Source organism: Jaculus jaculus, chromosome 7, assembly GCF_020740685.1.
Source record: "Jaculus jaculus isolate mJacJac1 chromosome 7, mJacJac1.mat.Y.cur, whole genome shotgun sequence".
NCBI lineage: Eukaryota > Metazoa > Chordata > Mammalia > Rodentia > Dipodidae > Jaculus > Jaculus jaculus.
In genome coordinates this window covers 4,668,155-4,811,731 of record NC_059108.1, presented here as the reverse complement: position 1 = coordinate 4,811,731, position 143,577 = coordinate 4,668,155, and the positions used below count along the sequence as shown (strand labels likewise).

At 46.1% G+C, this 143,577-nt stretch overlaps 2 protein-coding genes across 5 annotated transcripts; both read left to right on the top strand.

Moving 5' to 3' along the window:
* The first annotated feature begins 1,714 nt into the window (after positions 1 to 1,714).
* Znf507 (zinc finger protein 507) lies at positions 1,715 to 34,962 on the top strand. 2 transcript variants are annotated; one of them, XM_045154366.1, is made up of 6 exons: positions 1,715 to 1,854; positions 9,139 to 11,267; positions 13,554 to 13,665; positions 17,549 to 17,663; positions 31,160 to 31,294; positions 31,375 to 34,962. In XM_045154366.1, the coding sequence occupies exons 2-6, from the start codon at positions 9,141 to 9,143 to the stop codon at positions 31,727 to 31,729; spliced, it is 2,844 nt and encodes a 947-aa protein (XP_045010301.1). In that variant the 5' UTR covers positions 1,715 to 1,854; positions 9,139 to 9,140; the 3' UTR covers positions 31,730 to 34,962. The 2 variants fall into 2 exon arrangements, with proteins under 2 accessions (XP_045010301.1, XP_004660022.2); XM_004659965.2 differs by having other exon boundaries at positions 1,716 to 1,854; positions 13,548 to 13,665.
* Positions 34,963 to 54,982: 20,020 nt separating this feature from the next.
* On the top strand, positions 54,983 to 137,031 carry Dpy19l3 (dpy-19 like C-mannosyltransferase 3). 3 transcript variants are annotated; one of them, XM_045154122.1, is made up of 19 exons: positions 54,983 to 55,108; positions 56,843 to 56,984; positions 60,387 to 60,520; positions 83,344 to 83,434; positions 91,755 to 91,876; positions 93,219 to 93,364; positions 94,773 to 94,896; positions 95,385 to 95,519; positions 103,520 to 103,651; positions 104,302 to 104,403; positions 107,642 to 107,715; positions 107,871 to 108,029; positions 111,630 to 111,752; positions 112,114 to 112,225; positions 113,353 to 113,409; positions 117,902 to 117,984; positions 129,074 to 129,206; positions 130,870 to 131,028; positions 133,644 to 137,031. In XM_045154122.1, the coding sequence occupies exons 2-19, from the start codon at positions 56,882 to 56,884 to the stop codon at positions 133,803 to 133,805; spliced, it is 2,151 nt and encodes a 716-aa protein (XP_045010057.1). In that variant the 5' UTR covers positions 54,983 to 55,108; positions 56,843 to 56,881; the 3' UTR covers positions 133,806 to 137,031. The 3 variants fall into 3 exon arrangements, with proteins under 3 accessions (XP_045010057.1, XP_045010060.1, XP_045010059.1); XM_045154124.1 differs by having other exon boundaries at positions 55,007 to 55,108; positions 56,847 to 56,984; XM_045154125.1 differs by lacking the exon at positions 103,520 to 103,651.
* Positions 137,032 to 143,577: the final 6,546 nt, after the last annotated feature.

The following is a 143,577-nucleotide window of genomic DNA, read 5'->3' as shown; positions in this document are numbered from 1 at the left end:
ACAGTGGATTGCACAAGGAGAGGAGCCTGGTGGGAGCTGGTTAGAGAGGAAAGTGCAGGAGGGGGATAGTGGGGGGGAAGAAAGGGTGTGTATTTAGAAAGGAGAGGGTGTGTATGGAGAGAGTTGGGGGTGTGTATGGAAAGAGGAGGGGGTGCATATGGAGGGAGATGGAGTGCATATAGAGAGAGGAGGGGTGCGCATGTAGAGAGGAGGAGGTGCATATGGAGGGAGTGGGGGTGCATATGGAGGGAGATGGGATGTGTATGGAGGGAGGAGGGGTGCGTATGGAGGGAGGAGAGGGTGTGTATGTAAGAGGAGAGAGTGTGTATGTAAGAGGAGTGGATGTGTAGATAGAAAGGAGAGAGTGTGTGTGTAGAAAGGAGCAGACGGGAGGCTTAGGCTGAGTCAGAGAGATACAGTCAGAGATGGGGAACAGAGAACACAGATCTTACTTCAGGAAAGAGGGTCAGAGGAAGTGAATGACATCTGCGGGCTTTTATGCCTATGCCCTTAGGGCATGGCAACTTGCCCTGGAGAGCGAGAATTCTTAGGTGGCATGGCCCTGCTCCTGGCCAGGTGGTAAGGGGAAGGAGCAAGGAAGAATTGGTGGAGCTCTGAGATGCTGACGTGCAGAAGGCTTTTCCAAACAGTTCAACCTAGCAGTTTTGAAATGAGATGACAATCCTAATATACAAAATGCAAGACTTGCTACCACTGCTCAGCTAGGGCTTCCAACTCATTCACTGTATCTCGGAATAGACAATTTACCAGCTCAACGCGGCACATACATGCACACAAGAGAGTGCACGGTGTCTGGAGTTCGTTTGCAGCGGCTGAAGGCCCTGATGCGCTCATGCTCTCTCGCTCTCCCTCTCTAATAAATTTTTTAAATTAAAAAATAAAATAAGGGGTGGAGAAATGGCTTAGCCGTTAAGGCACTTGCCTGCTAAGCCTAAGGATCCAGGTTCTATTCCCCAGGACCCACATAAACCAGATGCACAAGGTGGTGCAGGCGTATGGAGTTTGTTTGCAGTGGCTGAAGGCCCTAGCATGCCCATTCTCTCTCTCTCTCTCAAAGAAATAAATAAAATTATTTTAAAAATAAAATAATGGGCTGGAGAGATGGTTTAGCGATTAAGCGCTTGCCTGTGAAATCTAAGGACCCGGGTTCGAGGCTGGATTCCACAGGACCCACATAAGCCAGATGCACAAGGTGGTGCATGCATCTGGAGTTGGTTTTCAGTGGCTGGAGGCCCTGGAGCACCCATATTCATTCATTCATTCCCCCCCCCCGCCTCTTTCTCTGTCTGTCTGTCCATCTCAAATAAATAAGCAAAAATTTAAAAATAAAATAAAATAATGCCCCAACCAGATAAGAGAATGTAGCTGTGGAAAGACAGCCATAGGGTGAATGCAGCGATGAAGGAAGCCCACGGTGGGTTTGGGCCACAGCGCATCCGCAGGGACTTCCAGACCCACAGGAGCGCGGGCGGGGCAGGAACAGGGGAGGGCAGGATCACTTCCGGTCGGTCCGACCACTGGCCAGCAGCAGGGCCCCAGGCGAGCCCCCATCCTTCAGGGCTGGGGGGCGTGGCCTGCCCGAAGCCCCGCCCCCTCCCGCGCACGCACCCCGCGCGCCTCCGCGCTCACCTGACCGGCCCGCGGATCACGTGATCCGGCTCCGCGCCGCCATCTTGCAGCCTCGGCGGAGGAAGGGGAAAGCGGGGCCGACGAGGGCCAGAGAGCCGGCAGCGAGGCGGACGAGGACGAGGGCGAGGGCGAGGGCGAGGGCACGGCGGGGTCCCGGCCGGCCGTAGGAGGCTCGCGGAAGCAGCAGCCCGCCGCCCACCTCAGGTACCGCGCCCCGGGCCGCCCCCCCACCCCGTACGCTGCGCGCCGCCGGCGGCCGTGTGCATCCTCGTCGGGCTTCCGCCGGGCGGCGCCGCCCGCCGCGGCAGTTCCGTGTCCCAGCTCCCGCGTCCTCCGTGCGGCCAGGCCCTCGCGGACGCCCCGGGCTGGCCCTGCGGCTGCGGGTGGGCAGCCCGCTCCTCCCCATCCCCGGGCCGCCCTTTTCCTTCCTGCAGGTGCAGCCAGGCCTTGCCGCGGGATGGAGATGAGCTGTGCAGTCTCCGCACCCCGGGCTCGCCGCTGCTCTCCATCCTCACGAGGGTCCAAGCCCTCGAACCCTCTGCGTCAGCCCTGGCCTCCCCGCCCTTTGCCATCCTCTCCGAGGGGGGCTGATCACAGCCCCCCCGCCCCCAGACCTGGGGCCTCGGATGAGTTCCAGCCCGGGGGCATCCTCGGGCCTAGGTGATGATTCACCCAGGCCACCCTCCCCGCCCCGAGGCGGCCTTCTGTGGGGTTCGTGCTGTGAGACTTGCAGTTTGGCTCTGTCCACGTCGCTCTTATCAGCTCTTATCAAGGCAGTCCCGGGATTTACCACCTTTTTTTTTTTTTTTTTTATGGGAGTTCGTACTTTCTTCCGCACTCCAGTCTCCTGGTTTGGATTGCTTTATTGATGAAAAGAGAAAGCCTTGACCCTTCTTCATGTCTTTACCACCATAAGGAGTTGAAAATTAACTTCAGAGGATGCTCCCCCCGCATCCCGGGGAATTTTGCTTAATTACATTGGCTAATTTTAGTTGCGGTGTAGGTGAAAATGAATAAGCATTCTTTGATCTTTTAAAAGGTTCATTTTAGCTAGTATAAGAAATGGGAGCAAAAAAAAAAAATGGAGGTCCTTGGCCGAAAACTGCCTTGGGAAATATATAGGTCAGGCTACACTGTCATATCTTCTTATGCCTACTGTGTTTTGTGTAATTTGTATAATCACCCCTTAGCTTGTGCTTCTGGTTAGATTAAAATAGTAATATGTAATTTATTGTTCCATACTGTTTGGAAATTTATGTCAGTAAAACCAATGCTTGACCGAGTCAATTACATACATTTTGGGGGGTACATAAAAATACACAATTGTTGGTTTCCAGAGCTGTTAATTTGTAACTTCTGTAAAACCTCAAGTGTACTTTTCAAATAAATTATGTAAGTTTCCATCACATGATTAGGTTGCACGATACGAATTACTTTTTTGGTGTGGAGAAGTGGAATTTTTTTGTCACTGCCAAAATAACTCATCACTGTGTTGCACCGTGAAAGAGAGAGAGAGATGTTTGATATTATACATCTTCATTCTTGGCCATGGGTGCATTGTGAATATTAATCCAAGGGCCTGTATTAATTTCAGGAGTTGATTTGAAAGACACTGGCTCTGCCACTGAACAGCCATGTAACCTTGGGTAAGTCGCCTCAGCCTCCCTGAGTCTCCTTATTTGTAGAGTCACGTAGTACCACCTCCATTGACCCTCCGTTGAATGAGCCTCTGATACACTCACGTCTAACACAGGCTTGGCAATGTGGCAGGACTTTCTGCATGCTTGCTGTCCCTGAGAACTGACAGGGAAATGGGCGCATTAGAGAAAGCATGATCTTACAGTCAGATTGGCCTGGACTCCAGCTCAGTGAGCCTCAGATGTATCACTTTACATCGGAGAGGGTTCTAATGTCCCAGGAAGGGGTAGCCATCACCAGTAATTAATTACACAAATATCACAGAACATGTACACAGGCCCTACGCCCTGTGTGTGCCCCTCAAGGAAGAGGACTTATTCTTTCATTTGTATGCTTCAGCACTGTGCTTGGCACATGGTAGGTGCTTGATAAGTTAGAGTAACTCTGAATATTGGCCAGTGTTAGTTAGACCTTATGTCTTTATATTGTATTTATTTGGGGGGGGGGGTTGCAGAGGAAGAGGCAGAGAGAGAGAGAGTGGGCACACCAGGCCTACAGACACCACAAATGAACTCTAGATGTGTGTGCCACCCTGTAATTCTGGATGCTGGGGAATCAAACTTGGGTCCTTAAGCTTCACAGGCAAGCACCTTAACTACTAAGCCATCTCTCCAGCCCTAGACCTTAATGTCTTAATTATAGCTGCCAAATTAGAACATCATCTTGGGCTAGGTACCAGCCAAGAAACTCTGGACTGTGAAACTTACATATACTCCTGATGCTTGTAATCTTTTTTTTTTTTTTCCTTAGTGAAAATCAATGATTATATTGAGCTAAGATTTGAAATATATGACAGCTAACATTCGTAAGTTGTAAAGCATAAGCTTAACTTTCTACAGACAATGTATTGTTCAGGGCCCTGAATGTTTATCCAGCACACCCTCAAATGTTTTACATCAGAAGAATCCACAACCTACACAGATCATGACCTGCGTGAGGTCACACAGCTAACTGAGGGCACTTCAGAAGAGGGACCCTACCCCCCCCTCCTCTCATTGGCTGGCGATAAATGTTTTGTATTTTAGAATTGTGAGAAGCTGAAAGAGTGAGGAGTGATATGACCCTAATTTCTCTTGTACAGGTGGGGATTTCCCCCCCCTCCATAGGAAAAGAGCAAATCCTTAGTCTGAAAGAGAAAGTTGTTTTTGTCATCTTATGCTGTCTTTGTGTATACACAGAAAATTACAGCCTTTTCTCCATGTCCACGTGAATTGTTCAACTTGATGTTACTTGTAACTATACTGCTAAAACCAAAGGGAACTAATTAAATACATAAAGCAAATAGCAAATTATACAGAAATGAAGACAGTTGAGTTTGTTCTCTTTTCTCTGTAAAGACATTAATTATAAGCTTTTCCTGTGCATTACTATTGTCAAGGAAAGATTTGAGTGACTTGGTGGGAAAGGTCATAGAATGTTTCTGGGTTGAGAGATTTGTTGATTTGCAGTAAGTTGCTGTGTTTCATCTAGTGGTTGCAAACAAGGAGTCTTGTATAGTGACGCCTGTACTGTTTTGGTGAACCTTCCTGTACAGTCATTTTTACTAATGCCCAGAGAGCGTGGCTCCCACTTTGTGTGTCTGTATGCATGTGTGCTGGTCATGTGAGTGTGGCAGCCAGAGGACAGCCTTGGGTGTGTTCCTCACGTGCCGCCAACCTTTTCCTTTTTTTAGAGAGAGAGAATGGGAGTGCCAGGCGCTTCAGCCGCTCCAAACGAACGCGGCGTGTGCCCTTGTGCGCATGTGCTGCCTTGTGCGCTTGCATCACTGCGTCTGCCTTACATGGGGCCTGGAGATTTGGACATGAGTTCTTAGGCTTCGCAGGCAGGCACCTTGACCACTAAGCCACCTCACTAGCCCCATCCACCTTTTCTTGAGGCAGGGTGTCTTATTGGCCTGGGATTCACCAGGTAGGCTAGACTGGCTGACCAGTGAGCCCCAGGGATCTGCCTCCTGATGCTCAGGTACAAACATGTGCTGCCACACCTGGCCGGCCTTCCCTCCTTCCCTCCTTTCCTCCCTCCCTCCCTCCCTCTTTTCCTTCTTTTAGTGTGGGTTCAAGTGATCAAGCTCAGATCCTCATGCTGGCAAAGCAAGCACCTTACTGACTGGACCATCTCCCTGGCCCTGCTTTTCCCACTTTGAAAAGAAGCTACCACAGCTTTCTTGTCACTCTTACCCACGGGTGGTGACATGAACAGTACCAGGAGCGTATTTACCAAGTTGTAGTGGACGTACATAGGCAGGCGACGGGGGTAGTTCAGCTAATGGAAGGTAGCAGCCTCGGGAGAAGGGCAGTACAAGAACTCAGAGTGCAGCCTGTCTAGAAAGAAAAGGCCTGAGCACAGCCAGCCCAAGGTGACCTAGAGTGGGGAGCTGGGACACTGACTGTCCTGCCTCTGCTGTGTTCCTCTGTGCATTATGGCTCTCCATGGGCAGAAGCTCAGGTGCTCAGTGATGGAGTCCCTCCCAGAACAGTCTCTTGGTTGGAAGCCCAGAGGACAAAGGCGTGGTACTTGCCCATATTTGGGATCCAGTGAACAACCTACCTGTCTAAGAAGCCTTTTGCTTACTCTCCCATCCCGAAGGTACCTTTCAGTCTCTTAGGTTTGGCTGTTGATGCCCCTCTGATCTTTTTACCTTGCCCGCCACTGAATTGTCAGAGGCTGATCACTTGTGTAGCTCCTCATGGTGCTTTCTTGTCCATTCAGTTTGGCTTTCACTTCTGAGCACAAAGTTGAAAGTACTCCATCCTTCTGTGGTTTTTAAAAATATTTTATTTATTTACTTGTTTATTTTCAAGGAGAGAGAATGGGCATGCCAAGACCTCCAACCACTACAAGTGAACTCCAGATGCATGTGCCACTTTACATGGGTACTGCGGAATCGAACTCAGGCTTTTGGGCTTTGCAAGCAAGTGCCTTTAACCGCTGAGCCATCTCTCAAGTCCACATATGGTTTTTTTTTGTAACTTAATTGTGAAAAGGCTTAAGCATTTCGACAAGTAGAAAGAATAATATAATGAGTAGTTATATCATCACCACCCAACTTCATTATCAGAATATGTCATTCTTTTTGTATTTTACTACCTTCTCCACTGTCACGCTATCCCACCTGGTAGTCATTTTGTTAAGCTGCATTTACATCCATCTCTTGGAGTCCAGGGATAGTACTCATGTGGTTTTGGCCCATGTTGCAGTTGTTGAGCCTTTGGAATTTCATATCTACATCTCTCTTATTCAAAAGAATTTTACTTTGTTTGATACTATGTGTAATGTGTAGAAACAATATATAGCCTACATAGTCATGCTCTATGTAATATATATGAGGTTATATGAATGGTTTTATGGTGAAAATTTTTAAAGTTGTCTCTACTGACTGTTCCTCCTTACATATTTTATTATGATCTATTTACATAACCTTTTGGTTAACAAGCTTTTCTCTTTTTAAAATAAAATTATTTGAGAGGAAAAAAAAGAGCCAGATTGAAAGAGAATGGTTGCACCACAGCCTCCAGCCACTGCAAACAAACCATAGACACATGTACCACTTTGTGCATCTGGGTAATGTGGATCCTGGGGAATCAAACCTTGATCCTTTGGCTTTGCAGGCAAGCACCTTAACTGCTAAGCCATCTCTCCATACCCCAGACTTCTCTTTTAATGAGTTCTGACTTGGTTAGTGACTTTGCATGCAGAACAAAACTAGTTTTTCAGGTGTTTCTTGATGTGTTTTCTATTGTCATACCTGTTTTATGTTGTCATATCTGTTTACCTGTTTTATAGCTGCCTTACTGTACTTATCTCCAAATGGATACAGCCTCTAAAATGAGATAGTTACATGAATGTTCAGGGAGATTGGAGCATCTGCTGCAGGTCTCCATTAGCTCCTCCTGCCTGAGCAGACGTAGCTGTAACAGTACATCTTGTCAGGTTCTTTGCCTTGGTCTCTTCTTGAGATAAGACCTCCTCTTCCTCATTCCAGCTCACTTGTTTGTCTAAGGTACACACTCAACCAGAGGGAGTAGTTTTCACTGCTCTGTCTCTGCTATAGCATTCAGTGGAAGAGATAGCAGGCATCACCTTTTTGACCCTGTGGGTGTGCACATGTCTGTTGAACAAACATTACTTTAACCTTCAAGTTATCAGTCAACCTGCATGATGTGACACTTCCTGGGTGAGGAGACTTTGGAACTAATTAGAGAGCCATGCCTTGCTGGAGAAACTGAATGACTGGCAGTTCCTTTATCAAAGTGATGGTTGAGCTGATTTACATTTAACATTTGAACTGGATAGTGCAAAGAGCCTTTAATTGACCCTAGAGGGGATCAGGAGTCACAGGAAGAGTCATGGTTCCCTTTGGCCTATATATAAACTGTGGAGTCCAAAGACAAGGAGATAGCTAAGAAAGCCACAGAATTTGCTCCCCCCCCCCACCCTGCACACCCACCAAAGAAGCAAAGTGCCCACCATTCTCTGTTAAACTTGTAGGCATAGGACTTGTTCTAAGAAAGATGAAAAGAAACTGACCTAAGAAGTGTTTTAGGAGAGCCTCGCAGAAGAATGTCACCTTGGAGCTGGGTGGCTATGTTGTGACAGCTGTAGGCTGTGCTCCCTCCGTCAGTGTAGTTACGGGAGTCCCTAAAAGAGAAGAAAGCAGGTCCCAGGAGGCAGCATGTTAGCTGAGTGAAATGTTTGCCTCTTGCTTAGCATGGACCGTTTAGGTTTAGAAAGCTCATGCTGGAAGAAGTGGGGCCCCCACCCACAGCGTGTGTGGGCCAGGGGAGTTGGCTCTGCTCCTGGCTGTGGGCTGACAGGCTGTTTTCCTGGACCAGCCATGTGGAGAATGCGAAGCCCGCTCTGAAGTTCAAGGTGCCATATGGTCTTTGGTTTGTAGCTCAGGCCACTGAAGATTCTGCTCACATTTATTGAATGTTGTGGGGAAAATGCACCTAAAATGTGGAATATTAAAGCTTGTTGTTGGGGGAAAAAAGCCTAAACTTAAAGATATGGTCCAAGTCATCAGTAAGCCAAAGGAAAGTGCAGCCAGGAAACAGCGTGGCAGTGCCCTTCTGCTCGGGGTTGTGCTTGGTGACTGCCACGCTGGAATGCCATAGCTCTGCTCGCCTCTGCACGTGGAGTTCCACAACTCTGTCTCCGATGCCCCTTTACTCTTCATAAAGAGATGCTGGTGTGGGTGTGCGTGAAGGCTGGCCACTAATGTGACCTCTAGGAAAAGCCACAGCGTAGTCTGTGGTTTCTCTTCAGGAAGTAAAAAGAGGAACCAGCCACTGCTTCTGTGTAGTTTCTTGTGCACAGCACTTCCCAAAATCCGTATCCTTCGTAGAAGGTTACGTGAATATATCTTCACAATTCAGAGTTTTGGGGAGGAAACCTTTGATTTTAGTAATCTAAACTCAAAATTGGGTGTAAGAGTAATTTCTCAAAGATTGCCTCAAGTCGTGATGGCTTCGTAGCATGCATGCTGTCCACGTTGCCTGCAGCTTCCATGGCACGGGACGGGTGTGTTCTTTAGATAAGGGTTGTAGTCACTAGTGTCAGCACTGTGCAAAAGGAACGGTGTGCTGGTCGGGTCAACACAGGAGAGTGCTGTGCCCCCACAGGGGTCGCTGAGTAGCTTAAGTCTGTGTGTTGACAGGAGGGTACCTTGCTTTGGGAGCTCTCAACTTAGAAAGTACATAGATTAGGTGCTAACATTGGCATTTATTTACTGAGTTCTGTACCCACGATCACCCTGTCACCTGAATTTCTATTGTACATTCTTTTTTTTAGATATGGAAGAAAGCAGCAGTATCGCCATGCTGGTGCCAGATATTAGGGACCAGGAAGCTGTGTTGACTGCTGGAGGAGCCATCAGTCCTTTGTTGGAAAGTGATGAGCAAAGGAAGGTCAAGGCAGATCCGTTGATCCATGTCATCCAGAAGCTAAGCAAGATAGTGGAGCATGAAAAGTCACAGAGATGCCTTCTGATTGGGAGAAAGCGCCCATGGCCGAATGTGGCGGGCTGCTCCCTTGAAGCCCCAGGACCTTGTGAGGTTCCCACTAAAGTAAGCAAGTCATCTGCCACTGAGATGAGAAAGGATGAGGTGTCACAGGCAAATTCCACTCCTGACTGTCTTGCCCCTAACAATGGGAAGGCCATGTCCTACCAGTGCAGCCTTTGCAAGTTTCTGTCGCCGTCCTTCTCCGTTTTGAAGGAGCACGTCAAGCAGCACGGGCAGCAGGGGGAGGTGACGCTCATGTGCTCGGAGTGCCAGGTCACCTCCCAGAGCCAGGAGGAGCTGGAAGCCCACGTGGTGAGCGAGCATGAAAACAGTGCCGCCCCCCAAGCCCAACCCAAAACCCAGCCGAGCACGAGCCACCCCAGCTCCTGTCAGAGGACCACAGAAACAAGGAGCGAAGCCATCCCAGACACCCCGGGCAGTGCGAGCGGTGCTCCAGCGCTTCCTGTGAAAGCGGCCGCGCCTGAGGCTGAGCCGGGTCGAAGGAAGTGGTACGCCTACGAGCAGTACGGCATGTATCGGTGCCTGTTCTGCAGCTACACTTGCGGCCAGCAGAGAATGTTGAAAACCCACGCTTGGAAACATGCAGGGGAGGTTGACTGCTCCTATCCAATCTTCGAGAATGAAAACGAGCCCCTCGGCTTGCTGGATTCCTCAGTGTCCACCACACCTGCTGGGGTCGAGGCAGTGGTCATTGCCATTGGAGACAGGGAGCTGAGTATCCACAACGGACCATCGGTACAGGTGCAGATTTGCAGCTCAGAGCCACCGCCTTCCTCACCATTAGAACAGAGGACAGAGGAGGTCGTACACCTAAGCCAGCCAGTTACCCTTGACCCTAACGAAGAAGAAATGCTGGAGGTGATGTCTGATTCTGAGGAAAACCTGTTTGCTGATAGCCTGCTCTCGTCAGCACAGAAAATCATTAGCAGCAGCCCTAACAAAAAAGGTCACGTCAACGTCATCGTGGAACGTTTGCCGGGTGCTGAAGAAACACTTTCACCAAAACACTTCCTCATGAACGCTGACATAGAAGAGGGGAAATCCCTGAGCCCAGCAGAGGCCCAGGCGGGCTGTGGGGGGCTGGGTGGCAGCAGCCGTGCTGACGACTGTGCTGTTGACATTGGGGGGTTGATCATAGGCTGGAGCACTGCAGAGAAGAGAGACAGTGAGTTCAGCAAAGGCCTGGCTGCGGATGAGAACGCGCCACCGGGGCGAAGAAGAACAAACTCTGAGTCTCTCCGGCTCCATTCCTTAGCTGCAGAAGCCCTTGTCACAATGCCGGTAAGAGCTGCCGAGCTCACCAGGGCCAGCCTGGGCCACTATGGGGACATAGCTCTTTTGGACCCAGACACTGGGCAGAGGCAAGTCGATAGTCCACTGGCAGCCTATTCCAAGATCATGTCACCACCTAAGAACTCTTCAGATGGACTGACGAGTTTCCACCAAAGCAGCTCCACGTTGGTGGCACTCCCGGAGGATAGGCAGGAGCTGCCAGACGGACAAGTTAAGACGGGCATCAGCATGTCCCTACTCACCGTGATAGAAAAGCTGAGAGAAAGGACAGACCAGAACGCATCTGATGACGACATTCTGAAAGAGCTGCAAGACAATGCCCAGTGCCAGCCTCACAGCGACGCGAGCCTGTTGGGTGCCAGTGTGGTGGAGTACATCCCGAACGCCGCGCGGCCCTACCGCTGCCGCCTGTGTGACTACGCGAGCGGGAACAAGGGCTACATCAAGCAGCACCTGCGGGTGCACCGGCAGAGGCAGCCCTACCAGTGTCCCATCTGCGAGCACACAGCCGACGACAGCAAGGACTTGGAGAGCCACATGATCAGCCACTGTAAAGCCAGACTATACCAGTGCAGGCAGTGCGACGCGTCTTTCCACTACAAGGTGAGTCGTGCTGGGCACTGGAAGGGAACTTGGCGGACGCAGCCCAGCTCCTCGTTCCACATGCCAGGAGACTGGGCTCCAGGAAGGCCGGGAAGCTGCGGGGCTGGACGTGCAGTAGTGCTGAAGGTGAGGCTGCAGCAAAGCCTCAGAAGCCTGCTCCGCCCTCTTCCCTGGCTGCTTCCCGCTCTGTGGGAGCCTCCAGACTTGCTGCTTTTGTGTTTTCGTATGGTTGAGTTCTAGTTATACTGGAGTGGACAGTGGATTGACATCGTGAACACATTTGACATATAGATGCTACATCAGCACACACAGAAACACGTATTTCTCATCTTAATTGGCCTCAAAATGCAAGTCATATAAGCTGCTCTTCAACCACCAAAAGGTGGTGTCATGGTGGAAGGGGCTAGGCAAGCCTTGCTGAGAGGCAGCCAGTAGAAATGAAGGCGTGTGTGCGGTGTGGTGGACAGTTAAGGACCTTGCATGTGCTAGGCAAGTGAACTACATCCCCAGCCCCTTTTTTTTTTTTTTTGGTTTTTCGAGGTAGGGTCTCACTCTAGCCCAGGCTGACCTGGAATTCACTGTGGAGTCTCAGGGTGGCCTCGAACTCACGGCAGTCCTCCTACCTCTGCCTCCCGAGTGCTGGGATTAAAGGCGTGCACCACCACGCCCGGCCCCAGCCCTTTTCTTTCATGACAGCCTCCTCACAAGTCTACAGCGTGCCCCACTCATAGTCCCCTCCCCCACCCTCCCTCATCCTCCCTCCACTGAACCTCTTCTTTGCAACCACTCCCTCTTTCGGTGTCGTTCTTTCCCCCTCTCCGTGACAGCACGCTGATGGCTTAGTACGAGGCAGGGCTTGTGTGAGTGACAGCAGCCGCTGTGAGGCCGTGAACGCCAGCGCCTGTGTCTGGAAGACAGTGTCGCAGCACTCCTCCTCATCCCTTGGCTCTTCCACTCTTCTGAGCCTCAGAGAGAGTGAAAGAGATGCCTCCTGGAGCTGAACGCTCTACTGTCATTTATTGTCAGCACATTGATACATTTTGAGTCTTCCCAGTAGTCACCACCACCTGCCAAAAGAAGCTTCTCTAACCAAAAGTGAGAGCAGCGCTAATACATGGGCATAAATGTAACTATGAAGAAGGCAGTTTGGTGGACATACCACATACCTGTAGCCTAACAGCAGCCTCCCCACCTCACCTCCTCTTGGTTGCGTGAGACAGTCTTGCTCTTTGTTGCAGGCTGGCCTTTAACTTGTAGTCTTCTTGACTCAGTTTCCCTCTGCTGGGGTTGCAAGGTTATGCTGCCCACCCTGGCCAGCGGAGGGACTTTCGCCCTTCAAGCAGACTGGTTCTCATGTTGTGTGTTGACCTGGTAGCCACTGTATATGCTTTCGAATATGCAGTCACAAAAGTGTCATTGGTTTGATCTTCTGCATGCCATGTGACTGAAAATTCGTCAAAAATATACTCATTTAGCCAGCTGGATGTAGACTTGTCTCACAGATTGCCTACGTTTAGTTGATGGTTTAAAAAAAAAAAGATTAGAAACCAAACAATCCTTCAGTCTGAGGCTCACTGCCACTTGGTGAACTAGGCCCAGGAGTAAGGGGCAGGCATTCCTTCCTACTACTGTACTTGACTTGGGAATTGAGTCGCTTCCTCCAAAACTTAGCTAATGTCAAGGAGGCATGGTGTTTGCTGACTAGATTTTTTTTTTTTTACTTTTATTTTTATTTATTTATTTATTTGCAAAGAGAGAGAAAATGGGCACACTGGGGCCTCAGGATGCTACATACTCCAGGTGCATGTGCCATTTTGTACATCTGGCTTTAGATGAAGACTGGGGAACCAAACCTGGGTGGGCAGGCTTTGCAAGGAAGCACTTTAACACCTCACCCAGCCCCTGATTAGACTTACTGTGCAGGCATGCCGCATTACCCTAACCCTCTGCTCTTTGTCTCTGACCTGCTAGGGGTGTGAGAAACCTGTCTACCATACAGAAAGACCTCAGATAGCCACCATCCTTTCAGAGACAGGAGAGAGACACTGCCTTTGTGAGGAGGGTGTGGTCCCTCCAGTATGACAAGTGTGAATATTAAGTGTGCCAAAGGGTCTTAAAGTAGATTCGATTTTAAAATATTGATAATATGTTCTAGCTCAAAGACCATGAAGTCGGTCAACCCCTTACATAGCCTTCAAGTGATCCAACAAGTATATTTATTGGAAATTATGTATTAACTTCCTTTCTTTCTCTCTCTCTCTTTCTTTTCTTTTTTGGAAGAGTCAGCTGAGGAGTCACGAGAGAGAGCAGCACAGCCTTCCTGACAAGTTGTCAGTAGCAACCTCAAATGAGCCAAGCATTTCTAGTGACGTAACTGATGGAAAATGTGTTCAGGAAGGTATCTGCATTTTTATTACGTATACTAATTGTGCAGAATAATGGATTTTATCATGTCATTTTCATACATGTATGTAAAATGCATTGATTATATGCACCCCTTCCAGCCACGCCTCACATGTGCATTTTAAAAACAATTTTTTTCTGATTTATTTTTATTTATTTATTAGAGACAGAGAAAGGGGCAGAGAGAGAGAGAATGGATCCACCAGGGCCTCCAGCCACTGCAAATGAACTCCAGCCGCATTGCCACTTTGTGCACCTGGCTTACGTGGGATCTGGGGAATCAAATCAGGGTCCTTGGCTTCACAGGCAAGCACCTTAACCACTGAGCCACGTCTCGAGCCCGTGTGGGGTTTTTTTGTTTTTGATTTTTTGAGGTAGAGTCTCACTCTAGCTCAGGCTGACCTGGAATTCACTGTGTAGTTTCAGGGTGGCCTTGAATTCATGGCGCTTCTATCTCTGCCTCTCGAGTGCTAGGATTAAAGACGTGCACCACCATGCTGGGCTTCCCACGTGCATTTTTAACGTAGTCAGAACTGCTGGCTTATGCAGTACGATGTCTCCATTGTCCTGTGGGTTCTCACCTGGGCTAATGCTTCTGTCCCCTCCCTGTCCATGCTCTGCATGTGACTGCTTCTCCCCTTGTTCTGAGGCAGTCACGAGAACTAAGTCACGTCCTGGGTAAGACGTGCTAGGTGAGAAAGGAATCAGTCTCAAGTGGGCAGGTGGGTATTACAGTTAAAATTTACGGAAGCCCGTAAGAGCCAAACTACAGCAGAGCTCCTTGGCAGGTGATAAGCCAGCAAGCCAGATCTGCAGTTGCACAGGGAGAAGCCTCTGCTCTGCTTCCAGCGCCAGATGACCACAGCGTGTCATGCCTGCCTTGGCCTTCACCTGCGGCTTCCTGCTGTGCTCCTCTAGGGACCCTTGTCTACACTACCATTAGGCACGAGGGCCGAGTGTTTGGTAATAGGAATATTAGAATCAGAAAATTTAATTAGAGTTCCATGAAGAAGCGGGTGCCACATCCGGAGAATTGGAGATAAAGTGTAATAAACTGTGCTTCCTTGCATCAGCTCACGTAAATTGATATACTTAAATGCCTCCTGTGTGGTACATAGGGTTTATGGGAAAGAAAAACATACTGAGTGACTTTCCTTTGTAGATTTCCTAAGAATTAAAGTGAGGAACAACTGCAGAGTGAAATGTTTTACCATAATGTTTCATTAAATTATACCCCAGAAAGCATAACTGATTCTCAAATGTTTCTGAAAGAACTGATTTTGACACCACTGTAGCACCAAAATTCCCTTGTCAAACAGATGTCATCCTTGTAAAACTATCCAAAAACAAAAGGAGTTTATGACATGGCATCTGTTTCTGCGATAAATGGCTGAGCTGAAATGGTTTTGTTTCCTTTCTGCAAAATAGCCCTAAATGCCTCCTTTTATTTTAATTCATTATGTTTCCATATCCCCTTTAAAGGAGGCATTAAACATTAGAAGTGATTGGATCATAAATCCCTGGTGAAGGAATAAAGTGTATGCTGCTCAGTAGCGCCACCTGCAGTTAATACTAGGTTGGAATATTTCTTTGCCAGCACTGTCTTAACAAAATATCAAGAACTTAAAACTTCCCAAATGTATTAATCAATTTAATAAAGAGATTAAAATGCCATGTCATTTGAAAATTAACCATTCCAAACCTTTTGATACTATAACCATGTTCCAATTTGCACATCTTTGCTTTGTGCATTCTTAAAAAAGAATTTACTACTATGTTGCAAACAGAGCAAACAAATAAGCACCCAGGGCCTCTAGCCACTATAGATGAACTCCAAAGACATATGCCATTTTGTGCATTTGTCATGTGGTTTCTGGGAAATTGAACCAAGTCATCAAACTTCATAAGCGCCTGTGACTGCTGAACCCTCTGTCCCATCCCTGCTTTGTGAATTTTGCTATTAGGGCTTAAAATGTACGGACTGTAGATGTTAGTTTTTGTTGTGGTTTTTCTTGGTGCTGGATGAAATCCAGGGCCTTGTCATTTGCATGAGCACTTGTCAGCCCGCCCAGCCCCATGCTTGGCTGCACTGCTCTTCAGTTGGAGTGTATAGCAGTTTGCTAGCTGGTCTCTTCCTGTCTACTGTACCTGGACAGGTACATCACTAGTTAAGTGCGTGATATTTGAAATCTGGTCAACAGAGTAGTGGACACATTTCTGGCTCACAAAGACGGTGAAAGTGATTCATACTTTTCTTAACTTGCCTGAAGTAGTTATAAGCTCACTGAACAAGAGGGGAGGTAGATGACTTCATAGTCCCCGTCTCAGCCCGGCTGCAGCCCAAGCTCCTCAGGCACACTTTCCACACCGAGGCCCAGTGCTCGTACTTCAGGCCTTCATCCATTCATCCAAAACACAGAACTCACCTGCCTTGTGCTGGGTGCTGTGCCAGGGCCTGGAAGTTCAGTGAGGGGTGCCAGGGCCATGGAGGAGCCCAGCCCTGTGGAGAAGCCAGCTGGACTAATGGGTAGGCCAGCATGCTCCGAGGGTGCTCTCAAAAGAGCCGTGGCACTTCCATTTGGTGTCCCTTCATAAAGTTTAATTAAATTGCCCTTTCTTGAAAACCTACAATCTGCCTGGCACTGGGGACTCAGCGTGACAAACCTGGTAGAGACTGCAGGGCAGAGGTTGTATACCAGCACGCTTGGCGAAGGACCAGTTAGCACTTCCACTTGATAGACGGTAAGACATTTGTGCACATACTAGTAGTAAGCGGCACAGCAAAGCTAAGCCAAAGTTGCTGAGCTTCAGACCCAGCCATCTTTCTTTTGGTCACATGTGCTTGAAGTCGCACTGGCTCTCATTCTGGCCTAGATTAGGTTTGTCCATCTGTCACTTTCATTAGTTGTCATTGATCTGAAATATTTCTCACACAAAACCATTATCCAGTATTTCACACTTCATTTTCCAGGGTTTTTTTAAAAACTATATTTGGAACAATGCCATTTATAATCAAGTCCAAATTTTTAACCTACCAATTAAGAGCAATACTTACATTGTAATTATGATTAGTGTGTGTATTAATGTTATAGATTTATACCAGGAAATTAGGACATTTTGTTCTGCCTGGCAGTAGTTATTAGCCAAAGAAAATTTCAGTTTTAGAAAGCCTAAATTTAACTGCAGATTTTCTTTGTTGAAAAGGCAGTGTGGGTTTGGGCATGTGTGTGCATGCGTCCAACTTCATTTTGAAGCTCTGGGTACCCGTGTTCTGCCTAGGCTTGCTCTATGCCAAGGGACACTGTCCGCCGAGGGGCACTGCCTGGTGTGTGCTTAATGCTGAGGGGCACTGCCTAGGCTTGCTTTCAAGGGGCACTGCCTCATTTCTGCTGTCTGTCCAGGGCACTATCTAGACATGCTTTCTGCCAAGGGCCACCTCCTGTTCTTGCTCCCCATGTTCGCAGGTCAGGTGATGTTCAGTTCATACCTACTGATCATCTAGGTGCAAGAGAATCCATGAAGCTACTTTAAGCTTGCTGAATTTACTCCATGCAGATCTGAAGAGATTGCTTAGTGGTTAAGGTGCTTGCCTGCAAAGCCTAATGTCCCAGGTTCAATTCCCCAGAACCCACGTAAGCCAAATGCACATGGTGACACATGCATCTGGAGTTCATTGCAGTGGCTAGAGGCCCTGGCAAAGCCATTCTCTCTCTTTCTTCTCTCTCTCTCTAATAAAAATATTTAAACATTTTTAAATGGGAAAACCTTGATTGAAATGTTAATGCTGTGTTGTGTCAGGTTCATTTCTGATAGAAGATAGATGCTCTCGTGTGGGCCTTATCAAAGTATGCTCTAAACCTCCAAAATACTTTGTCTAGGGAGTAAGACTTCAGCCCAGAAACAGTATCGATGTGATGTTTGCGATTACACAAGTACAACACACGTCGGTGTCAGAAACCACAGACGCGTCCACAACTCTGATAAGCCATACAGGTGAGAACATGATCCTGGGATTGCAGTGCTTGGGTCAAAATATTTTAAAATAGAAAAGTGTATTAGAAATTATTAAAAATTTTTAACATTTGTTAAAACACAAGTTAAAGGCTAAGAAATTTTCATATGCTGTTTTTTTGTGGGGTTTTGTTGTTGTTGTTTTGCTTTGTTTTTTTGTTTTTTTTGGTTTTTTTTTGAGGTAGGGTCTCGCTTTATGCCAAGCTGACCTAGAATTCACAAACTATAGAAATAATCCCTGAAAGTATAGTCTTTGGAGTTCACTATGGAGTCTCAGGGTGGCCTCGAACTCACGGTGATCCTACCACCTCTTTTTCCCCGAGTGCTGGGATTAAAGGTGTGTGGCAGTACACCAGGCTCATGCTGGTTTCTTAAGTTTTACTTAGTTTGCCAAGAAATTTTAAACTTGAATCTCAGTACAATAAGCATTTTTGTGTACATGAAATACAGGAATGGGCTGAGGGGATGGCTTAGCAGTTAGGGCATTTGCCTGCAAAGCCAAAGGACCCAGGTTCGATTCCCCAGGACCCACGTTAGCCAGATGCACAAGGGTTCGCACATATCTGGAGTTCATTTGTAGTGGCTGGAAGCCCTGGCACACTCATTCTCTCTCTCTTTTCCTCTCTCCCTCTTTCTCTGTCAAGTAAATATAAGAAGGTATCTGTATCTGTCAGCTTTGTATTCTGTTTCATCTCAGTATAAATTATTGCCTTTGGGAACATCACAGTAATGTAATGAGTAGGTACTTTCACAGCAAAAGATCTTGGGTGGGGAGGCTGGCTCAGCTGTTAAAAATGCTGAATTACAATTCTACTGACCAGAGTTCAATCCTCCCCATGCAAAGCAGCTGGAAAATAGTGAGACCCTATCTCAAAAAAGGTCGAGGGAGAAGACAGACTCCAAGGTTGTCCTCTGATCTGCAGATATGCACTGTGTCATGTTTGCACCAACATTCATACATACACACACACAGATTTTTTTTAAGGGCTGGAGAGATGGCGTAGTGGTTAAGCATTTGCCTGTAAAGCCTAAGGACCCCGGTTTGAGGTTCCATTCCCCAGGACCCACAGAAGCCAGATGTACAAGGTGATGCATGTATCTGGAGTTCGTTTGCAATGGCTGGAGACCCTGGCGCACCCATTCACTGCCTCCCTCTCTCTCTCTCTCTCTCTCTCTGCCCCTTTCTCTTTCTGTCTGTCACTCTCAAATCAAATATGAACAAAAAACAATTTTTAAGATCATTGAAAGTTAAAACTAACAAGATTGGGCTGGAGAGATGGCTTAGTGGTTAAGCTCCTGCCTGTGAAGCCTAAAGATCCCGGTTTGAGGCTCGATTCCCCAGGACCCACGTTAGCCAGATGCACAAGGGGGCGCACACGTCTGGAGTTCATTTGCAGTGGCTGGAAGCCCTGGCGCGCCCATTCTCCCCCTCCCTCCCTCCCTCCCTCCCTCCCTCCCTCTCACTCTCTCTCTCTCTGCCGCCTCCTCTCTGTCACTTTCAAAGAAATAAATAAAAATTAAAAAGTAACAAGATTAAGCTGGGCATGGTGACACACACCTTTAATCCCAGCACTTGGGAGGCAAAAGTAGGAGGATCACCTTGAGTTTGAGGCCACCCTGAGAATACAGAGTGAATTCCAGGTCAGCTTAGGCTAGAGTGAGACCCTACCTCGGGGAAAAAAAAAATTAACAAGATTGCCTGTGAAACATTTTATTTCATTTACTTATTTGACAAAGAGAAGGAAAGAGAATGGGCATGCCAGGGCCTTCTACCTCTGCAAATAAACTCCAGATGCATTTATCACTTTGTGAATCTGGCATTATGTGGGTACTGGGGAATTGAACCCAGGCCTGCAGGTTGTACAAGCAAGCACCTTCAACTGCTGAGCCATCTCTCCAGCCCCCTAAAACATTTTATTTTTAAAATTAAAGTAGAATGTGTGGACCAATGGCATTTAATACAACTTTGTTACTTTTTCATAGAAGATAATTCTAATGTGCATTTAAGGAGATGTATGCATTCTCAGTGAAGATCAACTGATGAACAGAAATAACCACTAAATAAAATTTGCCTCTTGAGACAAACTGTGTTGTTTATGATAAACGCACTGGTTATTGTGCAGGGATTTGGTGCAGCTGTCCCAGAAGTTAGTTTGGGGACACTGTAGTGGAGCATCCTTTCCTCTCCACCTTACCGAGCTACTGAGGCACTATGTACCCTGCTAACCCTTGTCAAAACCCTTGTCGCATTTGCTTTTTTCTCAGGCTTCCTATTACTCCAAGTTAAGGCTATTTAAACTTTCCACTCATGACCCCTTGTCACCCAAGAAATTTTTACATGACTCCAGGTACGCAGCAAGTAAAATAGTTATACAAATCAAACAGTTACTGATAATTATCAAGAACTTGATTTTAAGCCAGTTCTTTGGTATGGTAATTTTACCATTTATTAAGGATGATTGCAAATTTGCATGCTAATGATATGGATGTCCCCATTTATTTTTACATAAAAATTAACCCTTAGAAGCCAGGCGTGGTGGCGCACGCCTTTAATCCCAGCACTTGGGAGGCAGAGGTAGGAGGATTACCATGAGTTTGAGGCCACCCTGAGACTACATAGTGAATTCCAGGTCAGCCTGGACTAAAAAAAAGAATTAACCCTTGGCTAATGATTTGACACTGGAGGAAATAGAGTGTCCTCAGCAATTTTCAGTGGATTGAACTTTGATTTTATGATCATCATGAAACAGTCGTGTGTGTGTGTGTGTGTGTGTGTGTGTGTGTGTGTGTAGGCAAGAGGACAGCTTCAGGTGCCGTTATTCAGGTATGCCATCCACCAGCCTGGAGCTTACCAAGTAGGCTAGACTGTCTGGCCAGGGATCTTTCCTCCTCCTATCTCTGCCTCCCTGGTGATAAGGTTACAGGAGCACACCATAGTGCTTAGCATTTTTACATGGGAACTGAGAATCAAATTCAGTTTCTCGTGCTTGCAAGATACCACTTTACCAACTGAGCTGTCTCCCCAGCCCCTCCTTTTTGTTTTTGAAATTTAATGGTGTATCCTGCCATATATTTGATGTTTGGTCAGTAATGTTCTTTGTGTCTACAATATTCTTTCATTTATTGAGAAACGTTGGCATGTGTATGTTCCAGGAACTCTGGTAGGCTGTGACAATAAAAGCTGTCATCTTTGCTCTCATGGTGTGTGTAGATAACAGTGAACAGATACAGATACCCTCAGATACAGGTGGGCGTCCCTAATCAAAAAATCTACATGCGAGGCTGGAGAGATGGCTTAGCAGTTATGCACTTGCCTGTGAAGCTTAAAGACTCCTGTTTGAGGGTCAATTCCCCAGGACCCATGTAAGCCAGATGCACAAAGTGGCACATGCATCTGGAGTTCATTTGCACTGGCTGGAGGCCCTGGCGCACCCATTCTCTCCCTTCCTGCCCCCCCCCCCGCCTCTTTCATTATCTGTCGCTCTCAAATAAATTTTAAAAAAAATCCAGGTGCTAGCCAGGTGTGGTGGCACATGCTATGAGTTCGAGGCCAGGCTGAGACTACATAGTGAATTCCAGGTCAGCCTGTGCTAAGGTGAAACCCTACCTCAAAAAAAAAAAATCCGAAGGCTGAGAATGGGGCTCACAGGAAGAACCCTTAACCTGGAATGTGGAGGACCCCAGGTTCAATCTCAAGCACCAAAAAATAAAAATAAAAAAGACTCATAGGCTGGAGAGATGGTTTAGTGGTTAAGGTGCTTGTCTGCAAAGCCGAAGGACTCAGGTTCGATTCCCCAGGACCCACATAAAGCCAGATGCCCAAGGTGGCACATGTGTCTGGAGCCCATTCTCTCTGCCCCTCTCTCTCTCTGTTTCTCTCCCTTAAATAAATAACTAAAATAAAAAGGTCCAAGACTCATAGTTGTGGGTGCTGCTCGACACAAAGCCATAAACTGACTTAAAGCACACGCTTCGTTTTGTTTTGGCAATTTTTTTCATAACTCAATTGCACAGTTTTCGTGAACTTTGTAGACAACTGTTATGTCACAGTATCCAAAGGTTGGACACACTTAGCTCTGAAACTTCTTGAACACTAGCATGTTGCCACCCTGAGTGCAAATGATGAGGCTCAGAGAGCACAGATGCACAAAGAAAGGTTGTATATAATTACTTTTAGGCTATATACATAAGATATATAGGAAATAAATGAATTTAGTGTTTAGACTTGGGTCTCATTTCTCCAAGATTCCTCATTTTCATATGCAGATATTCTAAAATCTTTTTTAAAAATCCAGAATCTGGAACACTTCTGGTCCCAAGAACTTCAGGTGTGGAGTACGTAATGAGGTGCTTGTGATAAATTTGTGGCTGATTTTCTGACTGGAAGGCCCCACATCTACCTGAGTGGCTCAGGCTCAGTTGAGACCTCACTCTTTGAGCTGTTGGTGTCCTGGGGCGCTGGTGTGTACTCTTCAGGGCTCACCAACTTGGGAGCGGTGACTGTTGGTGGCCGTTGCTCGTGCCTTCCTCACAGAGACCAGCCGGCCACAAGCACCTCAGGTGGCATCTCCTGAACCTTTTAATCCGCAGCTCTCCTTGAAGCCATTCTAGGGATTGACAATCATCCCTGCTTCCTCCTGGATCAGCGGGTTCTCTCCAGTCTATGCCAGGACTCACTGTCATCAGGGCTAGAAAGCAAGGCCTTCTTGATGTCTGATCTCATCTAAGTAGCACAGTAGTGTTTCTGGCTTACTTCAAGCCCATTCGGTTTTATTGCCCAGTAACTTATGTAAGAAAAACAAGTGCATTTCTTGTAGCATGTCAATGCCTTGCTGAGGCGCCTTGTATGTGTGGTACATTTCTTGTATCATGAAAGCCTTGCTGTACTACTGGTCTCTGTGTAGGCAGACGAGGCTCTTCAAGTGAGATCCTGTAGTAATGGTTTGCTCATTTCGTGGTTGTCTGTGTGTCACTGCAGCCCTTGCAACCTGGCAGTGTGCCTGGGCAGTCAGCGTCCTGTGGGAGGGCACTGGCTAGGGCAGCAGATAGTCCTGGCCTTCATGCGGCACCTCTCACTCATAGGAGTTGGACTGAGTTACTCAGCACACTTGACATGGACATGGTAAGGAAAGGTTGGCCAGGGGTTACTGGGCCTCAGATTTTCTCATTTATAAAATAATTGTGCTTGCTGGGTAATTTTTATTGAATGTAATTGGTGGTGGCATTATTATGTCTTTTCTTCCTTAAGTAAAAGAACTGCCCAAAACCTTCTGTTAAGTACGTATAGTACACACAGCCCAGTCCAAAAGAAGCCAGTGTTCCCATAACTGTTAGTTTCTTCACATTAAGAACCCAGCAGGTGGCTGGAGCGATGGCTTAGCGGTTAAGCGCTTGCCTGTGAAGCCTAAGGACCCCAGTTCAAGGCTTGATTCCCCAGGACCCACGTTAGCCAGATGCACAAGGGGGCGCACACGTCTGGAGTTCGTTTGCAGTGGCTGGAGGCCCTGATGTGCCCATTCTCTCTCTCTGTCTCTTTCTCTCTCTCTCTATTGCTCTCAAATAAGTAAATAAAAATAAACAAACAAAATTTAAAAAAAAAAATGAAGAACCCAGCAGGGCTCCAACACTGTTTGGCTAAAGTAAGCTCCTTGGTCTCTCTTGCCCCACTCCTCTCTAAATGTTCCAAATCGAAGTTACCATACATCCTGAGTGAAGTCTCAGTGTGATAAATGATCACAAATTAAAGTCATTTTTAAAAGTTTTTTATCAAGGGGAGAGATTTGGCACACCAACACCTCCAGCCACTGCAGCCGAACTCCGTGCACTTGTGCCACCTCGTGCTCATGTGGGGCCTTGCAGGTTTGTGTCACCTTGTGTGTGGCTTACATGGGGCCTGGGGAGTCGAACATGAGTCCTTGGGCTTTTCAAGCAAGCACCTGAACCACTAAGCCTGAAGTCATGGTTTTAATAGAAACCGTTACTGGTCCCTCAGCCGCAGCCTATTCTTGCACCATCCAGTAACTGTCATATCCTGACCTATAACATGTATATTTGTGTGTGTGTGTGTATGCGCGTGTGTGTGCGTGTGTGTGTTTTGAGGCAAGTTCAACAAGACTGTCCTTTATTAATGTAAGCACAAGAGACAGAATTGGTGCACTGAGATCTCCAGCCGCTGTAGTCAAACTCTAGACATGTGCGCCACCTAGTGTGCGTGTACAACCTTGCACGTCTGCATCACCTTGTGCATGTGGTTTACATGGAACATGGACAGTCAAGCACCGGAACTGCTAAGCCCTCTTGCCAGCTCCGCTTGTGTCTTGTGTGTTTAACTTAATGGACAGGGAGTTTCCTTTATGCCCTTTCACTCAACATCCCCATGTATGGGTATGGTAATTGCTAATGCATTTCATTGCTATACCATATTCCATTACAGGACTGTAACACACAACGGGGATGTAGCTCTGTGGCAGAGCACTTACCTAGCATGCCCAAGGTAGGCCCTGAGCTCAGTACCCAGGACTGCTGCCCTTGCCCCCCACCAAAAAAAAAAAAGTTAAAAAAAACTATTAACACTTTATTACCCAGTCTTTCTTTGTTTGTTTTTCAAGGTAGGGTTTCACTCTAACCCAGGCTGACCTGGAATTTGCTATGTCATCTCAGGGTGGCCTCAAACTCATAGTGATCCTCCTACCTCTGCGTCCAAGGTGGTGATGTCAAAGGCATGCGCCACCACACCCAGCTCTTAATTTTTTTAATATTTATTTGAGAAAGAATGGGCGCACCAGGGCCTCCAGCCACTGCAAACGAACTCCAGGTGCTTGTGCCACTTGTGCGTCTGTCTTTGTGGGTAGTAGGTTATCGAACCTGGCTTAGGCTTTGCAGGCAAGTGCCTCTCTCCAGTCTGCTGTTGGTAGACATCTGGATTATCCACATTTCTTCCTTATTATGAATAATGCCATGTTGAACAGTCTTCCACATGTTTGAGGTTGCATCTATGGAATGAGCTCATTTCCACCAGGTTTATACCTAGAAACAGGGTTTCTGGATAATTGGACAGTACATGTACCTAGTTTTGCTAGGTACTGTCAGCACTTCACAGAAGTAGTTGACCCAGTTCCTGCCCTTGGCAGCGCTCTGCATTGTCAGGCTGGCCCTTGCCAGTGAGGGTTACTGTGTATGTGACTTGAGCTTTGGGTCACGTTAGTAGCTGTTGCTGTTTCGTTCTTGGGTTTTCTTCCTTTTTGTTACTGGCCTGCAGTAGTGTCTTATATATTCTGAATACAGTTCTTTTCTACATACATTGCTGATACTCCATTCTCACAGTATCTTGCCTGATGTGTGATGAACAGAACATTTGTCAATCTTTATATTTAGGGCTTTTATGCTTTTCACTCTAAGGGAGGTAAAGAAGGTAAAATATGTGCTGGTTTTAAGGGACAGCCTATCAACTGAGTAAATATTGTGTGCAGGGCTGAAGAGGTGGCTCAGGTCAAAGCCTGCCTGCCTGGTTCAATTCCCCAATATCCATGTAAAGCCAGATCCACAAAGTGGCACATGCATCTGGAGTTTGTTAAAGTGACAGGAGGCCCTGGCACACCCATTCATGCTCATTTATATATTCTCTCTCTCAAGAAATAGAAATATTTTTAAAATACTAGGTGCCGTCCATAGTGAGCTAAAGGTGGCAACGATAGGGACAGGGAGCGCCTTCCAGACGGGCGTGAGCAGTGGGAGCGGCCTTCTGCAATGGGAGCGGTCCTTCAGCACTGTCCGCCATCGTGTGCTCGCTGCATGGACGCCAGAGTGTGAGACGTGACGAGTGATGTTTGGAGAACCCTGTGGGCCAGGCTCGCTCATACCCAGCCCTCTGAGTCACTTCAGTCTTCACACAGCACAGCATTTATCCAGACTGGAGAGATGGCTCTATGGCTAAAGGCACTGCTCGTAAAGCCTCACAGCCCAAGTTCAGTTACCCAGGACCCACATAAAGCCAGTTGCACAAAGTGTGCACGCATCTGGAGTTTGTTTGCAGTGCCTGGAGGCCCTGGCACACCCATTCTCATTAATTCATATTCTCTCTCTCTCCTTGCTAATAAATAAATTAAAATATTAATATATAACTATTGAAGTTTCACATAGAAACAGGCTTCTTTTAATGTATTAGGCTATATTACATGTTTTTCCCCAGGTCTCACAAGTACAAGGCTTGACACCTCCTCCCCCCACTCCTACGGACTACACTGTGCTCCCTACAGGACTTGGATTATAGATGTATGCATAATTACTCTCAGTTTTTTATGTAGGTTCTAGAAATTAAACTCAGGTCTCAGACCCTCATGTTTGAATAGAAGCACTCTCAGCTGCTGAGTCATCTCTACAGCCTCCTTGTTGCAGTCTGGTTCGCATTACTGCTAGAAATCACCCAACCAAGAGCAGCTTCTGGGAAAAAGATTTATTTTGCCTTACAGGCTCAAGGGGAAGCTCCATGATGGCAGGGGAAAACGATGGCATGAGCAGAGGGGGAACATCACCTCCAGCCAACATAAGGTGGACAATAGCAACAGGAGAGTGTGCCGAACACTGGCAAGGGGAAACTGGCTATAACACCCATAAGCCGGCCCCCAACAATACACTCCTCCAGGAGGCATTAATTCCCAAATATCCATCAGCTGGGAACCTATCTTCAGAACACCTAAGTTTATGGGGGACACCTGAATCAAACCATCACATTCCGCCCCAGGCCCCCATAATTTAATAACCATACATGATGTAAAATGCAATGCAATTCATCTAACTTTAAAAGTCCCAGAGTTATTATCAATTCCAATGATGTTCATACATCCCCATTGTGGTTTGATTCAGGTGTCCCCCATAAACCTAGGTGTTGTGAATGCTAGCTTCCCAGCTGATGGACATTTGGGAATTAACGCCTCCTGGAGGGAGTGTATTGTTGGGGGCCGGCTTATGGGTATTAAAGCCAGTTTTCCCTTGCCAGTGTTTGGCACACCCTCCTGTTGCTGTGGTCCAGCTTATGTTGGCCAGGGGGTGATGTCCACCTTCTGCTCATGCCATCGTTTTCCCCTGCCATCGTGGAGCTTCCCCTCGAGCCTGTAAGCCAAAATAAATCTCTTTTTCCCAGAAGCTGCTCTTGGTTGGGTGATTTCTACCAGCAATGTGAACTGGACTGCAACACCCATAGTCCACGGTCTTTTAACTGAACCATAATACCAAAAATTAACCTCAAAAAACCCATAATGGCACAGAATAAACATTCGCACTGCAAAAGAGAGCATTTAGCATAAGAAATATTCAACCAATACACAATTTAAAACAACCAGGGCAAACATCAAACTCTCTAGCTTCAAGTCCAACAACTCTAGCCAGTGACAAGTCTCCAAGACCGATAATTCTAACCAGCAACAAGTCTCTGGCATTCTAATTCCGCCCCTCCAGCTAGGCTACTCACAGTCCTGGAAAACTTCATCGAGGCCAGCAGCTCTCCATGGCAGCCATCTCATGGTCCCAGCATCTCCACTGGGTCTCCACTGCAAGCCACGGTTCATCCTCATGGCCCCATGGGGTGTCTGCAGGCAACCAGCAAACTGGCTTCACATTGCCCATGGCCATTTCCAAAACACAAGACCGTGTTGCAAACTCAGTGACCCTCTTTCCAGCATTTCTTATACTCCACGATACCAGTAGGGTGCCAATTTGTTAATCCACGGGGGAATAAAGCAGACTTTGAAGAACAGGACACTCCTTGAGCACTCAAGCCCCTTCAGAAGAGTCTACGTTCTTCCTGTTACCCCAGTGCAGGTCAGCACGCCCAGTCTCAAAGGTTGTAATCTCTCAGTCGCAGCTGAATGGGCAACAGTTAACCCAAACACTTTTCTTTCTGTACCATATCCCTTTGCTCACACCAGCTCATTTCTACGCAAAGTAACCCTGAACATCTCTGAGGACATGGGCATAAGAGCAAGCTTCTCACACAGGCTGCTAGCCCAGTCCAAGCAAAGTTCTTTATCACCCTCATAAGCCAGACCTCACAGTCCATAGTTCTTCCTGCATTCAGGTCTTTCAACTCTGACCAGAATAGTCCATCAAGCTGTACTTACAGCACTACAAGGCATCTCTTAGGCCAAGGTTTCAAATCCTCCCACATTCCTCTTGAAAATCAGCTCCAAAATGCCAAAGCCACACAGTCAGGTGTCTAGGAGCAATCCCACTCCTCAGTACCAGGTTACTGTTGCAGTCAAGTTCACATTGCTGATAGAAATCACCCAACCAAGAGCAGCTTCTGGGAAAAAGAGATTTATTTTGGCTTACAGGCTCAAGGGGAAGCTCCACAATGGCAGGGAAAACAATGGCATGAGCAGAGGATGGACATCACCCCCTGGCCAACATAAGGTGGACAATAGCAACAGGAGAGTGTGCCAAACGCTGGCAAGGGGAAACTGGCTATAACACCCATAAGCACGCCCCCAACAATACACCCCTTCCAGGAGGCATTAATTCCCAAATATCCATCAGCTGGGAACCTATCTTCAGAACACCTAAATTTATGGGGGACACCTGAATCAAACCACCACACTATAGTAAAATATTCATACGGGTCTAGAAAGATGGACCCAGGTTCGATTCCCCAGGGCCCACATAAGTCAGATGCACAAGGTGATGCATGTGTCTGGAGTTCGTTTGCAGTGGCTGGAATCCTTGGCACACCCATTCATTCTAATTCTCCCTCCCTCTGCCTCTCTTTCGCTCTCTCAAAATAAATTAAAAACAAAAATAAGTCTTAAAAATACATATTTGTAAGGACCCCGGTTCGAGGCTCGGTTCCCCAGGTCCCACGTTAGCCAGATGCACAAGGGGGCGCACGCGTCTGGAGTTCGTTTGCAGAGGCTGGAAGCCCTGGCGCGCCCATTCTCTCTCTCTCCCTCTACCTGTCTTTCTCTCTGTGTCTGTCTCTCTCAAATAAATAAATAAAATAAAAATAAAATATTAAAAAAAAATACATATTTGCTCAAAGCATACTTGAATCACCCTGTTTGGTATAGGACACCCAACTACTCTTTCTGACACCCAGTCCTCTCACATGCACACACAAAAGCTTAGTTACTAATTCAGTCAGTCTGGGACTCTAACCAAGTAAGGACCAGACCAGAGAAATCAGGTTGTTTTAACAAGCATCCGTCTTCTCTCCGGGTTCTGGTTCTGAGACTAGAAAAACTGACTTCTTTGTGATTGGGAAATGCCTATAGCGATTCACACCCAAGTATGTTAGCCAAGCTGTTGAGGGAAAAGGGGGGGGGGGGTCTGCATTGGCTTGCCTTTTGGTTACCAAAATAGTTTCTCGCATCAGGAAGAAATTGTGTTTTTATACAGCTATCAATGGGAGTTTTGACTGACACAGAAATTAAGTGGATTCTGTCACCCCAGAGCTCTGCTCTCCAGTGGCTTAGGGGCAGGCTTCCCCACTGTCCGGCAGTTGGATTATTAGGGTGTTGGGATCATGTTAAGCCTCTAGGTACTTGAAATAATAATAAACTAACTTTACGTTATGAGCTTTTACATTTCTTCAAGTCACATACTCTGCAAATATTTACTCTACACTTAAGTCGTGTTTTAAACGTTCCTCCAATAGATAGAGTTAGGTCCATTTCTCCTCCCTCCCCCCCACCTGGCCCCCCGCCAAGCTGTTTGAGATAGTGTCCTATCGTATAAGTAGCCTAGGTTAGCCTCAAACTCACAGTCGTCTTGCCATAGCCTCCCCAAGTGCCTAGTTTTACAGGCCTGTGTTACCAGACTTGGCTTGTGTAAATTTCTTATTTTGTGTACATGTACACACACACATACATACGCATAGACAGCAACAAGGTTAACGTAACTAATCGTTTCTTTAGTTGCTGTCTTCCCAGCACTTAGAAATGATCACTTGGCCCTTCTCTTGTCTCCTCCCCGTTCACAGGGCTTGTGTTCACTTAGATTGAAATTGTTGTCTCTAGTGCCTTTTTATTTCATCTGTTTCTTCACCTAAGGGCATGTGCCTGCCGCAGTGCTCAGTGGAGGTGAGAGCATGCCTCGGGCGCCCTTCCCGTCCACCTGGTCTTCCCTGCTCACTGCGCGTGCCAGGGTAGCTGCCCACAAGCTGCTGGAGAAGTCTCCTGTCTCACCAGAGGCACGCTGACGCTGCAGACAGCTGCTGCAGGGCCCAGCTTTCTGTGGGCTCTGGGGTTCCAAACTCAGCCGCCCATGCTTGTGCAGTTAACACTTTTCCCACAGAGCCACCATCTTCCCAGCCCTCTAATACCATTCTTCTGTTTGTTTTTTGGAGGTAGGGTTTCACTCTAGCCCATGCTACCCTGGAATTCACTGTGTACTCTCAGGCTGGCCTCGAACTCGGCAATCTCCCACCTCTGCCTCCCAAGTGCTGGGATTAAAAGTGTGTACCACCATGCCCAGCTCTAATCCTTTAATAAAAAGTAACTAGGGCTGGAGAGATGGCTTAGCGATTATCGCTTGCCTGTGAAGCCTAAGGACCCTGGTACGAGACTCAATTCCCCAGTACCCATGTTAACCAGGTGCACAAGGTGTGCACATGTCTCACGCCCATTCTCTCTCTGTGTCTGCCTCTTTCTGTGTATGTCTGTTGCTCTCAAGTAACTAAATAAATAAAAATAAACAAAAAATAAAAACTAACTAAAAGCCAGGTGTGGTGGCGTACACATACCTTTAATCCCAGCACTTGGGAGGCAGAGGTAGGAGAATTGCCATGAATTCAAGGCCACCCTGAGACTACATAGTGAATTCCAGGTCAGCCTGGGCTAGAGCAAGACCCTACCTCAAAAAAAAAAAAAAAAAAAAAAGATTGTTCTATCCTTTAACCAGGGTAGGGAATACACAAGATGTCTTCTTAAGACACGAGGTTCTGGTTGCCTAAGACTGACTTCATTCAAAGTGCTCTTGGCTATATGCATACCATGAGGCTTGCTCGGAATGGAGAATATTTTGGTGAACTTTAGGTTAATGGTCTGAATATGTCTGAGGAGACTTGAACCAAATTTTTGTGTGTTTCTTCTTTTCATAACATAATAGAAACATGATTACGTTATAAATTGCCATGTTTGGCATGTACTTGATTGACAAACAAGTGGAACCTCCTAACATCCCTTGCCCAGTGTGGAGCTGGGTGGCCAGCCACAATGGCACAGGGTCACTCACAAAGAGGCTGATTGGGAGACCCTTGAGCAAGGGACTGTATCCATGTTGTGACAGTGGAAAGAGGAATCAAAGTACATGTGACAGTGGAGTCAGATACAAGCTATAGCTGTGGACTTGACGGTGGAGGGAGGCGTGCAGGCCGTGACCGCGGGCTGACGGTGGAGGGAGGCGTGAGGCCGTAACCGCAGGCTGACGGTGGCATGAGTGTGCTCCGTTATGCTGTGCGCTCGCTCTGATCCCTGGCTGCTGTCCTGCAGGTGTTCGCTGTGTGGCTACGTGTGCAGCCATCCTCCTTCCTTGAAGTCGCACATGTGGAAACATGCGAGTGACCAAAATTACAACTACGAGCAAGTGAACAAGGCCATTAATGAGGCCATCTCACGGAGCGGCAGGTACCTGGTCCCCTCCCTGCACGGCTGGGTCAGTGTCCCTGCAGCACAGCCCACTGAAGGGTCGTTGTGTTTGTTTGCAGAGTTCTCGGGAGGCCCCCAGGGAAGACGCCACTGACCAGCAGTGGGGAGAGAGCTGGGCCTGTCCCTGGAGCTTCCGAAAGCTTGGCGTCGGCCTCGGAGCTGGCTCCCCAGCCACCCAGCGACGCGCCGGATGGGCAGCCGCAGCCGAGCCCCGCAGGCCGCCCCTGCGCCATGGGCAAGGGCTGCGGCCCGGCCCCCGGGCCCGAGCTCTGCGTGCTGCTCTTCTGTTGCTGTATCTGCGGCTTTGAGTCCACGAGCAAGGACAGCGTCCTAGCTCACATGAAAGAGCATGAGGACGAGGTCGTCAGCGTCATCTTGAACAAGGACCATGGCACGGCCCTGCACGCCGACTAGCCGAGGAAGGCTCTGGGGACTGCGCCACCCTTCCTGCTGCCAGACAGTCACCTCCCAGCGCAGAAGTAGGTGGTGTGAGCTGACGGGAGGCCATGGCAGGTGAGCGGCATAAATTCCATGTGTGGGGAAGCAACTGGAGAAGGAAGGAACATGTCACCCTTTGTCACCCTTCTTGGTGTTGAGTGTGTTTATTACTCAGAGCTTATGATAGTTTCGAGTCGTGCCAGCAGACGTTCAGAAAGGGCTTTGCAGGAGCTCTTCTCACCCGTCCCCAGTACCACAGTCGAGCAGAGCCAATCTTCCCTGGGGCTCAGAGCTGCCTCTCCAGCACACAGGCCCCATGTTGCAACAGAGTCAACATGGGACCTGTCAGAGGCCTCGGAATGACCTACTGAAGAGTCCGTCATGTGGTCAGTGTAGGTTTGGGTCCTTGACGCCCCAGAGAAGAAGGAAGAGAGATTTTCAAGTCACATGTGAGCTGTCAACATTTAGGAAGTCAGTTACTGGCTTAAATTTACAGAGAGTTCCCACAATACTTAGTTCACAGAACATAGCACATTTCTCAGAGTGTTTGAGAGAACTGGGCAGCCTTCTCCACAGATACATGCATGCACCAGCCTTCTCTGGTAAGTGGAACACTTCCCTCCCTGTTACCACCACTTGCTACCTGACAGTCTTCAGACAACAAAGGATGAGGATTCGCACTGTAGAGCCCAAAGGCTGGTTGTGATGGCACATCGCTAGAATCCCAACAGCAGGGAGGCTGAGGCAGGGGATCACAAGTTTGAGGCCAGCCTGAGTGAGACCCAGTCTCAAAAAGAACAATCACTTGTAGGATAAGAGATGAAATTTAGATGCCTCTTAAAATCAGTATAGTTATTAAGGGTTTTCCTTCTCAGAGTTTATATAACTGTGTTTAACAGAAGAATAACCCAGAATGACTGAAAATATAGTGAAACCTCAGGCCGTATGTAAGGATTTTGATAGGCAGCAAGGTTGGAGCTGTAGCTTGAGGTAGAGTCTGCCTAGCATGTGTGAGGCCCTAGGTTCAGTCTCAGCACTCAAGAAAACACAGAACTACAAAGAGCTTCTTGTCAGAAAGACCATGTGGCCAATCAATACAATTTCTTAGAAATTTTTTTTTTTTTAAGCATATAAGGCAACATAAGTAAGAACTGCGTTTTGCAGTACAGCTCGCCCTGACGTGGGTGCACTTTCATTAACCATGCATTTTGTAATGTAGTCATTTCAAAGGACAAGGAAGATGGCATGTTTGCTTTCGCTAGTTCGGGTCACTTACCTGGATAGATTTTGTCCTGGTCAGAAGCCTCAAGCTCGCCCACCCTGCCCACCCCACTGTGTCCTCTAAACATCTGAACATTTGAATTTTGATGGCCTGACATCTACAGTTGAAGCTGTGACCCTGAGAAACTGAGGGCACCAAAACAGTGTTGAAATATTCATACATTTTAAGTGGAGCCAGGCATGTTGAAATGTTATTAGATTTGATTTTTCTTTTTGTTTTCTAAAAGTTCTTTGTGATATTTAAAGAGAAATAACTGTAACTTTACAGGTCTTTGATTTTAGATAGTTTTAATTTATTTGCGAACCTTAATCCATTTCTGATACATGATCCTTGATGAGAAAATGAAGTTATATATCTTAAGTTATATTTACCTAAATCCACTGTATGTGGATTTAAATAAATTTTCAAAAATTATATTTAACTTTCAGTGCAAATAAAATAATTTACATGATTCCTTATTTTTTAATCACACATACTGTAAGTCTCTTTCTCAGTGCTTGTCTCACTGAATAGTAACAACCATACATGAATTCTCTTTGGCTGTGACTTTATGCCACCTTTTGGAAAATAGTAATAACCAAAAACATCCCCAGCACTTGAGCAGTGTGACTTGTAGATCCCCTTTTTCAGTCTCTTGAAACCACTTCCATTGATTTTTAAGTTCTCCTTTTGAATCACGATTTAAAATTTCTCCCCGCTTTGGAAAGTTAACCCAGAAGTTCAAAATCTTTAAACTTTTATATGATTCTGGCTTTAGAGTATCATTCAGAATGTCTTCTGGTTGTGGGAGGAACTGTGTGCCCAGGGTAACCCTGTACGCCCTGCCCCCGTGATCAGTTGTGGCAAGCCTTAAAAAATGGTGTCTACCAAGGACAGTTGAGTTTTAGTTCCAAAAGTAATCGTGAAGGTTAAGTGTGCAATTGTAATTGTTGAAGAGGTCATCATTACAGTCAGTAGGAATCTCTTCATAGGGAAACATTTTGTTTAGTGCTGCTAGATCTTTTGTCACATGAAACCCCTGCTGTTTGTTTTCTGCTCTAAGCTCTTGTGATTCTAAGATTTGAGAGGGAAAATCATTTTTAAAGGAAGTTTACTGGGTTCAGCAGAGATGAGGAAAGAAAGTGGTACATTCTGATCTGTGCAAATGCAACTTTTCAAGGCTGCGTATTTTCCCCTTTTCTGACAGTGTGGAATCTGGTTGATGTCCCCAGTGTTCCCAGCCCACTTGATTTTGTAGCCTGTGGCTAGATGGTGCCACGCTTGACACTGGTTGAAGCCTTTACTGTAGACTTCCCAGTCCTGTTCAAGGTGACTAGTGGTGGTTTCATAAATTTTGGTTGTTTTTTTTCCCCTCACAAAATAAATGTGGACATCATGTTTACATTGAATCTCCGGCAGTGTACCCGGCTGACAGAAGAGCAGGCTTCTCTGCAGAGACTTACATGTTTAGTTTTCATAAACACTTTATTTAATCTTTTTTATTGTACAGCAAGGTGCTCTAAGTAATATTCTATAAATATATTTAATAGAAGTTTGAGTTTGATATTCATGGACATAAATACATGTATTTTTTTAAGAAACAAGTGTTGTGTAACACTATGACATTGCTTCTGTAGCCAAAGTAAGAACTTTCTGGAACACTGACGTGAAGACTGCAGTGATTCTGACACTGTATGTAATTGAAATAGGGTGGTTTGCATTCTGTAACATTCTCCTGCTCATCGAGCGGCATGCCTTAAAGCCGACTTCTGGAACTGTGCTCGCTGTAGAGCAGCCGGCCTGTTGGCAGAGTGTGGCCAGGCCTGCCCCTCCTCAGCCGCCTTTGGAAATACTGTACAATGTTAGAGTAATTTATTTTGCTGTACAGGGGTTTGTCATGTATTGACTTTAATATTGTATTTTGGTAATAAATTTTTTGTTAAGAACACTTGCTTCTAAGTTTTTTTTAAAACATGTGTCCATTCTTTTTTGGGGGAGAGGCTCTGAGACTTATAAGGGGGATATGGAGAAAGGGGGCAGAGAGAGAATAAGGGGGGGGGGTGTGCACCACACAGAGAAGAGAGGCTGTACACACCTGAGAAGCAGGAGATCTAGAAAAGAACAACCTGTGCCCCTTCCTGTCCTGGTTTGACACTGATTAGGTCACTTAGAAAGTCGTACTCAAAGCTCCCAAGAATTAGAGTTTATTACTGTCCTCTGTTAACTTGGTAAGCTATTGCTAATTAGTAGTATGTTACAGAGGATAATTAGAAAAGCAATTTGCTTTTTCAGTCATTTTAAGAAAATTAAGTCTGCTGAGGATGGTGGCACATACCTATAATCCCAGCACTCAGGAGGCTGAGATAGGAGGATCACCGTAAGTTCGAGGCCAGCCTGAGATACAAGTGAGATCCAGGTCAGTCTGGGCTAGAGAGAGAAATACAAAACAGCTAAGTCTAAACTGAAGCTCTTTTCCTTGTTGAACAGGTTTTTACTTTTCCCAAACCCCAAACCTCACACCTGAGAGCCTGCAGCTCAGCTGTGGCCAGTGCCGAGGCCAGTGCTGCTAGTGAGGACCCAGCTTTCTTCTCCAGTGATCGGGATGGTGGCGATAAGTTCACACCTGTGGCCATTTTAGGATCTGTTAAATAATCATCATCTGGCCATGTCAGTGGTTTGACTATCAACTAGTGCCCTAGGATCCCAGGCCAACCTTGCTTGGAGCAACTAAAGCCAGTAACTGCCAGCCCCTGGTCCTGTGCCTCTGTGGGTGACAGGAGCAGGTGTGCCCACTGCACTGCTGGTTAGATGCAGAAATCCCAGCCCAGAGTCTGACGTGTAACACACAGGCCCATCCGATAACGAGTCGCATGTGAGATGCGCAAGAGTTGTAAAGGCATAGTACAAAAAAATACGAAAAGTATCACAGTAGGTTTTCTTTTTTAACATTTCAACTTGTTTTTTAGAAAAATAATTACTTGAGAGAGTGAGCGAGAGCATGGCATATAGAGAATGGGCGCACCACGGCCTCCAGCCACTGCAGACTCCGGATGCATGCGCCACTTTGTGCATCTGGCTTTATGTGAGAACTGTGGAACCGAACGCAGGTCCTTAGGCTCTGTAGGCAGGCGCCTTAACTGCTGAGCCACCTCCCCAGCCTGGTTTTCTTGTCATATTCACTACATGTTAAGATATTCTGCATATATTGGGTTAAATATATTAAAGTTATTTTCACCTGTGTTAGCTTTTTGTTATTGTGAAAAAAAAAAAAAAAAACAAAGGAAAGGTTGATTTTGTTTGGTTGGTTTTTCAAGGTAAGGTCTCACTCTAGCCCAGACAACTATGCTCCTACCTCTGCCTCCCAAGTGGTGGGAATAACAGCATATATTACCACTCCTGGCATGTTGATATTTTTGACTCATGGTTCCAGAGGTTTCAGTCCAGGGGTGTCTGCTTTCATGGCTGTGGGCTGATGTGACGCGAAGCAGAACGTCACAGTGGTGGGGGCATGTGGTGAGGGAGAGTGAGTGCTTACCTCACCGTGGCCAGGAAGCAGAGGGGGTACAATAGGCTGGAGATAAGATAAGCCTCTCCAGGGCGCACCCCAATGAGCAACATCCTCCAGTCAGACCCATCTTCCAACAACGCCGTAAGACCAAGTCCACCCTTGGGTTAGTTAAAGCCCATCCATCACCACACAGCCAAGCCTAACACATGAGCCTTCAGGGCCATTTTATATACAAACCGCAACATGACTGCATTGATTTGAATATAGCTACTTGAAGTGTTTTAATTGCACAGTTGTCCATGTTGTATCTCTTTATGTATACCTGTTGTAATAAAGTTTTATTGGAAGCAGTCATACCTATTGCTTTAGCAGCACTGTTTTGGGTGACAGATTGTGTAACCCACAGATTGTACAGACCTCTGAACTATGAAACAATGGCAAAATCTGCTTTAAAGCTACCAGAAAGATAAAGGCTTTTTATAAAGCTCTTTTATAGCACTGTTTCATAACCAAATTACATTTCCTCTATGATTCTTTAACTCTGTCCAGTCGAGGACTCCTATCTGTATTTTATGACTTTAGCCCAAAACATTTAATCATTTCTGATATTTAGAGCAAATCAATTTGTTTAAAATAACAGTGCATAATTAAATATGAAATACCTGTACTATTTTTTATTCATTTGCACGCGTGTGTGTGTAAAATGGCTAGCTTCTTGTTACTGGGATGACCTGACCAGAAGAGCTAATGGGAGGAAAGGGCTCGCAATTACGAGGAGAAGCTTCAGCGTGGCGGAGGAAGCTGGCTCCCTTCACCACACATCCACAGCAGAGACAGAGTAGCAATGCCAGCTTGCTGGACACAGTCGGGCCGGGCTTCTCAACCCCAAGGCCTGTCCCCAGCAGTGCACCTCCTTCAGCAAGGGTCCACCTCCCAAAGACCACCACGTGGAGCCAGGTACACACAAGGTGGTGCATGGCTCTGGTATTTGCAATGGCATCAGGCCTGGCACGCACATTCTCTCCCTCCATCTCTCTCTCCTTCCAAATAAAGAGAGAGTTTAAAATATACTGGACTGGTAGCATGTCTAACTCAAGACCAAATTCTAGAGGCACAAGGGGTGAAGTTGCCTTGGCTGTAGCACGCATAATTAAATGGGTAGAGCTAAGAAAAAAAGTCACAGTCCTCTATGACAGAAATTTCTTCCAGATTAGTCAACGAAGTTGTAAAAGGAGACCATTTTGGGGTGTCTGAATCCTTACACAATTCTCTTGTTTTCAGTTGCCCCACACACAAGAGATTTGTTTAGGTAATGCACCTCAGAATCCATCCAGGTCATGTTGCTTAAACCACTTCTAGAATCCAATATAGACAGCAAACCTGTTTGTATACTGTGCTGGGGGATAATAGGCCTTATTTTCCTGGTGGTACCTGAATAAATTATATTATCTAGGTTTATCATTTGAACTATGATGTGTTGGTAAAATTATACCAGCTTAATATTTTACATAAACATACAAATTTTTTCAATGACAGGTAATCCCTTTTTTTCTTTACTTTTTTTATTTATTTATGTGAGAGAATGGGCATTACAGGGTTTCCTGCCTCTGTAAATGAACTCCAGACACATGACCCATTGTGCTTGTGGCTTTAAGGTGGGCACTGAGAATTCGAACCTGGACCCATCAGCCCCAAGTAATCCCTTTTAAAAACAGTCATATTTATTTTCTTATGAAGAGAGAGCGATTAGGAGAGAAGCAGACAGAGAAAGAGAGAAGGAATGGTGGCATCAGGTCCTCTTGCCACTGCAAACAATTCCAGACATGCACCAATTTGTGCATGTGGCTTTACGTGGGCACTGGGGAAGTGAACTCAGTCCATTGAGCTTTGTAAGCCAGTGCCTTTAACCACTGAGCCATCTCTCAAGCCCCAGATAATCACTTGCCTTACCAAAGATTATAGGTCTTAATTTGAATTAAAAGGTTTAATTTTAGACATTCACTCTAAAACCATATAATGGCATGCCATGCTGTGTAAAGAAATTATCAGATGTTAGCTGGGCATGGTGGCACACCCCTTTAATCCCAGTACTTGGGAGGCAGAGGTGGGAGTATCGCCATGAGTTCAAGGCCACCCTGAAACTCCATAGTGAATTCCAGGTCAGCCTGGACTAGAACGAGACTCTACCTCGGAAAACCAAAACAAACAAAAAAAATTATCACATGTTGGTCTTTTTGGTTCCTGCTTATTAGCTGGGTTTGTCGGTTGTGCTACTAAATCCAAATGACAAACGTACCATTCAGGGACAGTTTGCCAAACTGAATGTAGGCCCGGTCCTTCGGGTTGCAATGAGCTCTGGTTTTGAAAGGACTCTACATATTGGGTAGAAGTTTTATTTACACAATTCAGAAAATATGAGTCCTTGCCTGAGAACTCAAACTGAACTAGTTTTTAACAAATGTTTTGTAAATTTATTTGCAAGTAGAGAGAGAAGAAGAGAGAGAGAATGGGTGCACCAGGGCCTCCAGCCTCTGCAAATGAGCTGTAGATGCATGTGCCATTGTGCTTCTGGCTTTATGTGGATACTGGGGAATCAAACAGGGATTGCTAGACTTTGCAGACAAGTGCCCTAACCATTGAACCATCTGTTCAGCCCCCTCAAACTGAACTATTTGGGATGAAAAGAGTTTGGTCTGAGCTTATGGCCTGCCTTTGTAGAACTCTGGATATAATTTAAGAACCTCTTTTGAGTTCTGACATATACACTGCTTCTCAATTTGTTCTTTGTTAAAAGGAAAAATAAAGGGTCTTTTATAATTTTCCAAATCATTTTCACTTATACCAGTAATAATTGGAGAGGGTTGTAAAATCAATACCAGAGATAAGTAGCATTTGCAATAAAGCATGCTATCTTAAATATGTGCACAGGAGCTCAGTGGTAGAGACCTTGTTGGCCATGTGGGGAAGCCATGCTTCAAACTCAAGTATCAACAACAACTACAAAAATTCCTATTAAATAGGTACACAGCGAACACTGCAACCTTAAAAGACTTGCATCTAGATAAAATATGTACTGGACTTAATGGCACACACCTGTAATCCCAGCCCTCTGCCTGTGGGAGGTGGGGACAGGAGGATCAGGAGCCTAAGGTCATCCTCAGCTACATAACATGTTTGAGACATCTTAAAAATATAAAAATAGCTGGGCATGGAGGAGCACACCTTTAATCCCAGCACTTGGGAGGCAGGGATAGGACTGCTGTGGGTTTGAGGCTACCCTGAGACTACACGGTGAAATGCAGGTCAGCGTGGGCTAAAGTGAAACCCTACCTCGAGAAACCAATATATATGTATATATATACATATATATATGGAGAGAGGGAGAGAGAGGGCTGGGCGTAGTGGCACACATGTTTAATTCTGGCACTTGGGAGGCAGAAATAGGAGGATCACCATGAGTTCGAGGCCACTCTGAGACTACATAGTGAATAGTTCGGGCTAGAGAGAGACCCTACCTTGAAAAAGAACAAAAACCAAAAACTGTATGTATATACATAGTAAAATTAAAAAATGTTATCTATTTGCAGGTCTTAGCACCTACTAGTGTTATTTAAAGACATCACTATATTGTGCATCTCAAGTTTTTCTGTTTTTTTCTGCTTGTCACCTGATTAATTTTAGTATCCATATTCAGAAATAATGTGGCTGCACATGACAAACAGGCACATCCATCCACACTTGCTCTCTTGTTTGTAGCTGAGTCCCATTTAAATTCTGTAAATCAACCACAAAGGTGTTAGAAAACTCTATTTCAGTCTTATGAGAGAAAGTGTAGCAGAATGTGCTGGAAATCTTAAGCTGTATTTATTTCTGGTCCTACAACTAGCACTGCACAGAAAAGTTATTCTGAAAAAACAACTGAATCCCTGCATACCTGTCACCCCAGCACTTAGTGATAAGGCCCAAGGATCAAGAGCTCAAGGCCAGCCTGGGCTACATAGCAAGCCTGAGATAGTCTGAACTATACGGTCAGACCCTGTCTCAAAAATCCAAAAGTAAGCCAGGCATGGTGGCCCACAACTTTAATCCCAGCACTCAAGAGGCAGAGGTAGGAAGATCACTCTGAGTTTGGCCACCTTGGGATGAAGGAATGAGTTCCAGGTAAATCTGGGCTAGAATGAGAGCTTAAAAAAATAAAAAAAGGTTAAATGTGTAGAGTTCAGTAACTATTTTCAACTATGCTATACCTAACTAAAACAGAATATGTATGGAACTGAGATACACAGAAAGTGATACAGAAATAAAATCCTACATTGAGGGGCTGGAGAGATGGCTTAGTGGTTAAGGCACTTGCCTGGGAAGCCAAGGGACCCAGGTTCAGTTCACCAGTACCCACGTAAGCCAGATGCACAAGGGGGTGCATGCAGCTGGAGTTCGTTTGCAGTGGCTAAAAGCCCTGGCGTTCTCCTCTCTATCTCCTATCATTCCCCTCTCTCCTCTCTGTCTCTCTCTGCTTGCAAATAAATAAATAAAATAAATTTTTTAAAAATCCCACATCAATACATTCATCTCTTGATAACAGACATTCCTAAATGGTTTGAAGTTCAAGGTGATGCCAAACCTGGCCCATGTAGTTTCCTAGCCCTTCTCAGCTGCTTCACTCAAAGCACTTAACATCTACAGTTTCTACGTGTCCCTGAGAGAGCTCTTCAGAAAAACCTATCCCATAAAATTCAGTTCCCAGGAATGGGGAGATGGATCCCCTTGCTTGCAATGCTTGCTGACCTGAGTTATGTCACCCTCAGCACCCATGCAGGACACCAAAGTGACACATGAATCTGTTGATTCCAAAGTAAGAGGAGAGGGGAGGGGAAAGGAGGAGAGGAGAAGAGGTAGAGCCAGGAGAATCTGAAACTACTGGGCTAACAGACCAGAGTTTCTTTGCAACATCATGAGACCCCCATCTGACAAGGGTGGAAGAGCACAGACCTCTCAGGGTTGTTCTCTGACCTCCACATGCACAGCGCACCCCCCAAAACACATACACACACATTACAACTACTTTTTAAAAATTCCAGTTTTCAAAACAAAGAAATACAAGGCAGTAGAGTGTATGCCTAGACTCCACCAGTGAGGGGCTGGGGGCGTGACTCAGAGGTAGAGCACCTCTCTAGAATCCACAGTGAGGGGCTGGGGGCGTGGCTCAGAGGTAGAGCACTTGTCTAGAACCCACAGTGAGGGGCTGATGGCATGGCTCAGAGGTAGAGCACTTGTCTAGAACCCACAGTGAGGGGCTGGGGGCGTGGCTCAGAGGTAGAGCACTTGTCTAGAATCCACAGTGAGGGCCTGGGGGCGTGGCTCAGAGGTAGGACACTTGTCTAGAGTCCACAGTGAGGGGCTGGGGGCGTGGCTCAGTGGTAGTAGGGGCTGGGAACCTGGCCCTGTAGTAATCATATAGACATCTTGGACAGTGATTTTGGACACTTCACTGATACTAAATAACTCTCAGTTATTCTGGTTTTTCTCCTCGGTTCCAAGCCTATCTCTCACACTGGCTTTATCAATTGCACCGCTCATGCTTACAGTGTATGAGCTTCAGAGACAGAAGGTGGTGGTGTGTGTGTCGAACCTAACACAGTCAACATCAGCATTCACGAGAAAACGCTTTCCACTTGAGGTGTGGCAGACACAGTGATAGTTGTTCCCCAACATCCACTCTTCTATGTTAATAGAATTTTTAAACTGATCCCAAACATACAAACAACAGCAACAACAAAAAAAGGAAAATGTAGGGCCAGGGGCACTAGCTCAGCAAACAGGATCCTCAGGGCAAGCTGACTGAGTTGGTGAGCCCTGGGTTCCGGTAAACCCTGTCTCACTGAATAATGTGGAGAGTGATTGAAGAGGACACTGACATCAACCTCTGGCCTCACATGGCCACACAAAAACATGAGCCCTGCACACACACATATGTGTCCATACAGATGAGCACGCATACATGCATGTACACCTCACACATGCAAAACCCATAGAAGTTGCACATATTAAGTGGGCACAAGGTAATGTCTGACACATGAACACTGGTTATTGTTTAAATCAAGTTCAACATTTCTCTCCTCAAACATTTAATTATTTGTGTGGGAAACTCAAAACCATTTCTTTGGGGTTTTGAGATGTGCAGTGCACACTTATCCTCTATTGTCACCATACTGGGCAGTAGCTCTGAGGCAGGATGGAAAGATAGAGAAGGAGGTTTGGAAGAAAAAGGAGTCCACCTCACACCCAGAAGTGATTGGAGCTGCTCACCAGCAGAGAAACAAGAAGTCCAGCATGACTGACAATGCTTACGGGCTTTCTCTCTGTCCCAGCTACAGACCCACAATTTTCCAGGAATCTCACCCCAGATCTCACTTATCGAAAAAGCAATGTCCTAAATCCCTTGTGCAACCCTAGTGGCTCCTGGATTTATCTCTTCAGATTGTGGATCTTTAAAGCTATCCTATAATCTCAGTTCTCAAGAGGGGAGCAGAGGCAGCTGGGCGTGGTCCCCAGGTACACACTGAATGGCATGATTGCCGAAGTCCTCTAAATTCCTACAGATAATCACTGCCAGGACACTCGAAGGTGACTGTGTCTTAAAGGAGCAAACACCCGTGCTCTCCTTTTGAGTATCCCTTCTTTCTCCTAACCTAATGATTGTTGTTGTTGTTTATTTGTTTTTTTCAAGGTAGGGTCTCATTCTTGACAAGGCTGACCTGGAACTCATTCAGTTGTTCCAGGATGGCCTCCATCTCCTCTTACCTCCGCCTCTTAAGTGCTGGAATTAAAGGCATGTGCCACCATGCCTGGCCTAATCCTCTATTTTTAAGCCTTTATTAAAATATCTGTAATAAAGCCAGGCGTGGTGGTGCACACCTTCAATCCCAGCACTCGGAAGGCAGAGGTAGGAGGATCGCTGTGAGTTCAAGGCCACCGTGAGAATACAGAGTGAATTCCAGGTCAGCCTGGGCTAGAGTGAGACTCTACCTCGGAAAACCAAAATATATACATATCTGTAATAAAATCTTCACTGCTGCTTCATATGGTATCCTCCTTCCTGGAAAATTTTTTTCCATGCCAAAGCCATGAATCCAGGGTTTGGCCTGAGTTGAGGTTCCTCAAAGTCTGAAGGAACTCTGCTGAGAGTGACAATGTGGAGTCGAGTCTCTGGTCTCCAGCCACTGACAGAACCTTCCAAGGTTATGAATATGAAATGTATCCCATAAATGTCTGTGTGAAGACTTGGTTCCCAGCTGATGGAGCTATTTTGGAAGGTTCTGGAAACATTGGGAGGTAGGGCATAGTTGGAGGAAGTGGGCCGCTGGGGATGTGCCTGTGGACACTCTGACCAGTCTCCAATCCTGTCTTAGCTCTCTGCTTCTCTCCTGCTCATCGTGAGATGAACACCCTCTGCCATACACTGCTACGGCCAAGCCAAGCACCAGGGACTGAACCCTTTAGGAGGAATAAATCCTTTCTTCCTGAAGAAGTTGTTCTCTGAGATATTTTGGTCACAGCTATGTAAAAGTAAAAACTGATACACTCCCCAGAGCTGCTCACTCCCACCTGGCTACAGCATAGTACCGCTGATCCCAGGGAAGAGGATTTTAGCTGAGCATATGGGTGCTCAGCTAGATTCTATTCCCAGCCTCCCTTTACTGCTGCATGAGCATGTGATCAAATAATGACTAATGGAATGTGAATAATGGTGCAGGAAGTGTCATTCCCCTCCCTTCTTTCTCTTTTCTGGCTTTTAGGGGAATGTAGTGAGGTATCACTAGGAGAACAAGAATGATACAGGACTCCTGAAACTCAGTAAGTCAAAAAAAAAAAAAAAACACACACACAATTCAAAAATGAGAAATGGACTTCTATAAACATTTCTCCAAAGAAGATATATAAATGGCAATGAGCACATCAACTGATGTTTACAGCACCAATCATTAGTTAAATGGATGTCAAAACCACAGAAGTCAGACATGGTGGTGCACGCCTTTAATCCTAGCTCTCAGGAGGCAGAGTTAGGAGGATCACAGTGAGTTCAAAGCTACCCTGAGACTACACAGTTCATCCCAGGTTGGCCTGGGCTACAGGGAGACCCTACCTCGATAAAAAAATAAAAAAAGAAATAGAAGAGGGCTGGGGAGACTGCTCAGCATTTAAAGGTGCTTTGCACAAATCCTGCTGGCTTGGGTTCGATTCCCCAGTCACCACATAAAGCTGGATGGGCATTCCTTTGCAACAGTAACATGCATGCACACACACACACACATATTCAAAAAATAAAAATTATTCTTAAACACAGGAGATACCACCTCCTACCTATTATTACGATGGCTAATATCAACACAAAACAAAACAACCCAGAGAGCATTAAGAGTAATAAGGATGGCCAGGGGTGCTGCACTGAGGGTGCTGGGGCCCAGGTGGGGGTGGTGACATCCTGGCACATGGTGCAGATGCTGCTGGCTCTGGTGGGGACAGGAAGAGGCCGGTGCTGGAGGGAGTGCGTGTGGGGAGGGGAGGAGCTGAGCCATGTGCTGGGTGTCCTTTTATAGGCCTGTTGTTTTGTTGCTGCTTCCTGATATTAAAGCCCATGTGGAAGAACTCAAGCTATGTCAAAAAGACCAAAAGTCCCCAGGGACACAACAAAAGCAGCCAGTTATGTTTTTCTTGTTCTTGTTTTCATGGATCTCCCAATGCAGTCCTTTGCTCAGGAAGTCTTTGGGGAAACTGAAGTAGATGACTGGTTGTCAGTCCCTGACAACCATCTAAGAGGCCTGGAAAGAAACTTGCCTGAAAAGAAACTCCCTGGACTGTGAGGCTGCCTGGTTTTCTTTACAGGTGTGAATTCATTGCTTCTGTTTGGCTGGAAGTGGGTTTTGTAACTCAAGTAGGTCTCATGAGGTGGATCTTTGGAATGACTGTCACCATGGGTTTTAACACCAAGAGGGCTGCTGGCCAATACCCATGTCCCTTCAGGCCTCACAGCTGCCATGATAATTTACTGTAGTGTCTTACCACTTCCATGTCGCCATAGCGTGGAACATTAGAGAAAAGCCTAGACTTTTAGTTGATAGAGAGCTTGTTGAAATGCCATTGATAGAATTTTAGTTTTAGGGAAAATTCATTTGATTTCTAGCTTTATTATTACTGTTAGGTATGTGAGCTTGGGCAAATCGTTTAATCTTTGAGTCTAGTTTTCTCAGAAAATGAGGACATTTGGCTAAATGATTTCCAGATTTCCAGCTAGTCCTAGAGTTCTATATTTCTACATAGTTGAATTGTTTTATCATGCTGTTGCAGGGGAATATGATTAACACTTTCGAAGCTACTAATTTTGTCAAGCTTTAATGTCCATGATTATTATCTTCAGAAAATATTATTTGACCTACAGTAAGTCCAAGTCAGTTTAATAAAATCACTTATTTTTTATTTTTTTTATTTTTTTTAATTTTTATTAACATTTTCCATGATTATAAAATATATCCCATGGTAAAATCACTTTTTAACAGAAAAAAAAAAAGAGTAATGAGGATGTAGAAAAGCTGGGAGCTCTGTGCAATTGGTAGGAATGGTACTGCCACTGTGGAAAATAGGGTGAGAGCACCCCAAACGTGTAAGAGATTTCACATGTGGTCAATTCTACTTCAGAATGTATAATAAAATTTAAAATAAAAAGCAGAACTGGAGGGATGGCTCAGCAGTTAAGGCACTTGTCTGCAAGGCCTAAGGACTCTGGTGTGATCCCCCAGTACCTCCGTAAACCCAGAAGCATAGAGCAGCACACACATCTGGAGTTTGTTTTCAGTGGCTAAAAGCCTGCCCCACTCCCCCTGCCTCATTCTCTGTCTCTGTCAAAAAAATAAATACAATGTTTTTGAAAGAATAAATGAAAAGAACCATTAAAAACTATTAGCATGCTCATGTTCATAACAACAGCTTATTTACAGTTGCTAAAATTTGTAAGCAAATTGTGTCCATCTCTGGATGAAAGAAGTAACACAACTGCATGGTCTCACACACAAGAGCCTCCATCAGCACAACCTGTGAGGTCTCACACGCATGTCCTTCCATCAGCACAACCTGTGAGGTCTCACACACAAGAACTTCCATCAACAAAACCTGTGAGGTCTCACACGCATGGGCTTCCATCAACACAACCTGTGAGGTCTCACACGCATGGGCTTCCATCAGCACAACCTGTGAGGTCTCACACGCATGGGCTTCCATCAGCACAACCTGTGAGGTCTCACACGCATGGGCTTCCATCAGCACAACCTGTGAGGTCTCACACGCATGGGCTTCCATCAGCACAACCTGTGAGGTCTCACACGCATGGGCTTCCATCAGCACAACCTGTGAGGTCTCACACGCATGGGCTTCCATCACAACCTGTGAGGTCTCACACGCATGGGCTTCCATCAGCACAACCTGTGAGGTCTCACACGCATGGGCTTCCATCAGCACAACCTGTGAGGTCTCACACGCATGGGCTTCCATCAGCACAACCTGTGAGGTCTCACACGCATGTCCTTCCATCAGCACAACCTGTGAGGTCTCACACGCATGGGCTTCCATCAGCACAACCTGTGAGGTCTCACACACATGGGCTTCCATCAGCACAACCTGTGAGGTCTCACACGCATGGGCTTCCATCAGCACAACCTGTGAGGTCTCACACGCATGGGCTTCCATCAGCACAACCTGTGAGGTCTCACACGCATGGGCTTCCATCAGCACAACCTGTGAGGTCTCACACGCATGGGCTTCCATCAGCACAACCTGTGAGGTCTCACACGCATGGGCTTCCATCAGCACAACCTGTGAGGTCTCACACGCATGGGCTTCCATCAGCACAACCTGTGAGGTCTCACACGCATGGGCTTCCATCAGCACAACCTGTGAGGTCTCACACGCATGGGCTTCCATCAGCACAACCTGTGAGGTCTCACACGCATGGGCTTCCATCAGCACAACCTGTGAGGTCTCACACAAGAGCTTCCATCAGCACAACCTGTGAGGTCTCACACGCATGGGCTTCCATCAACACAACCTGTGAGGTCTCACACGCATGGGCTTCCATCAGCACAACCTGTGAGGTCTCACACACAAGAACTTCCATCAGCACAACCTGTGAGGTCTCACACGCATGGGCTTCCATCAACACAACCTGTGAGGTCTCACACGCATGGGCTTCCATCAACACAACCTGTGAGGTCTCACACGCATGTCCTTCCATCAGCACAACCTATGAGGTCTCACACACAAGAGCTGGTTGAGGATAGTGGGGAGGTAAGATACTTTAAATTTCAGTTCTTGCTATGTTGACTGAAAAAACCAAAGAAGTCATCAAGAGATTGGTTAAAAACCTTTACTAGGTTAAACATGTGACTTCCTTTCTGTGGACATCACTGAAATGCTAAATTCCCCCACTCCTATTATGTTCTCCACACAGCTGTCAGGATGTCTGGAAACTTTCAGACCTGGAGAATGTCAGTCAATCATGTGAATTCTGCCAACGGGTATGTAGCCCTTCACAAAGGCCATCAGTATCCACACAAGACTCGGGAAAGTTTGAAGGGAGTATTTGATGGAAGTTAATGAAAACCCATCCCAGCACTAGTGTTAGAAGGAAATCCATTTCTGGCTAACTAAAAGTCCTACTTTTTTCCTACAGAAATACCAAAAAAATGAAAAGTAAAAATGCCAAGCCTGAAAATATGCCTAGGCATTTGTTACTATGGAGACTCTACTTCTGGAATTTTCTGACACCTGTGCAGCCACCTGTCATTCAGGGAGCGGCTTGAGAACTGCCCAGAGAAACAAGCTGGAAGGACCAACCACGGCCACAGATTGTTGGATGAGGAATACTAACATTCTGGAATCGTCACATTTGATGGAAAGCTTATGTGATAAAGACTTATCGTGTGCTTTGGTTAAAGGACTTGACTCGTTATGTCCTCATTCAAAAACACGTATCACTTATTCTAACCATGAAAATGAAAAAAACAAAAAGTGTAGGCGGTATGGTAGTTTGAAAATGCAAAATGTCCCCCATAGATTTGTGTGTTTGAGTGCTTAATTTCCAGTTGGCGGTGCTGTTTGGGAAGGCAGTGGAACCTTTAGGAAGTGGAGCTTTGCTGGAGGAGGTGGGTCACTGGGAGTGGGCCTTGGGGTTTTATAGTCCAACCTTGCTTGGTGTTCACCCTCACTCTCCTTCCTCCTGGATGATACGATGATGTGACATCAGCTGACTTCTCCTGCTGTGCATTCCCCACCATGATGAACCCTTTGCCTTGAAACTGTAAGATGAAATAAATTCTTAACATCCTTGAGTTGTTTCTGGTCAGATATTTGGTCCCCGCAATGAGAAAGTAACTGATACAAGAGTTAATGAACAACAATGAAAAAAAAAAATAAGTGCAAAGAAAGCAAGATAATATAGGTATGAAGGAAGACAGTGAACTGAAGCTGATATTTCAAATGCTTTGCTAACTGCCGTTTGCATAACAGAGATTTTAGCTATGGGAGAGTCCTCACTAGTTTGCCTATGTCTTGAAAGCCCTTCAAATCCAGTTAGTACAATGTTAATCAAAGGAAGAGGAAATGTACATACAGTATTTCATGATGTCTTTTCTGCTAACTGTCACAAGGAAGGGTCCACAAGTATTTTAATGGAGGGAAAGAGGAACCCAGGGTTTGGTCTTCCACACAAATCTGGAGTGAACTGTGAGCACTGCCAGTGTTGGAAGGACTTAGCATGGGTTCCTTGAAGAACAAGTGTAATGGCTGAGGTGGTTGCTCAGTGGTAGAGCCCTCACTTAGATTCCAACAGTGAGGATCCGGGGCCATCGCCCAGCAGCACAGTGCTTGCCCAGCACACGTAAGGTCCTCCTGGGTTCATCTCCTGCACTGCAAAAGAAATGCTAACCCAGGTTCAGAAAAATGCTACAGAATGCACATCACTGTGCATCTGGCTTTGTGTGGTAACTGTGGAATCAAACTCAGGCAGATAGGTCTTGCAAACAGGTGTCTTTAATTGTTGCGTCATCTCTACAGTCCTTTATTTATTTTTTTTTTCTTTTTGAGACAAAGACTATGTAGCCCAGGTTGGCCTTGAACTTGAATCTATCCGCTTGCTTTATCCTCCCTCCCAAGAGGGAGTGCTGGAATATAAGCACACTCCACCGTGGCCAGCACCCAGTTCTTTTTCTAAATCATTTAAATGTAATAGTTTATAACCTGGCCAAATTTATATAAGAAATTAGTATGCAGTGCAAGTAATTCAAAGCTGTAGGATAAGGCTCATGAAATAATTGTTCAATTAGAAAAAAATTTATGTCAGATCTCTTATTCCGTATTGAAAGACATGGTATTTTAAAATACTAAAAGAACACATTTTAAAACTTTCAGTCTTGAGATGAGGAAGTTTTTCTATAATATGATGAGACACTGTAAGAAAGATGACAGGCTTGATAATATAATCCTGGAACAGCTCTGTATGCCAAAACAAACCATAATTAATAAAAGAATAAAGAGAAACTGTCAGAAATATATATATATATATATATATATATATATATATATATGTAATAGAAGTTTAACACACACTAGCATTATATAATTTTTTCATACCAAGATTAAATAGAACTTTCATAGAAAAAGAAAATTTTAAAAACCAACAATCCAGGCTAGAGATTAAGAGCACTTCTTGTGCAAGGCCGAGGGCCTGTGGGAGCCCAAGAGACCACTCAAGTTTGATTCCTAGGACCCACATATAGTTGGGGTGTGGCCATGTGCATCTGTACCACACTAGTCCTGTATGGGAGCAGAGATCTGAGAATCACTGGATGTGCATGTGCATCCATGCACGTGTGCACATGCATGCATGCACACACACACACACACACACACACACAAATAAAACCTGGCAAGCTCTGGGATCAGTAAAATAAGATAGTTGGTCTCAAATAAGAATGGGTGGAAGAGTGGTAGAGGGGCACCCCAATATTCCATTATGGCCACCACAGACAAGCACAAGGGCATTGCAAGGACACATACACAGACATATTCCCATAGCACACAAACACACCCATTACACACACACACACACTGCAACCCTCTGCAATAAGCCTCTGATATCATTAGCCTCACCTAGTCAAGACATTCATATAGGACATATCCCAGCACTTAGGAGACAGATGAAGGAGATTCTGAGTCCAAGGCAACCCTGGACTACACACCAAGTTCAAGACCAACCCGAACAAGAACTGCAAAAACTAAGGACTAAGCAGGTATCTCAGTGGCAAACGATTTGCCAAGCATGTCCTAACCCCTTGGGTTATATCCCCAGCAATCATCCCCTGCCAAAATAAACCAACCCATAAAATAATGACATATTATGTGTTACCTAAGAATGACAAGGATTAAGAATTATTAGCAGGGCTGGAAAGATGGCTTAGTGGTTAAGACGCTTGCCTGCAAAGTCTAAGAGCACATGTTCAGCTCTCCAAGCCCCACATAAGCCAGACACGCAAGGTGGTGCAAGCAGGCAGAGTTCCACATGGGTGGCGCCTGAGTCTGGAGTTCGGTTACAGTGGCTGGAAGCCCTGGCATGCCAATTCTATCTATTATCTACCTATCTCTCGCACTCACTCTGTGGCATAAAAATAAAAGAGGACAGTCTGTTGGGCTTGCTTCAAAAAATTTTTTCCTTTGGCAAAGGTGCAAGGAAAAAAAAAATCACTGCAATAAATCTCAATAATAAAAAGTAAAGTAAAAGAATTTTTAATCTTTTTACACTGTAGTTTGCCAACAAGTATCACAAAGTGGAATATGTGTTTTAGCAATTCTATTTCGAGAAAAATTTCCTTGAGGATGTTATAAGAATATTCCTACAGTATTTCTTAAAATAGCCTTAAACTAGAAATGACCTGGACATCCCTTTCGGTGGGAATGTTTAAATTATGACATCTTCATTGTGTGATTACTTTTGCACTGGTTATCTATCATTGTATATGTGGAAGCGCCTCCAAATTAAATAGCTGAAAACAATAATATGCACGGTTCTATGTGGCAGATATTCCAGAGTAACATACATTAGGGTCTCTCCTGATACCAACTCAGGTGGACCCAGAGCTGCCTAGACTGTTTCCAAGATGGCTCACGCCATGGTTGGAAGGCTCCTGGCCAGAGGTCAGTGGCTGTTTCCATGGACTCTTCTGCAGACTGTTGGAATAGCTTCATCATGTGGTAGCTGACATCTTCCCTCAGTGAGAAATCCATAAGAGAGTAGACCTGAAGACCCATGTTAGACTTTTCAGGTCGCACACATGCCAGATGCACAAGGTGACACAAACGTGCAAGGTCGCACATGCGCACAAGATGGCACATGCATCTGGAATTCGATTGCAGTGACTGGAGGCCTTGGCATACCAGTTCTCTATCATCTATCTATCTATCTATCTATCTATCTATCTATCTATCTATCAATCATCTATCTATCTAACCTATCTCTCATAAAAAATAAACTGTCTATTGGGGGACATACATTCAAACTGCCACAGAGTGGCTACATGGGACCTAAATTTCAGGTGATAATGGACACATAAAATCTTTCTTGGGGCTAGAGAGATGGCTCAGTGGTTAAGGCACTTGCCTGCGAAGCCTATGGAGCTAGGTTCTGTTCCCCAGGACCCATGTAAAGCCAGATGCACAAGGGGGCGCATGCATCTGGAGTTCACTTGCAGTGGCTGGAGGCCCTGGTGCACTTGCTCTCTCTCTCTCTCTCTCTCTCTCTCTCTCTCTCTCTCTCTCTCAGTGCCTCTTTCAAATAAATCAATGAAAATAAGTCTATAAAAAATTATTTCTTGGGCTGGAGAGATGGCTTAGCGGTTAAGCGTTTGCCTGTGAAGCCTAAGGACCCCGGTTTGAGGCTCGGTTCCCCAGGTCCCACGTTAGCCAGATGCACAAGGGGGCGCACGTGTCTGGAGTTTGTTTGCAGAGGCTGGAAGCCCTGGTGCGCCCATTCTCTCTCTCTCCCTGTATCTGTCTTTCTCTCTGTGTCTGTCGCTCTCAAAAAAAAAAAAAAAAAAAAAATTCTTTCTTGTTTGTTTCTTCGAGGTAGGGTCTTAGTTGCTCTAGCCCAGGCTGACCTGGAATTCACTATGTGGTCTCAGGGTGGCCTTGAACTCATGGTGATCCTCCTACCTCTGCCTCCCGAGTGCTGGGATTTAAAGGCAGGCGCCATCACGCCTGGCTTTTTAAAATCTTTCGTTTTACCAAGATCATCAATAGAAATCAGAGCCATGGGCTGCAGGGGACTTAAAAGGAATGCAAGAGAGGTAGATGAAGGAGCAATAGCCTGCCACAGAAGTGGGAATGATGGGAGTGCTTCTGCCAAGTCAAGCATCTGAAAACTCAAAGCTGTACTTCACCTCATAAAAAGGCCTAGGAAGAGATCTTGCCTTTGGCTCTAGAGCAAGATGCTTCTATGAGCAGTCTATGCTTTATTTATTATTTGGGTATGTGGCATGCACAGGGAGGTCTGAGGACAGCCTCTGATGTCAGTCCTTGCCTCTGCCCTGTTTGGAGGCAGGGTCTGCTCTTGGCCACTGCTGTCTGCAGGATTCTCCAGTCCATGCCGCCCATCTTGCTGTAGGCACATTTGGATTATAGACATCTGCGCTGCTGCATTTGGCTTTACGCGAGTGCTGGGAATCCAAACTTAGGCATTCACGCTTGGATGTCCACTGACATCCGTGCATCTCCCGTGCTCCTGGGAAGGGTGTGATAAATATAACTGGTACCCTGATTCTCAAAAGCCTGGGATCATATTAAAGTGTAGCTTTTGGCTTGGTAGGTCTTGGGTAGCCTGGAGCCTCCTATCTTTGGTTTGGGCTCTGTGGCCATCCTGGGGATTAAACCAGGCTCAACTGTGCTCCCTGCAGAGGGAAAACTAGGGGAGTCCACACGGCATACAAGGAGAGTTCCTGACGACTCCCCACAATGCAGCTGTCTAGACAGAAATTGGCTTTGATATCCGCAGTGCCTAGCACTACCTTCACAAGACCCTCATTATAGGAGGAAAAGCCTACCTGCACAAGATCCTCATAATAGGAGGATAAGACGATGACATGAAAATAAGAGACTAATGGAGAGAGGGAGGGGATATGATGGAGACTGGAGTTGTGAAGGGGAAAGTGGGGGAGGGGAGGGAAATATCATGGTTTATAGTAGTATAGAAGTTGTCAACAAAAAATTATACTTTTTTTTTTAAAGAAGGGTTCCTGTGCACCACTGCAGATCCATCCATCCTCAGTTTGTGCTCATTCCGGTGCCTCCCTAGGGGCGCTGCATGAGAAGTAAGACTCACTTTGGTCGTTTTGTTTCTGACAGGGGCTCCTTACGTATTTGTGGTTCCTTGTGGCTGGGGCAGGCCTTGCTTGCTTCCACCTCCAGAGTGTTAGGGATTCAGGCATGAAACACCTGGCCCAAGATTCGTTTTCAATTTGCTTATTCACTCCCAAGGCTAAGCTCTCAGTCGTGGGTACCTCCTTACGAAAAATAACTTGCTTAGTGAAGTCACTTCGTAATGTTAAGAAAACAGTGGTTGACAGACACTATTCCCTTTAAAGGACAGATGATTCAAGGCAGCCACATTGGCGTCCCCCCACAAGTCAATTTAAGAGGGGGAAAATAAAAATCCTACGCAGTGACAGAACATTCTAAGAAGGCATGAATTTGCATATGCCCTTGTTAAGCAGGTAAAGGTGCTTTGCGCAAGGCGCCTTCGCGTGAAAGATCACACACCGTGCCGGCCCCGCGGGGCCCTCGGTCCATTTCCAGAGCGAGCGTTTGTCAGTAGCAGCCGCGCCAACGCGGCCGGGGAGCCGACGGACTAGGAAAGGGACGCTAGATGAAATAAACTCCGCTCGCAATTCAGACGGTCGGGCGCCTCTCCACAGGTGGAGGGCATCGCGAGGCCTGGTAGGGGGAGAATTAACAGAAAATAAATTTTAAAAAGGCAATATCCCTGGGCTTTTCAGCGGAGGGCCGTCTCGGGAGATGCCGAGGTCCCCGCGGCGGGGAGTAGACGGACTTGCAAAGCAGATGGGTGGCGACCAGGGGCAGAGAGAGGGCGCGGCCTGCAAGGCCCGGCCCGGCCGCCCCGAGGCAGGTGGGCGCGCGGAACGCACCTCCCGCGGCCCCGCCGCGCCCCGAGCCGTCAGCACCCGGGGCGGAAGTGCAGCGCTTCCTTCCGGCCGGCGCCGCACGAGACGGGGCGGGGCTGCGCGGAGGCTGGAGGCGGGCGTTTCCCCCTGACGGACAGCCGCGAGGGCCTATGAGCGCGGCGGCAGCGGCCCAGCCTCCCCGGCGCGCCCCTTCTACGAGCGCTGGGCTCCCGGGCCGTGCGGCACAAAGCTCGGGGCCGCGCGCTCCCGCCCGTGAGCTGTGCGGCGCCGCCCACTCCACCCCGGGCGCCGGGGCCGGCTTTTGCATCCCCGGGGGCTGGAGCCGCTCGTGAGGACGGTCGAGGCCGCAGGTCTGTGGCGTCGTGTCCGGGCCTCGAGGGGACGCGCGCGCGCGCGCGGGCGCCACACTTCCGCGCTGGGGCCCCGGGGTGCCGCGGGGTCGGGTGGGGGCACCGGCCGCTGCCCTGCGCGTCCCCCGCCCCGTTCCCGGCCGCGAGGGCCCCGCACGCGCCCCCGTTTCCCCCCACCACCACCACCACCACACACACACCGCCGGAGAGACGCGGGTTCGGGGCCGCCCGCGGCACCGAGCAACTTTGCGGGGCGGGCCTGGGCTCGGGCTTCCTGGCCGGCCGCCGTCCCGGGGTTGAGCTGGGCACCACTGAGTACCACCCCCCCCCCCCGGCGTCCCCGCGGGTGTCCGTGTGGGTGGCGACGCGGGTGCCCCCGGGTGCGGCGCGCGGGGTGCGCCCGCCCTTCGCATCGGGGCGGGACCGCGTGCACGGTCCCCGGGCGGCGCGGGACAGGCTGCCTCGCTTTCCGCTTAGCGGGACAACTTTTGCCTCCTAGTTCCGTGGGCGCCTGCAGCGATCTGTGACGGGCACGGTTTTAGCCCCGCCGCAGGGTGTGCGTGCCCCGCGGGGCCGGGGCTGGGTCGGGGGGCTGCGAACTCGTCGTAGGGAGGCCGTCTGGGGGACAAGCTCATCTCCGAGTCAGACTTTTGCAGACATTCCTTTTTCTCTGTCGCTGCGCCAGCTCCTCCGTTTCTGATGCCTTTCAGACACGGTGTTTTCCTTCTCATAATTCTTTTTTTTTTTTTTTCCTTCTCATAATTCTTTCTGAATGAATGCATTGTACCTCTCCTGTTGGCTTGTTCTGGGTAGAGGGATAGAGTTAAGTATCTTGAGTGCGGGTTGGATAGCTGTAGAAACATGTCTGGCTATCTGGCTTTGTGTTTGTTTGTCTGTTTTTCGAGGTAGGGTCTCACTCTAGCCCAGGCTGACCTAGAATTCACTATGTAGTCTCAGGATGGCCTCAAACTCACAGTGATCCTCCTACGTGCTGGGATTAAAGGCGTGCGCCACCACGCCCGGCTTCTGGCTATCATTTTTAATAGATGATGAGTAAAACGCTATTTATTATTCAGAGTGAGACAAGATGTTCTGAGGGACTGTAACCAGCTTAATCACTGCCACCACACCCCCGCCTCCCACGTGCAGCTTCCAAACTAGGCAACTGCTCCTGCGGTTACACCCACTGCTGCTCCCTCCAGATAGCAGCTACCTTGATTGGGACACCCCCGCTCTTGTCTTTACCACCGACGCATACAGCTTCTAGTGTGAAGTGTCTTAATGAGCACAGGTGCAAAAATTCAGATGCCAGGAACAATGTTTCAGTTATGTCAACAAGTTTACTACTGATTCGCCCCCACGTGGTCATTTCCGTAGGAGATACGGACCTACTACTGCCTATGCAACAGTAGAAAATAACATAAAACTGTGCAGTTCAACCAATTGTATGGTAGAGGTCAGGGCTCAGAGAGGGAAGAGATTTCAAGGCTTGGAGCATCCAAGATGGCTTCCTGAAGGGCTGAGCTTGTTCCGTGGTGTACCTCCATTCCTGAGTTAAATGTTTGTGTTGCCTCCAGAGTGTAGTTTTTGAAAGCTGGTTAAGATCTGCACGGGAGGTTATGTGAAGGAACAACAGCCCAAGTTAAGTCACGTGCCCACAGATGAGCGTAAGGGTGTGTTGCAGACAGGGTGCTGACATATCCACGGGCCATTTATCCCTCTCCCTGTTTGTAGAAAGACGTGGAAGAACAATGCACGAGAGTCTTTGACACCATGATGTACATCCGGCAAAGAAAAGAGATAAAGACCTTAGAAGTTTCTGAGGATATTCCAGCACAAAAGGAAAATGTGAAGTTGGAAAATAAATTGCCATCTGGTAGGTGATTTTAAATTTCTTTTCTTAATATTTTATTTGTTTGTAAACAGAGAGACAGAATGGGTATGCCAGGGCCTCCAGCTGCTGCAAACAAACTTCAGATGCATGCACCACTTTGTGCATCCAGCTTTATGTGGGTCCTGGGGAATCAAACCCTGGTTGTTAGGCTTTCCAGGCAATTGCCTTAACTGCTGAGCCATCTTTCTAGCCCTGGTAGGTGATTTTAAATTACAGCAACAATTTGGACTGATTTTATTTCTGCATGTTAAAATACTCCTCTCCAATAGGGTAAAAATTTGGCCAGACTTTACAGTGAAGGAAACTCATTCTAACATCTTCGCATCTTGATTGCAGTGTAATTATATGGGCTTTTTATCATTGTAATCAAGTGAAAAAGAACTTTGATGAGAATCCCTTTGTAAGTTGTCAAGTTATGAAAATGTCTGTCTGATGCTGTGGCTCTCTGGAGTAAAATACTTTTCCCTACTGTTTAGACTTGAGTCTGTCTCTACAATTTCTGATCCATGTATGCTAGTCCCTTATCTTTGGTGAGTCCCCCCTCCCACCCCGAGGTAGGGTCTCACTCTAGCCCAAGCTGACCTGGAATTCACTATGTAGTCTCAGGGTGTCCTAGAACTCACAACGATCCTCCTACCTCTGCCTCCTGAGTGCTGGGATTGACAGCGTGCGTCACCACGGCCGGCCAAGTTTCTCATTTCATTAAAATATTGAAAATGAATTACGATTTTTGTATTCTTAATTTTAGTCAAATTCCTGAAATTGCCTTCTTTGCTTTCCTTTTTTTGGAGGGTGGGGGGAATGACAGGAAAAGTGATGAGAATTTGGTCGATCATTTATGTGATAGTGGACAGTTGCTAAGCAAGCCATGGGTTGGTGGTGGTTGCTAGCTTTCCCTCTCTGAATTGCTTTCCTAATTACACATGGTCAGGATTGGAGGTGTGAGCATGAGCCATTTTGGATATCTGATAGAATATGTCCTTTGCAGCCATGTTAATTTTAGCATCCAGAGCTAGTAAGGTAACTGAGAAAACTGCTCAATCAAATCAAAGAAATCTCTACTAGAAAGCTATGCATTATAGAAAGTACACAGTTGTTTCTGAAGTCCTAACACAATGTAAATTTATAGTACTTTGTTTCTTTTAAATTGAAAGAAAAACTGCCTTGGGTATTGTTCATTTTACCAAAATAGTGTTTATGTTAGGAAAAAAAAATCCTGAGAACTAAAGAAAAGAGAAAAAGAAGAGGAAAACACTCCCAGCTTCTCACCCATTCCAGAAGTGGCCCAGGTGCTAGCATGGATCTTGCTGTCAGGGTGTCCCTCCCTGTGTGCAGAGGACAGCCAGTATTCAGAGGGAGTTTTACAGAATTGACATCCGCATGCAGTTTTGAAGGTTGCTATTTCCTTTAGGCTATGAACCCTTCATAACTCTGTCTGTATGCCTTTAAAATACTGTCAGCACATAAGATCCTGTGGTTTGACCGTTCAGTACTAAGATGTAACACAGTACCCATATAAGCCAAGTGATAAATATCATTGTGACCAAATACCCATTGAAAGCTATCTTCTTGGAATGTGTGTCTGACTGGGAGTCCCGGTCAAATCGCATATTCATTTGGATGGCTTTTTCTCTTGTTGCCCTGTTGGTTTCCAGAGAGCTACCAGTTTATTTTTTTTTTTCTTAAACCAGATGTATTTCAAGATGTGCAATTTAAAAAATATTTTATGTTATTTATTTGTGGGAAGGAGAAAGAGAGAGAAAGGAAAAGGCTGGTCAGGGCCTCTTGCCACTGACAATAGCTTAAGAGACGCACCCACCCACCACTCTGCTTCTGGCTTTACATGGGTACTGAAGGATTGAACCCAGACCATCATTTGCAAGCAAGTGCCTTTAACCGCTGAGCCATCCCCCAGCCCCATAAAGATGTATAGGGTTTTTTTGTTTGTTTGTTTGATTTTCAGGGTAGGGTTTTCCTCTAGCCCAAGCTGGCCTGGAATTCACTGTTTAGTCTCAGGGTGGCCTCAAACTCACAACGATCCTCCTACCTCTGCCTCTCAAGTGCTGGGATTAAAGGTGTGCACTACCACACCCAGCTGCCTGTTCATGTCCTTAGTCTGTTTCCTATCATAATCACTTTTATTGTTCTTAAATAGCCTATACATAGGAATATTTAAGCTCTCTTATATGTGCTGTAAATATTTTCCCTAGTTTGTATGTCTTGTGTTATGCTATATTTTTCCTGTGAATTGAAACAAATTATTCAGCAATCAAGCTTTAAAAATTTTTGTTTATGAAATACGATTTATTTATTTGCAAGGAGAAAGATCACATCCAGGCCATCAGACTTTACAAGCAAGTGTCTTTAAACACTGAGCCATCTCTGCATCCCTTTAAAAAAAAAATTGGGGGGGGAGGGGTTACTGGAGACATGGCTTAGCGGTTAAGGCACTTGCCTGCAAAGCTGAAGGACCCAGATTCTATTCCCCAGGACCTACATAAGCCAGATGCACAAGGGGACGCATGTGTTTGGAGTTCGTTTACAGTGGCTGGAGGTCCAGCTGTGTCCATTCTCTCTCTCTCTCTCTCTTTTCCTACCTACCTATTTCTGTCTCTCAAATAAATTAAAAATAAAATAAATGGGGGAGACACGCTGGACAGATGGTTTAGCGGTTAAGGCACTTGCCTGCAAAGCCAAAGGACCCAAGTTCAATTACGAAGTTCCCATGTAAGCCAGATGTACAAGGTGCACATGAATCTGGAGTTCATTTGCAGTGGATAGAGGCCCTGGAACACTCATCCTCTCTTTCGCTGTCTTCCTCTTTTTTCCCTCTCTCTCTCTCTCTAATTATTTTTTAAAAAGAAAATCTTTAAAAAATTTTTGATGGCTTTTAGCAAATACATCACAAATTGAAAGTATATCATCTAAAATATGACATATATCATAGATTTAGATTTATAAGCCATTTATTTCTCCTGGAGTTAAACAGACTTCATAATCTCTAGTTCTCAAGCTCCATGCTGTGGGTTTTAAAGATGAACACAGTGGTGGACTTGTCCACGAGGAAGTGATGTGCTAGCTGTGAACTACTGGATGCCAAGGGTATGAACTGTACCAAGACATTAAAGCAAGGCAGCTTATGGAAACACGCCACTACTTGAGAGGCTACAGCAGGAGGGGCATGTGAGCCGGAGCTGGAGTTGGGGGGGTGTACATATGAATGGAAACAGGTCTGTGGAATGACATTAAGGAACCCCTCACAGTCTGCTGAGAACAGGGGAGGCATCACTAACAAGGAAAGCTTGAATTTAACTTACTTAACACTCTGGAATAGAATGAGTAAGTTCTAACTTCTTCACACGTTTCTTTGTTTCATTTTTCTAGAAGGTGCTGACAGAAGCTTTTGGAAGATCCTGTCATTTGTGGTTGGTGGGACCATTGCCCTTTGTGTTGGCCTCCTCACTGCTGTCTACCTTGCCACCTTACACGAAAATGACTTGTGGTTTTCCAACATCAAGGTATGGGTGTCGCGGTGTGATTTACTCGTCTGTGTCGATGACTAATCACGACTGTACAGCTTGGCCCTAAGGAATCCCACCTCTCAGCTAGACATGGTATGGTGGTGCAGGCCAGTAATCCCAGCACTTGTTAATAGAGGCAGAAGGTCAGGATCATAAGACCAAGCTGGGCAAAAAAAAATCTAATTTCTTGAAAAGTTTGACTTAAGGGTAAAAAGACTTATGTGTTTATTATTATTCTAAAGTAAGGTGTTTGAATTTTTATAATCAGGTATGGTGGTACCCATAGTAGGGAAGGCTGAAGTGAGAGAACTGTATGTAAGTTCAAGACTAGCCTGTGCTACATAGACCCTGTCTCAAAAACCAGAAAAGAAACAGAAAGAAAAATAAGTTTTGTCTGTTTCATTAATTTCAGCTTTGTTGCAGTTATCCTAAACTCCTAGTAGTTTTCAAACTGTGGATCGTGAAATTGGAATAGTAGGCTGTGAGTTACCTTTTTGTATGGTTTGGAATTTGTTTTAGAATTTGTTATTTTTATGTATATGTATCTGTGTACAAATTGGGTCCTGGTGGAAAATGATTTTTTCCCCATTGGTGCTAAAAGAAAAACAAAAAACCACTGCTCTAAAATATAAAGTCTTTTTGTGTGTGTAAGTAATGTTTTTTATTTTATTTTTTGTTCTTTTAAAATATTTTTAATTATTTACTTATTTGAGAGAGAGGAGGCAGATAGAGAAAGAGAGGGGAAAAAATGGGCACCCCAGGGCGTCCAGCCACTGCAAATTAGCTCCAGATGCATGTGCCACCTTGTGCATATGGCTTACGTGGGTCCTGGGGAATCGAACCTGGGTTCTTTGGCTTTACAGGCAAGCACTTTAACTGCTAAGCCATCTCTACAGCCCTCTTTTTGTGTTTTTAGGTAGGGTCTCACTCTAGCCCAGGCTTATCTGGAATTCACTGTGTAAGTCTCAGGGTGGCCTTGTGATGCTGGGACTAAAGGAATGCACCGTCATGCTCAGGTTGTGTAATGTTTTAATTGTTTATGAGTGTGTGAGTGCAGGTGCGTGTGTACAGTGGCATGCATGCAGAAGTCACAGGGTGGCTTTGCAGTCAGTCCTCACTGTTCTGACTTGGTTGCAGCACGGTTTCTCAGTCTGGATCATTGTTCTGTTCTTTGCTGGGTTTCCCATGAGCTTTGTGGAAGTTCTCCTGCTTGGTCTCCCTTCTCCTGTCAGCTAGGATGGCAGAAGACCACCACAGCTTTCCTACCTCCTTTCTACAAGGGGCCTGGGGATTGAACTGAAGTAGTTTAGTTTGAGCAGTGAGCTTTTACCGCTGAACCATCTCTCCAGCATCTGTACAGTCTTAGCCAGACCTATAGATAGACTGCTGCAGGTTCAGGCCTTTCTAATTCTGTGTGAAAATGGATTTGGGGTGCAAAAAACGTAATTTTTCAGGGAAAGGAGCCATAATTTTCTTTAGACTTTTCAGGGCTGCTCTGACTGTTTAAACATCATTTCTGTTTTGTTTCTCTGTTTCTAGAACCTCTTGGCATTGTTTGTAGGACAATTAGATAATTTTATAGAAAGAAGCTTGTCATTGCCAACGTTTTAAAAAATCCAAACATGCCTCACTATTGACTGAATATATCATGACAGTTGACCTTGTTTGTGAATATTGCTTTACTAGCTAGTTGCTTACAAAGGTACACACCCACTTTTGAGCTGTGAGGATGCTCATAAGAATGGGTGCAGGATCTAAATCCCAAGTGAGCTTTCTCAGACGTCTTACACTTCCATCCTACTGTGGGAATGGGGCCCTGGAAGAGACTACTTTGAGTAGCAAATACAGTTTGAATACCTTCTAGTTATGTTCACTTTAAAACCCTGACGTGAGCCAGGCATGGTGGCGCACGCCTTTAATCCCAGCACGCAGGAGGCAGAGGTTGGATTGCCATGAGTTCAAGGCCACTCTGAGACTCCATAATGAATTCCAGGTCAGCCTGGGCTAGAGTGAGACCCTACCTCAAAAAAAAACAAAAAAAAAGGAAAAAAAAAAACCCTGACATGTTGATTTGTGGTCACAACATATCTACACATTGATCATTGAAGAGATTTGTCTGATAACAAAGCCTGACATTCCCTAGACCTCAGAAACACTCCCTAGACCCCAGGAACATTTGGTTAGTCTTCTTCCAAGAATAGTTTCACTCACATCTCTTCATAGTGGAGCTCTTTTGAGCAGGTAATATGAACTTGAGCAGGTAAGTGCTTATTGATCACATTAACATCTTTGTTTTGAATGAAGGCTACAATATCTCTGTGTGACTATATAACCAAAGTTAAATGCTAGTAACTGTAGCAAGGAGACATTTTCAAGATCATATAAGTAGTTACAAACTATGAACTTAGTTGTTTAAGCTTATAAATGACCTTAAGTATACTCCATCATCAAGATACCTGAGCACCCTTGAGTTCTCTCTTCCCTCCCTGGGTAACATACTTCATTGTACTTCTGCCCGGTGCTGACTGAGCTCCTGGTCTCTGGGTGACATTGAACCAAATTCTGTGGGGAATATGGAAGGAATATTAAAGATTTGATTTTCCAGTGTAGTAATGAATCAAATAAGTAGGTGGTGGGCACTGCGAGTGCTCCAGGAGGCCCTGCACTCAGCGGTAGAAGTGCCCTGAGCACGAGGAGGCCGTGCCCCTGCCGAGCTGACACTTCTGAGCAGGTTATGGGTAAGTCTGCAGTGACCCACCCACATGAGCTGTGACAGGAGACCAAGTTCTGGGGAGGCACAGGGGACGTGCAGCCTATGCTGACTGCAAAACTGGGGAGGGCTTTCTAGAAGAAGTGATGGGTAAAGAGACCTGGAGAAGGTAAACAAGGGAGGGGAGAGGAGGGTCACAGGGAGGCACATATGCAGAAATTCAGGAGGAGTTGGGTGTGTGGGGGGCAGCACAGCATGGCTGGGGAGCAGCTGGGGGGAGGGGATGGGCAAGGGTGGAAAGGCCAACCCCAAATGGCTTGCGCTTTCTGTTGTGAAGAGAGCTCTGAATGCCAGGCTGAGCCCCATTTCTAATGAGGCAGTGATAGTGTCATGCTGATCTCTTAGAAGAAGTCTGGGCTGCTGTGTGGAGAATAGTTCAGCCAGTTCAGCAAGACCTCAATATCCAATTAAGATATTCAGGAAATGAAAAATTCCATGTGCCAGGCATCCTCAAAGGCCCTGCAGATATGGCTTTGAAGGTGACAGGACTCAGTTCTGATGAGGGAGAAAATGAGAAACAACAGAGTGAGTTCTGGTGAAAGTCACGGGGCTGGTGAGTAGAGGGGCTACGTGGGACCGGGAGCAAAGCGGAGCCCCGAGGTCAGGCTCTGCACCGGGGCCTGCGTGGAGACAAGGGCCGAGGTGGCTACGGTGGCAAAGGCTCCTCCAAGGTGCGAATGAACACGGCCAGCATAGAATCAGAAGCCCGTGAGCATTGAGGAAAATAGAGCAAGAGAGGGGAAGATCCTCTTAACCCAGAGCACAACTCTTGCTCTAAAGGGAACAGGAGAGAGTTCACTTGACCCAAGGACCCCATGGCCTGGGAACAGGAACTCGGGTTACCGTGAGTGACAGGTTCCACTGTGGAAGGAGGTATATAAACTTCTTAGTCATGGAACAAAAGAATTATAAACCAGTGTGTTTTCCAAAAACTGGTGGTGATGTCAGGCAAGCGCGTCATAGTAAAGTGGAGAAGTCTCCACTATAAGTTTTCATCTGTGATCCCGTAGCAGCCTTGGCGTTTGGGCTAGTAGAGACTCGTGGTCTGCTAGGTTAATACTTTCAAGCAGTTTCTCCTGACAGAAGGATGCCAGGCCAGGAACAGGGGTTGGCATGAGAGGCTCACGGTTGTTTCTGTGCTCCATCTCCACCGCAGTGAGGTTCTAGTCAGTCTCTCAGTGTGCAGCGTGGGCCTTGCTCAGAGAACTTTCCCTCAGTCACATCATACAGGGGTTTGCAGTTGAGAAGGGATTGGAGAGAAAGACAAAGTGAGAACGTTATCCGAAATTGACTTGGACGGATGTTTTGATGTTTGTGTAGAAGGTGATTGACAAGCTGCACAGGTCAGCGCCCTTCACTGTGGCCTCCCCATGTGCAGAGCAGTACTAGAGGCTGCGGTGACTTGTCTCTAGCTACCTAGACGTAGGCTAGCCTTCCCCAGTCCACTGTGGGGATGTGGCCAGCCACGACAGTGTCAGTGTCCAGTTTTCAATATGACTGGCCTTGGGCAGAGTTCTACCTCCAGCCCTGGAAAGGTTGGGAGGAAACATCATAGCTCAAAGCCTCTCTCTAGCTATTGGCAAACCTCGTGGCCATTGCCAGTCATCTCTGTAGCAGGTAGGAGGCTGGCAGCGTGGACTGTCCAGTGCTCTTTTCAGAACCACTCAGAAGCCCCAACTCGCTAGAGCTTATCACGCAAGAACGCACCAAGAATAGCTGCATTCTTTATGTCTGGAGCTTGACCATTACCTCTCAGCACTGTCTCACTGTGTGACCCAGGCTGGCCTTGAACCCTGGGTTCTCTGGCTTTAGCCTTCTGAGTCTTGGAAGTACAGGTATGTGTCCCCATACCCGGCTGAATTCTCTTTCCTAGGCAAGGCATTTTCAAAGCAGTCGCAGTAAAGAGGGGAGGGAAGGAAGCTGGGTTTATGTCTCTGAAAGCAGGAGTTCCATCTGTGTTGAAAGATGGACATTTTTATGTTGCCAGCTTGTAGATGTGTGGGCGAGAGTGTTTCAGAAGTGTGTAGAAAGAGGAAAGAAAGAACCCTGGCCAGTTTCTGGCTGTGCCTTGTATGCCATCTGGGATGCCACAAAGCTGGCATACCCTCTAGCAGGTTTCCTCCCCGCACCGCCCATGCCAGGAAGTTGCAGCTGAGCTTAGAGTGGTACAAGCTTCCCCCTTGACCACGCATCTCCCATACAGACTTGTCTTTCCTCACCCTTTGACATGGTAGCCGTTTCTCAAGCTGCCACTGCCTGTGCATGGACATACATGCTCTTGCTTAGATGATCTAGATCAGCACTATCCATAGAACTTTCTAGAATAAAGGAAATGTTTCATGTCTACCTTGTCCAGCAGCATAACCCACAGGTGGCTGTACAAATTTTCATTTGTGGATAGTGCAACTTGTTAACTAAATTTTTATATTCATTTAACATTTATTATTACTTTGTGGTACTGGGGATAGAACCCAGGCAAGGGTGTCGCTCTGCCACTGAGTCTTGTTCCCAGTGCACAACTTTTGATTTTAAAATGTATGACTATCTTCTGTCAGTATGCAACTGAAAATTATAGCCATTATTGATCAAAGATCTTACTTAGCTTAAGGCAGGGGCCATTTTCAGAGTATATGTGTCTTATAAATTAACTCCTAAAGTTTTCACCATTTTCATATTGAGATGTTAGCGGATAGTTCAGAGGGATGACTCTGTTTCCTTTCTTGTAGTTAAAACTTAGAGAATGTCAAAAATCATTAAGCAGTTTTTTGTTTTTTTGTTTTTTTTTTCGAGACAAGGTCTTACTCTAGCCTAGGCTGACTTGGAACTCACTCTGTAGCCCAGGCTGGCTTCAGACTCGTAGTGATTCTCCTACTTTAGCCTCCTGAGTGCTAGAGCTAAATAAATGTACTATCATGCCCAGCTTCCTTCAGCTATTTTTTTTTTCCTAAATGAAACTGTTTTGATTTCATGTTGAATGCTTAGAATTATAATTAGAGAATAAAAATATTGCTTGTGAGATAGTCAAGTCATATGTCTTTTATTAACCTTTTATTTTTTATTTTTTTAAAAATTTTTTATTTATTTATTTGAGAGTGACAGACACAGAGAGAAAGACAGATAGAGGGAGAGAGAGAGAGTGGGCGCTCCAGGGCCTCCAGCCTCTGCAAACGAACTCCAGACACGTGCGCCCCCTTGTGCATCTGGCTAACGTGGGACCTGGGGAACTGAGCCTCGAACCGGGGTCCTTAGGCTTCACAGGCAAGCGCTTAACCGCTAAGCCATCTCTCCAGCCCTTATTAACCTTTTATTTTATACCAACATAGTTACTTTGTAGCCCAGTCTGGCCTCCAGCTGCCTCAGCCTCATGAGTGTAAGCATTACAGGCAGGCACCATTATCCCTGGCCTCATAATTTTTGTTTTGTTGGTGTGTCTTTGACAGGCTCTCACTCTGTAGCCCTGACTGTTGCTCAGATTTGCAGTAATCTTCCTGCTTCTCCCTCCCAAGTTCTGGGGTTCAGGTGTGTGCTCTCACTCTACTCTGGCTTCAAAAGGGTATTTGAAATGTGCCTTGCAGCATTATTATTTGAAAAGTGGAGGCCTCGAAACAGCAGCTAGAATATTGAAAGCTAATACACTGGCTTAACTGGTATGGAATTAATATTTATCTGTTCTCAGCATACTTCATCAATTCAAAGGTTATTTTTCAGAGCTGAGATGGTTCCACAGTTACTTTTAAAAAGTTATTTTTCTACTATCTCATTACTGTGTTACATTTACCTTGAGGGAAATTTTTAAAAAATTGTAAATTTTAGCCAGGGGTTGTGGCACACTACTTTAATCCAGCACTCGGGAGGCAGAGGTAGGAGGATCACCATGAGTTCAAGGCCACCCTGAGACTACATAGTGAATTCCAGGTCAGCCTGAACAAGAGTGAGACCCTACCTCAAGAAAACATTTTTTTAATTTAAAAATATAGTAAATTTTGAGAAGATATCTTTTATTGCTTGTTTGCTGTGCTTGGCACTGTTTTGTTGCATCTTGTACATATTTCACTTCACCACCACCTTAGCTCTGAATGTAGCCTGCTTTTTGCTGTTCCTACTACAGACAAAACAAAAGGAGCAAAATCCATGTTCTTACTTGTTGTGCTGCCCTTAATCCCCAGCACATTTTCAGTGCCAACTAAATAATGTTCCTCTGGAGGCAGAGTGGACCTCTGGAGCCGTGGGGAGGAAGGACAGCCAGACACGGACTCTGTGGAAGAGCTGGCTGGGACTGAACCGAGGGTCATCAGGCAGGGCAGGGCAGGGGGCAAGTGGGCGGTGAGTGCGTCTCAGGCCCTGTAGAGTAAGCACTGCGAGAGTCTGCGTGGTCAGCGCACCTTCTCCATGGTGGTCGGATTAGGGGTTTTGTGATTGTTGTTCATACTATACCGTTATAGTGATGCAGAGTTTAGGATGAAAAGCAGTGCTTACACTCACTACTTGTATCAGAATAAGCCTTCAGATCTGGTACAGACCTGCAGTAATGTCTACTCAGGAGGCTGAGACAGGCATAAGGCAAGTTCAGGACTCTACTTGGGCTACAAAGTGAGTTTCAAAGCCAGCATGGACAACTTGGTGAAAAACTATTTAAATATAAAAAGTTGAAAAGAGGGCTGGAGAGGAGGCATGGTGGTTAAAATGCTTGCCTTTGATTCCCCAGGACCCACATAAGCCAGATGCACAAGGTGGCGCACGCATCTGGAATTCATTTGCAGCAGCTGAAGGTCCTGGCATGCCCATTCTCATTTTTTTTCTCTCTCTCTCTCAAATAAAATAAAATAAAATGTTGAAAAAACTAGCTGAAAAAGGGCTAAGGCTATAGTTGAGCGGTCAAACACCTGTTAACGTGTATAAGGCCCTAGGTTCAGGACTCAGTGGCACTAAAGATCAGTAAGACAAAAGGTTTTCAGAGTTAAGGACATGGCTCTGTGGTATAGTATTTGTCTAGCATGTACAAAGCTTGGATTTGATTCTAGCACTGCATGGTAATTTTTCATTCTATTTTTCATCCTGTATACATATGTATTTTACTCATGACCCCAATCTAGTTGGTATAATTTTCTTTATCTGATGTCATACATAATGGGTTTTATTGTTTGTTTGTTTTTTGTTTTCTTGGGGTTTTTCGAGGTAGGGTCTCACTCTGGCCCAGGCTGACCTGGAATTCACTATGTAGTCTCAGGGTGGCCTTGAACTCACGGCAATCCTCCTACCTCTGCCTCCCGAGTGCTGGGATTAAAGGTGTGTGCCACCACGCCCAGCATATATACTTTTTACACACACAGTTACATATCTTCAAAAAACTTTACAGTTACTCTCTGTAAACAGTTTATGGTTCTGTAATTTGGTGATCTTGAGGTTTTTAGCCCTTACTTCAGTAATTATGCTCCATTTGTAGAGAGCCGCATTGTTTCTAATTGGATCACTAAAGTCCTAAAATTGCTTACTTTAACTTCTCACTTAAAGTGCCAGTATAAACATGCCACTCTCTCCTTTTCTTGGAGCTAGGTCAGAATAGTGAAGGGAAATGATGATAGTTGGCTCCCTCTTCTTTCCTCCTGAACTCCCTCCCTCCTTTCCCTTCCCTTCCCCCTTTTCTTTTTCTTCTTTCCTTTTCTCTGCCAGGGATACAACTCAGCACTACATCCTGCTAAATACACTCTGTCACGCCACACGTCCACCCTCAGGTTCTCTCTTCAGTGCAACAAAGAGGAGTCCTTCACCCAAATTCCAGCGAATGCGGTGAGACTCTAAGGGCTCTTCCCCTCCCGCCCCCGACTGCAGAGGAAGCTGGCAGAACACATTCCTGAGCCTTGAGGGACAAACCCTGCCACCCTCATGGGGACCAGCAGGTAGGCAGGAGGGGCCACCACAGGATCTTTTCTGGGTGTGTCTGGACTACAGGTGAGCTAGGTAGAGTGAAGGAAGGAGTCCACTTAGGGCCCAGCTATATTTGAGGACATGGAATTTAATAGGATAGGAAGACAAGAGCCAATTTTCAGTTTGAACAACCCTAGAGCTGTCAAGCACTATTGACTAAGTTGAGGAAAAGACTAGAAGTGACTCTTGACAATCACCTTGTCAAGTGCTAAAGAGAACTTGCTGGGCTGAGTATATCTGTCATCTTCCCATGAACTCTTTGGAAGAAGTGAGTTAGTTAGTAATAACTTGCCACACTCAGCAGTGACTCACCATCAGGAAGGAACCAACATAAGATTTATAGAAAGGTATAGTGAAAGGGAAGAGAAAAACAGGAACAAATGGTTGATAGAAAACAGTTACCAGAAAAATCGTATGGTACATGAAGGTTATTATAACTAAATGTATTTTAAAAGTTTTTTTTTTAAGTGGTTGTGGTAGTTGGTTATAACCAAATATATTGCATTAAAAGAAAGGTTCAAAAAAAAAGTGAGTGTGGTGATTGCAGGCCTATAATCCCATCATGCAGGAGGATACAGTACAAAGCCAGCCTGGACCAAATAGTGAGATTCTCCCTCAACAATGAACAAGTGACTAAAGCATTTAGCACTGTGGGAGCTGGATTCAAAGCAGAAGTGTAAAGGTGTACACCTTCTTTGAGGAGGTAGAGAAAGAGCATGGAAGTTACAAGCCGAGAGCATGTAGACAAGAAAGAATGAAAAAGACTCACCACAGAAGAAGGTAGCATATTGGATTTAACACAGGAGACCAGACCCAGCAAACGCACAGAAGGCAGATGGACATCAACAAAATGGAATGGCGTTACTAAGGTTCAAAAGCGTTAGAAAGGACATGGCAGCTGGGGAAGACCAGAACAGCAAACACACATTATTTGTGCCCCCACAAAAGAGAACTGCAGTGGTGAGACAAGCTTGTTACACAGAGAACTAAAGATACTGTCCAAGAAACAAGGGAATTTGAGAATACAGATTAAAAGGGCACAATTGGTCAGTAAAGACCACCAGCAAGATGCAGTGCTGTGGAATTGGAGGCCTTAGGTTGAGGCTGAAGCTCAGTGGTGGAGTGGTTGCCTAGTATGTACCAGGTCCTGGATCTAGTCCCCAGTACAGAGGGAGGGAAGAAGAGGCAGAGAAAGAAGGTTCCCTGCACCATTGCAAAAGCCAGATACAGCAGCGTGAGCCTGTAATTTAACACTAGGGAGGAGACAGGAGGATTTCTAAGGCTTGCTGGCTAGCTAGTCTAGCTGAATCAGTGAGTTGTAGATTCAAGAAAAGATCCTGTCTCAAAAATAACTTGGAGAGGGCTGGAGAGATAGCTTAGTGGTTAAGCACTTGCCTGTGAACCCTAAGGGCCCAGGTTCGAGGCTCCATTCACCAGGACCCATGTTAGCCAGGCACAAGCATCTGGACTTCATTTGCAGTGGCTGGAGGCCCTGGCATGCCCATTCTCTCTCTCTCTCTCTCTCTCTCTCTCTCTCTCTCTCTTTCTATCTCTCTATTTGCCTCTTTCTCTGTCACTCTCAAAAAAAAAATAAAAATGAACAAAAAAAATTTTTTTAATTACATGGAGAGCAATTGAGGAAGACACTGGACGTTGTTCCCTGGCCTCCACATGCACACACATGTGTACTCACACACATACACACATGTACACATACTCAAAGAAATAAAGCAGGTTACATGCTGTAGTAGACAACCTCAGGTCACTGGGATGAACTTCCAAATCAGGCACAGTATCAAGGAAGGGATATATATTGAAGCTTACAGATCCAAAAGAAGTTCCATAATGGCAGAAAAGCTGGCCCACTTTCACAGGTCCACACACAGAGAAAAAAAGCCACAAGCCACCACCAGCAAGCAAGCAGACTTGGGAGCTCCAGGCAGAGCTCAAGCACTCCGCTTATCTTAGGTTGGAATTCAGATCCACCTGAGGGATAGAACCTTAGATCCATCCACAGTGATGCCTCCTACAGCCAGGAGGCTGCAGATCTAAATTATAAACTTTAATGAAATCTTGAATGGATGGCCCCCATCATATTTAAGCTACCACACCTGCAAACACAGAAAAAGAAGCAAACCCAATGAAAGTGCATTAACACAAAGATGCGAAATATCTATCCAGTCCTTTTTTTTACAAAATATTTTTATTTGACATGTAGCTTCTTTGTTTTCTAGATTTCTCTTTTTTATTTTAGAGAAAGTGAGAGAGAGAGAATTTGTGCGCCAGAGCCTCAGCCACTGAAATCACGTTCTGAATGATTGCATGACCTAGCAGGCACATGCGACCTTGTGCCTGCCTCACCTTTGTGCGTCTGGCTTACATGGGATCTGGATTATCGAGCATGGGTCCTCAGGCTTCACAGGCAAGCGCCTTGACCACTGAGCCATCTCTCCAGCCTGAGATTTCTGTTATAGCCTCTTAACTCCTCAATTTCAATTTCCCCTGTGATCCAGAGAGAGAAAAAAAAACTGAGCATCTAGGGCCTGTAGCTGCTGCAAGTGCACTCCAGATGTATGTGCCACTTTGTGCATCCAGCTTTATGTAGATACTGGGAATCAAACCCAGGTCACTAGGCTTTGTAGGCAAGCACCTTAACCACTGAGCCATCACTCCATCCCCCCAATCACTTTGATATAAAATTATAATTGGGGCTGGTTGTGGTGGCACATGATGGTAGGTTATTGCTGAAGAGGCGGAGGCAGGAAGATCAGGAGTTTGAGGCCAGCCTGGGCTATGAAAAAAATATATAATTGGGCCTTACTTACCTAATGAAATAAAAACTGAGGCTGGAGAGATGGCTTAGTGATTAAAGCATTGCCTGCAAAGCCAAAGGACCTAGGTTCAATTCCCCAGGACCCATGTAAGCCAGATGCACAAGAGGCACATGCATCTGGAGTTCGTTTGTGGTGGCTAGAGGCCCTGTTGTGCCCATTCTCTCTGTCTGTCTGTCTGTCTTTCTGCTTGCAAATAAATAAAATAAAACAAACTGTGATTCCCAATTTAAGATAATGTCATAGACTCCATTTATTTAAATTAAAAACTAGAATTAATTAAAAACAAAATACCACACTACCTGAAATTAAAGTTTTCATCCCATTAAAGTTTTCTTCTCTCTCCTGGCTTCCTTGCTTATTTTTTGCAATGCTGGGTATTGAACCCACGGCTTTGTACATTTTAGAAAAGTGCCTTTAATAGTATTTCTTAAGTAACTCTTGGATCACCGGGGAAACTAAAATTGAATAGTTAGAGACTATAAAAGAAATATAGAATGAAACAATCTGTATTTCAGAGCAGTACACAAGAGCAATTTATAGCTTTTAGAAGTATACTGTAGAATAAAAGTCAGTATAAATAAGTGGAAGAATTACTTGTCCGTAAGTTGGAAAGTAAAAACCTTGTAAAATAAGATAGAGGTAAAAAGTAATCAACTAGAAAGCAGGAGAACAATTCATAACCTTTGGTGAGAACCAGAACCATTAGTATAACTCTCGACACCAGACCCAAAGGAGAGGTGGCACAGATGTACAGAAAGTAAGTAACAGAAGCTGAGATCGTGAGATAACTGTAGCAGGATAGGATAGCTGTAGACAGCATCAGAAAGGAAAGAGCCACAAGGGAGTTTTCTTTAGGTCTATGTAAATTAGGACTTTGATAAAATGGATGCTTTTTCTAGAGAAATAATAGCTGGAATAAGGAAAGAAACATTTCTTATCCACACCTAATAATATCAGGCCCTATTTTTTTTTTTTTTTTGTGGTGAAACTCAGAGCCGTACACATGCTAGGTAGTCCTCCAGCCTGTCATTGGTGGATTCTAGACAAGTGCTCTACCTCTGAGCCACGCCCCCAGCCCCACACTGTGGATTCTAGACAAGTGCTCTACCTCTGAGCCACGCCCCCAGCCCCTCACTGTGGATTCTAGACAAGTGCTCTACCACTGAACCACATACCCAGCCCCTCACTGTGGATTCTAGACAAGTGCTCTACCACTGAGCCACGCCCCAGCCCCTCAATGTGGATTCTAGACAAGTGCTCTACCATTGAGCCACGCCCCCAGCCCCTCACTGTGGATTCTAGACAAGTGCTCTACCTCTGAGCCACGCCCCCAGCCCCTCACTGTAGATTCTAGACAAGTTCCAATAGTCTTTATTAGATCCAACACTGTTCACAAGTCATACCCAAGCTGGCCATAGTGGGGTACGCCTTTAATCCCAGCACTTGGGAGGCAGAGGTAGGAGGGCTGATGCGAGTTCGAGGTCAGCCTGAGAATACATAACATAATAAATTCCAGGTAAGCCTGAGCCTAGAGCAAGACCCTACTTCAAAAAAAAAAAAAGTCTCATTTAAGCCTCAAGGTAATCTCTTAACTATGAGCTCTGTAAAATCAAAACACAAATTACAGACTTCCAACATACAATGGCACAGAATACACATTTTCATTCTAAAAGGGAGGAATAGGGGAACAGAAAGAAAAGATTAGATGAAAGCAAGACTGAAACCCAGCAGGGCGAAGACCAAATTCTGCAGCTCCACGACCAATACGGGGAGCTTGCGGTGGAATCACCCGGGCTTCAGAGGGCCTGGGTAGCCCTCGCCTCCACCTCTGCTGCCTGGAGCACTCAGCCTCCGTCACAGGGCCGCGGTACTCTGAATATGCTTTCCGGCCAACATGGCTTTGGCATCTCCAGCATCCTGAGGTCACCATTGTAATTTAGGGTTCAATTTCATAGCTTCATACAAGTGACCTCTCAGGACATCCTTACAGGGACTCCCAACCTGCCACACTTGGCCTGGCCTCAGTAGATCTCTGGGACTGTGGAACAAGACTCCATGGCCCACCCCACCCCCACCCCTGCATCGTTCATTTCTCCACTTCTGTACCACGCGGATGGTGAGTTCAGTGTTATTCAAGCTCTCAGCACATGGACAGGCTGCACCGTGCAGCTAGATCTGCCTCTAGCTCAGTTTCTGACAACTTTGTTCCCCCTGAAAACCCAGGAGTGGGGCTCCACTGTGTGCATTTCTCTCAGCACTGTTGTGTTTTAGCTTCCACCAGAATGGCCCATTAAGCTCTGCTAATGGTATTCTAGAGCTTTTCTAGCCCTAAGGTCCAAACTATTACATATTCCTCCCACAGAGCAGTTCCAAAGGCTTACAGACCACGTGGTGAGGTTGATCACAACAGCCCCACTTGTTCACACCAGTGTTTTCTCTTTCATACCTGACCAGAAGCACTGTAAGGACAGAAGTGTTGATTTTGCTTACAGTTCAGGGTTACAGCCCATCGTGGCAGGGAAGTCAGGTGGGTAGAGCTTATGCTCAACCCACAGTGAGGAAGCAGACAATGATGAATGCTGTTTCTCAGCCTTCTTTCTCTGTTTTAACCCCAGCCCAGGAACGATGCCATCCACACTTAAGGTGGATCCTCACATCTCAAGTAACCTAATCGAGACAAGACAAATATGCCCAGAGATTTGTTTCCATGCCGATTTAAATTCTGTCAAGTTGATGACCAGAGATTGGCCATCACATCCTTGATTCAGTTTTCATGTCACTTGTTTACTAAAAAAAAAAATTGTTTACTTTATTGCAAGCAGAGAGAAAAAGAGAAACAGAGGATGGGATTGCCAGGACCTCCAGCTACTGCAAACACACTCCATATGCATGCAGCATTTTGTGCATCTAGGGTTGTGTGGGTACTAGGAAACTGAACCAGGGTCATTAGGTTTTGCAGGCAAACATCTTAACCACTAAGCCATCTCTCCAGCCGTTTTGTTTGTTTTTTCTTTCTTTAAAAAAAAAAAAAAAAAAAAAAAACTTCTATTTTAATGGCTGAGCCATGTTGCCAGGTTTAGGTTTTATCCTTCCAGGAATCTTTAATTGTAAGAAAGGGGAACACTTTCCTAGGGTTGAACAACCTACTTATGAACATGGCTGGGTAGTTCAGTGGAAAAACAGATCTAGGGCTGGTTGGTTGTTTTTTTTTAATCTAGACTTTGCATAGGAGGGAGAGCACGTGCTATTTGTTTTTCGGGGCCTAGTTGTTTTTGTACTCAACATAATTCCTACTCTGCTCTTGCTCTGGTCAATCCACTGTGAACTCTGCAGCCGGTGAGCCCTATAAACTATAAACCAAGGGCCATGGACAAAGGCATTTGCTTGCAAAGTCTGCTGGCCCAGGTTCAATTCCCCAGTACCCACATAGGGTCAGATGCACAAAGTGTTTCATGTGTCTGGAATTCATCTGCAGTGGCAAGAGGACCTGGCACATCCATATACACATACATGCTTTCTAATAAGTAATTAAAAATTAAAATCAAGCCAAGCATGGTAAGTACCTGCCTATAACTCTAGCCCTCAGGAGGCACAGGCAGCTGTAAGTAACCAAGGCTACCTAGTGAGTCCTTCTCTCAAGAAACCAAAATAAATCAGCTGGGTTTTTGCCCTAAACTGTTGACATTCAAGCTTAGCAGATATAAAACAAAACCAAACTTCCAACTCCCTTTCCACACACTATTACCCCTTCTGGCTGTCAAGTACAAGGTCAGGTCCTTGTCATCTACAAGACCAGGTGATACGCTTCGCATTACCTGTCTGCCACCCCTGCCATCCTGACCTTAACTACCTGCCTTTCCTGAGCCCTTTGCCCCCTCAGACCACTGTGCTCTGTTCTTCCTGGTGCCGGCAAGTGATGCTGTCTACCTGCCAGGCTCTTGCCTCAGCTGCCCCATGTTGGCTTCTGGTTACCACCCTCATCTCTGCTTAGGAACCACGTCATTGGTGCCATCATCCCGCCCCTTAAAATCACCATGCCTCTCAGCTGTCTCCTTCTCCACGTTACTTTTCCCACAGCATTATGACCACTTTCACAGTATGGGTTGTGCATCACTGTTTCTCCTCTGCCTTGATGCTGGATTATAAATGTGGTGAAAACAAAGATTATTGTCTTCCCTCCTGACATTCTATATGAGTCAGGGTTCTCTAGAGGATCAGAACCAACAGAAAGAATTATATTAAAAGGGAATTTATTGAATTAGCTTTCAACAGTCCAACAATAGCAGTTTGCAGGTCAGATAGTTAAGGAACCCAGTAGCTGCTCAGTCTACAAGGCTGGATGCCTCAGCAGTCCCAATCTGGCACTGAAGGCCTGAAGGCTTCCTGGAGAGATGCTGCTCTTCGGTCCACAGTAGTCTTCAGTCCTGCTGGAAGGCAGCAAGCAGCACTGCAGCCAGGTGGGAGGAAAGGGTTCTTTTTTCCCAGAGCTTCCTTACATAAAGCTCTCCACTAAGAGGGGTTCCTTCTGGGGAAAGGACTTCCTCCTAAGGTTATTTCTTCCTGGAAGCAACCTCAGAGACCCACTCAGGAATGTCCGTGGATTCCTAAACAGATCAAGTTGACACAGAACTTGACCATCACAAGTCCACCTTTGTCAACTTGACACCCAACTTAATTTCCAAATGAAGATAGTAACAAGGTCATAATTTTGTGTAACATGATAGAACTATCCCACGTACAACGAGAAGCATGCAGTCTTCCCAATACAAAGCAGCTCCTTGAGGAATGCTTAGTCTGTAATACAGTAGGGCAAGTACAGCTTGAACAAGTGACTAGTGATGCAGTCTTAATCTTAGAGAAATGGAGGAAGAACAAAGGCATCTTAATATTGGTGTAGGTATGTACAAACACTCTGTATCAGGTAGGACAGAAACATGAGTGGCAGTTACAGTCCTCGTTTCTGTAACTGGTCACGTGGCCTTAGCTGGTATTGGTAACTGCCTCCTTCTACTACCCATTCTGTATTTTCTCCACCTTCAGCAAGCACCACAGCATGTCTTGGTTCTTTACCTGGAGGGGTGGCCCATGCCTTCATTCCTGAAGGATGTGGGCCATTTATCACACTGCCTTGATTGGGTTGTTGCAGTTGTCCATTGACTTTGATAAAAGGGCACGGTAACACCAAGAGGCACCCTAAAGGACCTCCTGCACTCAAGACTCTCTCTTCCTTACTTCCATGTGGAACAGCAGTGTGAGTTCCCCCTGGTAGTCTGGAACAGTCATTCCTGCTGCCACTGTAACTCCTTTCTCAGTCTGTTCACTCAAGGGCATCAGGAGCCCAAAGTGGCCAGAGGCAAGTCTTCCAGTTCAATGGAATGTTTTTTGTGCCTCCTGGCAAAAGCACTCCCCTCTCTGTTACCAAGATTTGTATGCCAGCAGAGCATAAGGTTGTGGGAACAGGAAGCAAAAATTTGGCTAATGGGTCAATTGAGGTGATGGTAAGTGGGACCATTCCCATTTCCACCCATAGATTCCTGGACCCATGAATCCGGGCTATAGGAGAAACAGTACCATATCTGGACGCTGATTCCAAGTATATACAGCCTGCTGGAGGACACTCCTCCAGCCCTCCAAATGATTGCCAGCTAGCTGGCACTGTAGCTATTTCTTTAAAAGGCCATTCCACTGTTCTATCAAGCCAGCTGCTTCAGGGTGGTGGGGCACTTGGTAAGGCCAGTGAATTCCATGATCATGAGCCCACTGCCGTACTTCCTTGGCGGTGAAGTGAGTTCCTTGGTCAGAAGCAATGCTGTGTGGAATGCCATGACGGTGGATAAGGCATTCTGTAAGCCCACGGATGGTAGTTTTGGCAGAAGCGCTACGTGCAGGAAAGGCAAATGCATCCCCAGAATAAGTGTCTATTCCAGTAAGGACAAAACGCTGCCCTTTCCATGGTGGAAGTGTTCCAATGTAGTCAACCTGCCACCAGGTTGCTGGCTGGTCACCCCAAGGAATACTACCACATCGGGGGCTCAGAGTTGGTCTCTGCTGCTGGCAGATTTAGCACTCAGCAGTAGCTGTAGCCAGGTCAGCCTTAGCTAGTGGAAGTCCATGTTGGTGGGCCCATGCATAACTGCCTCCCTGCCATCATGACCACTTTGTTCATTGGCCCATCAGGCAATGACAGAGATGGCCATGGTAAGAGATTGACTATTATCCACAGAACAGGTCAGTTAGTCTAATTGATTATTAAAGTAATCCTCTGATGAGGTCACCTTCTGATGAGCATTCACATGGGACACAAGTATCTTTACATCCTTTGCCCATTCAGAGACCTCTCTCCACATACACCTTCCCTAAATGCCCTTATCACCAGTTTTCCAGTTGTGCTCCTTCCAAGTCCCAGACCATCCAGCCAAACCATTGGCCACAGCCAATGAATCAGTGCATAACTGCACATTTGGCCACTTTTCCTTCCAAGTAAAATGCACATCCATGTGCGCTGTCTGAAGTTTTGCACATTGTGAAGACTTCCCTTCACCACAGTCCTTCAGAGTTGTCCCAGAAAGGGGCTGTAATGCTACAGCTGTCCACTCCTGGAAGGTGCCCACATAATGCGCTGAACCATCTGTAAGCCATGCTCTAGTCCTCTCCTCAGTCCTTTGATCGTAGGGCACACCCATGATGCCATAGGTGCATGCTTGGGGCAGAAGGCATTGTGGCAGGGTAGCAACTTCCTCATGTGATGTGCTTGTGCGTTCAGGGCCTGCTCGAGCCCAATCATGGATATACCATGTCACTTGGTGATGGACTGTTGCTCTGCATGTACGACTTTATGGCCTCATGGGTCAGATAACACCCAGCTCATATTGGGCAGCTCACGTCGCATAGTAACTTGATGGCCCATTGTCAAGCGTTCAGTTTCCACTAAGCCCAATAGTAGGCCAAGAGCTGTCTCTCAAAGGGAGAATAATTGTCTGCAGATGATGGCAGGGCCCTGCTCCAGAATCCCAAGGGCCTCTGCTGTGATTCACCTGTGGGGGCCTGCTAGAGGCTCCAGACGGCTTCCCTGTCCACCACTGACACCTCAAGCACCATTGGGTCTGCTGGGTCTTACGGCCCAAGAGGCACAGCAGCCTGGACCTGTTGAAGACCCTTCTCTTGTTCTGGGCCCCACTGAAAACTAGCAGCTTTCCGAGTTACTTGGTGTATGGGACAGAGTAACACACCCAAATGAGGCATGTGCTCTCTCCAGGATCCGAATCGGCCCACTAGACCTTGAGCTTCTTTCTTAGTGGTAGGAGGGCCAAGTGCAACAACCTGTCCTTCACCTTAGAGGGAATATCCCTGTGTGCCCCACACCACTGAGCTCCTAGAAATTTCACGGGGGTGGGACAACAAGTTAGCCATACATCCTCCCAGCAGGAAGATGCTTCACAGCAGAGATGAGTGGATGAGGAAGACTGTGGAAGGAGGAGTACAGACTCCAGTGGACAAGCCACTTGAATAGTTGAGGCAAAGGACCATTGTCCACCTTTGATGCCTGTTCCCCTGACACACCATTTCCCTTTGCTTTACAACACGTTGTTGCAGCGTCAACTCCTCAGGGTCTAGGGCTTGGTCTCAGACCTTTTTGTCTCCCTGGCAAATAAATATTTAAATAAATGAGGAAAGGTGACTGTCACTGGCTAAAAGCACACAGGACACGTCTTCTCCCTGGGCCTTTCCGTGCGCCACACTGGGCAGTTGCGCTCCGTGTTTCATGTTACAGAATGTGTGTGTCTTTGCATCATGTCCTCCTGCAAAGCAAGGAGTCTCCAGGATAAATGTGCATCTGCAGACTCTGGTGGCTTCAGGGCAGGTTCCGTGTAGATGCTGGTCAGTAAGCTTAAGTCTCACCTGTCACTAGGGCTGCTGTCAACTCTCAGGTGTCATGACTTTAAGCAACTCATTCCTTCCCAACAGATGGACATGAATTTGCCCAGACAATAAACCCATGCATGTGCCATAAATACATTTGTTGAGGATACCATTCCTAGCACAGAACTTTACTAACAGCTGTCTGATCACAAGCTGCACTTCTTGGTGAGATGATTTGTTAACGGAATTCAGAAGCAAAATAACGTTCACAAGGTTAACAGTGGCTTTGCCACTCTCAGCAGCCTAATGATTGGGGTGGGGCAGCTTTATAAACAAATGTTACTGATGGAGATTTTTGAAAATGAACTTGATGTGTTTCCAGATTTAGTGCCATTTGTCTCCAAGGGCTTGTTAACCTTTTGTGCATTGCCAGCAACTTGCCCGTTGCCTGTGGGAGATGCAAGTCATTAACTGCGAACCACATTTTTTTTCTTAATGCGTTTTTCTTTCAGTTATAGTAATAGCTGTATAAGCGACTACTTAAGTGGCTTAGCTGTGCAGATCTCTAAAAATACAGTTCGTTCGTCTTTCTACTTTCGGTCATTATCTTAGAGATGTTTTCATTCTCTCAACAAACATTACTTTCCCTGTGGAACCTATGCAAATGGGAGTGTGGTGCATTTGTTTGCTTTGCGTTCTGTTGAGGGTGACTTCTACTGAAGTACATTGTCATTGGTGCGCTCCACCAAAGTATAAATTGCTGTAAAACTGGAAAAGAATTCAAGCAAGGCAGATGTTCTCTTAGCATGAAGCAGATGTAAAACTTGCAAGTGTCTGTCTAATAAAGTGTGGCATTTGGTTCTAGACAGCTGGTGCCAAGATTACCAATTAATCATGTTTGAATGCGTTTTTACTAATTAGATCCCCCTCTGGTTTTTACTGTTCTGGTATATTAAAAAAAGGGTGGGGCACAAAAACTGTCTACTGTTTAGAACTTTGAGCAGTTTTCCCCTCTTATCTTTGTTAGACCTTGTGTTTAGTTCTTAGGATACTAAAGAAATGAAGACAAAGATGGGACAAGTAATCTGGCTCTGCTGGGGCTGACGCTCCTTCGAGGAAGGGTTAGCACTCACACCCTTGGAGGCAGCTGGAGGAGAGAGAGGGAGTGTCCTTCTACTTAATGCCTGTCCCTTACTTGCAGGGACAAAGCTAGTGTTGCTTACCTAACCTTAGTTCACAGTGACCAAGTGGGAGCTTGAACAGTTCCAAAACAAGCACCAGTAGCTTGGTTTATGCTATCCCAGGCAGTGAAGGAGCTCTCGAGGGTCGGGATGACCGGTTGACACAGTTACTGAGTGAAGCTACGCTTACTACTGCTGTGACACAAAGCGGCAGCGCTGTGACAGCTGCAAGGCCCTCCTCCCCTGCATCAGCCTCTGAATAAGAAGCATGCGAATGAAGGTAACAGCATAACCTTGTTACTGGACAGGACGGAGATCACCTGAGGGCCTGTGTGTGCTAGGAAGCACCCTCCCACTGAGCGTCTCCGCAGCCTGTCTCAGAGTTTGAGATAGGGCCTCACTCTGCAGCTCAGGCTCGCCTTGAACTTGTGACGATGCGGCTGAGCCATGCACATGGCCGCACATACACAGCAGGCCTTTTTAAAATGCCTTACTTATTATTTATTTGCAAGGAGAGAGGTAGGAGTAGGAGAGAGAATAGGCATGCTAGGGCCTCTCGCCACTGCTAACAATCCAGATGCATACGTCACCTTGGGCATTTGGAACTGGGTCATCAGGCTTTCCTAACAAATGCCTTTAATCTATGAGCCATCTCTCCAGCCCCATAGCATGCCTTTTTTTGTAATTAAGTTTTAAAAAACCTTTTGTGTGTGTGTTGGTGTATTTCTGTATGTGTGTGTTCATGTCTGTGAGTGCAGGTGACCGTGTGATACAGCACATGTGTGGCAGTCAGAGGACAACTTCACGGTCAGACCTGACCTTCAGCCTTCTTTGAAGCATGGACTCTTTTGCTGTCTGCACGTGTATGTGTGTGCGCGCACGTGTGCACATGTGTAGTGTATACATGTGTGTTGCAGACGCACACCATTTGGCACACCTGTGGAAGCCAGAAAAGAACGTCAGGTGTCCTCTGTCACCGTCCCTCCTCATTTCACTGAGACTCTCAGTGAACCTGGAGCTACCGTCTTCCTTCTGGTCAGACTGGCAGGACTTGAAGTAACAGACACACACCACTGCTCCTGGCCTTTTATGTGGTGCTGGGGTGGGGTCAGCTGGTCTCAGGTGCTCACGCTGCATGGCAGGCACTCCACAGTGAGCCAGCTCCTTAGACCCAGGAACTCTCCTTTGCTGTCCTCTGCTGCATTCACCAGGCTACTTGGCCCATGAGCTTCTGGGAAATTTCCTGGCTCTACTCCTTGTCTCACTGTAGGAGGCTTGGGTGACAGAAGCTGTGTGCTGCATCTGGCTTTCTGTTTTGCTTTTCAAGGTAGGGTCTCACTCTAGCCCAGGCTGACCTAGAATTCACTACATAGTCTCAGGCTGGCCTAGAACGCACAGCAGTCCTCCTTCCTCTGCCTCCTGAGTGCTGGGATTAAAGGTGTGTGCCACCACACCTGGAAATCTACAGTTTAAATTTGTGTGAAAACATGAACTCTGAAATACCAACTGAAATAGAACTAACAAGTTATGTCCATTCTTTATTTCTTTTCTTTTTTTTTTTTTTGAGGGAGGGTCTCACTCTAGCCCAGGCTGGCCTGGAATTCACTATAAAGTCTCAGGGTGGTCTCAAATTCATGGTGATCCTCCTACCTCTGCCTCCCGAGTGCTGGGATTAAAGGCGTGTGCCACCACGCCCAGTTTATGTCCATCTTTAAAGATGGTTATTGTAGAAAATTGTAGGCGTTTATTCTAGTGGAGAGACTTAAGACGGAGGCTCCATATCAGTATCATCAGCCTAATATGGTTCTTGCTGGCCAAGATTTTTGTTCTTGTTTCCTTTCTTTTTCTTTTCTCTTTCTTTATGAAACAAGGTTTCATTATGTAGCCCAGACAGGCCTTGAACTCATGGTCCTTCTGTCTTAGCCTCTAGGCAGGGTGCTTGGATTATAGGAATGTGCCACCATTCCTGGCAATGTCAAGATTTCTTGTTTCTTTTGTTTGTTTCGAGGTAGGGTTTCACTCTAGTCCTGGCTGACCTGGAATTCACTCTGTAAACTCACGGTGATCCTCCTACCTCTCGAGTGCTGGGATTAAAAGTGTGTGCCACCACACCCAGAAAGATTTCTTAAGACTATATGAAACAATATTTTTATCCTTTAAACTGTAGTTCTGAATCTTGCCTTTACAGTTACAGTATGTATTTAAACAAAACTAGGTCACATAAACCCAATAGCTCTCATTTTGTTTCAGGAGGTGGAGCGAGAAATCTCATTCAGGACAGAATGTGGACTGTACTACTCCTACTACAAGCAGATGCTACAGGCTCCCAGCCTCTCACAAGGTAACTGCAGCCAGTGCTGCCCATGGGCTCAGTGCTGCTCCCTCTCACAAGTCACTGCAGCCAGTGCTCCCAGTGGGCTCGGGGCTGCTCCCTCTCACAAGTCACTGCAGCCAGTGCTCCCAGTGGGCTCGGGGCTGCTCCCTCTCACAAGTCACTGCAGCCAGTGCTGCCCGCGGGCTCAGTGCTGCTCCCTCTCACAAGTCACTGCAGCCAGTGCTCCCAGTGGGCTCGGGGCTGCTCCCTCTCACAAGTCACTGCAGCCAGTGTTCCCAGCAGGCTCGGGGCTGCTCCCTCTCACAAGTCACTGCAGCCAGTGCTCCCAGCGGGCTCGGGGCTGCTCCCTCTCACAAGTCACTGCAGCCAGTGCTCCCAGTGGGCTCGGGGCTGCTCCCTCTCACAAGTCACTGCAGCCAGTGCTCCCAGCGGGCTCGGGGCTGCTCCCTCTCACAAGTCACTGCAGCCAGTGCTCCCAGCGGGCTCGGGGCTGCTCCCTCTCACAAGTCACTGCAGCCAGTGCTCCCAGCGGGCTCGGGGCTGCTCCCTCTCACAAGTCACTGCAGCCAGTGCTCCCAGCGGGCTCGGGGCTGCTCCCTCTCACAAGTCACTGCAGCCAGTGCTCCCAGCGGGCTCGGGGCTGCTCCCCTCTCACAAGTCACTGCAGCCAGTGCTCCCACCCAGGCTCAGGTTTACAGCATTCAGTCAAAGCCTGCAGGCACGCTCAATTTTTAAATGTTTTCCATGCACGTACCCTTCTCTGATGTTGTGGTTTTTCCTTGCTAATGTCAATCGTCCCAGTATAGTGATTTGCTCTGGAAGAAGTTAGACAACACTTTATATAACCACCTCTCCTTGCTTTCCAGTTCTATTACATTCCCAAAGTAATCTATTTGCACATCCTTGGTTTTGTTGATTTTTCTTCTGATCATTTGCAAAGGGGTCTTTACAGATGGAAGGAGCATTGACTAAACCTAAAAGTAGGTATTTTGATCATGAAAATTACAGCTGTCTGTCTTGTCCCCAATATTCCAAGTCATTTATTTGAAAATCACTGTTTGCCCAAACTTTTATTTTTCCTAAGTGCATTAGAGCCCACCTCTTTACCAGTGAGTCAACAGAGTGAGCTCCTGTAGTTCCTTCCATCATGACTGGATAGAATGCATCTGCACAGAAACCCTCTTCTCAACAGCCATTTGTAAGCCACTTCAGTTCACGAAGGAAAGGACATCTGAGGCTGTTGTGTGCCTTCTGCCAGAAAAAGCTAGCACCCCGCAGTCCGTTTTCAGGTCACTTGAAAGAGTTCTATGAGCCACCAACTCTGCAGGCTCCTTTTATCTTGCTTTTGGGTTTTCAGGGACTGTGTTATAAGATTCTTATGTAATTTTCAATACTTTAAAGAATGTTTCCATGGGTTCCGAGTCTAAAAATAACACATCAGCCAAGCCTGCTTTCTCTCTGCCTGTGCCACCCTGCTTCCTTTCTTGGTCGTCTGTGTTTGCTGTCCTTCTTTGTGTTCTGGAGTTGAGCCCGTGGCCTTGTGCATGCCAGGCAAGTACTGGGGGTGCTGAGCTCCACTCCTGTCTTCAGACAGTCGGAGTGATGGTTTCTGGTTTCTTCACCTACTGCTGACCATGTAGGACGAGCACGTGCTTCAGTCAGTGCGCTCACGTCTGCCCCCCCGTGACAAAAGTGTCTCACGCTACAACACTGGTCCTTGTCTGCTCGTTCCACTTCACAAAAGTCTTAGAGATCGTCTGATAATAGAATATCAACATAATTTTGTTCTTTTTTTTTTTTTTGCATCTGCATAGTTCTCGGTATGCATAACCAGAACTGTACAGAGTCTCCTTAAGCAGTCTGTTCAGGTTGCTATGACAAAATACCACAGACAGGGTAGTTTGAGCCACAGAGAATTGCTCCCACAGTTCCAGAGGCTGCAAGTCAGCGACTAGGTGCTTCTTGGTCAGGCTCTGGTGAGGCACTCTTCCTGGCTTATGGAACGTTGCCTCCCGACCATGTCCGCCCTGGGCAGAGAGACCGATGCTAACTAGTGACCCTCTGTGAGGTCGCCAGTCTCATTAACATGTAAATTTGGAGACACACATGCATTCAGTTCAAAACATGCCTGTCATAAACTACCACAGACTGTGTGGCTAAATAGAAAGGTATTTTTCTGTCCGTTCCGGAGGCTGGAAGTTCCAGATTGAAGTGCCGTTCAGATTTTTGGAGTGAGGCCTCTAGTCAGTACTCTCCGCTCTTGGTTTACACGTGGCCTTTCCTTTCTTCTGGCCTTTCATAGAGGGAGAGGGAGGAAAGGAGAGGGTGAAGAAGAGAAGGGAAGGGAGGGAGAGAGAAAAAAAGAGGGGCAGGGGAAGGAGAGAGAGAATATGTACAATTGTGCTCAATAAGAGAACACAGGCTGCTTGTTTGAACTGGTATATCGGATTTCATCATGTCATTTCAAAATTTCAAACCTTTTTTTTTTTTTTTTTTGAGGTAGGGTCTCACTCTAGCCCAGGCTGACCTGGAATTCACTATGGAGTCTCAGGGTGGCCTCAAACTCACAGTGCTCCTCCTACCTCTGCCTCCCTTGTGCTGGGATCAAAGGCGCGCCACCACGCCTGGCTCTGGTTGGTTCTTGATCCTCCTCACCTTCCCTTCTTCCTCTACAGCCTCCCTTCCACTTCCCGCCACAAGTGCCGGATTGCCCTCTTCCCTTCCTCAACACCTCTTTCCCCTTCATGTTTTCCTAGTTTCATGTATTGACATTAATACATCATCTGTGTTAACAGAGATACATTCATATGTGTTAACATTGAAAGCTAGGATCTGCATATGGAAGGAACATGTGGTATTTGTCTTTCTGTTGTTCCAAATGCATGTGCCACTTTGTGCATCTGGCTTTACGTGATTACTGAGGAATTGAATCCAGGTCGTTTTGCAGGTAACAAGTGCCTTAAACCACTGAGCCATCTCCCTAGCCCTCTATATTTCTTTTCTGTTCCCCCCCCCCCTGTTTTTTTCCAATGCTGGGATCAAAGGCATGTGTCACCATGCCCAGCTCTTGTATTTCTTTACTTTTGTCTTTTGTGGTAAATGTTTTCTAGTATTTCATTATAATTCCCTTGCTTCCTTCCTTCTTCCTTTTTATTTTAGAGAGAGCCAGAGAGAGGTAAACAGAGAGAGGAGAGAGAAAGAATTGTTGCACCAGGGCCTCAGCCACTACAATTGAATTCGAAAAGCACCACCTAGTGAGCATGTGTGACCTTGCACATGCCTCACCTTGTACATCTGGCTTAGGTGGAATCTAGAGAGTAGAACATAGTTCCTTAGGCTTTGCAGGCAAGCGTCCTAACCACTAAGCAATCTCTTCAGCCCATTCTTCTTCCTTCCTTCGTTCCTTTCCTTCCTTCCCTCCTCCTTTCCTTCCTTCCTCCTTTCTTTCTTCTTGGAGTTTTGTTGTTGTTGTTGTTGTTGTTTTGAGGAAGGGTCTCGCTCCAGCCCAGGCTGACCTGGAATTCTCTATGCATGTCGTCTGAGGGTATCCTTGAACTCATGGTGATCCTCCTATCTCTGCCTCCCAAGTGCTGGGATTAAAGTTTTAGATCCATCCATTTTCTTGAAAGTTTCATTTTCTTTACAGCTGAATAGAATTCCATCGTGTGTTTTACCACATCTTTATCACCCATCACCATATTATCCATGGGTGTCTAGACTAGCGCCAGTTCTTAGCCACTGTGAACAGAGCAGCAGGTCAGCAGAAGAGTGCCAGTATCTCTGGGGCAGTGGCCTTTGGCAGATGCCCAGGAGTGTTGTAGCCACGTCACACAGTAGTTCCGTCCTAACCTTTTGAGCAGCTTCCATACTGGTTTCCATAGTGGCTGCACCAGTCTGCCTCCCACCAGTGCTCAGTGAGGGGTCCTCTTCCTCCACATACTTGCCAGCTTTTGTGTTTATTTTTCTTGATGATAGCCATTCCAGGCAGATTCTGGACTCTCAAAGCAATTCTAATTTCCATCTCCCGGCAGCTATATTTATAACTATTATATTTCTTTTTTTGTTTTGAGGACTGTTCAGTCCATTAGCCTGGTAATTGGCTGTTTTTGTGTTTAATTTTTGCAGTTTTACATATTCTGGATACTAACTTTCTGTCTGAGGGACAGCTGGCAAAGATTTCTCCCTTTCTATAAACTGTCCATTCACCCCACTGAGAGTTTCCTTTGCAGTCCATCTGTCAGTTCTTGAGGTTATTTCCTATGCCGTTGTAGTCCTGTTCAGAAAGTTCTTTATGCCTGTACCTCAGTGTTTTCTCTGTTTTCTTCTAGTAATTTCAGCATTTCAAGACTTAAGTTAAGGTCTTTGGTCCATTTTGAATTTATTTTTATTCAGGGTAAGAGATATGGGTCTACTTTCATTCTTACAGAGCACCATTTGTTGATTGGACTTTTTTCAACATATATTTTTTACACTGTCAAATACTGAGTGGCCATGTCTGTGTCTTCTCTTCTGTCCACCTGGTCTGCCTGTCTTGTTTTCTTGCCAGTACCACGCTTTTTATCACTGTTGCTTTTGTGTTGTAATTTGAGGTGAGGAACTGTGGTGTCTGCAGCTGTGTACTTTCTGCTTAGAGTTGCTTTGGCTGTCCATGGTCTTTTGTGATTCTATATGAGTTTTAGGATTTTTTTTTTTTTTTTTAGTTCTGTAAAGAATGTCATTAGAACTTCAGTGAGGATTGCATGGACTCCCTCAGTTACGTTTAGCTATATAGTCATTTTTACAATATTACTAACTGATCAAGGAACATTGAAGGTCTTTCCATTATCTAGTGTCTTTGGTTTCTTTTTTCACTGTCTTAACTTTTTCATGGTAGTGGTTGTTCACTTACTTGATTAGGTTTATTTCTTTTGTTGTTGTTGTTTTGTTGTAGGTAGGGTCTTGCTCTAGCCCAGGGTGGCCTGGAATTGACTAGGTTGATTAGGTTTATTTCTAAGTTCTTTTTTTTTTTTTTTTTTTGAGGTAGGGTCTCACTCTAGCCCAGGCTGACCTGGAATTCACTATGTAGTCTCAGGGTAGCCTCAAACTCACGGTGCTCCTCCTACCTCTGCCTCCCAAGTACTAGGATTAAAGGCGTGCACCATCATGCCTGGCTCTCTAAGTTCCTTTTTTCTTTTCTTTTCTTTTTTTTTTTTTTTACAGTATAAGAAAATGCATTTTCCTAAGATATTCATTATGGACCAGTAATGCATTTAAATACAATGCTTTAAAACATTACGCACAAGAGCTTACAGATCACATTTATTAATAAAACATCTAGTTGCTTAATATACATTTTAAGATTACAATTTAATTTTCAAAACTAAACAAGTAAGTATTAAATATATCACTTTATAACAAAGGACATTTAAGTGGATTGCACAAGCAGCAGGCAGATTTGTGTTATAAGAGGAGAAAGAAGACAATTATAATGAAGCCCAGAACTTAAAAGACAGGATTCAGACAGTTCTGCTTAACTGAGGCCTAATTTTATAAAGAGCCGGGTCACTGAGTACTAGATTTTTATAAAAATAATTACCTGTACCAGCTGGTACCCCCTGCTTTGATAATTTGTGATCAATATCTAGTAATTTCCTAAACCATTAATGTAGCTTTCAGATGCTGTGTGTGTTACATTTTCTTATAAATAAACTGAGGCCTTGTAACAGTCAAACATGTCAAGGTAAAACTTGGTCCTAGAGCTTTATCCATGAATGTAGCGAGTATTTAGTGAGAACCTGCCTTCCCCTTGCCTCCAGAACTCAGTACTGAAATGCAGCTGCTCAAGCCCAGGCTGTGAGTCATGAGCCTTTAATTCATCCTTCAAGACAGCAGAGATCGAGGTTTTCTCTTTATAGACAAATCTTTCTTTGGACCTTCATCAAGGGTATTTCTGAAGTGTTCACATTCATGTAATATAGCCACCTCTGTCTGTCATTTGGTACTCAAGTCTATGTCATGTATTTTGTCTTCCCTTTCACTTTTCTACAACCTATTCTTTTAGGTTTGTCCAGCCTGTGGACTTTGCCTGCAGCTTGGCGCTGTTTCTTGTCACTTCTGCCCTTTGCTTTCCTTGACCCAGTCTGGTCATTTGGGCTTTCCCACCTTCCCTCCCCAGGCTTCTTATCCACAAGGTGACTAGTACTGACGCTGCCTGAAAGGCCAGGTCCTCAGTGCGTTCTGCTCATCAGCACTTCCAGTCAGTGCTGCTTTGCTCAAAGACACGCGTACACTTCAGGTCTCCTCTGCAACAACATTCTTTCTGAACGCTGTTCAAAAATATCCTCAAAAAATGGTTTCTTGAGGATTTCTGTCATGTAAGTTGGTATTAAAAGAATACATAACTCGGGCTGGAGAGATGGCTTAGCGGTTAAGCGCTTGCCTGTGAAGCTTAAGGACCCCGGTTCAAGGCTCAATTCCCTAGGACCCACGTTAGCCAGATGCACAAGGGGGCGCATGCATCTGGAGTTCGTCTGCAGTGGCTAGAAGCCCTGGCGCGCCCTCTCTCTCTCCCTCTCTCTCTTTCTCTCTCTCTGTCTGTCACTCTCAAATAAATAAATAAAAATAAAAAATTTTAAAAAAAAAGAATACATAACTCAACAAAAGATGTTTCTACTTTTGTCAAACTAAGATTTTTCACCGAAATGTCTGTTAACACCATCAGACTATATAGTAATCAAGCTACGAATTTGCAAGTAAGATAATATCAAGTCAGTTGTCATCCATGACCCATAATCCTTTTATATTTTAACTCAAATACAAGTGTGACAGTGAACTTTAACTTTCAAAATGTTCTGGCTAAGAATTATTAGTAGCCCTTGTTTGGAGCATCCAATAAACAGAGTTTTCTTGATTCCTTGAAAAAGAAACAAAAGAATTATTAGTCAAGTCAGATAATCGATTGTCCACAAGTGAACTCTCAATTGTTGTGAGGTAGCAGTCGTCAACGGTACCACCTTCTCTGGAGGTCGTGCCCTCCGCCCATGAGGCTTCCCACTTCATATGAAAAGTATGAACAACGAGGGACAGAAGAGCCACCGTCCATTGTTTCTTTGATTCTTGTTATTTTCATAGTATCTTAAATACCTGATTTCAATTTTACAGCAACAACAAACATCAATATTTATTCTGGTCGGTTAAATTCTTTTTTGTTTAAATTATTGTGAATGGGATATTTTCCTAATTCCTTTCTCAGAAGGTTCATTTGTTACTATATAGGAAAGCTACTGATTTTTGTATGTGGAGTTTTGTTTCTTGCAACTTTACTAAAAGTGTCTATCAGCTCTAAAATTTTTTCTAGTGGAGATTGTAGGGTCTTTTAAGTATAAAATCATGTCATCCACAAATTTTAATAATTTGACTTCTTCCTTTCCTTCTTTTTTTCTTTATATCTTTCCCTTATTGCTCTAAGGCTTTAGGCATTATATCGAGTAAAGTGGAGAAGAGTGAACACCCTTGTCTTATTCCAGATTTTAAGGAAATAGTTTTTTTTCCCATTTAGTGGAATATTGCTTATAGGTTTGTCACATATAGCCATTATTAGTTTGAGGTTCCGTCTGTTCTTAAATTCTTTTTGTTAACATTATTTTTTTTTTATGAGAGAGAGAAAATAAGAAAGAGAGAATTGGTGAGCCAGGGCCTCTAATCACTGTAATCAAACTCCAGACATGTGTACCACCTTCTGTGTAGGCATGACCTTGTCTGCATGTGTCACCTTGTGTATCTGGCTTATGTGGGTTCTAGGGAGTCACACCTGGGACCTCAGGCTTCACAGGCAAGTGCCTTAACCACTAAGCCATCTCTCCAGCCCTGTTTCTGATTTCTTTAGAAGTTATATGAAGGCATAAGGACAGTAGTCCTTGTGTGCTGCCTTCCCCTTTGTGAACTCCTTGTAGGCTCTCTTAGGTCAGGGTTTCAACATAGGAATGGGATGGGAGTATAGTTCCACCCACAAGGCTTCCTGCCCGTGGGGATTTAGGTTGTTTCTGATCTTTTTCTGATACAAACAGTCATGCCTAGATGGCCTTGTACCTGTGTCATTTTGTATTTGTGCATATTATCTTTAGGGTCAGCTCCTAACCACTGTTTTTTGTTTTTACAATATTCACAACAGGCTTACTCTAATGCCCGTCAGTAAGCCATGGGCTGTGTGGGTAGGGCTTTCACTGCACTCACTGTTTATTCCCGACGCTGCCCCAGGGGTTCCCACACATGCAAAGAATCTCTGAGTGGTGCTGATGATTGAGTATAATTGTAATTTTTCCTTTGGTTTTCCTAATATCATTCTTAGGTTTTCATGGCTTAATATATGATAATAAAACTGAATCTATGAGGACAATTAACCTCCTTCAACGAATGAATATTTACCAAGAGGTCTTTCTCAGTATTTTATATAGAGTTCTACCTATACAGGTATGGTATGGTATGTTCTGTGCCATTTAATTATTAATATCTCGTAAAGTCAGAATGTGCTATTTCAGATTGAATGTTTTACATACATTTTGATTTCAGCTAGTTTAATAGGGAATCATTTTCTGCATGTGAGCTTGCTGGTTTTTATTTATATTTTGTATTTGTTTTTAATATAGATGCTTCCTGGCTTACATCATAATGTATCTATATTTTTATTTGAAAGTATGTAATTACTGTCTTTTGTATAATTTATCTTTATGATTTAAAAATTGCAAAATTAGCAGATCACATGACCACTTTCATGTGTATATGGCAGAATTAGGCAACTTTAATGTCAGTCTGCCTGATGTACATGGTGAAGCCAAGCCTTCAGGCTCCCTTGCATCTTCACTCCAAGAGAGCGAGGACCAGGCGCTGGCTCTCTCGTGAGTGGCAAGGGATAGTGCGGATTTAACGCTGCGGTTGACAGCAACTTGTAAAAATCATTTATTTATCTGTGTGTGTGTGTGTGTGTGTGTATGTGTGTGTGTGAATTATGGATGCGTGTGTACCATGCCACATGTGTGGAGGTCAGAGGACAACTTGGAGGTGTCTGTGCCTGTGGTGGTTTGATTCACGTGTCCCCCATAAACTTAGGTGTTCCCAGCTGATGGAGATTTGGGGCATTAACACCTCTTGGAGGCAGTGTATTGTTGAGGGCAGGCTTATGACTAGTATAGCCAGTTTCCCTTTGCCAGTGTTGGGCACACTCTCCTGTTGCTATGGTCCACCTTATATTGTCCACCCTCTGCTCATGCCATCATTTTGCCCTGCCATCATGGAGCTTCCCCTTGAATCCATAAGCCAAAATAAACCCCTTTTCCCACAAGCTGCTCTTGGTCAGGTGATTTTCATCAGCAATGCGAACCTGACTGCAACAGTGCCCCTCTTCCCTCTCCTTAGAGACAGGGTGTCTTGCTGCTACAAATGAATGTCAGTCTAGCTGGCCTGTGAGATCTGGATTCTCCTGGCTCTGCCTCCCATTGTCGCCACTTTGCATCTGGAGCTACATGGGATCTGAGGAGGACTGAATTCAAAGTTGGCAGGTTTTGCAAGCAAGAGCTGTTAACCACTGAGCCAGCTTCTCGGCCCTGATAGCCATCCTCTGAACACTGCATTTCTGAAGGGTTTTTAAAATGACAATAAGGAGGCTGGGGCCTTCAGTCACCCTGTGGGGGTGGGCATGCGCGTGTGTTTTGCTAGGCATGGACTCAGGACATAGCATGTGTTAGGCAAGTGCTCTACCACTGAGCTTTATTTCCAGCCCTGATAAGAAAAAATTTTTTAACCATTCTCTTTGCAGAAATATTTAGAGCCTGTTTATTTTTATATCTACACCCTGTTTGGGCTCCAAGCAATCTATGTGACAGCGCTTTACGTGACCAGCTGGCTCCTTAGCGGTACCTGGCTTTCGGGGCTGCTAGCAGCTCTCTGGTATGTCACTAACAGGTGAGTAAACCAGTTCGTTTCTCTCCTTTCTAAATTGCAAGGAAAGAGGAAGTGGTTTTCTAATTCACAGGAATTTCTTCTGCCATATTTCTTAAATTGAAGCACTTTTCTGTCTGGTTTACCTACTGATTTACTGAATTTTTCTTGTTTAGTAAGGTAGAAGGTCCCATTGAGGTGTTTCACAGGTGAGAAATTGAACAGGGAACTGTAGATGATAAGAGCCATCTGTCACAATCCGTTCTGTTCACACAGCTTATCTTGCACAGTTTAATAATACCTTCAATATTAACTTTGTGTGTGCATGTGCGTGTGCATACGTGCACTGTTGGGGATTGAGCCCAGAGCTTCATGCATGCTAGGCAGGCATTCTGCCATTGAGCTACGCCTATAGAACTCCCTTCCTATCTTTTTTTTAAAATTATTATTTAATTATTTGCAAGGAGAGAAAGAAGAGACAATGGGCATGTCAAAGCCTTTAGCCACTGCTCACTCCAGATGCATGTGACACTTTGTGCAGCTGGCTTTACATGGGTGTTGGGGAATCAAATCTTAGGTTTTTGCAGGCAAGTGCCTTAACCACTGAGCCAGCACTCCCACCCAATTTATTACACACACACACACATTTTGTTTGTTTTTCAAGGTAGGGTCTCACTGTAGCCCAGGCTGACCTAGAATTTACTATGTAGTCTCAAGGTGGCCTTGAACTCACAATGATACTCCTACTTCGGCCTCCTGAGTGCTGAAATTAAAGGTGTGTACCACCACACCTGGCTCAATAAAAAAAATAATAATTTTTAATGCAAGAGTGAGATAGAGACTTGGTGCAGCAGGGCCTCTAGCCGCTGTAATTGAACTCAGACGCGCACGCCCCCTTGTGTGCATGTGCAGTCTTGTGCGCTTATGTCATTGTGCATCCGGCTTACATGAAACCTGGAGAGTCAAATGTGAGTCTTAGGCCTCACAGGCAAGCGCCTTAACTGCTAAGCCTTCTCTCCAGCCCCCCAAAAAGTAATTCTTTTAAATGATTGTCCCAAATTTGAGAGTCAAACATAACACAATACAGAAACAAGAATGTTCAGCTTTTCCTCCAGCACTACTGAGATTGGAATAAAGATATAAGGAGGACTCTGACATGGGACCTTTGTGGACTCAGTACTCTGGCTAGCGTGGGCTTGAGCCCCCATCTCGCCACATAGTTAAATGTGTACCCACAGTCAGGTCACCGCCATTTTCTCAGAGCCAGTTCTATGTTACAAAGATGGTGGGAATGACGCTTACTGTTGAGAGCCAGTGACCAGAATCTTAAGCATACTTTGTACTTGATGTAATATATCTTTCACACTGGCAAATCTTTGAGGAAATTACTGCAAAAACTATCATTTGGGTTCTTTGTGTTTTCTTTGTGCAGAGTAGATACCACTCGAGTTGATTTTACCATCCCACTGAGGGAGAACTGGGCACTGCCATTCTTTGCAATTCAGATCGCAGCCATTACCTATTTCCTGAGACCAAACTTACAGCCTCTTTCGGAAGTAAGTTTCTAGAACGATTTTTATCTCCCCAGTTTTATATAAGGAGCTCAGAGAGATGTGATGTGTAGTGTGTTGGCAGTCCACGTGAATCACTCTTATTCTGTGACCAACTTGTTACCTTGAGTTAAACTTTCTTTCTCTGAGTTTTTTCCTCCTTTGCGGAGAAAAAATGTTTTCAATTTAAAAATATACTCTCCAGAATCTGCCCTTAAATAGCTGCAGCAAGCCCACGCACGGTTTCTGGAAAGCTGTCAGGTTTTAAGCCTCTGCTCTGCAGGCTGTGGTGGGGTACGTTGTGGTCTCTGCCACAGCGTGAAGTGCACACGCCGCACGTGCGTGTTACGTGTAGAGTCACTTGGGTGTTCAGAGCTTACATTAGATGCCGGGTTTCAGAGCAGCAGCGTGTGCCTCTTCTGTGTGGTTTGTGGAGGAGCCTTGTCTGTAGCTTCTCCCGTTGCCTGTTAACTCCCAGCGGTTTTCCTTCACAGCGGCTGACTCTCCTTGCCGTTTTCACATCAACGCTTCTCTTTAGCCTGGCGTGGCAGTTCAACCAGTTCATGATGCTGGTGCAGGCACTGGTGCTGTTCATCCTGGACTCAGTGGACATGCTGCCAGCTGTTAAGGTGAGCTCTGCCTGCCTCTCCTCCCTACACATGGTTCCGCTGCTCACTGCAAATAGACGCACACCATGACCCTGGGAAGGTGGGGTCTTGTGGGAATGCCATGTCCTGCTGATGTGAGTAATGTCCGCAGTCCATTTGCCAGGCTCATCTTGTATTCTCCTTATTTTGTTATAAAAATGGATCTATTTGGGACATAAATGCCAAGGCCAATTGCCAATTGTAAATGTGACTTAAAATTTGATACATTAGCTGGCTCTTTTATAATTTCTCAGTATGTATTCTTTCCTCCTTTTTTACAAGGAACTCAATGAATAAATAACGGTTCTTTTCTTTTTTTTTTAAGTGGGCTCTTACTTTGTAGCTAGCCCAAGAGGTCCTAGAACTCAGAGCAATCCTGCCTCAACCTCCCAAGTGCTGGGATTCTAGGCATGAGCCACCCATGCCTGGCTAACCAGTTCTTTTCTCCTATAGTACTTTAGAACGTTTTCATAGTAACATTTGGCCATGGAATATGAATCCCTACTGACTGACAAATGTCACATATGAAATAAAGGCAGCCCTCTGTGTATGGCACTGTCACTAATCATGGTTTGGTTTATGACTGGGCTTGAGTCTAGGGCCTCACGTATGCTAGACAAGCACTCAGACACCAAGCCACATACCCCAACCCTTTCTTATTTTTATTTTTTAAATTTTGAGACAGGGTCTCACTCTGCTGCCTGGACTAATTTTGAACTGATTGTTCTTTTACTCTAGTTTTTCAGGTAGCTTCAATTGCAGGCTCATGCACCATTCCCAGCTACAGGAGTTTTGTTTCTGTTATTTTTAATTTTTTTTAATTAATTTATATTTTAGCTTCACATATCAAGTAAAGGAGCCCAATATTCTTACAATATGTGTCATGTTTTATTAGCTTGTTTATTTGCATAAATATTGTAATTTTTCATACATTTTAAGTTGCTTATGTAGAGTGGCTTCAGCTCCCATTCAGTGCTATGGATACATCATTTCCCTTCCACCTGGATAGTCGTGGAGGAAGCCAATAGGGAGTTGGGACTCCATGCACCACACACGGGTCATGACCCTCCGTCCCCCGCTACCATATGTACCACTGTGTTAATGAAGGTCATGCAGGAGCAGTAATGGGACATCTTTCCCCATACAGTGTGGTGTCAGCATAGCCTTGCAGGGAGCCAGAATTTCACCCAGCAAGGGGCTCATGGGGCTTACCTGGGCCTGTCTCTGGATATTAGTGGAGGCCAAGCAGACACCTTACACTTCCACTCATCTGGAATAAATAGGCAACCACTCTTCTCTCCCCACTGACCTGGTGAATGTTGTGTACCACCTCACCCAGTTTACATGCTGAGAGCCTAAGACCCAAGGGGATGCTCGGGGAGGCAGAGTTTCTGGGGAGGCCATGAGTTCCATGGGAATATAGGCCCAGGGGAGCTCGCTGGTCCCTTTCCCCATGTGAGAACACAGGAGGATGCTGTTAGTGAGTCAGGAGGCAGGCTCACACAGACACGTGTGAGGAATCCGGAGGCAGGCCCTCACCAGACACAGAGTCTGCTTGACTTCTCAGCTACAAAACTGAGAACAGGATTTCTGGTGTTTACAAGTTACCAGTTTGTGCTATGTTATAGTAAGTAGCCTGTGTTCCAAGACACATGGTGTCAGAGGCTGATGCAGAAGGTGACGTCACATCCACAGGCTCATCTCGTGGCAGGACACAACTCAGAGCCATCTGTTACACTAAAGCAAGGAGACTCTCTTGGAAGAGAACAGATGTCAATACAGAGACACGGAAGTTCAAATTGCCCAACTGACGAGGAGTTTAAAGCAGCCATGAGAAAGCTTCACTGAGGGCCGCGGAGAGGGCTCAGTGGACAGGGCACTTGCTCGGCCAGCATGAGGGCCTGAGTGCAGGTGCCAGAACCACACAGAGCTGCACACTGCTGGGCACAGGTGTTACCAGTGTGCTCATGGCTACAAGAGAGGAATGAGGGAGTGAAGGAGAAATCAGTAAAGAAAGTATAATACAATTTGTTGATATCACATCTATCAGAAAAGAAAGGAACTGAGGTTGGGGTTTTTGTTGGCGGTGTTTTTTGAGATACAGTCTCACTGTGAAGCCCAGGCTGGCCTCACATTCACAATCTTCCTGCGTCATCTTCCTGAGCACTGGGATTTTACACGCAGCTACAGAAGACGTGGTAGATGGTTTTAGAATGCCAGGAAGAACAAGGCAATGAGAAGAATGGTAGAACTGGAGGGTAAGTAGAAAATTCAATAAGAAATGATAGTTGAGAACTTCAACATCCTCCCCAACATTTCATAGAACAATGGGCAGAAAATCAGCAAGACTATAGAAGTTCAGCTAGGAATACAGCGTGGGGATAAAGCCCTTGCCTGGCACATGCAAAGCCCTGGATCCTTCCTCAGAACTGCAAGGGAAAAAAGGATTAAGAACTGTAAAGCAGCCGGGCATGGTGACACACGCCTTTAATCCCAGCACTCGGGAGGCAGAGGTAGGAGGATCGCTGTGAGTTCAAGGCTACCCTGAGACTCCATAGTGGATTCCAGGTCAGTCTGGGCCAGAGTGAGACCCTACCTTGAAAAACCAAAAAAAAAAGAACTGTAAAGCCAGCTGTGGTGGCACACACCTGTGATCAAGCTTCCGAGTCATCCTCAGCTACATAGTGGATTCAAGGGCGACTTAGCTCTGCAAGGCCGGGAAAAGGGGTGGGAGAGCGAGGAACAGAAAACCGAATGTGGACTCAGCACATCATCAGCCAACAGATTCTAACATTTCTGAAGCACGCCACCCAAGGACAGTCAAACACTCAATCTTTTCAAACATCTACACAATAGACATTGGTTTTTAAAAAATTTTTTTTGTTTATTTTTATTTATTTATTTGAGACTGACAGAGGGAGAGAGAGGCAGATAGAGAAACAGAGAGAGAATGGGCAGGGCGCGCCAGGGCTTCCAGCCACTACAAACGAACTCCAGACGCGTGCGCCCCCTTGTGTATCTGGCTAACGTGGGTGCTGGGGAATCGAGCCTTGAACCAGGGTCCTTAGGCTTCACAAGCAAGTGCTTAACCACTAATCCATCTCTGCAGCCCCACAATAGACACTGTTTATCATGGGCCAAAAAACAACAAAAGTGAAAGAATAGAGATCGCAGAGAAATAGACTGTGATCACAGTGAATACCAAGTAGAATCCAGTACAACAACTTGGAGTGCTTGGAAGCTAAGAGACATGTTTGTACATGTGGATCAAAGAGGTCTTCACAGACATTGGCTTTAACAAAACACAGCACCACACTGCTGAGTCTCCTTGACACTGGGTGCATCCACCCACGGCAGTCTCCTTGACATGGTGTGTGTCCACCCACAGCAGTCTCCTTGACATGGTATGTGTCCACCCACTGTAGCTTCCTTGTCATGGTGTGCGTCCACCCACGGCAGTCTCCTTGACATTGTGTGCGTCCACCCACTGCAGTCTTCTTGACATTGTGTGCGTCCACCCACTGCAGTCTCCTTGACATGGTGTGTGTCCACCCACTGTAGCTTCCTTGTCATGGTGTGTGTCCACCCACTACAGTCCCCTTGCCACAGTGTGCGTTCATCCACTACAGTCCCCTTGCCACAGTGTGCGTTCATCCACTATAGTCCCCTTGACACAGTGTGTGTCCACCCGCTACAGTCCCCATGACACGGTGTGCGTCCACCCACTCTAGCTTCCTTGACCTGGTGTGTGTCCACCCGCTACAGTCCCCTTGACCTGGTGTGTGTCCATCCACTACAGTCCCCTTGACCTGGTGTGTGTCCACCCACTACAGTCCCCTTGACCTGGTGTGTGTCCATCCACTACAGTCCCCTTGACCTGGTGTGTGTCCATCCACTACAGTCCCCTTGCCACAGTGTGCGTTCATCCACTATAGTCCCCTTGACACAGTGTATGTCTACCCACTACAGTCCCCTTGACATGGTGTGTGTCCATCCACTACAGTCCCCTTGCCACAGTGTGCGTTCATCCACTATAGTCCCCTTGACACAGTGTATGTCTACCCACTACAGTCCCCTTGACATGGTGTGTGTCCACCCACTACAGTCCTCTTGACACAGTGTGCGTTCATCCACTACAGTCCCCTTGACACAGTGTATGTCTACCCACTACAGTCCCCTTGACATGGTGTGTGTCCACCCACTACAGTCCCCTTGACACAGTGTGCGTCCACCCACTGTAGCTTCCTTGACACGGCGTGTGTCCACCCACTGTAGCTTCCTTGACACGGTGTGTGTCTATCCACTATAGTCCCCTTGACATGGTGTGTGCTCACCCAGTACAGGATGCTAGAACGTGCTACATAACCAAACCTCCAAGGTATGAGTGAATCATTTGTAAGTCATGTTTGAGTCATTTAAACAGAGCTTGACATTTTATGAATTTTAATGTTTGCTGTCATTATCATTGATGAGGAAGAGTAGAACCATACCTATTGGAAAAAGTTAGTTATTTAACACAGAAAGAATTCCATACTATAACTACTAATGGAACCTGAATAGGAATATCGGGTGTATCATTAGCAACCCAGGACTTTTTAATATATAACACTATGCAATCCCATATTTCTGACTAGTCACCAGCAATACAAAAACTACAATTTTCTGGAAGTATGCCAGTTTGACACAATGAGAATCACAACCATCAAAAAGTACACCCCATGCCGGGCATGGTGGTGCATGCTTTTAATCCCAGCACTTGGGAGGCAGATGTAGGAGGATCACCATGAGTTTGAGGCCATCCTGAGACTACATTGTGAATTCCAGGTCAGCCTGGGCTAGAGTGAGACCCTACCTCGAAAAACCAAAAGAAAAAAAAAAAAGGTACACCCCAAATAAAGACAAAATAAAAAGCACTTGCAAATTCGTTGGTGTTGGTAATGAACTGCTACTTGGAACTGTCTGGTAAGTGAAAGAAGCCAGTCACAAAGACTATACATTGCATTTTTCCAACCACATGGAGTCAATGTAAAAAAAAAAAAAAAATTGAAAAGGAAACAACAAACCCTTCCCAGAACAACATAGAAAGAAAACAGTATCTAGACTAGGTATACATTTTAAGAATGTTATTTTTAAAAAAAAAGAATATGTTATTTAGGTACAATTTTTTAAAGCTGTGTAAATATGTAATTTGAAAAGTAAAAAGCATTACCAAAAGCATTAAAGACCTAAATTAGATTGGAAAGTTATACCATGTTCATGGACCAACAGACTTACTAAGACGTCACACCCTGCTGATCCCTAGATTCAGCATAACCCCTGTCACAATCCTTGACAGACTTTTCTTAGAAAAACTGATATTTAAATTGCATTGAGAGTATCAACCACATGTAGTCTATTTGTAGAACAGCCCTAGTTAGCAAGAAGAAGGAGTGAAGCATGATGCCCGAAACCTTTAGGGTCAGTAGAGAATCCAGTTAACAAGAGTCCATATTGCATTGTTGCACTGGTATCAAATGTCCAGAATATTCCAATCTGTGGTTGCCAGGGCTAGGCATGGAGCTTCTTCTGACGAGAGCATCTTAAAGTTATGTCATACTGATAGCAACACAACTCTCTGAATATATGAAAAGTCATCGATTGCTTATAGCCAAGTGCATGAGTTGGGTAATAGGTCAATGATAACAGTCTATCAATCATGTAAAATTCCTTCTCTACCTAAAAGAGTTATTTATTCTCTAAGAAAATGTCTTCATTTGTTCATTCCTCATATTTCTTACATGACGCTGTTTTACTGACATCAGTCTGACATTGGGAAACAACAAACAGAAGTAATCCCATATGATGCTGGACAGTGGTGGTGGGCAGTGGTGGTGGGACCCCAGGGCTCCGTGCACAAGCATTCTTCCTCTCAGCTGAAGCCCTAGCCCGGCTTCTTAGGGGACGTTAATAATTTGATAACTGTATAAAGTAGAGCTAAAGGATCCAGTAGCAGGCAAATTATGACCTCTGATGGGTTGTTATCTATTTGTTACTCTTCCCATCTTTGTGACAGAACACCTGAACAACTTGAGAGGAAAGGTTTATTTTGAAGACGGAGAGATGTCAGTTTGCCTTGGTGTTGGAGGGGACGGTGATGGTTGTTCTTGTCCATGGTGGCGAGAGCAGGAAGCTGATAGTTGGGGTCAGAACCAGAAGTGGGGAGAGCCTTTTAAGGCCTATCCTTGGTGACCCCTACACCACTAGGCCCCACTTCTCCAAGGCTCCACAGCCTCCAGGAGAGTAGCACCAGCTGGGAGCAAACTTGAGCCAGCCTGTGGGGAACATTTCTCATTCAAACCATGGCCGTTAAGTAGCCCTTGAGAGTTCAGAACTTCTCAGCATAGTCATGGGTGTGAGAAAAGTACACTGTACTCTGGGAAGTGCACAGAATGCTGTGTGAGTTATGATGTACCCAGTATGAAATCACCAGCATCTCTTAGGTGGTGGTGCTGGGTTTGCACTCTTGGACCCACCTTTTAATGACTGGGTTTTTTAAAAAGTTTTTCCGAATGTTCCACATAAGGTACATCATAATCCTAAAAGCTGTTACTATCCACTGACCCCAGGCAAGGGCAGACAGCTGTCACAGGCCTCATTTTCCATGGTGGATGTGGGTTTGTTTCTTTTGACATTAAAAGAATACAGCTGTGGGCTTAGCAGTTAAGGTGTTTGTCTGCAAAGCCAAAGGATCCAGGTTCGATTACCCAAGACCACATAAGCCAGATACACAAGGGAGTGCATGCTTCTGGATTTCGTTTGCAGTGGCTGGAGCTCTGGTGTGCCTATTCTCTCTTTCTCTCTCCCTCCCCCCCCATCAAATAAATAAATAAAAATAAAATATTTATAAAAATATTTTTTTAAAAAAAAGAGTACAACTGTAAGCAGTCAGGTTTGCTGTTGGCGAAAGTGAGTATCTCCTCTGAGCTATGAGCACGGGGTTGAGAAGCAGTCTGTGTACTTCGTGGCTCGTTTGTGATCAGGTTGACGCACGTCGCTGCTTTCTGGGTCAGCACTGCCATTCATATCAGAGGTCACTCATAGTGAGCACTGCCTGCGCCCCAGGCATCTTAATGCCTGTCTGGTCCTTCTGTGACATCCTAATAATTTCTGGCACCTTGTGGTCACACCACTGACTTGTACCAGAGTGACTACTGAACAGTGCTGCCTGCTAAGGATCCCTCAAATGAAAGTTGGAAGCAGCACACTGGGGTTTTCAGCCTTACCTGAGGACTAGGTACAGGCAGCATGGATCAGTACAGGGCATACTGACATGGATGGTGTAGAAACTTCGGGAATGAAGGAATGTGTTAAAACACTGATTGTTGGCTATAGACAATATCTAAAACGATTTAAAAGAAAACTGAAAATTACAAATTGCACTTGTCAGTTCCCAAAAGGCATGGACACCTCTGTTTGTTTATGTGTTCATCTCGCTTTTCCTCAGTGTTACACAATTTACAAACAATTGTTATTGAAAGGGAAAAGCTGGTAATGTATGCAGTTTAGTCTCCTTTTTAGCATATGGTAAGTTTGGTGTGTATGTGTGTACACGTATTCCCGTGTGTTCACATCTTTGTTCATGGTGTGTTTTGCATGCCCGTGTATATGCCCGTTTATGGAGGTTGACATTGGATGTTGTCCTCGATTGCTCTCCATCTTATTTACTGAGGAGAGTCTCCTAGACCCTTAGCTCATCTAGCTAGCCATTTCTGAGCCCTGGGATCACAGCCTGCCATCACGCCCACCAGCATTTTCCTGGGTGCCGGGATCTGAACTCTGGACCTCGTGCTTGCATGGCAAGCCCTTTATCACCTGAGCCATCTCCCAGCCCTGTGGAAGGTGTTGGTGTGGTTCTGCATCATCTTTCACCTTATGTGTGTGCAGCTAGTGACCCACGGGCCTCCCAAAGGGGTGAGCCACTCTGCTGCCCTCTCTTGCTGCAGGCCGCCTGGCTGTACGGCGTACAGATGGCCAGCCTCCTCCTCGTCTGTGTTCTGCAGTTTTTTAACTCCATGATTCTCGGATCGTTGCTGATCAGTTTTAACCTTTCAGTACTAATTGCAAGGAAACTTCAGGTAGGTCATTTTTATGCTGCTTCTCAGAGGAAACTATTTCCAATTATGTGGTTCTAACATGCAAAGGGAAATTTGGGCTCAGTTCCCAAGGAGAAGCGCAGAGCAGTGTTACGCTTGTTTGGGCACATTTCTGTTTACACTTTCTAAGGTCATAGGCTGTCGTTTTGCTCATGCCTGTGACATTGATTCAGTTCAGATGCCATTCAGGGTTAGCCAAAGTTGTTTATTTGAATGCCATGCATGGCATATTGACATACTAGAGGATGGGTGTGTGTGTGTGTGTGTGTGTGTGTGTGTGTGTGTGCGCGCGCGCGCGCGTTTATATCAGTGATACCTTGTTGCTTATGGTAACACTGCTTCCCACCTCATGTACTATTACTAATTTTAAATGAATTAAAGTTTACTGGTTTTAAATTTTTAAAACAAAATAAATGCAAAAATATGAGGCATCTCATACAGTATCATAAAATGCAAATGTTTTAAAATGTGAAAAAGTACAAGGTAAAAAATGAAGATAGCATGTTATGTTTGCAGCATGTGTTTTCCCTATGTGCTGCATAGCCTGTGTCTTAAATCTTTAATCTCATTTTAAGTGTTTATGAAGTTATATTAAAGTTTAAGAACTAAAACGGAATTCTTTCAATTTCTAGAGAAACCTAAAAACTGGAACCTTTCTTGCTAGGGTTGGGAAGCTTTTGTTACACCTGTTGGTAGTTTTCGGTTTGACACTTTCTCTCAACATCATCATTAAGGTAAGTTGACAGTGATATTTTAAGTATATTTTTAAATTGTATCTCTGGCACTGGGTCTAATTTTTAAATTTTCATGTCTAGTGCTTAAGTTCTTGTTTTATGAAGCATGGCAGTGTCTCTGAAGCAACGGGGGTGCCATGAGCAGGCTCCGTTTACCTTTGTTGCTGGTTTCTGTCCTTCTGTCTGCTGAGGCTTCCTCAGGTTTAGCTGGGGCCAGTCAGATGGCTCAGCATTTGAAACATCAAACAGTTCTCTAAGGTTAAGTAAGTAGTTTCTGTGAGCTCAATAATACAAAATAGGAAAAAAATAAATTTTTTTGAGGCAAGTCCAACAGATTGGCTGTTTTTTTGTGTTGGTTTTTTTTTTTTTTTTTTTTTTTTTTACATGAGAGCAAGAGAGAGAGAATTGGCATGCCAATGCCTTCAGACACTGCAATCAAACGCCAGATGCGTGTGCATGTGTGACCTTGTGTGCTTACATCACTGTGTGTCTAGGTTATGTGGGACCTGGAGAGTACAATGTGAGTCCTTAGGCTTCGTAGGCAAGTGCCTTAACCACTTAGCCATCTCTCCAGCCCAGGAAAATGTATTAAATTTGTTTTGTTGAAAAGACTTGAGGCTGACCTTAAATCAGTCTCCTCCTCTTTCTACCTCTCTAGTGCTGGGATTACAGATGGGTACCACCATCCTAACACTTAACTGACTTAAAATTAACAGTCCTGGGATCGATTGTTGCTGAGGTCAAGTGTGTGCTTAGCATGTGCAAGCCCTTGGGCTCCGTCCTCAGCACCAAAACAAATACCTCAGTTAGTAACCTGTCTGTGGTATGTGCAAAAGTTTTACGAAAGTTTCGTAGGTGTCCTAGGGGCTGTCTGCATTTGGCATGTTAATACGTGAATATTTAAGAGAGTATGCTTTCTGCCAGCTTCGGTTCTTATATCTTGGTTCCGCGTTGGCTTTTCTGCTAGAGCAGAATTCCAGTGGCTTCTTTTGGAATACCTGGTCTTAGAAGAGGAGACATCTGGAAAACACATATGACGATGGTAGTCTTTCTTCTACCTGTTGACTATTTAAAAAAAAAAAAAAAAAAAGCAAATCTTCAGTCAGCTAGCCAAATGGGCACCTCACTTCCAGGCCTTTGTCACTGTGTCCTTAAACTGCATACCCTGTACACCCTGTCTTGGGTTTCTCAGTGGATGAGTCAACCAATCTGAGTCCTGGGGCGGGCGGGGGCAGGGGCCTGCCAAAACAGTACTAAACAGAAACAGGGTTTTCTTGTCCTGGCCCTGGACAGTGCAGCAGTATACCTTTTATGCTACCTCTGCTGTCATAAGTAATCTAGAAACGATTTCAAGTATACAGGAAGCTGAGTGTAGAGGTTCATGTCTGTTCTCCCAGCATTAAGGAGGATCATGAGTTTGAGACCAGTCTGGGCTACACAGCAAGACCCTGTCTCAAAAGACCAAGGGGGGGCTGGAGAGATGGCTTAGCAGTTAAACGCTTGCCTGTGAAGCCTAAGGACCCCGGTTCGAGGCTCGGTTCCCCAGGTCCCACGTTAGCCAGATGCACAAGGGGGCGCACGCATCTGGAGTTTGTTTGCAGAGGCTGGAAGCCCTGGAGCGTCCATTCTCTCTCTCTCCCTCTACCTGTCTTTCCCTCTGTGTCTGTCACTCTCAAATAAATAAATAAATAAATAAACAAATAAATAAAAGACCAAGGGGTGGGGATTGAGCTGAGTAGTAGACCAAGTGCCTAGCACAGGTGGGACCCTGGGTTTGCTCACCAGCCCTGAAAAGCACAGTAAGTGTGTGGGAGAATATAGTTTTATGCAAGTATGCCCCTTATATAAAGGAATAGAACATCTGAGCACTGGGGTGTCTGAAGGAGGTTCCTTGAGCCAGTTCTCTGAGAACATCAGCATTTACCAAAGCTGCTTTGAGCAGAAGGCTTTCAGTAGTACATAGTTCACCCACTTGCCACGTCCCATGTTCAGCCATCTATTCTTGGGACTGAGCCAGTAGAGCTGCGTGCCTGGACTTCTGTTTTTTAACACTCCAAAGGTTAATGTCTGTGTTGACTTGCACTGGGTGTTTTGCAAGAGATGTCAATGAGCAAAACTCCTTGAAACTCCTCGCTCTTATCCACCTGTAGGAAACACTCCCCTTGAGTGGCAGGTGGCACGTCTTCTGAACAATTGGTTTGCTTTCATCTAAAGCCCTTGTGACTCCCACAAATGCTTTCACCCCCTCTTTGCATTTGTTAGAGTTCATGAGTCAGATCCATGCTTCACCGCATTGACTAGATTTTGTGTACTAAACTCAGTTCTGGCTTCAGCTTATTTTTTCCCTGTCTTTACATACATACATACATATATTATTTATTTATTTACTTATTTGACAAATTAAGAGGGAGAGAGAATGGGCACGCCAGGGCCTCCAGCCACTGCAAACGAATTCCAGACGCATGCACCCCCTTGTGCATCTGGCTAATGTGGGTCCTGGGCAATCAAACCAGAGTTCTTTGACTTTTGCAGGTAAACACCTTAACCACTAAGCCATCCCTCCAACCCCCCCTTTTTTTGTTTGTTTTTTTGAAGTAGGATCTTACTCTAGCTCTGACTGACCTGGAATTCACTATGTAGTCTCAGGGTGACCTTGAACTCACGGCAATCCTCCTACCTCTGCCTCCCAAGTACTGGGATTAAAGGTGTGTGCCACCACACCCAGCTCTGTCTTCCTTTTTCTTCTGATATTATTTCTTCTCCATTTTTCTTGCATGGATATTGTAAAGTATAAATCAAAACTAATATTACATAGTTAAAATTATAATCACCTCTGGCATTTAAGGAGCTCACCCCTTGAGGGCTACGGTGTCTATAAGTAGCCTTGAGTGAATGAGTCCTGTGGAAGTTGAAGACCATAAGGCCCAGTGTCCTCTGTGTCTAGTTGAGACTTCAGGTCATCTTGTTGGTTTTCTGATGTAAAAACCAACAGGAACTGTGCCTTAGCCTTTTTCTCTCAGGAACCGGAGAGCGTCTGGTGTCTGTCATCTACTCATGTACATCCTTGAGATAGAGGAAGAAGAGGGAGTTTGAAAGTCCCTCCTTTAGGATTCTGGGGCCAAACTCACATGTTCCCTCTGGAAACTGGACCCTGAATGTTCATTGCTGCTCTGAAAGATCAAGAAACCATGCCTCAGGCACTAACAGCACTTCTCATTTTCCTCTCTCTTCTCAATAGAAAATTCTTCACCTGAAGTCAGATGAACACATATTTAAATTTCTGAAGGCCAAATTTGGCTTTGGAGCCACAAGGTATGACTAATGAGAACCTGAGTTTGCTGTTTGATATTGAAGCAGAGGGACTTTAACTTGCTCATGGCAGAGGGTTTTGAAGGAAGGTGCTGAACTGCCGTAACTTCCTTTGCTTCATCTGGAATGTAATACTTTGTTTTCCTTTTGTTTCTCAGGGATTTTGATGCAAATCTCTACCTGTGTGAAGAAGCTTTCGGCCTCCTGCCCTTGAATACCTTTGTGAGGCTCTCGGACACTCTGCTTTTGTATGCTTACGTGTTTGTCCTGTCCATCTCTGTGATCGCTGCGTCCATCGTTGCCTTTCGTCATCTCAGGTATAGAGTTCCAGAAATCTTTGACACTGCTTTAATGAACTTGTTCTTGGATGGTACTGAAAAAGAGAGAAGTTGGAAAAAGCACTAGTGAGCAGAGGATAGAATAGTATTGCTCATCATAAAGGGGAACACACACACTTAGAATAGGCAGTACAAACTGGGTTCGAGTCAAGCTTGCACGCTGCGTGCCGTGTGCTCCTTAAGCCAGCTATGTAGCCTGTCAGTAGTTCTGTTTCCTCATGACTGGAGTGAGAATGCTTGCTGGGTGGGATATTTGTAATAAAAAGTTAGAGCCACCTGCAGTACAGAAAGGAGTCCCCATGCCCAGAGCATTTCTTGGGTGTTAGCTTTCATATTGTTAAATCACAAATTTCCTTTAATTTCTCAAGAAATATTGAGAATTAAATAGACAGGTATTGCAGTCAGCTTCATGTTGCTGTCATAAAACACCTGACCAAGAACAGCTTTAGGGAGGAAAGGGTTTATTTGGCTTATAGACTTGAGAAGCTCCATGATGGCAGGGGGGAAAGATGGCATGAGCAGAGGGTGGACATCACCTCTTGCTCAACATCAAATGGGCAGTAGCAGCAGTTGTGTGCCAAACATTGGTGAGGAGAAGCTGGCTGTAATACCCATAAGCCTGCTGCTAACAATACATCACCTGTAGGAGGTTCCAATTCCCAAATTGCCACCAGCTACAGACCTAGCATCCAGAACACATAAGTTTATGGGGGGGCACCTGAATCAAACGACCACATTTCGCCTCTGACCCCCACAAACTGATAACCATACATGATGTAAAATGCAATGCATTCAGTCCAACTTTAAATGTCCCCATAGTTTTCTATCAATCTTCATACTATTCAAACATCCCCATAGTCCAAGGTCTTTTAACTGAGCCATAATACAAAAAAAAAAAAGAGAGAGAGAGAGAGAAACATAATGGCACAGAACATTCATACTGCAAAAGATAGCATTGGGGATAGCAAAGAAATACTGAGCCAATACAAGATTTAAGTGGCAAACATGAAACTGCAGCTTTCAGTGGTTGTAATATCTAAAACAGTTGTAGCTGAAGGGGCAGCAGTTTCATCCCAAAGATTAAATTTGGTTTGTTTTTTTTTTTTGTGCCGTATCACTCTGCTCATACCAGTCCATTTCTGTGCAATGCAACCCTGCCCCAAATCTCGGGACACAGGAAAACAGAGGCCTCTCACACAAACTGCCTCTAACCCAGTCCAGCCAAAGCTCTTTCTCACCCTCATAAGCTAAACCTCAAGTCCATAGTTCTTCCTGCATTCAGGTCTTTCAGCTGTGATTGGAGTAGTCCATCAAGCTGTACTTACAGCATGCAAGGTGTCTCTTAGGCCAAGGTTTGAAAGCCTCCCACACTCCTCTTGAAAATCAGCTCCAGAAGGCCAAAGCCACATAGGATGTAATCTTAGCTCTAGGAGAAACACAAGCAAGACCATCCTGGGCTACAGAGTGAGTTCCAGGCCAGTAGGGCAACTCTGACCCTGACTCAAAATAACAAAGGAAAATCAGAGGTGAGCATGTGGTTCACTGTAGCACTTGCCAAGCATGCTGGAGGCTCCAGGTCCCATGCCTATTGCCAGGAAAATAAAATAGAAGAAGTAACTATTGTGGTTCGTTCTCCTGCATCTTGTTTCAGTGCTCATAAAGCTGGAGTGGCCGTGGTTACGAGCATGTCTGCCACCAGGAAGGATGAGGCTAAACGCCTCCCTTTCAGTTTGGGGTGCTGTGTGTTTACTGTCCACACTCAGTGGCTAAGTTGAAGCTGCAGTCATTTGTGGAACCGTAGTGACGCTCTCCAGGAAGCTCTTTTCTGTGTAGTTCCCTAGCCTGTGCCAGCGCTGCTGGACCGTGCCTCCTGGGCATGGGAGCATGTCAGCCCAGTGGCTGATGTCGGGTAAGAATGGATCTGCGCACAGCCACACAGAAGTTCTGAGACTGCAGACTGTTAGCATCCCTTTATGCCTTGCTCAAGATGAAACTTTGCCCTGTGGAAATTGTTTCTGCACAGCGTGTGCAGTATTAGACTACCTGGGACTGAAAGAATCTTAGACCGCACGCATGGCAGGAGGTTGTTAGCCAATGGCCCACCAAGCTCATTGTGAACCTGTGAGCTGTCTCTGGACCCTGGTTTGGCTTTTGGTTAGAGATGTAGGTGTAGAGCATCCCAGCCAAGTAGGGATTTTAGGACTTCTCTAAAGATTGAACAGTACCACATTAATCAGAAGATGACAGGATCCTGGCATGGGGGCTTTGTGAGCAGTCTGAGGGTATTGTCTCTGCAGTGAGCGTGCAGTGTTCCTGCCTGGAGTCGTAGGAAACATGCTGCTCTCCATGGGGAGACATTGAGGAGGAGGTGGCGTGTTCCATATTCATGGGGTTGACAGGGCAGCATAATCTTTGAATATCCATAGAGAAGTCCGCATTGGGGTACCAGTATCTAACATTTAAGCAAAGATTGCTACCAACGATGAAAACTGCCTTCGAGTGTCATTTTACTATTTCTGTGATCTGTGGCAGTGAAGGGAAGAGTTCGAAGAAATGAGTTCCTTGGTTACATATTGGATTTGTCTGAAGGAGCAGCATGGCTTTTAGGAAAGGACTGCTGTTACCTTAAGCTGGCGACACTTGCTGTTTGCTTCTCTCTTCAACAAATGGTGCAATACCTGAATTCCCCCATCAGCCTCAGTCTCCACATCCGGACAGCCCATGCCTCCCAGAGTGGTGCAGTGTTCCTGCCAAAGCCCAACTGTGATAAACGTTAGAGCTAACTACATACACAAGAAACTCAGGAATGGAAACATCCCCATAAGCAAGGAGTTGACCAAATCCAGAAGGTGTGAAGAGTTGCAGCACAAATATCTGGTTGTTCAACAAATACATGGACTTTAACATCAAGGAGACGTGTGAACAGACTGAAAGACATGTAGCACTGTACTGAGAAATACAGTGCAAGGCTTTGCGTCCTGATTGAGATAGTCTCAATCTATCTACAGCGGGGCCTGGTGGGCCCACCTGTAATCCCAGCATTCGGGAGACAGGAGGATCACCACTCAAGGCCAGTTTAGGCTACATAGTGAGACCCTGTCTCAAAAAACTAAAATAATAATAACAATTAGATTATAAAACTGAGTATTGTGTGATGTTAATTAGTTAGTGTTAGTTTTATTAGTCATAACAATAATAAATGTCATCTGTTGGGCATATACAATGAGTATTATTGGTAGGCTAGAACATGGACATTAGTTCATAAAGGAACTGAGTTCCAAGCTTTTGGATTCAAAAATTTGAAAAGTACTAATAGTAATTCATAAAACATCTTTAAGATCTCCTTTGGTTTTAGGGAATACAAAAGGATTTGTTTTTGCTAACCACTTGTAATTTTTACTTAAATTGAAATCTTATGTGAAATTTCATTTAGTTACAAATGCATTTATTTTGTGACACTTTTAGCCTCAAATTTCATCATTGCTTAGTGCTAATGTATTTCGTCTTAGAGAAAATATTAAGATTTAACTAAGTTACAAATTGTGTATCCAGCATTAGTTCTGTGTTTGTTTTCTTCAGCAATTCTGCAAATCAACAGTCTGTGGGTAAAATGAGGAAATGTGCCTTTGACCTGAAACCAGAAACTGCTTACAACTTAATACATACCATCTTGTTTGGATTCTTGGCGTTGAGCACTATGAGGTATTTCTGTCTTATCTGCTTGATTTGATTTGACTCCTCTTAATTTGACACTATTTAGTGATACATTTTGGAAACGCAGTCGTCAGTGATGATCCTCCATAAACTTGTCTGTGTGTGCCCTTCCTCTCTGTGTGCCCTCCCCTCTGCTTACCAGTCAGAAGTCTACCCAGCCAGTGCTTTTGTTACTTGTAAACTTTCCTGCGTGTCTTACCTACAGGATGGCTCCCAGGAAGCCGTGAGATGAACACTTGAGTCCTTTGGCAAATGTCAAATGAGGTTGTGTTGTCAAGGGCTGCAGGGGTACCTCACACTCCAGTTTACACAAGCAGAGGCTGACCTGGGCGTCTTTCCGCTGTTGCAGAATGAAATACCTGTGGACCTCACACATGTGTGTCTTTGCGTCATTTGGCTTGTGCAGTTCGGAGATGTGGGAGTTGCTTCTGAAGCTGGTCCATCTTTATAACCCAAACAGGGTCAGTGCTGTTCTTGCCCACTTGCTTGTTAGTGATTTGTAGTGTTTTCCACACAGATCTTTGTTAATTTTTCCAGGAGGTTGCTAAAATGCAGGTAAAACTAGACATCAGTCATTGATAGACTAAGCTTTTATAAGAATTGGTTTTTTGTTGTTTGTTTGAGGTAGGGTTTCACTCGAGCTCAGGCTGACCTGGAATTCACACTGCATTCTCAGGGTGGCCTCAAACGCACAGCGATCCTCCTACCTCTGCCTCCCAAATGCTGGGATTAAAGGTGTGCACCACCACGCCCAGCAAGAATTTTTTTTTTAATTTATTTACTTGAGAAAGATAGAGAATGGGTGCGCCACAGCCTGTTGCCACTGTAAACGAAATCTACACACATGTGTCATTTTGTGCATGTGGCTCTACATGGGTGCTGAGGTATTGAACCCTGGCCATGAGGCTTTGCAAGCAAGTGCCTTTAACCACTGAACCATTTTCCCAGCTCTATAAGGAATTATTTTCAAAATAATTTTTATTTTAATGCTATTTTTAACAATCACTTATATTTCCCATATATTTGAAACTTTCAGCATACAGAATTTAGAAATGCAATAAAAGGCACAGAAGGGAAAATTTTTTGCTTTTTGGATTTTTGAAGTAGGGTTTCACTCTAGCCCAAGCTGACCTGGAATTTACTTTGTAGTCTCAGGATGGCCTCAAACTCACGAAGATCTTCCTACCTCTGCCTCCCGAGTGCTGAGATTAAAGATGTGCGCCACCACGCCCAACACAAAAGGGAAAACTAATATCCATAGTTCCTTTTGCATAATAACTATTGTCATTATAAAGCATCTTCCTAAATACCATTCGTGAGTATGTGATAACGTGAAATAGGCTATAAACTTAGTTTTGAATTGTCTGTCCTGTAACTGCATTAGGTGGTAGTGCAGTAGAAGCTAAATATCGTCCCGGTGATTAGAACCCTTCCGTAGACTTGGTGTCTTGCGCACAGGCAGCTTGTGCTCCAGGAAGCTACATTCTTTTTTTTACTTGCCAGCTTCGAAGGGCATGTCCTTACAAAGCAAGACAAAATCAAACGTGCTCAAAATACCTGTGACTTAAGACCTGTCTTTCTTCCATAGACTCGCGCACTGCGGTACTCGGTGCCCGTGCTCACGCTGCTGTGTGTGTGCTACAAGGTGAGACTGGCTGCGCGTGCTCGTTAACGCCCGCTCAGTGCTGATGAGCACATCGTGAAGAGTGACTATTATCTGCTCAGCACGGCGATTGCTTTGACTCTGTTTTGTTTGTGGTTTGACAAATAGAAGGTTTGTAGCATTTATGATGACCTCCTTAGAGTTGTTGAATTGATAGAACCAACTTGCTTCTCTTAAAGCATTGTAACTAAAAGTCATTCAGGGGCCGGAGAGATGTCTGAGCGGTTAAAGCACATGCCTGCAAAGCCTAAGAACCCAGGTTCGATTCCTAGTACCCATCAAGCCCCAGTGCACAAGGGGGCACCTGTGTCTGGAGTCCATTTTCAGTGGTCAGAGGCCCTGGTATGCCCATTCTCTTATCTGCCTCTTTCTCTCTCTGAATAAATAAATATTTTTTTTAAGTCATTTAGTTCATTTTGATCCTAGCCATGTTGATTGTAAAAATGGTTTCAGACCCATTTTTAAAGTTAAGACAGAAAAATTATTGTTCCTGTTATTGATTTATATACTTTATGTATTTTTAGGTTCTTACCCTCATAAAGAACTAGACACATATAGTAAGTACAGTCAAAGATTAGGCTTTTGGGCCAGACATGGTGATGCCCAGCAGTTATCCCAGCATGTGGGAGGCTGAGACAGGAGGATTGCGAGTATGAGGCCAGCCTGGGCTGCTTAGTGACACCTATTTCTCAAAAACAAGACAACAGAACATAAGATTAGGCTCCCTCTCACCCAACCTCCAACCCGAAGATACTTTGACCAGAAAGTAATGAGGTCTTCCATGGTGTCACTTGACTGACTTCCGAAGCACCAGGAACTGGCAGTTCTGAGCCCTGTCAGAGAGAGTGCCCAGGGCTAGGTGTGCTAGGTGTGCGTCTCTTCTGAGCCCGCCTCAGGGCGGTCAGGGCTGCTGTGCTGCCCTGCGATCCCAGTGTCACATTGTTGAGGGTTAGGTCTGGGCAGAGAGCACAGACTTTTAGTCCAATTGGACCCTTGCCCTCTTTTAAACAAAAATCAAAACCAAAGAAAAGTTTGACCTTTTGGTAGTTTTCCTTCATAAATTTGGGTTATAGCAGTGGATTTTAGCCTACTGCATGGAGCCCTGGATTTGGCCAGCTGGTTACATGGAGGCCCAGTCAACCAAAGAGGGCTGGCTAGCGGATCAGCCTGTGGACTTAAGGCTTTTATTTTCATTTAAGATCTTGTGAACTCATGGCTTTAGGCCAGAAAACTGTATCTGATAGTCAGTATCCCATGAGAACATTTACTACTTCAGGCGGAGCTCTGGACCAACTCCACAAACTATATTACTTTTATATTAATAAACAAAACCTCTTAAATGTATCTAAAAAGTAACAGTTAAGTATTAAGGAAGATGAATGTCTAACGCGGAGTCCAGTAACACCAGCTCACACTGACCACGCGCTCGAACAGCCTGTTTGATGGAACGCAGCCCTTTGCTGCTCTGAAGTCACCACCAAAGCTGTGTGTGGGTGACACTCTGTCCACCATTTGAAAGTGGGGGAGGACCGAGTTCCTCGGTGTCTCAGGTACTTCCTGAGATTCTGTGACTTTTTTTGTTTTGAAAGCTGTGTGAAGGGTTAGGACTCTTGGTGGTGGTAATTGAGAAAGGATGCTGTAGAGGAAACAAGCTACGCTCCATGCCGTTGGCTCTTGTAACACGGTCCCCGGGAAGGCTGCACCCGCGCCAGTGTTGGTGAACTTGCTAGAAGTCATTGTGGATGCTACTCTAGACCTGCCCGAGAGAGGCTCTGGTCACAGTCTCGAAGTTCCTGTTTCAGCCCCTGCAGTGGTGCTGACGGTGCCAGGCTTACGGAGCGCTGCTGTAGGGCTGGCCGCACCGGCTGTTGACTTCCTGCAGGACACTCACGTCACGGCTGTCTTTGTGGATAACAGCAGCATCCTCGCCTTCTACCCTCTGGATGCCAGTAGCCCCTTCCCCTGTTGTGACCCAGTAAATCCCTCCACATTGTCTAGTTCCCTGGGGTCAGAGCACGTAGCTAAGTCCCACCTCTCCTCTTAAGACCTGCTGCTGTAGAGAACCAGCAAGAGCACTGGGAAAGACATTATTCCCAGAAGTTACTTCCTGTGGCCCCCAAGTTATTTGAGAGAGCAAAGGGGGAGCGTGTGGGCTCACCAGGGTTTCTTTCCTCTGCAAACGAACTCCAGATGCATGTGCTACTGTGCATCTAGGTCTATGTTGGTGCTGGGGAATCGAGCCCTGGGCAAGCAGGTTTTGCTCACCAGAGTTTCTTTCCTCTGCAAATGAACTCCAGCTGCATGTGCTACTGTGCGTCTGGGTCTATGTTGGTGCTGGGGAATCGAGCCCTGGGCAAGCAGGTTTTGCAAGCAAGCACCTTTAACTGCTGGGCTATCTCCACAGCCCAAGAGTTGGAATTCTAGAGTCCTCTAAAAGACTGCTGGCTGTGTCTCCTGCACAGGCTTTTGGCAGATAGCATAATGTGTCTGCTTTCACCACATCAAATAGTGCTGACATCTCCTCTTCTCAAACCCTGTAAAGAATAAAACCACAGAGGGAATGAAGGTGTTGTAGCTTTTGGGGTCACCCTGAAACCGAGCCTGTCTTCTACCTGTTCTACTGTCCAGACTTCTGTGAATGATGTGGGTTCATATATTCAAAGCCTGACTTAAGTTTGACCAGAAGTATAGGGTTTGCTGGTATGGTAAAACCCCGTCTACTCCACCACAGACTGTTTAAAACTCCATTGAGTGACATCAGCATGTGTTTCAGGACTTTGCCACAAGAATCCCTCTAGACTTTTAACACTTTTGGCTTATTCATTTATTTATTTCAAAGCAGAGAGAAAGAGAGATGATGGGTGTGCCAGGGCTTGCAACCACTGCAAATGAACTCCAGTTGCATGAATCACTTTGTGCATCTGGCTTTACATGGGTACTGGGGAACTGAACCCAGGTTGTTAGGCTTTGTAGGTAAGCGCCTTAACTGTTCAGCCCAAGCCCTTAACACTTTTAAATGGTAGTACCTATTGAACTCAGATATACTAAAAGAATTAGTGCATTTCATTAAAGATAGTATTCCATTGATTATCAGAATAACAGAGACCACACCTTTAATCTCAGCACTTGAGAGGCTGAGACAGGAATTTGAGGCTAGCCTGGGCTACATAGCAAGCTCAAGGCTGGCCTGGGCTTGTCTCAACAAATCTGTTTTTAAATATGGAAAATGGTTAACTGCAGTATTAGAGGGATCATTTAATCAGTAATTTTTGCTACATCTCTTCCAAAACCTAAACTCAGAAGTGCTGATGCCTTCCTGAGCTATCCACCCAGAGGCACGATGTGCATGACAAGTGAAAATGGCCAGGGCTGAGGCGATGGGAGAGAGGCAGCCCAGCCTCCAGCCAGCCACATGGGGCTCTGGCTCGGCTTGGCGGCTCTTGTGTAGAATCACCCTTTCTCAGCATCAGTGAGGCACAGATCTGTGACGCATGCTGTGCTAATACGGGAGGCAAAGTCTCAGCTAACTCGGATGTGTGCAGGTGATAAAGTCTTTCCAGGCTACCACCAGTTGATAAAAATAACTTATATTTAATTGATCGATGAGTCTGGTGTTATGTTAGGTAAGTGGTGGGTCTGTGTTATTTCTGTCTTCATAACCCTAAGTAACTTACACTGACCAGTGGCATAAGTAACAGTTAAATGTACTTGCTTCCCTAGAGAGTCTGACTTCCAACCATCTTTTCCCATTGTACCAATAATTCTATTAATGTGTATGAAACCATTTGACCAGGTTTCTACTGCCACCAATGCAATCATGATGTCACACAGTGAGAAGAGGGCTGGATTTGAAGCCAGATTACAAGGTGTGCTCTGCCAAATTGTGACCTGGCTGAATCATCTGTCTCTCAGGGCCACAATTTCCATACTTGCAACTGCCAGCCACAGCTGAGGATGAGGCCGTAGGCTGTATCATATATCTTTTGGCTGTTGTGAGGACACAGTGAGATCCTGTGTAGAAAGCATTGTGCAGCTTTGGAATGGCGTGACCTCCTATGATACGTTCTGTTCTTGCGGTTGCTAACATAAGCTTTTAATGATTGGTATTCTCATCATATCAAAATAATGTGTTACTCGAAATTAGCACCACTACAGTGACATTTTTATTATAGCAACATAAAAGCCCATCTTTGAAAGTCCACAGCACCTCTGACTCTAATTAGCTTTATCTGGGGCTGGTTCTGGAAACCTCTCAAGCCTTGACTCTCTCATGCTTGGAAGGCTAGCTGCAGAACTGAGGCATTCCTGTATTCAAGCTCCTGGGCATTCAGCTCATAGCCACACAGTCAGTCTCTGTCTCTCTCTGTCTCCCCCCCCCTCTCTCTTTCTGTCTCCCCCCCTTTTCCCTCCCTCCCTACTTAGTCTTAGTGACAGCAGTTACAGGGGTGGATTTTTATTTTGCTTTTACTTTCAGTCCTGGCCAGGAATGATGGATGAGCTTTCCGAGCTGAAGGAATTCTATGACCCAGACACGGTGGAGCTGATGAACTGGATCAAGTAAGAAGAGCTCTTTCTCTTGTGACTCTCTTGTGCCTTTCTAGTTGCTGCAGATCTTGTTGGTTGAGGGGATTTTGTTTGGTTGGTTACGGTTGCGAGGTCCTGCTTTTGCAAATGTTTTCTTTAAAAATCTGTACTTGAAATAACTTTTCATTCAAATGTTGTACAGGTGTGGAGATACACACCTGTAATCCCAGCATGTGGGAGTCAGAGGAGGGGCATAAGCCAAGGCCAGCCTAGCCTAGACTACAGAGAGAGATGTTGTCTCAAAAACAGGGACAAAGGTAGTCTCCCTAAGTCTGTCCTCTGGAGAAAGGAAAATATCCAGAGAAAATATTCAGAGAGGAAACAGGAGCAGGAGGTAAACTTCAAATACTGACAGAAATACAGATAAAAGTTGTGCTTATTATTGTGAGAACTAATTTTTACTCTGCTGATTTTTTCATTTCTCTTTAAAAAAAATATTTATTTGAGAGATAGACAGATCGAGAATAGGCATGCCAGATCCTCTAGCCATTGCAGACGAACTCCAGATGCATGTACCACTTTGTGCATCTGGTTTTACATGGGTCCTGGGGACTCAAACTCAGGTTACTGTTAGGCTTCGAAGGCAAGTGCCTTAGCTGCTGAGTCATCTCTTCAACCCCTTATGTTCATCTTACTATCACTCAGGTTTTCTTTTTTTGGTTTTTCGAGGCAGGGTCTCACTCTAGCCCAGGCTGACCTGGAATTCACTATGGAGTCTCAGGGTGGCCTTGAACTAACAGCAATCCTCCTATCTCTGCCTCCCGAGTGCTGGGATTAAAGGTGGGCACCACCATGCCCGGCTTCAGGTTTTCTTTTTTCTTTTTTTCTTTTTAAAATATTTTAGTTATTTATTTATGAGAGAGAAAGTGACAGATAGAGAGAAAGAGAGAATGGGCACACCAGGGCCTCTAGCCAGTACATATGAACTCCAGACACATGTGCGCCCTTGTGTATCTGGCTTATGTGGGTCCTGTGGAATCGAACCCAGGTCATTAGGCTTCGCAGGCCAGTGCCATAACCACTAAGCCATTTCCCCAGTCCTCACTCGAGTTTTCTGTTCAGGTTGACACAAACTTGAAAGTCCTCTTTCCTTGTTCTAACACAATAGGGCCCCTCATTGGCGTCATAGTGGCTTGTTGTAGGTGCTATTTAAACAGATCCAAGTGCTTATGTTCCAGCTTAAAAAAACTTTAAGGGGGCTGGAGAGATGGCTTAGCCTTTAAGGCCCTTGCCTGAGAAGCCTAAGGACCCAAGTTCGATTCCCCAGTACCCATGTAAGCCAGATGTACAAGGTGGCACATGCATCTGGAGTTTGTTTGCAATGGCTGGGGGCCCTGGCTTGACCATTCTCATCCTCTCTCTCTCTCCCTCTCTCTCTCTCAAGTAAATAACATATGCACACACACACACATGTGTATATATATGTATATGTGTGTGTATGGATATATATATGTGTATACTATATCATATATTACAGTGTATGTGTGTATATGCTATACTGGTATATGTATGTATGTATGTATGTATGTCCATACACACACATACACTTTAAAATATAAAACTAGAGCATCAAAATGCTTTGGCCTTATCTGGGTCTGTATTTTTGTCTGTACTTTGTTACTTGACCTCCACCCCTAGCCCCAAACAAAACTGTTCACAAAACCTGAGGCAAAAGCAGGCTTTTCTAGCCAGAGCAGCTTTGCCAGGCTATAGTATTTCATGTTCCTACTTCTTTGTTTTGTGCGTGCATGTGCGCATGTGTGCATGATGTGTATTTGTGTGGTGTGGTGTATGGGGCATGTGCCTGCACGTGTGCCCTTTTGGTGCTCCCTCTGCTCACCTGTCGTCAGGTGCACTTACATGTGGTGGTCAGAGTGGGACATAGCGGAACTTCTGCTCCTGCTCCTTTCACCCCCTCTTATTTGAGCCAGAGTTCCTTACTCATTACAGAGCTTGCCTTTTTTTCCGGAAGCTCCAGTGATCCTTGGGTCTCTGCATCTGTATGGGACCTGAGTCACAGACATGCAGGTCATGCTCAGCTGTTTTTGAGGGTCTTAGGGATTGAACCCAGGCAATCTCTCAGGTATCCTCAGGCCTTCTCTCCACTGAGCCATCTCTCAGCACTGCTTTTTACCCAGAAGAGCCTGGGCAACATTCTCAGAAGGCATCGCTGCATTGTCTCTGTCACTTAGAAGTTAATGCTTTATGGGGACCTGCCCGTGACTCTGGTTTACCAACACTGCAGGTCAGCAATGCTGTGAGCCAAAAGACGGCAAAAGATGGGTTGGTTTTTGCGGAGTGTTGGCCTGGGTTTGACTACTCGTAGTCAATGTAATCTCTTATCCACTTAGAGTGCCGAGCAGTGAGCAAGGTTCTCTTTTATTCATTTACCCTTAAGTCACGGCAGACAATGATGGGCAAACAATTTTGAGTATTTGTTGTACGTGAGAAAATTATTTTGCATTGACTGTAGTGGACTGGAAGGTAAGGCCTAAACGCTGGTCTTCAGACATCACTGTGGGAGCTAGCACACCCACGTTCCATGAGCTTCCTGCAGGTTGGTCTCGCTCGTCCTGGGAGTATCGTCAGCACCTCCACTTGCGTTCCCTGGTGTTAAGGGATCATCACAGCCGTAACCACTGCACTGCCCTGGGGCGTCCCGCTGTCTCAGAAGACATGATTCCCCCTAGGGCAGTTATTTTCAAACTTTTCCTCAAACACTTATTTAAAGTATTATTTCTGACAAACTCTCTGAGCGATTATTCCAGGAGTAACAAAGGCGGTCTGCTGTCCCTCCCTGCTAGACAGCGTGGTTTTCACATAAGCTCCTTTGCCTGCAGATCCCCTGAGGAGGGCCTTGCAGACTTGCACTCTTGACTTGGTTGGTGAGTTTTTAACTCAGCAACTGAAAGATTCATATTGTTCTAAAAAATGGTTCCATTGTGATCTAATCTTGCCTGTTTTCCCCCGAAATTCTTCAAATCTAAATGATGGTTTTGTAAAAATCATCGCATGGCATGTTTGTAAACTGAGCTGAAGTGCTGATGGGTGCGCGCCAGAGTCGGGTCTGTTGAGACACAGAAGAGGCTTGTTGCCGTCAGCGTTGGGATCAGCCGCGGTGCGCAGCTGGGCTTCCCCGAGCAGGAAGTAGTCGGCGGTCTTCTTTTCAGTGCTGCACGTGGAAGCCAGGGCTCGCACAGGCCCGGCAAGTGCTCCTCCACTGAGCGCCAGCCTCTTTCACTCTTTATTTTAAGACAGTCTCAGTGGTTGGCCTTGAACTTTTGACTTCTTGCCTCAGTATCCCAAGTAGTTGTGTTAAAGGCCCACATCACAGCCCCAGCTATAATATTCTGAAACTTTCTCTGATTCCTCCTGCATGTATCTTGTGTATGGTGTGTGTGTGCATGTGTCTATATGTGGTGTGCAACACATGTCTGTGTGTGGTATGCATGTGTACATGTATGTGTGGTGTGTATGCATGAATGTGTCTGTTGTGTGCAGGCATGTGTGTATGTTTGTGTGCATGTGTGCTACATGCATGCATATATGTTTGCATATGTATGTGTTGTGTGAATCGTGTATGTGCATTTGTATACATGTCAGCACATGTGTGTTTAGAGGCCAGAGGTATCTTCCTTTATCACTTTCCACCTTTTTGTTTGTTTGTTTTTATTTATTTGAGAGTGATGGAATGAGAAAGAGGCAGAAAGAGAGAGAGAGAATGGGCATGCCAGGTTCTCCAGCCACTGCGAACGAGCTCCAGATGCGTGCCGCCTGTGTCCCCTTGTATGTCTGGCTAACGTGGGACCTGGGGAATCGGGCCTCAAACCGGGGTCCTTAGGCTTCACAGGCAAACACTTAACCGCTAAGCCATCTCTCCAGCCCCCCACCTTACTTTTTGAGACATTGTCTCTCCCTGAACGCAGAGCTCACTGATTGGGCTAGACTAGGTGGCCAGCAAGATCCAGGGATCCTGTCTCTGCCTCCCAGCACTGGGATGACAGGCGTGCTCCTCCACATCGGACATTTTCTGTAGGTGCCGGGGATCTGAACGTAGGTCCTCGTACTGAGCCTCTTCCTCCAGCCCCTCGCTGCTTCCACCTTTAAACCGAAAATAGGACTTTCCACTTGGACTTCAAGCTCAGATTAGTCACATCATGTATGATGTCCATGACATTAGTGTGAGCTGCCCTGGAAAAGAAGCTGTGGCCATGGGGACTCAGAGTCATCAGTGAGGGTCCCCAGTGCAGCCGTGGGGACTCAGAGTCATCAGTGAGGGTCCCCAGTGCAGCCGTGGGGACTCAGAGTCATCAGTGAGGGTCCCCCAGTGCAGCCGTGGGGACTCAGAGTCATCAGTGAGGGTCCCCCACTGCAGCCGTGGGGACTCAGAGTCATCAGTGAGGGTCCCCCCACTGCAGCCGTGGGGACTCAGAGTCATCAGTGAGGGTCCCCCAGTGCAGCCGTGGGGACTCAGAGTCATCAGTGAGGGTCCCCCAGTGCAGCCGTGGGGACTCAGAGTCATCAGTGAGGGTCCCCCACTGCAGCCGTGGGGACTCAGAGTCATCAGTGAGGGTCCCCCACTGCAGCCATGGGGACTCACAGTCATCAGTGAGGGTCCCCCAGTGCAGCCGTGGGGACTCAGAGTCATCAGTGAGGGTCCCCCAGTGCAGCCGTGGGGACTCAGAGTCATCAGTGAGGGTCCCCCAGTGCAGCCGTGGGGACTCAGAGTCATCAGTGAGGGTCCCCCACTGCAGCCATGGGGACTCAGAGTCATCAGTGAGGGTCCCCCACTGCAGCCGTGGGGACTCAGAGTCATCAGTGAGGGTCCCCCAGTGCAGCTGTGGGGACTCAGAGTCATCAGTGAGGGTCCCCCAGTGCAGCCGTGGGGACTCAGAGTCATCAGTGAGGGTCCCCCAGTGCAGCCGTCCTGCCTGTTCTGTCTTAGGCTGGGTGTGCTTGATGCTGCCCTTTCTCAGTGCCATCATGGTGGTGCCTACTGTGCGGAGGCAAGGGAAAGAGCCACAGGTGCAGGATGGATCAGGTGACCTGCAGAAATTGCAGGGAGCACATGAGGTGGCCCTCCATGTTAGCACAGGCAGGTTCTTATAGAGTGTGGAGAGAAGGCTCATTCTGCCCCTTGCTGGGCTCTGCTGCATGGGAGCCACATGCTGCACTAGGCTTCACTATTAAGCTTCAAGGCCAAGGAGCTGCCTTTGGAGGCCCTTGTACCCTTGGAAGCCTGGCCTTTCTGCATGGACTGCTTGACTGAGTGGGCAGCTAGAAGCCTGTGCCTCAGTGGAAGTTAGTGATGTTCCAGTCTTTCAGATAACTGGTTAAGATCTTTGAGAGGTTGACAAGATGTCCTCAAGGGCAGGAAGAACCTGTGTTTATGACAGCACTTATGAGAAGGACCCTGATGAAGGGACTGGATTTCCATGAAAACATTTAAAGACCTACATTACAAAGTTTTTCAGATCTGAAGTTATATACTTAGTGATAGAATTCAACAGCTATTAAGTGAGCTCCGGCAACATACAGGACACTAGGCTGCACGTGTAAACGCTAAGTGGTTGTCCACTACAGCTGTCTTCATTAGAGTAAACCGGCTTGTACATTCGCTCTCCCGTCTTCATTCTTACATACTCTTATTTTCCACTCTGTTGTAGAGCTTAAGCTTAATGGCTCTAGTAGAAGGTTGTGTTTAGAGTCCTTTAGCTTCCTAAAGCAGTAGAGAATTAAGTTTATAAAACCAAAAGTATGAAGACCTATAATCCTGTCTAGTCAGAAAGATGAAGCAGGAGAATCCTAAGTTCCTTGAGCTAAAATGTGTGTTCAAGGGCAGCCTAGGTAACTTACTGAGATCCTATCTGAGAATAAGAAGGGAAAAGGAGACTGGTGATACAGCTCATGGGAAAACCGCTTGTCTAGCATGCATGCAGACCTGGGATCAATGAAAACACAACACAACATGGGGTCAAGTTCTCTTTTGCTTCTTCTTTAAAAAATTATTTATGTATGTAATTTTTATTTATTTATTTGAGAGGCAGAGAGAGAGAAATAAGAGAGTGGAAGAGAGAATAGGCACTCCAACTCCAGCCACTGCAAACTCCAGACATATGCACCACCTTGTGCATCTAGCGTGGATCCTGGGGAATCGAACCTGGGTCCTTTGTCCTTGTAGACAAGCACCTTAACTACTAAGCCATCTCTCTAGCCCAAGTTCTCTTTTTATAGAGACATTTATTATTTTGAGACAGGGTCACATATAACCCAAGCTGGCCTCTAGCTGTGTAGTAGATAACCTTGAACTTTTCAACCTTCAGATCCTTCTGCCTTCACCTCCAAATTCTGGGATTATAAACGTGAGCCCCCCTCCTTTTTGAGAAAGAGATAGGGTTTGGCTCTGTAGTTTGTAGCCCCAGACTTGTACCTTCTCCCTACCTCCCCCCCCCCCCATTCAGTTAAAGACATAAAAATAAAAGCCTGTTAACTCCTAGCCACCACCCAATGCCCAGTGAGAACTTAGCAGTGTGGGTAGGCATTGCCAGGAGGCTGCCTGGCTCCCTGCTGCCCACTGTGCCCGGATGCTATGCCCTTTACTTCCAAGCAGACGTACAAGAGTATGTTCAGATTTGCCCTCCTTGCTGGAAACGCCCCCTGGATCCAGAGATTAAAGCCCGGGTCCTGTTGCCTTCTGCCGTCTTTTGCAACAAAAGCCAGGTGGTGCCTCTGGGGCTTTCAGTGTGGTTGGCGAACTCGCTCCCGGTAGCGCCCGGCAGCCATGCCCGTGCTCCTCTTGCTGCTCTGCCCTCCAGTGCCTCTTTTTGCTTCCTGAAAAATTTTTATGCAATTAAGATAGATCTGTAGATTTGAATTTTTGAGGGATGGCATTTTAAATACTTGGCTTAAGGAGTTTCTCACTAGAAATCATCTCTCTGCAGTAATGAGGCCTGCATGTGTAGAGTTTTCTCAATGGAACAGGAAAAAACACACACACACCAGAATTCATTGGCATTTGATTCAAGGAGAGTTACTGAATATTTTAAAGATGATATAGGTTAAGTCGTACTTTAAATTCCTTTTATCTGGAGCATCACTTTGGCGGCTGCATAACCGCGCTGTAGATATGTGACGTGAAGACGCAGCTTCACTCGCCTGCGTTCCGTCCCGGCACCAGGCGCAGCTGCTGACCTGCTGTCGCGCGGGCTGCAAGAGCACGCGAGCCTGTTGCCCAGCGCCGTCAGGTCTTGCTGCAGTGCCTTTAACTTATGCAGCGTGAATCCGTTTGACCTGTGCGTGTGTCATGCGTTAGGGACGTTCCTTACAGAATAATGGTCTGCACGTTGGGCAGCCTGCAAGGAGCTTGGCAGAGAGCTATAAAAACAAATTATGCTTTCATTTGATACACCATTTGTTCAAACATTTGTAAAATTTGCTTTGTTTTCCTGTAATAGAGAAGCATCTTTGCATGGTAAAGGCATATGGAGCTGTTGCAGATCCAGTCACGACTTCAGGCACAGTACCCGTGAGGGGAGAGTGCCCAGCCGGGGTCTGTCCGTGGACACAGTACCCGTGAGGGGAGAGTGCCCAGCCGGGGTCTGTCCATGGACACAGTACCCGTGAGGGGAGAGTGCCCAGCCGGGGTCTGTCCATGGACACAGTACCCGTGAGGGGAGAGTGCCCAGCCGGGGTCTGTCCGTGGACACAGTACCCGTGAGGGGAGAGTGCCCAGCCGGGGTCTGTCCGTGGACACAGTACCTGTGAGGGGAGAGTGCCCAGCCGGGGTCTGTCCATGGACACAGTACCCGTGAGGGGAGAGTGCCCAGCCGGGGTCTGTCCATGGACACAGTACCCGTGAGGGGAGAGTGCCCAGCCGGGGTCTGTCCATGGACACAGTACCCGTGAGGGGAGAGTGCCCAGCCGGGGTCTGTCCGTGGACACAGTACCCGTGAGGGGAGAGTGCCCAGGCTGGGTCTGTCTGTGGACACAGTACCCGTGAGGGGAGAGTGCCCAGCCGGGGTCTGTCCGTGGACACAGTACCCGTGAGGGGAGAGTGCCCAGCCGGGGTCTGTCCGTGGACACAGTACCCGTGAGGGGAGAGTGCCCAGCCGGGGTCTGTCCATGGACACAGTACCCGTGAGGGGAGAGTGCCCAGCCTGGGTCTGTCTGTGGACACAGTACCCCTGAGGGAGAGTGCCCAGCCGGGGTCTGTGTGGGTATTGTAGTAACAAAGAATTCTTCTCTTTTTGCCTGTGATTTTGCCACAGAAAATAGTATATTGAATATGGGTTTTAGAAGTTTAAAAAAATGTACAATTTTTCTTTTTCTTTTTTTTTTTTTGTCCTGTTCACTTAATTGTTACTTTGATTTTGGCCATGTATTGACTGACAAGTATTTTAAAGGTAGCAATGAAATATCCCAGATTGTCAAGGAGCAGTGGCTTGTATTTGCCTACATTTGTTGTCCCCAGAAGGTAGAGGAGATAGGACCCCTTGAAGCCAGAAATTCCAGGCCAGCAGAAAGGATTTAAGAGCTGGGGCTGGTAGTGCATGCCTTGAATCCCAGCACCTGGGAGGTGGAGTTAGGAGGATGGCAGTGAGTTTGAGGCCAGCCTGAGACTACATAGTGAATTCCAGGTCAGCCTGGGCTACAGTGAGACCCTACCTTGAAAGAAAACTAAAAAGCTGGAGAGTATATAAGAGGAAAGAAGACTGGGGTTGAAGAGGCGGCTCGGCAGTTACAGGCGCTCGCCCACAGAGCTCGGCAGTTCAGGTTCAGGTCCCCAGTTTCCATATAAAGCCAGATGCACCAAGCAGCGCATGCGTTTGGAGTTTGTTTGCAGCAGCAAGAGGTCTTGATGTTCCCATTCTCTCCCTCTCTCTCTCTCTCTCTCTCTCTCTCTCTCTCTCTCTCTCTCTCTCTCTCTCTCACATGTGTGCAAATAAATAACCAAAAATTATTTTTAAAGAGAAAAGATGATTGGCTTAGCAAAACAATGACCTTGCATTCACATTTGCTCCTGTTTCTTCTGAGCAGTTGCGATGCACTGTACACAGGGCAGCAGCATAGACGAGGCCCAGAGTCAAGCGCTCAGTGTTAATGAACTAACGGGATTTCTGTACGACCGTGTGCTAGTGAACCGTGTGGCCTTCACACTTCTCTTCCTCTGGCCACCTGGGACACGTGTCAGAGATTCTCTGCACACTGCAGGCCCGGGGCCCGAACACACATCTGATGGCTCTCGTGCTCCTGAACCTGGCTGTCGGGAGGCAGCCCCGCCCCCTGTGCTAAGCTCCCCTCTGTTGTCACCCGCATCCGAGAATCGCCTTGGGCGAGGCGGGTGGGGGTGAAGGGATGTTGTCACTCCTTGCTCTTTGCAATTCCATCTGCTTTCTTCCCTCACTCAAGAAGCATGTTGAAATGCCAAAGTGAATGAATGCCATCGTTAGAAATCTTGATTCGCTCAGATTATTTGTGTCCTCACTTGATGTGTAACCTGCCTCGTTCATGACATCGGTGGCCCTTGACGGCCCACACTTGTGCTGTAGTCTGACGTTAAGTTGGAAGCTCCTCAGAGAGAACTCAGTGCCAGGCAAGGTTCATGTCTTGCTTCCAAAAACTAGGAGCAGTCCACACTTGCTTTTATTTTTTAAATTTTGAATAGATTCCTTAAAACATAGTTACTTCAGCTCAACTCAGCACAGCTCCTATTTTACACAAGGATGAACATGTCTTGTGGACCCCTGGGAGGGAAGGCTGGAGGAAGGCTGGAGGAGCTGCTGAGTTCTAGAGAGATCACAGTTCTGTGTGTGTGTGGATGGCACCCAGGGGTCCCCACTTGAAATGCAGCTACATCAGCTACAAGACTGTTTTTGGCCAAGCATGATAGCATGTGCCTGAAATCCCAGGACGTGGCAGGCTGAAGCAAGATGATCACCAGTTTGAGGCCATCCTGAGCTACACATAGTGAGACTCTAAGTGGAAAAAAAGAGAGAGAGAGAAAGGAAAGAAGGAAAGACAGATTTCCAAGGATCAGGAAAGGGAAAATACCCCCCCACCCACCCACCCACGCACCATGTTGTGGGACTCTTTCCTTGGTCCTCTGTGGTTGGCCTCACAGCCTGTGGGGAATCAGAGCTTGGTGGCAGTTGGGAAGCTTATGCTATAATGTTAGGATGCCCTTACAGTGTTCTTAGAGCTGTGTTCCTTTTCCTGTTATCAGGACTAAAGAGAAAGGGTGTTTTGATGTCGGAAATAAGATACACCCCATATTGAATAATAAGAGATTTCTATTTCAGTCACTTCTCTATTTTGCTTTCATTAGTTACAAGAAATCTTTATTATGTAAGTTTGGTTTGGTTTAACTTCAGTATTGTAAAACAGACCCTTGAAATGCACTCTCAATCCTCTGTATTTGCCAGACTCTGAACTTGGTGTTTACTCTGACAGCCTTTGAGTTCTTGTTGTTCTGGAGCAGTCATGAGAAAGAGCTGTCCATTTTAATCCAGAAACCTTGGGATTAAGAGCTATTTACCTGCCTCTCAAGATAGTTCATCATAGAAGTTCAGAAGCTGGAACCTCCAGCCATTGTTCATACGGTGACCAAAATCAGACAGGAAGCCAGGAAACACATACCCAGCACCTAGGAACCTGAGGCAGGAGGATCTTAGGTCTAGACCAGCTTGAACTATAGAGCAAGACCCTATCTCAAAAGGAAAAAAGGAGCCAGGCGTGGTGGCGCACGCCTTTAATCCTAGCACTTGGGAGGCAGAGGTAAGAGGATTGCCATGAGTTCAAGGCCACCCTGAGACTCCATAGTGAATTCCAGGTCAGCCTGGGCTACAGTGAGACCCTACCTCAAAAAAAGGATAAAAGGGGGAAAAACCCCTAAAATTAAGAAAGGAAAAATTTATATTAACTGGGTATAAAGCAGAACCCAAGTCATGTATTCCTCCCTCCTCCAATAATTATATTTCTTTTCATAGCTGGGTAACTCTGAGGGTGTGATACTGTCTTCTCGAATCATAGCAATGGGGTTAATTCAGACTCTGAAATCTTGTAGCTCTAATACTCCAAAAAAGGCAGTGTTTGCTGGAAGCATGCAGCTGCTGGCCGGAGTCAAGCTGTGCACAGGGCGGACCCTGACCAACCACCCACACTATGAAGACAGCAGCCTGCGGGAGCGGACCCAAGCGGTAAGGCCCCTTCTGCCTGTCTTCCCATCTTGGGTCCAGCAAAGATGGGGCTTCCTTGTCTGCATGCTGCATGCTGTCCTGGAAGTTGGGAAGGAGCCAGAGTGTGAGGGTGCGGGACTTGCATCTCCTGGTTCTGGGTGTGGGCTTGCCCTGCCACTTAAAGGCTGGTGTGCCACGTGCTCCTGTCAGGTAGAGGGGAGGGCGTTCCAGGTACAGACGTGCATGCATCTGCACACAGGATTGCAGGCCTGTGCCACCATGCCTGGCTCATACTTGTTTTTCTTTTTTTTCTTTAATGTTTTAATTGCAAAGCTAAAAAGATCTTGTTTTGAGATTGTTGAATAGCCAGAATGTAAAAATATGCAAAATGCCCTATTATTTGGGAAAATTCCCTGAATTTTGGACTCCTGTTAGAAAATGGAAATTTGTTGGGCATCGTGGCACATGCCTTTAATCCCAGCACTTGGAAGGCTGAGGTAGGAGGATTGCCATGAGTTCAAAGCTAGCCTGAGACTACATAGTGAATTCCAGGTTAGCCTGGGATAGAGCAAGACTGTACCTCAGAGAGAGAGAGAGAGAGAAAGGAAGGAAGGAAAGCTGAGCTTTCTCAACCAGCCCAGTATGGCAGGAGAATGGAGGTGGCAGCTGCCTTGGGCTGCAGGGCTGCCCTTCATAGCGTCCTGGAAGCCGCCTGTAGTAGTTTCCTTCACATTGCCGGACAGACACTCAACTAGAAGCAGCTTGTGGGGGGAAAGGACTTATTTCTGGTTACAAATCCCAGCGGACCCTCAGGGTGGAAGAAGCCCACGTCATAGATCCGAGAGGACACATCACCAGGACAGCCAGCATTCAGACTTCCCTGAACACACCCAGGGGTCTGGCCTGAAGATCTGCCCCAATGACACCCCTAAGCAGTGGTCTGCCTGCAGGGGACTTAAGTAGGAAGTTCGGTCTTAATCAAAAACCCCTGAGTCTATGGGGCCATCCCCTCAAACCACCACACCTCCGTCCTAAGTTCCCCCCATTCCTGTTCAGTCAGAACATGACAGCTGGGCTCTCATCCCAAGCTAGAGGGGATGCGAACTCACAGTTCGAATTAGAACCAATCAGGAGCACCTCATGGTGCAGCATGCTGTGCCCCATACGACCTTCCCCAGAACATAGGACTTTCATGGTCTGCCTGCTTAGAGCACATGGCAGTGGACTTGAAGTGGGCCGGGTGTCCCCTGGGGAACTGCTGCTGCCTGGCTCTCTGTGCTCCAGGTCTCCTTTGCCATTGAGACAGAGAGGAGTGAAGTAGCCACAAAACACCAAGTGGTGCCCTAGCCAAGGCCACGGGCCCTTTGCCCACCTGCCGTCGCAGAGAGCTGGGTGTCTTCCTGCCAGCACATGTGCCCTGGACTGTCTCGCTTACTCCTCTGCCCTCTCGCTTGTCTTTCTTGCTCCACGGTGTTTGTAAGCATCGTAGAGACTCACAACCTAAAGTGGTGCTTCCACGGCCAGCGTGTTCAGCATCACTCTCCTCCCGCTCTCCACCCCCTTCCTGCACTCCAGGACGTAGATAACGAGGGCCGTGTGTTCGCAGGTTACCTCACATCTCTCCATCAGCTCCGAAGCAACGGAGAGGCCTTATGTCCTGTTCCATCTTTATCTCATTCCTAAGGTTTATCAGATATATGCCAAGAGGTCCCCAGAGGAAGTGCACATGCTGCTGAGGTCCTTTGGCACCGACTACGTGATCCTGGAGGACAGCATCTGCTACGAGCGCCGGCACCGCAGGGGCTGCCGCCTGCGGGACCTGCTGGACGTCGCCAACGGACACGTGAGCGTGCCGCCTCGCGCCCCGCGAGACCTTTGAGGTGCAGGGATTCTAACTGGAATCCCAAGTGATGTGAAATTGTTTGTGCTATTTGTGTAGATTCGCCAGGAGGACATTATGGATCAAGTATTTGCAGAACTCCCTGCCCGGGCTCAGTGGCACCAGGGCACAGGGAAGCTCTCGTTCTTCAGGCTCATCTCAAACAGGACAGCTCTAACTTTGGCTGGTTCACACAGTGCAGCTCTACATAAAAAGTTCATTTTTTAATTGATTTTTAAAATAGTTTTTGATTTATTTGCAAGCAGAGAGAATGAGAGGGAATGAGTGTGCCAGGGCCTCTTGCCGCTGCAAAATCAGACCTGTGCACCACTTTGTGCATCTGGCTTTCTGTGGGTGCTGGAGAATTGAACCCAAGCCATCAGGCTTTGCAAGCAAGCAGCTTTAACTGCCAAGCCCTACGATTTATTTTAAGTATTTTTTTTTTCCTGTAAAAGCAACATATTTGCTTGTAAACCCACTTCTCCAAAGCATCCCAATTAACTCGTCTACGAGTGACTGGTACGGTTTACCCCACTCCTGGTCCTGGTCTACTTTTTCTGCTCCCTTTCTCAGAGCAGCCTCTCTCCTATAGCTTATCTTGCCTTCAGAGCAAAACAACACACCACATTCCTTTCTCCCTCTGAGTAAATGCCCATGGAGTTGTGCCCTACAGGTCTCTGAGCAAACAGGTCTCCGTCCTTTTGAGATTATGGTGTGACCATTGGTATAAAAGGCCATAGTTATTTGTAAAGAAGTGGGACAGAATGACAGAACTAGCCGGGCGTGATGGCACACGCCTTTAATCCCAGCACTCGGGAGGCAGAGGTAGGAGGATTGCCGTGAGTTTAAGGCCACCCTGACACTACATTGTGAATTCCAGTGCAGCCTGGGCTAGAGTGAGACCCTACCTTGAAAGACCAAAAACCAAAAAAAAAAAAAAAAGACAGAACTAACCTAAGTCTGATTTAAAAAAAAATTGACTCCAGAATTTAGGATTCAGACTTTTTCCCAAGGACAATGACAGCCAGTAGCATTCTTGCCTTCAGAGACAGTACTGGCTGTAGCATGCACTGTGACCTCAGAGATGGACAGTACTGGCCACAGCATGCACTGTGACCTCGGAGATGGATAGTACTGACCACAGCATGCACTGTGACCTCAGAGACGGACAGTACTGGCCACAGCATGCACTGTGACCTCAGAGATGGATAGTACTGACCACAGCATGCACTGTGACCTGGAGACGGACAGTACTGGCCACAGCATGCACTGTGACCTCAGAGATGGATAGTACTGACCACAGCATGCACTGTGACCTGGAGATGGACAGTACTGGCCAGGCATGCACTGTGACCTCAGAGACGGACAATACTGGCCACAGCATGCACTGTGACCTCGGAGACAGTTCTGGCCACAGCATGCACTGTGACCTCAGAGACGGACAGTACTGGCCACAGCATGCACTGTGACCTCAGAGATGGATAGTACTGACCACAGCATGCACTGTGACCTGGAGATGGACAGTTCTGGCCACAGCATGCACTGTGACCTCAGAGATGGATAGTACTGACCACAGCATGCACTGTGATCTGGAGACAGACAGTTCTGGCCATAGCATGCACTGTGACCTCAGAGATGGACAGTACTGGCCACAGCATGCACTGTGACCTCGGAGACAGACAATGCTGGCCAAGCATGCACTGTGACCTTGGAGATGGACAGTACTGGCCAGGCATGCATTGTGACCTCGGAGACGGACAATACTGGCCACAGCATGCACTGTGACCTCGGAGACGGACAGTTCTGGCCACAGCATGCACTGTGACCTCGGAGACGGACAGTACTGGGCAGGCATGCACTGTGACCTCAGAGACGGACAGTTCTGGCTATAGCATGCACTGTGACCTCGGAGACGGACAGTTCTGGCTATAGCATGCACTGTGACCTCGGAGACAGACAGTACTGGGCAGGCATGCACTGTGACCTCGGAGACGGACAGTACTGGCCAGGCATGCAGTGCCAGCCACAGTCGCCCGTGCTGCGCCCGAGTGCGGCCCTCGCTGTCCCTGCGCTGGAGCGCTGGGTTAGTCCCAGTGGTCTTCAGCGCACACAATACAATGCACGTCTGAGAACAAGGACACTCAGGTGCTGTCGTTAGTGGTGATCAAGTGTGTGACACAGAACTCTCCTTCCCATCCCTGCTGTGTACTTTGGAAGTGAAAGAGAAAAAGGAATGGACTACATATGACCTCTATGAGGCATTGATATTGAAATACTTGACTTTACCAGTATTGATTTGTAAGGAAATCCAAATGTCTCCTTTCTTTTCCTCCATACCTCTTTTGTTGTCTTTTCTAAATGCGACTTTTTTTCACTTGGCATGGTAGTCCATTCCTATAGTTGTAGCATTGGGGAGGCTAAAGCAGAAGAATAGAGAGTTCCTGAATATTCTGAAACCATAGTGAGACCCTATCTCAAAAACATGGAAGGGGTGCATGGATAGATGCTGGGTGGGTGGGTGGATGGATGCTGAGGGTTTGTTTCCTTTTAAGTTGGCTTTGGGCTTGTTTGGGTTTCAGGTGATGGATGGGCCAGGAGATAATGACCCCGACTTGAAACCTGCAGCCCACCCTCGCTTCTGTGAGGAAATCAAGCGGAACCTACCTTCTTACATGGCTCACTTCACTAGAGTGTTTCAGAACAAGACATTCCATGTCTACAAACTGTCCAGAAACAAGTGACTGGTTTTAAAATGATAGTGAAGCTGCAGGAGATGAATGTGTGGCTGTTGTGTCCCTTGTGTGAGTCAGGAGCAGGTCCTAAAAGCTGTGCTATGCGGACACCTCCAGATGTTTACACAAGTCCTGCCTTTCTGGAAGCATCTTTCACAGGCTTCAATCTTTTGGTTCTATCTCTGTCTTTTCCATTAATATTCCTTGGACCATTAATGTGTACACTTGTCCAATTAATGTGTGCACCGATGATTTCATTGGAGAACCATGTGTGACCTGGGAAGTGGCAAGCCATGCTACAAAATGGAAGCCCACCCGGTGTTTGAAGTGCTCTGGGTTTCCAGCAGACTTGAGATGGTTCTGGGTGAGTGGAACTGACAGGATATGTGTAAGTAAGTTACTTAATATCCCTTCAGTATTGACACTACTGTCCTGATTCACATTAAAATGTTATGATGGTTTCCAACTATCATGCTTTTCAGAATCATGTTAGGTCTTTGAATCATAAACATTTTGTACTCCGAAATGTTACATGTTCTGTAGTATGTGTCATATGTGAGAAGATTGTGTGTGTTAATTCTGGGCACATAGGAAGTGTCACACGGTCTGTACGGGAAGTCCTCAAGAGCAGAAGTGTACGCAGCCGCTGAGGGCCTGCCGCTATGCACTCTGCTTACTCTGGCTTTCTTAAGCCTCTTAATACTCTTTGACTTCTTGCAAGTAAAATAATTTTGCTTCATTTCTTACTCATTTCGATTTACTGCATTTGCAGAATTTGTAAACTTGTGTTTTTAGCCTTTGTATTTTTTACAGCCTAGAATCTTGAAAAGTGTGAATATTTTTTAGAAGTTGAATCTTGATTAGTCAGTAGCTCCGCGTTTTTGGCAGACGGCATTTCATACCGGATCTGACTGTGGTCTCCAGTCACTGCAGGTGATCAGGTGCCTTCAGGTGAGGCTTATGTACACAGCAGAGGGCTGCATGTTCATTTCCATTGACAGAGACTTGGAAAGGCTGCTGGGGAAAGCTCACTGTCCACTTAGTTAAATCAAGATGGCTCATGACAGTAACGTGTGCTTCCGTTCCCGCCGTTGGACATGACTGGCATGCTTCTCCGTGCACCGCAGTGAAGTGAGCTGCCTGGCATCTTGTGCTCGGGTGATCTGCGTGCAGTCACTGCTTACGCATCCTCGGAAACATTGTGAGTCTTACTGGGCACAAGATTTTTATAAGCAAGAGTTATTTAGATAAAAGATTGACGGTAGCTGGGTTATTAAATCATGCAGCTGAAATTTCAGAATTACATCTTTTCCTGTACCTTTAACAAGGCTGGAGACCACTGCAGCTTAGGGAAAGGCAGTAATAGGACATTTTAGTCAGTGCTGGCACTCTCATCGAGCCAGCAATGCTGCGTGCCTGCTGGAGCGGCCAGCGTGGGTCAGCGTGTCCTCGGCGAGTGCCTTACTCCATCCAGAACCAAGCACATGTAAGGCGCAGTGTGCAGAATGAGGTGACTCTGTTCTTGGAAACCTGCTACTTCTTGGGTGTGTTTGAATTTAAGTGTTTCTGTATGCATTTCTCTAATCATCTGAGTATTTGAAGTCTTGGTATCCAAGAAACATGGACTGAAACTTGCACACACATCATCCCTACATAATGGATACCATAGTTGCATTTTCATAACTCCATTGTTACCAGAAACATTTACCGTTTGGTCTTTAGTTAAAAAAAAAAAAGTGCCAAATACAATCTTGCAAGACAGAACCAGTCCATGCACTCTTCCCAAGACACTGTGACTATGTTCATTCAGAATGAGCAGATCTTGAATGAATCAGGTCAGGCACTCTTAGCTCTTTCCAGGGCTCTTGCTTGTGACTTTCTCATTACAGCACACAGGACAGGAGGGCCTGGCCTCTGGTTTCCAGATTCTGCAAGCCCAAGCCGGTCTCTTGTGGCCTGAACTCTGTCACATAGGCCCCTGTATCACACGAATGGGCCCCAGGGGCTTTGCATTTTGGTAATAACCTCGGATCACGGCTATATATAGAAAACCCACTTGGTTCTGCTCCTGAGCTCAGTCAGGAGAACCCCCGCAGACGTGGAAGAGCTCTTCCTCCACCCTGCTTCTCACTCCCAAGAGCCTATGTGGGAGCTCCCTGCTGCCCGCCCCAGACCTCGAGGCGCAAGCTCTGCTCCTCCCTGTGAGTACATACCTCAGCCATGAGACACTGGGGCATGGCTCAGCAGTAGAGTGCTTGCCTAGCATGCTAGAGGCCCTGGGTTTGGCCCTAGAATGACAGAAAGGGAGAGATCACAGGTCAGGTGCTGCCCAGCATGCATAAGGCTTTGGGCCCAGTCCCCAGCACTGCAAGATGTTACCGGTATGATTCATGAAAGATACAGAGCAGCCATGATAGGCTCCGTGAACGGAAAGCCCTTAGCTTCACATCAGAAGATGAGCAAGTGAGTGTGTCGCTGTTCTTAGCAGTGACCGACCCCCCCCCCACTTTCCTGCCGCTGGTCCACATAGTAGAAAGGGCCTCCCTTCTTTTCTTCAGCTGTTTACAGAACGGGGATCTGTTTCAGACGTGGTCCCTGGGAGCGATTGAGAAGGTCACCTAGGCCACTTGTAGTCTTTTAAAGCTAATTCCCCTGGACTGGGCTGTAGTTCCGTGGGGAAGTGCTTGCTTTGCCACACAAGGCCCCGGATTTCAGCCCTTCCTGATCTGGGCAAGGATAATTCAAGTTCATGGGTGTCACGTGTTTGTGCTTCTGCACGTGTGTGTGCGTGTATTCAAGCTAGTGCAGCCAGGACGGCTAATCTAGTCCTCACCTGGATTTCACAATGAAATAGAAAAACAAAAATGTTTATCCTGGTTACAATTAACTTGTATGAAGGTCTCGAAATTTTTATCATTTTTGGCCAAGTTCTACTTGAATTAATATTGAGATACTGAATTGAAAATTTATAATTGAGACCTTGGAACTAAAACAAGATATTAAAATGTTCTCAAATCCTGTATGTTAACTCACATGCTTTGTGCATGACAACCTTTTGGCCTAGACACAGTGCTTGTATGTTCAAGGAAAAAGTCTTACTGAGAAGAGTGGCTTGCTTACTTGTGGTAACTGCCTGTTTTTAACATGTTGGGTAAAACTTTACAAAGAGCTTTTATAATTTGTTGTACTGAATTGTATGGAGATTATATACTGAATAAAGCTCTTTTAGATTACATGGCTCAAGTGTGTTTTGTTACTTTGTAGGCAAAACCTAAGAAAGTATGTACAAGCAGAGCAGATAGAAATGTTGGCCCTGGCAAGATCTTGTTCATTGTTTTGTTGTCCTCCTTTCTCCTTCCCATCTTCCCTTCCTCCCTCCCTCTCTTCCTTCCTTCTCTCTCTCTTTTTTTTTTTTTTTTTTTTTTTTTTTTTTTTTGGCTGACCAGAAGTTCACTATGGAGTCTCAGGGTGGCCTTCAAACTCACAGCGATCCTCCTACTCTGCCTCCCAAGTGCTGGGATTGAAGGTGTGCACCACCACACCCTGCTTTCCTTTTGTAAAACAGGATTTTGTATAGCCCAGGTTGGCTTCAAACTCATGATTTTCCTCCCTCAGTCTTCACAGTGCTGGGATGATATGCACACACCACCATTCCCAGCTCTATAAAATGTGTTTTCTTCTATCAGTTTTAGCACAGCTGTCTAGTACTGTGAGTTCTAGTACAGTGGGGACGCAAGTTGAAAACACGACCATCTGGAAAGGCAGGTACGTGGCAGGCAGTACATCCACAGCGTGAAATCTCCATCACCAAAAAATAAGAATAATCATACTGAGTTCAGAACTCTCGGAGGACGTGTGTTCAAGTAAGACATGCATTTGGGGCTGGAGAGATGGCTTAGCAGTTAAGCAGTTGCCTGTGAAGCCTAAGGACCCTAGTTCGAGCCTCGTTTCCCCAGGACACACATTAGCCAGATGCACAAGGCGGCGCATGTGTCTGGAGTTCGTTTGCAGTGGCTGGAGGCCCTGGCGCACCCATTCTCTCTCTCTCTCGCTCTCTCCCTCTTTCTCACTCTCAAATAAGTAAAAATAAACAAAGCTTTTTTAAAAAAAAGATATGCATTTGAGTGTGGTGATGCACATCTTGAATCCCAGCACTCGGGAGGCAGAAGTAGGAGGATTCCCGTGAGTTTGAGGCCAGCCTAGGACTACAGAGTGAATTCCAGGCTGGCCTGGCCTAGACTGAGATCCTGCGTTGAAAAATAAAAAGGGTGTACAGAGAAAATCTGTATAACTTTGACAGAAGGCATGACTGTCTCAGCCCTGAAGTAGTAAGGAGAGCTGTCAGGTTGAAGGAAGACAGTCTCATTTAAGTCAACGTTGGTATGTATTTTTATTACCGCGTAGCAGATCCTACATCTAGGAGCCTAGGCACCAGAATCAGTGTGTGAACACAATATATCAAGTGCATTTTCCTTTTTTTTGTTGTTGTTGCATGCCACCATTTATTACCAACCCTGAAGTACTTCCCCGGCCCCAGCGCAGAGCCAGTGTGAGAGCAGGTGCTGGGAAAAGTCATCAACAGCAGCGAGTGCTAACCGAGTGCAGCCCACGCCAATAATCTTAATAGCAATCATTCGAGGGATAATTGTTCACAGGTGTCATTTCCTGGGGACAACTCCACCTTGACTAGTGAGAGAAAATGCTAATACTTTCATTAAATTTATGATCCTTAATTAGCTCACTGCTGCTCTAATTACAAAGAAAATGTCTCGGAATCTTCACGTGTATGTAGACCCATTGGGGACAGACGTGAACAGCCCCCCGTGCCATCGTCTCACTCTGTCAGTGAGAACTTACCAATGCTTCAGACACGCTGAGGCCAAACCTGACTAGAAGACAGGTTCGTGATACAACCTTGAACAGAGAGAACTGGAAGCTGGCGTGGTGGCTCACACATCTAATCCGAAGGCTGAGGTTGGAGGGCTTGGGAGTACAAGGCCAGGCTAAGCTACACACTGACTTTTAGAGCAGCCTGGACTACAGTGTGAAAAACTGTATCCATAAGCAAATCTTCTTGTTGCACTGAATAAAAATGGTATGGCTTAGGCATAGAGCACTTGATTGCAAAGCCAGACTTCCGGGTTCCATTCCCCAGTACCTGTGTAAACCCAGATACCAGATACACAACGTGGTGCATACGTCTTGAGTTCATTTACAGAGGCAAGAGGCTTTGGTATGCCCATGCATTCTCCCTCGCTCGCTCTCTCTCAGCTCTCTCTGCTTGCAAATAAATAAATAAAAATAAAAGTAGGGCTGGAGAGATGGCTTAGCGGTTAAGGCGTTTACCTGCAAAACCAAAGGACCTCGGTTTGAGCTGCCCCTCTACCTTCCCACAGTGAGGGACTCAGATGCTCTGAAACCATGGGCCAAAATAAATCTTTCCTTCCTGAAGTTGTTGCTGTCAACGGTTGTGGTCACAGTGACTCAACAGTATTTAATACACAGAGGTCTTGGGTCACACTATGAGTTGGTATTTAACAAGTACTTCTGCCCCTCCCCGCTTTCTGGTCTCCTCTTGATTAGATGGGGCTTGACAACTGGTTCAATGGGATGTGTCTCCTCTGGTTCAGAGAATTTAACTGTCAGGGCGAAATCCTTAAGAACTCTCTCCCAGGCGGTAGTTACTGTTCTGCCAACCTGGGTCATTGACTGCAGATGGTGTGGAGCAGAAATTCCCACCAACCTGCATGCAGCCTGTATTATAAGAGCATGTCAGTTTAGGTCTCTGAGATGTGGAGTGTTTTGGGTTTTTTTGTTTGTTTGTTTTGTTTTTTGCTTTTTTGAGGTAGGGTCTCACTCTAGCTCAGGCTGACCTGGTAATCACTCTGTATTCTGAGGGTGGTCTTGAACTCATGGTGATCTTCCTACATCTATCTCCAGAGGGCTGGGATTAAAGGTGTGTGCCACCACGCCCAGCTAATGTGGAGGTTTTTTATTGCATCACAATCACACCTGTCCTGATCTGAATTGCCAGGAAAGGAAAAGGCATTTTTGCAGAAGCCAAAAAAAAAAAAGAAAAAGAAAAAGAAAAGAAATGATAAGTTGGTCATAATTGTTCAAGATGCTGAATCAATGGTGTGCCTAAAACCGTGTCTTTCTGTTCTATTTTAATGACTGCCAATTTATCAACGCTCTTCTCACAGGCCTGTTCCTCTTTGTAGGACAGCTACCAGCTGCTGTCAAAGGCCAGGCTCAGAGAAGAGAGAATGCCCTCGCCACACAGCTCAAAGGGCCCACAAGGGGCCTTTGTCACTTAGCTCGGTTCATAAGCTCCACTTAGAACCCGTCACTGTGACCAGATACACTGGTAATTGATGATTTACTCAACCAGTTTCCACCTCTGTAGTTGGTAGTGGGACCAAGCCCACATAAATCACACAGCTGGAAGATCAGGGCCCATTGGGAAGGGAGAAGGTAGGACAAGACACGGGTGCTCACCCACATCCCTAAAGTTCCTATTGTAGTCTGGCACCATCCTTGGCACTTTTCATGTGTCATCGCTGTTGGCATTCCCATGGGGTCCTTTATTAGTATTGGTCATTAAGAATGCCTTGCATTGGGCTGGAGAGATGGCTTAGTGGTTAAGCGCTTGCCTGTGAAGCCTAAGGACCTCGGTTCGAGGCTCGGTTCCCCAGGCCCCACGTTAGCCAGATGCACAAGGGGGCGCATGCGTCTGGAGTTCGTCTGCAGAGGCTGGAAGCCCTGGCACGCCCATTCTCTCTCTCTTCCTCTATCTGTCTTTCTCTCTGTGTCTGTTGCTCTCAAATAAATAAATAAAATGTTAAAAAAAAAAAAAAGAATGCCTTGCATATACCCTTCAGGATTTATTGGGCAGTTTTTCCATAGAAACTGCATGGGAGCATTTTCTGTTGCTATCACAATACATGAGGCTGAGAACTTTACTTAAAAAGAAAAAGAAGTTGATTTATCTCGCAGTCTTAGAGATTGAAAGCTCACGATTAGGAGCCGGGGAGATGGCTCAGTGGGTAAAGTGTTTGCCATGTAATCATGAAGACCTGAGTTCAGATCCCAAGTAGCATGTGAAAGTCAGGTGCAGTGGCATACACCTGAAATCCCAGCACTGAGGTAGAGGAGCCAGGAGGATCCCACGGGCTTGCTGGGTACCTAGTCTACCCAGATTGGTGAGGTCTAGGCTCAGCAAGAGACCTTGTCTCAAAGAAAAAATAAAATATGGCTGTCTGTGGTAGTGCACACCTTTAATCCCAGCACTTAGGAGGCAGAGGTAGGAGGATTGCTGAGACTTCGAGGCTACTTTGAGACTCCATAGTGAATTCCAGGTCAGCCTGGGCTAGAGTGAGACCCTACCTCAAAAAAAAAAAAAAAATACAATTAAAAACTAAAATAGGCACCTGACAGCCACTTCTGCCCTCCATATATACACATGCATATGTGGTTTTGTGGACATGAGTGCACACCCACGGGGAGAGAGAAAGCTCAAGATTAAGTGGTCCTGTTCTTTTTCTAAAAAATAATTTGGTTTTTTTTTTAAGTTTTTTTTTGTTTATTTATTTGAGAGCAACAGAGAGAGAAAGAGTGAGAGAGAGAGAACAGGTGCACCAGGACCTCCAGCCACTGTAAACAAACTCCAGACATGTGTGCCCCCTTGTGCATCTGGCTAACGTGGGTTCTGGGGAACCGAGCCTCAAACCAGGGTCCTTAGGCTTCACAGGCGAGCGCTTAACCACTAGGCCAGTCTCTCCAGCCCTTGTTTGTTTGTTTGTTTGTTTGTTTATTTGAGAGAGAGAAAGGGTACACCAGGGCTCCAGCCACTGCAAATGAACTCCAGACACATTGTGCATCTGGCTTATGTGGGTCTTGGGGAATTGAACCGAGGTCCTTTGGCTTTGCAGGCAAACACCTTAAGTGCTAAGCCATCTCTCCAGCCCTGAGTGGTTCCATTCTGATGGGCCTCTTGAAAGTGCTCTCAAGCCACATCAGAACATGGCAGGTGGTGCTGTTAGTGGTCACTTGCAAAGGAGGGCATAGTCACATAGGGCCAGGAGCCAGGCTCGTTCTTTCTATAACAAGCTAATCTTGTGGAGACTAATGAGGATTCTACAGGAAATGTATTAATCCCTTCGGAGGTTGGTGACCTAATCACCTTGCCGTAGTCACACCCCTCTGCCACAATAAGCTTTCAGTGCAGGCGACTTGGAGAGACACACTGTCCACACCACATGCAAGCTATGGAAACAAGGACCCCTCTGTAGTGCCAGGACCACAGTGACTGGCCACACACACAGCTGCCTGGCAGATCTACCTGCAGCATATTGTAGCAGGTATACTTCTTCCATCAACCCCTCTCCACTTGTTTGTTAGGCAGCATTTCTAGCCTAAGCTGGCCTCAAACCCACTATGGGTTTTGAACTTCTGCTCCTCCTGCCTCTACTTCGTAAGTTCTTCGATCACAGGCTTGTACCGCCATGCCCAGCTCGTGCACTGCTGGGGGTCAACCGCAGGGCTCTGTGGAGACTAGGTGCACCCCACCCGCTGAGCTATGTCCCAGACTCACTCCCACCCCATCCTTAAAAAGGACTGGCTTCCCCTGCCTCTCCTACGTATGCATGATGCCTTTCCCACAGCTGTTAGACCCGAAGGCAGCCACCAAATTCTCTGAGTACTTGGGAACGTGACTCGGGGGCCCTCGTCAGTCTCCAGCGGCAGCTTGAACCATGACATCGGGCCAGAGCAGCTACGTGCATTGCCGCATAGGCAGAGCCCCTGCAGCCTGCAGGGAGCAGACACAGGGATGCAGTGACAAGAGACTGGCTTCCGTGAGGCAGGGGAGGGCATGGTGGACGCACGGGGCCCTTCATCCTCCCCCGAGACTCAGCTGTGGCTGGCCTTGGGTTCCACAAAGTGCTGCTGTTCTCTTTCCAACAAATGACTTCCTTGACATGAACAGATGTCTGTTCCTCATAAGCAAATGCTCCCGGGTGGAGACGGGGCAGAATGAAGGCTGAGTTCTTGTCAGTCTAGTTATCTTGAGGCAGACATCTTTTTGTAATGTTCTTTACTTTCATGATGCAATTTCCATATGGTTAACATACTTGTCACCCTGAGTTCTGGCTAATTAAACCGATGTCACTGTGCCTTGAAACTCCTGAGGTCAAAGACGTTCAGGTGCTCCTCCCTAGCCGGGAGTGTGTAGCCAAGACTGGGGCTGTGGAGCACACAGGTGAGGGCAGTGTGGTGACGGTGTGGTGAGTGGTGGGTGGAGGGTGGTGGGTGGTGGGTGGGCCCCTCCCAAGGGGGGAGAGGGAGAAATGGAACGAGAGCGGGAACCATGTTGTCTGGCAAACTGACTTTCCTTCCCACTGCCTATCAGAGAAACTGACTGAGCTATACATTCCAAGAGCAATGTATGAATATGAAAATGCCCCTAAAAATATACAGGCGCTCAAGACAGCAGGCGCAAGAAAATGCAGTGGTGACAGGATATAATGACAGAATACATTTATTTAAAAAAATTATAAGACATGCACAGAAACAGGAAAGTGTGACCTATGGGCAAGGAATTGCAGCAAGAGAAACCTCCTGCAAGATGCCAAGTGAGAGATTGCATGGAGGCTTCAAGGCATCCATTTAGAAAGTGCTCAAAGAAGTAAGGGAAAGCATGTTAGATGTCCATCCCTGGGACAAAACACCTACCAAAACAACCAAAGGTTGGCTGGAGAGATGGCTCAGCAGTTAAAGGAGC

Coding starts and splice junctions, on each gene's coding strand:
- Znf507 (XM_004659965.2), top strand. CDS start 9,141: ATGGAAGAAAGCAGCAGTATCGCCATGCTGGTGCCAGATATTAGGGAC. Junction 13,666..17,548: donor TGGAAAATGTGTTCAGGAAG/GTATCTGCATTT, acceptor TACTTTGTCTAG/GGAGTAAGACTTCAGCCCAG. Junction 17,664..31,159: donor AACTCTGATAAGCCATACAG/GTGAGAACATGA, acceptor GCTGTCCTGCAG/GTGTTCGCTGTGTGGCTACG.
- Dpy19l3 (XM_045154122.1), top strand. CDS start 56,882: ATGATGTACATCCGGCAAAGAAAAGAGATAAAGACCTTAGAAGTTTCT. Junction 83,435..91,754: donor GGCTCCCAGCCTCTCACAAG/GTAACTGCAGCC, acceptor TATCATTCTTAG/GTTTTCATGGCTTAATATAT. Junction 107,716..107,870: donor TTTGGCTTTGGAGCCACAAG/GTATGACTAATG, acceptor TTTGTTTCTCAG/GGATTTTGATGCAAATCTCT.